The sequence below is a fragment of the Fistularia commersonii genome, chromosome 24 (genome assembly GCF_037954325.1).
Source record: "Fistularia commersonii isolate RoL2024-O1a breed Wild chromosome 24, RoL_Fcom_v1.0, whole genome shotgun sequence".
NCBI lineage: Eukaryota > Metazoa > Chordata > Actinopteri > Syngnathiformes > Fistulariidae > Fistularia > Fistularia commersonii.
The window spans coordinates 4276544-4419518 of record NC_141307.1 but is presented as its reverse complement, the minus strand read 5'-3'; the positions used below and the strand labels follow the sequence as shown (position 1 = coordinate 4419518).

The 142975-nt window shown below is 46.4% G+C and overlaps 7 protein-coding genes across 14 annotated transcripts in view; 3 read left to right on the top strand and 4 right to left on the bottom strand.

Moving 5' to 3' along the window:
- Positions 1-10229, bottom strand: part of khdrbs1b (KH domain containing, RNA binding, signal transduction associated 1b) — a 20312-nt gene extending 10083 nt beyond the window's left edge. For 4 of the 5 annotated variants that reach the window (XR_015107993.1, XR_015107991.1, XR_015107994.1 and 1 more), the window contains exons 1-8: positions 9820-10229; positions 8142-8263; positions 6973-7089; positions 6436-6582; positions 3344-3474; positions 2355-2577; positions 1879-1946; positions 1457-1512 (exon numbers count right to left, since the gene is read on the bottom strand). Coding sequence is in view for 1 of the 5 variants with exons in the window: in XM_086171126.1 (XP_086027252.1) it covers positions 1457-1512; positions 1879-1946; positions 2355-2577; positions 3344-3474; positions 6436-6582; positions 6973-7089; positions 8142-8263; positions 9820-9913 (958 nt within the window). In the remaining 4 variants the exon portion in view is untranslated. The remainder of the gene's footprint in view (positions 1-1456; positions 1513-1878; positions 1947-2354; positions 2578-3343; positions 3475-6435; positions 6583-6972; positions 7090-8141; positions 8264-9819) is intronic. The other variant, XM_086171126.1, reaches the window with a different exon arrangement.
- A 31123-nt stretch (positions 10230-41352) lies between these two features.
- Positions 41353-57432, bottom strand: LOC147219726 (homeobox-containing protein 1). Of its 4 annotated transcripts, none has more exons than XM_086171437.1 (11): positions 57131-57432; positions 55186-55465; positions 52574-53000; positions 52231-52316; positions 50997-51107; positions 49457-49663; positions 49090-49246; positions 45370-45452; positions 44431-44526; positions 44201-44319; positions 41353-43409 (listed from the first exon to the last, which is right to left on the bottom strand). In XM_086171437.1, exons 2-11 carry the CDS (start codon positions 55265-55267, stop codon positions 43263-43265), a joined length of 1515 nt encoding a protein of 504 aa, XP_086027563.1. In that variant the 5' UTR covers positions 55268-55465; positions 57131-57432; the 3' UTR covers positions 41353-43262. The 4 variants fall into 4 exon arrangements, with proteins under 4 accessions (XP_086027563.1, XP_086027562.1, XP_086027564.1 ...); XM_086171436.1 differs by having other exon boundaries at positions 55186-55298; XM_086171438.1 differs by lacking the exon at positions 49457-49663 and having other exon boundaries at positions 55186-55298.
- Positions 57433-59144: 1712 nt separating this feature from the next.
- Positions 59145-60524, top strand: LOC147219725 (gap junction beta-4 protein-like). The gene is made up of 2 exons (XM_086171345.1): positions 59145-59918; positions 60043-60524. Exons 1-2 carry the CDS (start codon positions 59206-59208, stop codon positions 60308-60310), a joined length of 981 nt encoding a protein of 326 aa, XP_086027471.1. The 5' UTR covers positions 59145-59205; the 3' UTR covers positions 60311-60524.
- A 1588-nt stretch (positions 60525-62112) lies between these two features.
- On the top strand, positions 62113-63731 carry LOC147219724 (gap junction beta-3 protein-like). Its single transcript, XM_086171360.1, has 2 exons — positions 62113-62171; positions 62246-63731. The coding sequence occupies exon 2, from the start codon at positions 62339-62341 to the stop codon at positions 63008-63010; it is 672 nt and encodes a 223-aa protein (XP_086027486.1). The 5' UTR covers positions 62113-62171; positions 62246-62338; the 3' UTR covers positions 63011-63731.
- Positions 63732-64128: 397 nt separating this feature from the next.
- On the top strand, positions 64129-71047 carry tmem54b (transmembrane protein 54b). Its single transcript, XM_086171487.1, has 6 exons — positions 64129-64254; positions 65302-65498; positions 65566-65625; positions 67091-67282; positions 69608-69751; positions 70119-71047. The coding sequence occupies exons 1-6, from the start codon at positions 64242-64244 to the stop codon at positions 70422-70424; spliced, it is 912 nt and encodes a 303-aa protein (XP_086027613.1). The 5' UTR covers positions 64129-64241; the 3' UTR covers positions 70425-71047.
- A 708-nt stretch (positions 71048-71755) lies between these two features.
- Positions 71756-104782, bottom strand: LOC147219722 (hippocalcin-like protein 1). Its single transcript, XM_086171162.1, has 5 exons — positions 104508-104782; positions 79181-79366; positions 77758-78039; positions 75656-75761; positions 71756-74626 (listed from the first exon to the last, which is right to left on the bottom strand). Exons 2-5 carry the CDS (start codon positions 79274-79276, stop codon positions 74529-74531), a joined length of 582 nt encoding a protein of 193 aa, XP_086027288.1. The 5' UTR covers positions 79277-79366; positions 104508-104782; the 3' UTR covers positions 71756-74528.
- A 19186-nt stretch (positions 104783-123968) lies between these two features.
- Positions 123969-138951, bottom strand: nt5c1aa (5'-nucleotidase, cytosolic IAa). Its single transcript, XM_086171445.1, has 7 exons — positions 138359-138951; positions 133010-133054; positions 130411-130578; positions 130197-130326; positions 126959-127081; positions 126164-126348; positions 123969-125215 (listed from the first exon to the last, which is right to left on the bottom strand). Exons 1-7 carry the CDS (start codon positions 138500-138502, stop codon positions 124862-124864), a joined length of 1149 nt encoding a protein of 382 aa, XP_086027571.1. The 5' UTR covers positions 138503-138951; the 3' UTR covers positions 123969-124861.
- Positions 138952-142975: the final 4024 nt, after the last annotated feature.

Here is a 142975-nt window from a genome sequence, read left to right as displayed (position 1 = left end):
CGACACACACATAAAACACGGTTCAAACAGAACCACGTTTCTGACAATGTCCTGAACAATTTTGGAGTCATATGGCCACGACAATGAGCTCCAACAATAGACGTTTCATAAAGGAAACACTTTTGCACAAATATTTTGCTACTGAAACTTATTCGGGAGCTGTTGACATATTTACATCTCCAGGAACATTGCTGCCTTGGTTTGAGGGCCTGCTGTTCAGACCGGATTGTTTCTGCAGCGCATTTGGTTTTAAATCTTCCTTCCGAGAAACTTTTGTAACAAACGCCGCGGGTCCTTGAGAAAAGCATCTCATGAATTCAATCAGGAGTTGATAGACGGACCGTTTGCAAGAGTTATTTAACCGAGTGGCTCATTACACCGCGAGCTATTAGCAGCGACACTCACCTCTGCTAATGTTTAACTGAGGATGTTAAAGAGCTTTCAAGTGTCACTTCCTGGCCAAGCGAACACATTATTACACCCTGACCGTAGAAAAAGGCTTGTCGTTAAAGTCCTGATATTACAAGTGTTCTTTCTATTGACGCTCCCGGTCGACCAACTCGTGGTTAACTCTTGTCAATCTCCTTATGACAACGCAAGTTGAATTTTGTCCCCATGTGGAGTTAAACAAAGTTTCTCTGAATAACAGCTGCACTTGTTCTAAATTTCACCTCAGGTCCCTAACCCTAATCCATCGTTCCCCCTGACGCGTCGACACCCCCACCACTCAGTTGCCACCTAGTTTCCGCAAAACAACTCGTTACATAACGACCTATCACAGCATAATTAGATTTCGACTAGAATAAATTTCCTTTTATTTTCATGACAGTGGCTGGAACATGATGCGATGGTCATGTGGTGTCATCCATGAATTAGAGAAGACAAACACACGCACATCTGCTGCAGTCAGGGATGGGTGCTGGATCCAAAATCGACTTATAATTATACTTATCCTTTATTAATCCCCGTGGGGAAATTAGTTCTCTGCAATTGACCCATCATGGATGAACCACAAGCAGTAGGCTGCCGTCCACCAGGGAGCACTTAGGGGTTCAGCGTCTTGATCGACAACACTGACACACTAGGAGCCGGCAATCAAACCAGGAATGTTGGGTTCCAAAAACGATTGCTCTGCCCCCGGCGTCACGCAGCCCCAAGCAGAGTTTAAAAAAATCCACACACCCAAAATGCTCCAACAGAGATGATTTATTTTACATGTAACACAAAAAACTTATACCCGCATACATGACGTTTCGAGCAAAAACTAGGCCTCTTCCTCAGATGCGTACTCGAGATTGGTGTGCCGTTTTTTTTCAAAACTCTGTGTCATCCACGAATCCCATAACGGTAATGGGATTATGTCAATATACCGCTTGCATCATTGCAGAAATTCACCCATTTCTTTTATTAGCATCTGTTTACGGTCGTAAGTAGGTCAGCATGACACCAGCCTTACCGTATTCGTAGGTCTCTGTGGCGTCTCCGTGTCCATAGTCATAGTATTCTGGCTCTCTGATGGTCAAAAATAGGAAGAAAGAAGAAAGAAATCACTTTAATGTTTGAAAACATCGAGCGGTGTCAGACTGATGTCGAGGGGGATGATAATTGGCTTCCATGAATAAGATCAAAGCTTGGCTCTCTAGCATGGAACATGTCGGTCCCTGCTGCTGCTGCTGCTGCTGCTGCCGCCGTTCCTGAATAACACCGCCACCCCATCCGTGAAACATCAAGTCTCGTATAGCCCGAATTTCTGCAGAGTGGTTAAAAAGTATCACGGCCGCTGCTCTAAATACACGTTCCACGTCAAAGTGGAAACCAGGCGGTGTGCGCAGTTTGTGGGAAGCAGGTGAAAACCAAAGAGACGTCTGAATCACTCACGCCTGCGGCTGACTGTAATAGCTGTCGTATGACTCGTAGGCCGTCTCTGTGTAGCTCTCATCGTAGCCCTGGAGAGGAAGGAAACACAGAAACCAGAGAGTTATGAAGAGGCTTGTTCATGAATCATGAATGTCAAGACGTCCCTGATGCACTGCACTCCAACAAAAGCCGACACTCGCTCCCCCCCCACGCGACTCTCCGGCATCTGAACTCGGTCCCGTCTTGACAGACAAGCAAGTGAAATCGATCAGAGCCTCGAACAATGGCACTCTACGGGAGAGCCAGGGGTCAGAACCAGACGCATGAAACCTGCAAGCGTCGCATCTCAAAGCCATCTTTTTATTAGTATTCTAAAGTCCCCGTCGACATCATGGAGGAATTTGCTGATTTAGATTTGACCCCTGTTCTACATTTCAGCTAAAAGATTAAGTGAAGTGAGCAAACTCTGTGCCGGAGGTTCTGACTGTTCTACTTACATATTCGTCGTAGCCCTCGGTGCCCGCGCCGGGGTGCTGGTGCGGGGGCACCATCCTCTGGGGGCCGGTGGCCGGTGGACGAGCGCGAGCCGCCGTAGCCCCCCTGGCAGGTACCGCCGGTCCACCTCGGGCTCCGGGGGCCCCTCTCATGGCTCCGCCTCTGGCGGGGCCGCCTCGGGTCACGCCTCCCCTGGCTGCGCCGCGAGGCAGCATCCCCCTTCCCCTGCAAAACCGCCGCACAGTCAACCCATGTTGGGATTGAGAATTTAAATATTTTTTAATCGTTAATAACGTTGAGCAATTTTTGCTGAAAAAATGCTCGTCAGATCGAATCAATACACATATTGATCTTGTATGAGACAAAGCTCAACACTACTTATTTCCTTCTGACATTTCAAACATTTCAGAGCCCCCCCCCTCCCCTCCCTCGCCTGCGTAGCAGCCGGGACCGAGTCCCAATGGGACGCTCCTGCAGTGTTTACAGAAAAACTGCCTGCTTCAAACATGTGCCTACATTTTGTTTGTTTACTTACAAATAAATATACTCTGCCAGTATGAGGAATTATTGTGTGAGAGCCTTTGAGAGTTCCAAGGTATGCAAAATACAAAAATCTTACATCGAGTATTCAAAAAAAAGGTCTAACAGTGCTTCTACTTACCGATACATAATTCAGCAGATTTAAGAAAAAAAAAAGACTATTTTTAATTTAAGAAGCATTGCTTCGGATATTTGAATTCTATAACAGCAAACTAAAATAATCTAAAGTCAACAGGATGTATAGCCCTTTTCAAGTCATGAGTCATTAAGAGGTGAATGTCCAGTTTTTAAAACATGCCGCTGTGGATAAAAATAACTACTTCCAGGATTGCTCATCATTCTTAGGGATGCAGCAGGAGAGAAGGCGGGTCCTTGTGATACCGTAAGGAGGAAAGCAAAGGAAAACGGCCTGCACGGGATCCCTGCAAAAGCCAACTTGTGTTCTCGTCACCTGTGCGCTCCGGGGGGCCCTCCGCGGCCCCGGCCCATCATGCCCCCTCTGCCTCGGCCGCCGTGCTCCTGGCCTCCATTCAGGTAGCTCATCTCCATGAACTGCTCTTGACAGATATCATCCATCATGTCCTGCAGACGGGTTGAGAAAATGAACAACACGGTGTGCAGATGAGAATCAAATGCACAAGGCGCGGTGAAGAGGAGAGGCAGGCGGTGTGGTCGAGGACGCAATGAACAAAAGTGAAATGCAATTACGGAGCTGCTCGAACACAGTATCCACTCCCACCCAGACTGAGGGGAAGAAAGAGCGAGGCCGACAGAGAGAAGACACGCTCTCATCATTCCCGTCCCTCCGTGTCGTACAAAAAAAAACAAAATCCCTTCTCTTTGCACTTCGGAGCGACTCTGGTGTGACCGCGTGAACAATTACCTTTTTCATCTGCCAAATAAATAAATAAGTAAATAAACAAGGAAGTAAAACAAAGCACAAGTTGGAGTGGATTAGTGAAGCAGCCTGTCTGAGGAGCAGAAATCCTGCAACACAATCCACCATCTTTCTTCGGGGAGCAATTTGAAGAGCTGCACTGTGACCTGATCGATTCTTTTCCCTGCACTGGAACGGCGACAAAGCTCTAATGATGGTGGGATGGAAAAAAAAAAGAACAGATAGAGGAATAGAAAACACGGGTGGCAGCTTTCAATCATGTGCTGCAAAGGCAACCCTAAGCCATTAGGCTGATTACAAATTCATCTCATGCGATCGGCAGGGTGACTGCAGCTGCAGCGAGATGGCACCTTGTTATCCATCAAGGCGTTAAATCAGGTTCCTTCAGACATGAACTGTCTTCCCAATTCACCAGATAAGAAACCGTGTCAAGAAATAAGATGTTGACCCTTCGCAGAGAGGTTTCATTTCGCACATCTGCTCATCCGCCAGGCAATTATTATTGATACGGCAATCTATCCTTTCTACGGTGATTAATCAATTCTCTTGGAACGCCAGAAGAAAAAAAATGCAAAGCTTACAGGGCAGAGAACACTCGAGCAGCACCCTTCTTCCTCAGAGATGATATTGTAATGCAAAAATTATGAAACGACGTGTGCACCGAAAAGAAGAGGTTCAAAAAGACGGGCGAATGAGCCGCATGTCAGTAACATTCACAGCGGAAAGACAGACGTGCAAAAAGATTACTCTTATTTTCTGTGAATAATAAGGAATGAAATATGTAGAATGCAATATATTACTAAAATCTTGGCATGACCAAAGGATCTGGATGTAATTGTATTGTGAGCTCTGTGCCAAATCCTCCATCCCATCATATCCACACGCTGAGAAACACTGAGCACAAAAATATATTGAAAAAAAAAAAATGGCCTAAATTCAAATATAAGCCTCTAAAATAAGAGATTAGCGGTTAAAATGTGACAGCGAGACCTTCAAGACAACAGCTTTCTACATCAGGAGGGTAACAACATCAGGAGTGGTTCATCAGTCCATTCATCTGGCCTTCTGATCTAAATTAGTCCCTGCGCTCTAATTTAAAATGTGAGGAATTTTAAAAACCCCTGAGTCCATTGGCTTGCTTCATTGTAAGCCACTGTTAAGAGCACATAAGCTTCATCTTGGCTTGACGGCATACAAGTTTGGCCGGCTCACAAGAATCTCAGCACAAAACCAATCAAGCAAACGTAGGCAGCAAAGGGTGAACTTTCGCACATTTCAGTCTGGGAGCCGTACATCTCCGGGAGGATTTTTCTCCCGTTCTCCCGGAAGGATGAGACACCGTGATGGACAGACCTGTACTCGAGCCAGATGATGGCGTAACCCTGCTGACACATTAAAAGGCACCGCATTTTTCCTCTTAAGCCGATCGCTTTATGTGCCTGGACTATCCGCTGTATTTGCTGCAAGTAAATATCTGGCGGCTGGCCTACTGCACGCCCCCCCACTCCCGCAAAGCTCCAACTTCCATACTTCAGCACCCTTCACCTTACAGAGTGGCGCTCCCTGTCTCATCCACCCAAGAACAGTCAGCACAGCCACAGCCTCATGCTGGCTTCAGACTATTTTAGGATGCTAATATTCTCATCACTTAGGCTATCAATGCTGTCAAACTGTCATGTTATTTCTGCACAGCGTGCGGTTATTCTGTGTTTTATTCCCCCTCATGTCTTAGATAATACGTATATTTGATCTTTGCACTCCCTGCCAGCGCTTCTCTTCCGACACGAAGGGTTGTCAAAATAAGAAATAAGGAAAAATCCACAGTGAACATGTTAACGCCTATTGATCACCTCAGAAATTCCGTACAGCACAGCACAAACATGTTTACTAAAGATAGTAGGTCATTCGTAGTAAATGCACAAACGAACAAAAACTAGGTCTCCAGACACAAAAAACTAAATGGTTCCTTTTTTAGAAACACTCGCGTGTTTGGCACAAAGTGCACACAATCTTACTCACAGACTACATTATTTCCCTATCTGCCATTTCCTCGAACTATTCTTTTCCCTGTCACACTCGACAAAATACCCCAAACAGCTTGCTTTGTCTTTAGTGGGGGGAAAGGAGTAGAACCCGTAATCATTCCATGGAGGACAACATCTGACTCCGCAGGAGTGGTGGGTATTCACAGTGTCCTGCTGCAACCAACAGTGATGGAAAGATGACCGCCAGGTGGAAACACCAATTTTCACCCCATTTCTGGGATAATAGCGACCACCATCCACCATTGGAAATGCCCGACAAGTGACACAGTCAACTAGAAAATACTAATTTCCATGCTGCGCAAAAAAAAAAAAATATTTGTTGGTCCCCATCCCGACAAATAATACGTTGGCATTCAGACTATTACGCAAAGTTTACATTCTCTGGTAAGTCTGTCATATTCTCCATTTTGCAACGCGACCTCAAGTCTGACTTTGCCTGAGGATAAAAATCATTTGAATTTCAAAGAAATTTCAGTTCAAAATCCAAAGCCCCGAATCCATGCAGTGTTAAACACTAAATGCTTTGGCAATAAAACCGCAAATTACAGTTAAAAAAAAAAACTCAACAAGCAACAGCAAAGCCAAACAAGACAAACTCACAGGGAACAGGAACTTCTTGACCTCCTCCATGGCATGTGCCATGCGCAGATAGGCTTCGGGCACCGGGGCAAACACCTCGATGAATACGTGCAGCTCCATAGACAGGTGGGCATACTTTGGCTCGCCGCCATTCCGCAGCCCCTCCTCCTAAAACAAGAGTATCATAGCGAGGGTGTCAGCAAGTCAAAGCAATACAAATTCGAGATAAAATGAATTATGCAAGAAGTAATTGCATTTTACCCACCCCCTGGAGCAGCAGGCAAGTGTGTGGTGTTTCCTTCCTTTGTGTAACATAATAATTTCATCAAAATGGTAGATAACACGTTTAGCGGGTTATCCTAAATATCCCTTGAACAGATGCACTGGCTGTGCGTGCCCTTGGCTTGATGTTTATGTGTGTATGTGCTCTCTTGCAAGTTTACGCCATCTGGGCTTGATGCTTGCCATACCTCAAGTACGGGCCAGATGTGTTATGGCTTTAGGTACCCTTCTCACAGGTGCGTCAAACCAGATGTGCCAGTACAAACAGTGATTTACCTTGGCTTTGTCTCTCATGGATCCTTTGCCCAGTACGGAGATCTTGGCTCCAGTTTCCTCCTGCAGACGCTTGATAGTATTACCTTGGGGACCCAAGATCTTCCCTACGAAATTGAACTAAAAAGAAAAAAACAAAACAAAAACAAAGCGGAGAAAGATTAGACTGCCGACCAAACGCGGGCGGTTTAGCGCCAATAGAGCAACGGAGAAATCACTGTCAAAGTTCCTGTTGTGCATACTGCAGCTGCAAGTGCTATATTGACCCGAGAAGGTCGATACGAGCCCAAGAGGGGCTGTAATACCGTCAGTGACTGGTGACTTCAATCATCAGAACACTGAGCCTGAACAAATTTGTGATCAAAAGCTACTATCTGCCGTCTTTGCACAATTTGTTTACTGCGGTTGTATGTCGTGTCCTACTATTAGTTAGGGCTGTTGAGTAGGTTTAGAGTGACATTCCTTGGGGGTTATAAAAAGTAGCTTGTGAAAACGCTCATTGGCTCTTGCAATCCCTGACACAGCAGACTGATTCACAAACTAAAACTAAGTCTGAGAGATCAGAGGGCTGTGTTAAACCGCAGACTAGCCTCCTACATCATATTGATCTGAGCACCTTCAGATCTTGTTCTTGTGATAGCAAATACTTCTACTTCAAATCCTGTTGTATATTAGAAGAATGAGTGCTTGATTCCACTTAAAATGGCAGCCGTATAACATGAGGTGACCCGACACGACCCAAATAAACCATAGCAATATGCAAGTGAGGGATTATGCTGTTAGAAATAACACGCACTTAAAAAAATAAAACCCCTCCTGCAGACAGACCGGCTTTCTATGGATAAATATAGCTGAAGGTTTAACGAGACCATCCCGCGATGTGGAATACTTTCCAAACGGCGCACCGGATCAAATCTGCTGAGGGGACAGTGAAGACAATGAGAACCTAACCAGCACATTAACTCCTGGTCTGTTTTGGTGCCATTTTAAAAACGGGTTGTAATTATGCTCTTGAGCTTAAAGATCAATGTTGAGAGGAGTCATTCGAGACTGCCAGTAACCCTGTGGCTTTGTGTAATTGAAAACTGACTGTGGGATAAATTTAAATCAGGAGGGGTTCACAGTGGGGACAGATGACAAAAGACAGAAAAACAGGGGCGAAGAAGGCTCACCTTGGGGTACTGTTTAACGGGTATGAGCACTCGTTCCTTGAGTTTGATGTTCTTTGTCGTGAACAAATCCAGGTACGTTTCTGCCTCCTTTTTAGTCTCGCCATTCTGGATTCTATCAATTTCTGGAAGGGGAGAGGTACCGTTTCAAGTGATTATGAAATCGCAGAGTTGTACGAGGGCATCTCAGGCACAATGGCGACACTAACATACACGACCCAGGAGGCATTGATGAACACATTTGCTCACCATTCAGCGATGTGAAGCAGGTCCTAATATGAAGATCTAAATACTGACCAAACGCTATTTCCTGAATGCCAAACAGCAAAACATTTTATACCACAAACTGCAAGATAGATCTGCTCATTTTCAGAATATTCTGGCTCGAGTTATAGTACCCCCCCATTTAAATCAATTCCCGTGACTGCATCATGCGGCCTGACAATTTCAAAACACATCACGAAAATGGACAGAAATTGGGTTTTTGGACCTGCAGCTCACCCAACCCATCAACCCTAACCACCTCTGCCTGTCTGTGTGCACTGGCACACAGGAACACCAGTCCACCAGCAGCAAATCAGGGACGCCTCAGCTGATTCCCAACTGGCACGCTTTTGTCTTTTCGAATTCATTCTCAGGGATGTAGCCTAGATTTTCACCAACTTATTAGTGTCACCGGGGGATGCTCCAGAGGTAGATGGAGACAGCTACAAACAACCACCAGCTGGCAGTAAGCACATGGGCGACAGAGCCACAAATTACTTGATGCAAATAAATCACCCAAATTAAAATTAGCTTCAGTTTCCCGCAGCTGGACATCTTTTGCTTTAAGACAAATTACAGTCAGCAGATAATTTTGTAAATATGCTAGCACGCCCGTTTCGCGGCGCATCTAAATGAATAAACACATTTAGGTCACATACATTGATAAAACATAAATCCAGCTGTTTGGGGGTGCATCGACCGGGCGATCGATACTTTGTACCCATTTATCAGACCGAACGGTTGACAAAATCGACTGCTCATCCGACGGATCGGCCAGTTGTGGAGAGAATAAGCCCAAGTTTGCACACACTCTGCAACCGCCGGAGCCGCAGTGCCTGAGAGGCGGCCCCCCTGTCCAAGGACACACCGGCCAGTGACAGATCGGGACCCGCTACCCGCCGCCGTCTCCGGTCTCCTGAGGACGACGCAGCGTTTGCATTCACGGCACCGCTGCTTCAAGGTTCGCCCAAAAACGGACGGCGTAAAACGGACGTGGGTTCCAGGCTGAGGAAGCCGAGTGGCGGGAGTTTGAACCCGGACCGAACCATCTGGCGGCTCATCGGCCGCCGGGCGAGACGACACGGGGGGGGGGAAGCGGAAACCAACCCGGGAGGATTATCAGAATCCGTCCCGCTGCTGCGTTTCTAACTTTCCGACTACGGACGGATTAGATTACGCACCGCGGTACATCTTACCCCCAATTGTAGTGTATTTCGGTGATATTCGCCGGGTTATTTCGAATAAAACTTCGACAACTGACCCGGAGGTGGACTTATTGTTCGACGACGCTCGGAATGGTTCGTCCCGTCCGCGTGCATATATGGCGCCGAGCGCGTGGCCTCTTTCAGACTTTATCAGAAAAAAATTAAACGCGGCGGAATAAAATAAAAAATAAAAAACAAATAAAACACTTCACCTGTGGTTAAAAGTTTCATGGCGTGTGTGAACGACGCGTCCAGGCTGTCCTTTTCCGCGAGAAGCTCGGGGAGGTATTTGTCGCCGTTCTCCATTTTGAGTTGAGGAGGGAGGGGGGGGGTCGAGTTTCGTGGCAACAACACACAAAAAAAAGAAGAAGGAAAATCCAACAACGACAGGGAAAAGTAGTCCGGTTATGTAAGTAGGGTGTGCGGCGTATCCTCCAAGCGGTCGGCGCTTAGCATGTGGCTACCGGGCGTTCGGGCTGTCGGACGCGGGTCCGATACTTTTTTTTTCCGTCCTCCGTCGACGCGTTTTCCCGACCGGCGTCCAACTGCTCGGCGGCGCTGCTCTGGTGGAAATGGGAGAACAAAAGCGGCGAGCGGGCAGATGAGCGTTCCGACGCCAACCGGCGGAAGTGAGCTCACAAGGGGCGGGCGGTGGCGCCGCCTAGCGGACAGAGTTGGGATTGCAGTTCCCGCGGGAGACTTGGAATCCAACCGGCGGTGGAGTCACGATGGGAGGAAAACAACAATAATAATGATAATAATTCTGGAAATTTAAAATAATAACATCGGGAATTTATTATTGACTTTTAAAGTGGGCAGAACAGTGCCGTGATATTTTCTTGCAATTTATTTAATACCGTTAGAAGAGCTCTCTCTTTCTTGCGGTTGTCATATGTTTCTAATAATTTCTGCTGGTTTGCTTTATTTTTCTTTCACTTTTCCCCCAGTTAACGTTCAGCTACTTTTGCATACATTTTGGAAAGTTTTGTTACATTTTTTAAATTATTGTATTTGCATTCTGCTGATCATAAAACAAGACTTTTTTTTTTTTTTTACCTTAAACTAATTCACCATATAGGTCTGTTTTGTATTTTCTGAACAAACATTTGTACATGACACTTGTGACCCACTCACTGACTGAACTAGTTGTAAAACCTGCACAGACTGACCCTCTCAGTCCCTCTCCTCTTTGCTGTTGAGGAGGAAATGGAAAAGTATAGAAATAAAAGTCTAAGTGCACGTTCATGGATGGATGGACAGTTTGAATTCCCTCAAGACGTGTCTCTGGAGGTCCTCAGTCATCCAGGCCATTTTTTTTTTCAAAATCTTTTTGTAGCAGCTGGACTTGCATTTATTCCCTTGCAGACTGTTCACCTCTCATCTGAGAAGCTTCTTCAATTCGAATAGACTGCGGAGTGTTTTCCGTTTTTAACTGCCGGGGTCAGACTACTTTGAGATCGCTTGTTATGTGAATGAGTTGTTTTGCAGATATGGGGTTGTTGAGTTAATGCAGGAACAAAAAAAAGGTACTTCTGGGGACTTTGCGCGGTTGAAATTTGAACAGGTACAGCTAAAATTCAGATTATGTGAAACAAAAAGAGTGGAACCTGTCAGATCACTTGGATTGTGGTCACCAGGGCCTGGTTTCCCTGAAGATGTGGCTCTCTACTGCCCCTCAGTGGCAGTGCTGATGAGAGCAGCCATCAGGCCCTTCACAAGAAACCATTGCCCTGTTCTTTTCCTCTCCGAGAGTATTGATTTACAAATAAAAAAAATAAAAAAACACAAATCAGAGCGGCATATGGATATTTACAAGTGAGAGGAACATTCGTGACCTCCCGGAGATTGATTTGTCGGATTCAGATGTTGGTTATGAATCTGAAATGCCAATGCGTTGGTTGGACGCAGGGGGTCGGAGGTTAAAGTTGAGCCTGTGCACGCCAAGCGAGCACGCGCCGTTTCCGGAGTTTTTTTCTTTTTTCCCTCCAAGCACATAGATTACCTCCCTTTATCAGGAGGCGGAGGATCCCCGAGCTAACTGTAAAATCTTGGGGTGATTTGTCAGTCGGCCGCCGGAGCGAAAACTATTGCTATTGACCGCAGATGTACAGGGGCGTGCGTCTGCTCAAAACAAATGAAGGCAAAATTCGCCCGCAATAAACACTTATGGGGAGCTGAAGACCGTCTCTAACTAACAACATTCAGCGTGATCTATCTCTGACCATTACGTTGTTATTAGTGTTGGGGGTTGCAAGGCTGTCCTGACTCCTCTTGTCATTGACAGAATGGATAGCCTGTGAGCTGAATTTCAATTGGCTCATAAAAAGAAGAGTTACTTCTCTTGGCAGGTGGAGGAGTTCCGAGTCGATAGCTCGCGCTCTTGCCGTCTGCTGGCGAGGACTTGCCCTGTCCCCCAACATACAGAACCACAGTCTGGGGGTAAACAGGTGCAGATGGAGGAGGGGGGCCGACTCCGGGGGATGTGTTTATAACCCGCTGCAGATCCAAATCTAGGCGCCCGGCTATCTTTCGCGCTCGGAAAAATGACAAAAATGTCACGGCGATATCCGGTATTCTACGAGTTCACTTCTTGTTAGCGCGCAGCAGTTTGTGCAATAGCTTTCAGAACATTATAAGACTGAGACTTCACTCGATTGGAGCTAATGAGATCCCAGGCAGCTGAGAAGTCTGAAAAAGCGTCGAGGAGATGAATACAAGAGGTTCTGCTCGTTGGCGGAAAAGGTTTTAAAATTACACACTGATGCAAAGTGTGTGCATATCGCTTCCCTCGAGGAGCGCGGCTGAACTGACACGAGAAAACATCTATTTATATTTTACTTTTCAGTTACGCAACAACTGACATGATTATATTTTGGCGCTTTTGCATCAGCAGAGTTATTCGCCGATAGACTGCAAGCGAATCCCATCCCGCCGGGCGTCGTGCATAGTTATTTCTTGTATGGATATTAATTGTAGCGTGCTAGCTATTACCATGTAACGTTAGCGCTACTGTTATTAGCACGAGAATTTGTTTGTGTTTCTCCCAAACCGGCTTCTGTCACCATCACACCCTTGCTTTCTATCTCTTTCGACTCCCAGTGGTCGAGGCAGAAGGCGATTTCTGTAGATCTTACAGGAACCGGGGTTGTGATTTTTGAAATGAAAACCGACATGACTATGTTACATTAACAAAAAAATAAAAAATAAGCCGGCTCAAAGATGAAATGATTTAAAGTAAAAAAAAGGGCATGAATTGTTTGATCCACACACACACACACACACACACACTCATTGTTTTATAGTACCTCTTCACTGAGAGAGAGATCTAGAACTCGAGGGTGGAGGTCTGCAGCGGTAAATCCTCACCGATGGGAGGAGAAGAAAGCGGCAGAGTTTATAGTCGGACTTGAGATTAAAGTTGAAATTCTCCGAAAACAAGCCCGGGAGCTCAGAGTTACGTCTCCGGTCCTGGTCGGGCCGTAACTCTACCTCATCGGACGTCGCTCCTGGAGCTTACATGTGAAGCGACAACAACAAAAACCTGCCTGGACTTGGACTCAAACTCAACGCTGAGATCTTTTTATATATTCATTATCTATAGTGTTTATCCTGCTCTCTTCCAGGTGAGGCTGCAGCCCCTCGACCGTTCACAAATCTGGACAATGTAGGGTCTCCGGTGAACGCCCTGCATGTTTTAGACCGAAAAGGCGGAAACTCACGGGCTGTCGGAATCCGACCAGAGACCGCTTCGCCACCCCCGATCCGTTCGCACTCCGTCTCAATTTTTTCCGACAGAGCACCACGACTGCGTTTTGACGACTGCATTCGAAGTAACAGGTCTGCGTTGGGGATGTAGCCGCCCCCCCCCCCCCCCGCCCCAAAAGGGGAGAGATTTACCGCTTCCGCACGAGAAATCCTCGAGATTAAACATCTGAGTTTTACAAAATTCAGAGGGAGTGACAAACGGAGAAGGAAGCCCGGATCCGATAATCTGCGTTGTCAGTGGCGGGTTCTCCCCCCCCTCCCCCTCGTTCCCTGAGCGGTTCAGGCAGGAAAGCCGGAGAGAGCGAGCGAGCCGGGTTCAGGCGGAGGGTCACACTCAGTTTAGCATCACTGTGAGGCCAGAAGAGCCTTTTTTTCCCCATGAAAGCTTTCAGAATTGTCACACCTGCTTAGGTCGGTAACACCCCCCCGTCCCCCCGCACCGTTTCACCGCCCCCCTCCTCGGCTCCCCGCTCCTCCCACGCCGTAGCGGAAAACAAGTCTTGTCTTCATCCCATCGCCGCGGCTGTCTCCCCCCCCCCGTCATCCCCGCGAGTTTGTCGGTTAGGTTGGCGATCGGCGTCTCCGGAGAGGCCTACGCTTCCAAAAAAAGAAACTGCCCGCGAGGAAAACGCTCGGGAGCCCCATAAGCAAACATTTCCGCGGTTGATTTGATTTGTTTGTAATGCTAAAATAAAAAAAAGGGAGGGGTTGTAGTGAGCTTTGCACAAATCTCCAGAGGATGTGAAAAACATCCGCTGCATGAGCCAATTGTTGGGTGTTTTTCCAAGAAACAAGCAGCGGCGAGGTTTCATTTACCCGCTTGAAGGTCAACAAGGGCGCGGCGGGCGGAGTAACGCCGTTCGCGTGGAAAAATAGAAACGCGTTGTTTCAGGAGGCGCTCCAGCTGAGAGTAACGTGCCGGACCATCAACACCTAGGCTTGTGTGTGTGTCCACAGAGATCACACACACACACACACACACACAGCTGTCCACTATCAGCTACCAAGATCCTCAGCAACTCTTGCAGCTGCATTATTGCGAGCACATGTGCAAACGCCTGCAGCGAGCGGTGCAGGCCGCAGAGCATCCACAGGAGAGCAGCCTCCTTCCCCCCAACACGGACTGTTTACGCCTCTCTAGCCTCCGGCCGGCGGCACAGAAGACTGAAATGTAAAACTTTGCGCCTGGAGATCTTGTTCTACCCTATTGCCAGGCAGGAGATCACAACCATGTAATACAGGAGCTGAATGTTCGCTTCTCCTGCGTTTAACCGTTTACATTTCATTCTCCGGGTTCACGGCGGCCCTTATTATGCACATTTTTTTACTTTTTGTCTTCCCTATCTTGCCTACTGACACCCCTTCAAACTATCCGGCTGCACCGTGGACAGCAAAGAATGTCGTTGTACGGGGAAATAGGTTTCCTGACTGAAATGACAATAAACACTTTGTGTCCCAGGAGTAAATAAACGTGAGAATATTCCATGGTGTCATGGCTGTCGCTTGCTGAATAATACCGTCCCGCCGCGCGTGGGAACTTCACATCTAAAACTAGCATGAATAATTGCTCAGCGCCGACAAACTCTTTCGACCCCGTAAGCCAGAACCAGAGAGTCAGCAAAATATTTAAATTTCAACGTTGTATTCCTTACAGACCTGAGGTAGTGGTGTTATCTAATGCCCGTCCTGACATGTGGTCTAATATGTGCCAGGATGCATCACGCGTTTTTAAAAGGAAAATAAAAGATGCAGCAGCATCAGGGGAGGAAAAAAAAAAGAAAAACCTCAGACAAATCCAGATTTGTTTCCCTCGTGTGCAAACAGGCATTTGTTTGCAGGGCTCGCGTTATTACAGCTTTAAGGCTCAGCCTCTACTTTCATCTATTCATCACACCAGGCGGAGAAGCAAAGAAATAAATAAAGATTTGTTTCAAAAATCAGCAGTTTTGAGAAGGATGAGGCAAAAATTCTCCGGTGCAATCGCTTGTATCCATTATTCAAAATGTTCTCATTTAAAAAAAAACAAAAAAAAAAAAACACGTCTATTAAAACGGCTTCAGTTTCCACATTTTTTTTATTTTTTCTGTCCATTTTTTTAAGTTATTTTTCACCCCCCTGCATACATTTTCATACATTTTCCCTCTCTGGCGCCTGAAACGGCCTATACGTTATACGCCACTTGATTTGGTTTGATAGGAGGGTGGAGAGGCTCCATTCCATTCCATTACAGATAGAGATTTGGATCGCCATTATCCCCGGAGAACGCGCTGCTGGATCTTTTAAAATGCAATTCATCAGCATTGACAGCAGCAGAAACAAAATTCCACTCGCATCCATTACCGTGAGGTAAACACCGGTAAACACCGATACTGCACGTGTGTGTGTGTGTGTCAGAGGGCTCACGTGATCGCACCGGGAGGATAACAAAACCTAGAAAGAAGCTACACCCCTGCGGTGCAATCAGTTCTGTGTTAATTATAAGCTATATATAATTAATCCAATGTCTCCTTTTAAAATGGGAATATATAATGATGCAGAGCTGGAAGCAGCAATCATCCCCTCACCTTACAGAGTGATGCATTAATCCTGCCACTAATGCATGACGATGGTCTAAAAGCTTTTCTGACAAGCACCAGGAAGGAAGCGGCTCGGCGGCGCCGTGCAATTAAGTGAAAATGCACCTAAGAGTGGCCGGTTACTGTACAATTTTTGCTCAGAGCCTCGGTGACTCGTGCAAAACAGCAGATTGGAGTTGACGGGAGGCTTTCCATATTTTCTTCTTTGGTTTCACGGTTTCCTTGTGGATTTCTTCTCGGTTTCTTCCGGGAAGCCGGGTTTGGAGCCACAGAAAAACAGGCGAGGAGCAAAGGGTCCACCGCATTGACAGATCTTCACCTCGGGACCTCGGCAACAGCGTCTTTCCCGAATCCCGTCGCCGTAATTCACGTCAAACCCCGAGAGGTGGAGAGCGGCGGACGTAGGAGGCGTGAAAACGTGAGAATCTCGATGAGCTAACTTGTGAGGCCGCCGGAAGCTTCGAGTGTCTGACCGTGCAAATTATTAGACAGAAGATCCGAATCCGGAGGAGGCTCCATTGTTTACTTCAGGTGAAATACAAACTAGCTCTCTATTGCCGCTCCTTATTCGCCATTCCTTCGGTTCGTTGACCTCCAAGCCTCCACCTGGATTGACCCCCCCGTACTCCTCTCTCCCGCCCGGAATCTCATCTTCTTTGCATCAGCAGATCCCGACCACCTCTCCCGAAATCAACCCCTTAGCAGACAGGACGCTATCTGAATCCCAGATAGTAGGGGGAAGCCTCTGTGAGGCGATTCGGTCAAAATACATCTTTTAACAACAATTGTTTTAGCTGGGCTTCTCTCCTGGATTTCCTACCTACGGAGCCGTCCTGCCTGGGCGCAATCATCTTACGTCTTCTCTCGGGTTTCATTGCAGCTTCGTGCAAAATCCCAGAAAATAACACACATTTTGCTTAACTATATTGCAAAAAATATCTGTGTGAAATATCACCTCAACTTTCTTCTATCCTCGCACACTTGAAACCAGAATATAAACAGTTCTGCTCCGGGAGTCCAGCTTCGTGTGTGTGTATGCACACATTCTCACATAATAATCTCATCACACATAATAGCCTAATCCACAATGCATGAGGCTTTGGAAATAAATGGTATAACTTAAAATATAAAATTACATTGAGACAAATGTAACTGAAGCGGAAAAAAAAACCACTTATTTCCATGGAAACTTAGGAAGTAACAGCTAGCAATGTCCTAGCAAAACAACAGTCAACCCCCACATGGAAGAATATGCAAATTACATTCAAATCAATTCTAACTTATAAAACACAATTCAAATGCTAAATAGTTTTTTTGAATTGTTTTTGTCAGAAATGCGTCTCCTCTTTGATTTCGATGTTGGCTCCGAGCGCGATTGATATGCAAATGTGTTATTGTTTGCTAGCACATACGCCACGGAAATATTCCAACGCGTGTGTCCGCAGATGTGCTCGGACGTTAGCTTGTTTCCTCCAGAGGCTGAATATTTTAAATAGCCTTGATTGCTGTCGACTGAAAATTTAGTAAGAATTGTCGAAAGTAATTGCTACCTTGCTGACGCTAAGTGACTTGCGTCAAGGTTAGCGGTTTTCGTTGCAAAAGTAAACCTTGTCAGGTACTTATTTTTTCCTTGTTTACATCCTGGAGTTGTCTGTACGGATCGGTTTATACATCGTAGATGTTTTAGCTCTTCTATATTTTAAAGACAAGCTGACATAAATCATTTATTGACAGAGTGTAGAGTTCTTGTAAGGTTTATTTATTTTAGGTTAAGGAAGAGCTATGGAGGTAGAAGTAAACAGTTTCTACTTTTAACTTTTCTGCAACGATGACTACAGGATCCAAATATCATGCACAAGATGTCCAGGCGAAGCTAATATCCAACCATGTTGCAGTCTGTCATTATATTAACAATTTTATGTTTTTGCATTTCTCAACATCAGTTAGCATTTAGTGGCGTCACTTAGCATGTTAGCCAGAAATGTCCAATTAATGTAACTAAACATAGCTAGTTTTGGCTGTTTATTTATCTATCACAATCCTTGTTAGCCACATGAGAGTATATATGATAATGTATTAGCAGCTGTTAGCTATCAGTAGCTATTAGCTCTGCTATCAGTCATTCGTCTCATAACTTATTCATTACGTGCACTGTCAATCACATGCCTTACGTTGAGACGTTCAACTTTTCACTTGGTCATACACACCTTTAACATGCTCGGTCTTCCATCGCCATGTTGCATGTTCTAGGACTGTGGGACGGGAAGAAGAAGACGCCAAGAACGTAGCGATAACCCAGTGGGAACACGCCCTGCAGCGCCATCGGCCAATGCTAACGTAAAGCAACTTTGCAAGTTTGGAGCAACTCTTCGCCCTGTTCTTGTATTTTCAGCACCAGCGATCGATATATTACGGATTCGGTCTGCGGGACAGGTATTCGCATCGCAACTGCTAGCCACGATTTAGCATCACGATGATGTAGGCTACTGTATTTGCACAGCTGTCCACTGTCCACGTTCATTCTCCCGCCGATTCGGACGCTCTCCTCCACTAAAGATACGAAATTGATTTACAATGCCAGTCCTCGCTCATCGGGCACAAATGAAAAGCCAATACGGTGTTTATAGACACAAATATATCTTCACATAACGCGCTGTGGCTTGTTAAGGTTTTATATCCGGTGATCCGTCTGGGGGGCCGCTCATGTAGCAGTTTGCATTCAGCCTGCTTCTGGATCATAAGCACGGGGAGAGTAAAGAGGCTGCGGAGGACGTTTACGTTTCCAAACAAGACGGCGGCTAGCGAGGCCATCCCGAAAGAAAAACATCAGCGTTTTAAAAACGTCCCGTGTTTAAGTTTGTTGGAAAAACACAAAACAAACGCAGAGAGCTTTTGTAATTAGCATTCCTGAAGCAAAGGGTGATCAAGTGACCTTGAATATTGGAAACGAACAACCATTCACTCTCTCATTCACACAGACAAACACTGCACCTCCGTGCCGCCCCTCTTATTTATTATTCGTCATAATAATTTTCTTTTATCCAATGCCTTCTCATTTTTTTTTTTTATTTTCTTTATCGGTCGTATTATTGCTGTTATTTTTAACTGTAATTATTTTCTCTTGTCTATTTATTACTTCCATTTCCCGTTATGTCATTTATCTTCTTCTTTTTATTGTATTTGTTTGCTCCGGTGTGATGCCGTCTGGTGTTTTACGACTTTGCTTTTTCTCTTTATTGCTTTTATGGCCGTTGTTTTTGTTTGCACTGCATTTATTTGCTCTGGTTTCAATCATCTCTCGTCTGTCCGTCTTTACGGCCATTCCCTGGCTCGGAGTCTGAGGCAAAACCAAATATTAGATTAGTAGTCATTAGATTTAATGCTGTTTCATGTGGTCCTCTGGGTAATAAGGTCGGGGGTGGGGGGCTCGTTCTGTGTTTAAGATGCGAAGGAGCGAGCCGAGGGCAAACAAATAGAAGACCGCCAATGTTTGGAGGAAGAACGTCCTGCAGATGCGAGACAGAAGATTCAGGCCAAGATGAACGGTTGTTTGAAACATTGTTCGTGATCACATGCGATCTGATGCATCGTGCCGAGTCCTCGTCCCCCCAAAGAACTACTCCACTACCCTCCACGAACTACTCCGCTCCCTCCAAAGAACCACTCCACACCCCCAAAAGAACTTCTCCTGCCCCCCATGAGCTTCTCCACGCCCCCCAAAACAACAGTACCCCTCCAAAGAACCTCTCCTGCAAGTAGTCCCAGTTTCACTACTCTACAACTCTACACAAACTACCGAACAACCCTCCACGAACTACTCCGCTCCCTCCAAAGAACTTCTCCTGCCCCCCAAAACAACAGTAGCCCTCCAAAGAACCTCTCCTGCAGGTAGTCCCTGTCTCAGAACTCAACTACCACAACTCCACAAACTACTCCACTTCCCTCCACAAACTATTCCGCCCCCACCGAGGAACTTCTCCAGACCCCCGAAAACAACAGTACCCTTCCAAAGAACCCCTTCTGCAGGTTGTCCCTGTCTCACAATCTACTACCCTCCACAAACTTCCACCAAAAGTACTTTTCCTGCCCCCCCATGAACTTCTCCACGCCCCCAAAAACAACAGTACCCCTCAAAAGAACCTCTCCTGCAGGTAGTCGCTGTTTCACTACTCCACAACTCTACATGAACTACTAGACAACCCTCCACGATCAATTCCGCTCCCCCCCAAGAACCACTCCATACCCCCAAAAGAACTTCTCCTGCCCCCAGTGACCTTCTCCATGCCCCTAATGAACTTCTCCACACCCCCCGAAAACAACAGTACCCCTCAAAAGAACCCCTCCTGCAGGTTGTCCCTCTTTCACAATCTACTACCCATCACAAAGTATTCCGCCCAACCAAAAGTACTTTTCCTGCCCCCCATGAACTTCTCCACGCCCCCAAAAACAACAGTACCCCTCAAAAGAACCTCTCCTGCAGGTAGTCGCTGTTTCACTACTCCACAACTCTGCACAAAGTACAAGACTACCCTCCACCAACTATTCCGCCCCCCACTAAGAACCACTCCACAGCCCCCAAAAGAACTTCTCCTGCCCCCCATAAATTTCTCCACTCCTGCAGGTCATCCCCATTTCCGTTTAGTTTTGACTATCTCTTCCGTCACGACCGCAAAAATATCGCCGCCCCGCAAGGACTTCCAAAGAGCAAGTTTCATGCTTGCTTTTATTTTTTTATGCTCTCGACCTCAAGAAGGCGCGTGGCGGCGGCGGCGGCGGCGGCGAGGACAAAGAACCTGCGCGCCGGCCTCGGTGACACACTTCACATCAAACGAGACGTTTTGCGTGCGGAGCCGCTGCCTTTCTCCTCTGGAACGGCGTCTACAAAAGCACAAATGGCACAAATAATCCCTGAAACCAATAGAGGATTTAACGTTTGATTTTAGCCTCTAGTAATTAGAAATGCATTTGGGTGTTCAAAGGCTGGCTGCAGCCGGAGATCAGAGACCCTTCTCGGGCGTTTAAGCTCTGAAGACGTGTCAAGAGCGCCGAGATTCCCCTCTTCCCTTCTCCCGCTTTCCACCGTCAGTGGAATTTATGAAAATGCAGCAGCAACTCATCCCGCATTTCATTTTTAATGACTGTAAATCACACACCTCTCCACGCATCGCCTCTTCAAAGCTACTATTCTTTTAAGCTAAAAAAGAATGGTAAAGTAGAGGAGAGGAATCATGCCTTTGAGCCTCCTCTCAGGGTTTTCTTTGATCAAGTGCTATATGTGTGTGTGTGTGTGTGTGTGTGTTACTATGCGCACGCCGCATGGGAGTGTGCGTGTGTGTGTGTGTGCTCATGTAAAGAGTAAACAAAAACACCATGTTCCCGAGAGCCGGAGACGTGCGATGAAAAAATAAAATTAAAAAAGAAAAACGTGGATGGAACTTTGAATGCAAAGAAGTTCCAACGCCGCCGCCGCCGCCGCCGCCGCCGTCGTCGTCGTCATGGAAGTTTCACCGCGCCATTACCTCGCCTTCAAGGCCTCCCGTTACACGGCAGACGGGGGGGGGGAATCGCAATTTATCGCCCCTGCGCTCGCTCGGAAACATTCACGGGAATTGATAATTAGGCCGAGACCAAGAACAATATCCAGGTCCTGACTCAGCTTTCTGGGGACGCCGACAGGAAAGGAGCGCCTCGCCGTGACATTTTGGCTCGTTCAGTGGAATTTAATGCTTCGCATTGTCCCCGTTCCTCGGCCGTGTAACGTCCCATTTATCTTCACGCCGCCACGTGCCGAGGAGGAAGCGGTAAAAACTACACCCGTGCGTCGTGCACGCGCGCGTCGACAGGTTCGCCCCGCGGCGGCAAATCTTGTCCCGCTTGCTTATTTAAGAGATGTTTTGTTTCTTCTCACCTCGCCGCTCGGCTCAGCAGGCACGCATAAATTAAACAGCGTATTTTTTTCGCGAGGAGGGCGAAGTTAGCAAACAAAGCGGCCATCAATCAAAACCCCCGGGGATTTTTTTTTTTTTTTTTGTCTTTTCACATCGAGAAACCCTCCCCATCCCTGTCGTTCCGGGTGAAGATCAAAACCGGGCTGGCAGGCGTGACCCTTCCTCACGTCGAGGTTACCGGGTCCTTCTTGAGTGTCGAGTCAGATTTGTCTGGGTTGGCCTTTAAGTAGAAAAAAAAAAAAAAAAAAAAAAAACGTGCGCGCTCTCTCTCGCTCTCTCACACACACGCCACGGGCGAAGCGCCGGGTGAGGCCTCTCGGCTCCGACACCTGGATTCAGACAGCCGGCCTGATGAGGTCTGATGTGGCCCCGAGCAGCCTCTCAAACTCTGCATACTCAATGGAGCCGCTCGGCTACCTGCAGCGCCGCACGCCGCGGCGAGTCTACTCACGCCATCCAATTTCAAAACACAGCCTCGGCGTTGCAGTGCTCTTACGTGCGTGAAATCCTCTCATCTGCCGCCGTAATCCGGCTATGTAAATCCAGTGGAGCTTAAATGACTGGTGAGTCCCAGATAACACGACAAACCCCCCCGTACTTTGGCTTTCCGCTCACAGCGGGATGGAAATTCAAGCCGCCGCCGCGGTGAGAGGAGGACGTAAATGGCCTAATGTCTCGTCTGTGCACGTAACTCACCCGGCGTTGATAGAGCCGTAGCAAACCTACTAGCAGTACCTTTTACAAACCTACTAGCAGTACCTTTTACAAACCAACTAGCAGTATCTTTTACAAACCAACTAGCAGAATCTTTTACAAACCTACTAGCAGTACCTTTTACAAACCAACTAGCAGTACCTTTTACAAACCAACTAGCAGTACCTTTTACAAACCAACTAGCAGTACCTTTTACAAACCTACTAGCAGTACCTTTTACAAACCAACGAGCAGTACCTTGTACAAACCTACTAGCAGTAGCTTGTACAAACCAACTAGTAGTATCTTTTACAAACCTACTAGCAGTACCTTTTACAAACCTACTAGCAGTACCTTTTACAAACCAACTAGCAGTACCTTTTACAAACCTACTAGCAGTACCTTTTACAAACCAACTAGCAGTACCTTTTACAAACCTACTAGCAGTACCTTTTGCTTGCTCTAAGCGATCTCAGGCATAAACTGTTCTCAGTTCTACTACCTCAGTGGTGGAACAAACTTCCGGAAGCAACAAGACTAGCATCATCTCTCTCAACCTTCAAGAAACAGGTAAAAACTGTTCTCTTTCAGGACTTTTTACTGCGCTGATGCCCCAGATCAGGTTAGGCAGCAAGTTAGGCTATGCAGTGTGTGTTTGTGTGTACGTTTGTGTATGTCTTGACAAAAAAAAAAAAAAAAACTCACTAACCCAAGCTTACTGTTCCGTATATTTCCTGTGCATCGTGTATTTGCAAGTGTATTTGCAGTCCCTATGTCCTCTATTGTAAGTCACTTTAAATTAAAGCATCTGCCAAATGTAATGTGATGTAATGTAATGTAATGTAACTGCACATTACCATAACAGTAAACACACAATTCCTTCATGCGGTCGTTTCCCCCTGACAAAATTCCGCATGCCGCCCCGGTCAGCATCAGTTACCCCGCTGTAAGAAATGAACGGGAAGTCAAACCGCGACACTTCCTGGGAGGGGGGGAAGTGTGACTGATGGAGCCGTAGCAAACCGGATTGTGTACTGGAGTTCTGCATTAGTATTCACGGCACAGAAGAAGAAGATACCTGGGAGGGGAAAAAAAAGAAAAATGTAGGCGAACTGCTGGAAGCCCTCGCTCCCCCGCATGAGAACATCACTCCGCCGCCGCTGTCTGCTGCCCTTGAACTGTCAGTTTCCGACCCCCCGCCTGTCCGGCGGTGCTGACGGAGGCCTCTGACGCAGCTTCACGCCGTACTGGCGAGAAGTCTGGCTCCGACGACAGGCCAGATTACAGCTAAACAGGTAATCTAAGCCCGAATAATAAGAAACGAGTACTCCGAGGCTCCGGTGAAAGATTGACAGACAGGCTTGGGAGGGAGTTCATGAATCCAGATGTTTGCCTTTGACTTTTGCTTGCAGGGACAGGGGCGCTATATTGTGCAATTTTTCAAAATACCTTGAATTTTTGGACTATAGGGCGCACCTGAATATAAGCCGCACCCATTAAATTGAAAAAAAAAGAATAAATATTGGTCTCACTATAAGCCACAAATATCTGTTTGTGACACAAGATATTACACAAGGGTTTTTTTTTTAACTGAATAAAAAAAAAGAAACATACTGTCAATCCTTTTTTTTTTTTTTCCCAAACAAAGCCCGCCTACTAGGAAACGCCATTGATTGCTATCTTCATCTTGCGCACAAAAAAAAAAAAAAAACACTCAAGTCGTCTTCTTCTGTGACGGAATTAAACAGTCGCAGAATTCCTCCGTCACACACTTTTGGATTGATCGCCTTTAACTTGAAAGCGCCCTTTAAATGTATTTTCTATATTTTCCATGATGAGGGTGACGACCGATCTGAAAAATTGTAAAAGCGCATTTGATTAGATTCGAACGATTTCATCGCTCCATTGTGAAGAAGCTAAATATACAGCTCCGAAAAATAAAGGGAACCCTTAAACAACACAGTGTAACTCCAAGTCAATCACACTTCTGCGAAATCAAACCGTTCACTTTGGAAGCAACACAGATTCATTTTGACTTGTTTTAAGGACATTTTTTCCACATTAAATTTGAGCGTGACTCCAAATCCAGACCTCCGTGGATTCATACATTTCCATTTTTCATTTTGTTGTCAGCACATTCAACTATGTAAAGAACAAAGTATCCAATAAGAATATTTTATTCTTTCAGATCTATGAGGTGTTATTTTAGCGTTCCGTTTATTTTTTTTAGCACGAGCGTGATTTAAAGAAAAAAAAAAAAAATCCACAAATTGGCCGCAGCGTTCAGAGCGTGTGCAAAAAGTCGCGGCTAATATTCCGTACATGACGGCGGGTCACGCAACTCTCACTTTCCGATCTCACCTCCGTTGTTAGGTAACTCCCAAAGGTTAGCTAACAGTCACCTCCCCGAAGGCTTAACAGAATAAAAAATGCATTTTACTGGAATGGAGAGCAATGTGACTTTATCGCGCATCGTTGAAATTTTTCTCGACCTCTGGAAAAGCCGTGAATCGTTCCAGTCAAAACCGGCATATTTCACGTCTGGATGATTTCGATGAACCCCTCCCTTCGGGGCGTCGCCACGGCGAATCAACCTCCTCCATCGAAACCCTATCCTCTCGCACCAGCTACCGCCGCGCCCTCTTTCACCCCATCCATAAATTGTCCTCTAGTCCTCCCGTCTGGCGTCCCTCCTCTATTCGTAACCAGTCTGGCTTCTGACCTTCCATCCCAAACATCTACTCATTCCTGATCCCTTCCGAACCCGCCGTTGGATGTTTTCGGACGGAAACCGGAGGAACCCCAAACAAGACATACATGGACGCTCCGAACAGAAAGGCGATCGGGTACCTTAGCGCAGGTTCTTGTTTGGTTATACGGTCTCCGGGGGAGACGACTCGCCGACGACCTTGGCGAAAAAGCGCCATCAAACCGCCCGATGCCTCGGTCGACCCCGAACCACGGGCAGCTGTAAGTCAAAGAACCCCATTAAGATCTCCCGTCGCTCTCTCTCGTTGAGGTTTTGATGATGATACGAGCTGAAGAGTTAATAAGCGTATTAATTACCTGCGTGGGAGACCGAGGTCCGTCAGCGTAACGGCTCATGGAAATGAGGCATCGTCGCCCGAGTGTCTCCAAGGTCGGCGGACGCCGCGCTTCTGAGCGGCAGCAGCGGGAATAATAATAACAACAACAATAATAATAATTATTATTTTTATAAGAGCCAGCCAAGGTCGTGGCGGAGGCCGGAGATGAAGAGAGGGGGATGAAAGCAGGAAACTGTAAAAAAGACAAAACATCCTTTTTTTTTTGTTTCTCCACTGAGAGTTGTAGTTTCAACTAGCTTACAACTGTATCATAAAGGTTGGCGTGACGACGCATTTATTACATAAACATCGCCGGATTTTGGAGGATCTTACCTGACTGAGTTGAAAGTGAATTCATTCACCGATTCGCGATGCAGCTCGTCGTGCACTCGGACAAAACGTGTTAGCAGGGCAAAATATACAACCATCTGCTCAAATGTCATACAGAAACCAAATTCAACAATTCATCCTCTAATTTAGGATTCTGCAAGTTTTGCGGTATAAGAATGTACATACAATAATTGTGTACATACAATAATGCAGTACAATAATTGTAATACAGTATACCCTTGTTTTTCACGGGGGTTACATTCCAAAAAGAACCCGTGATAGGCAAAATCCGTGAAGTAGAAACCTTTATTTTTTTTATTTTACATTATCATACAATTAAATACTCTATTATACATTGCTGCTGTCGTCCTTATGTTTTTTTCTTCCTTCTTTATGGAACAAACGGAAGATTCATTCATTCCGTAACGCCGACCTACAGCCGCATAGCTTTTTCCTTCCCTTCGCATGTCCAGAAGTTTAACTTTATCTGCGATAGATAGCATCTTCCGCTGCCTTTTGGGCAGTTTTGTCAACATTATGGGTTTTAGAGAAACTCGAAATCGCGAGAGAATTTGCACGTACGTCATGTAAATTTGGCAAGCTGTTTTTACGTACGTGTACATATCAAACTGCGACGTCATGGACGCACAGGTAGAGAAGAAACGGAGTGACTTTTTAGCCAATCAGAATGCAGAACGCAATGCACGACGCAAATCCGTGAAGTAGCGAAACCGTGAAAAGTAAACCGCGTTATAGCGAGGGATCACTGTATTCCGATGGCTTTCTCCTCCTGCGGAAGGGTAACAAATAGCTAACTGCTAGCCAGCCTGCTAGCTTTGCGCTATAGTGTCCTATAGAAACACATAGACTTTCTGTTGACATGCTGCAAGCACGGAGTGATGCAGGAAGTTGTCAAGAAGCTGCCCGTATGGGCTACAAACAAAAGTTCTCCATCAGTCTGGAAGGAGATCCAGTCCTGAGAGGACATGTCACGACATCAACCGTCAGATCGCGCGATAGCGTGAGGTCTTCTTTGAATTATTTTTTTTTTCCGAGAGGATCCATCCCGGGCGTCTCTCCTGCGGCCGGGTTCGGGAAAGGAAAAGCACATCGGCCGGGCGTCGTGCTGCCGGGAGGGAGGGAGGGAGGGGGTCGGCACAGGTCAGCACACAGGAGCCGGCGGCTCAAATAACAAGCAGAACAAACAACGGGATTTCATTTCGCCTCCCGGCCTCCCCGCCGAATGAATTTTAACTTCCACGAACCGTAAGAGCCGATGTTTAAGGATTCGGTTGTTTAACGGACCGACACGTTCTCCGATTCGACTCAACGTATCGATAACGATTTTTTTTTTTTTTTTTTTTTACTCTTAAAACCTCTTTTACGGCTTTCATCGAATGGAAGGCGGCGACACGTGCACGAGTAAGATTCATTAGCGCGTTTCACACAGCTTTTCAAATCAGACTCCGACGACCTGTCGTATTGACAGAACATGGTGTTTCCTTTCCGCACATACAGTATATATATATAAAACAATTTTCTCCCTACAGATGTTTCCTGTGTTTGTGGGGGAAACATAAATCATTTCTGGCCGGCGTACGTCCGGGTCCCGTCGGGTCTGAACCGGCTGAACTGCAGAGAGTTCTCGGAGACGGCTAACGTCAACTTCCCCCTCCGAACTTCCTCCGAATGTTGAGAGGTGATGGACGTTCACGTCCGCGTTACGGATGCAGCTCACAACAGACTCGCCGACCCGAATCACGAAAAAAAAAAGAACCCGCATCCCGATCCATCACCGCACGGTCGACAGGCTCAAACCAACATCCCGAGATGTATTTCCAGGTCGGGGTCGTCACGCGGCCGCTTTTGCAGAACATTTGATTCCGACCCCCCCGATATATCGGACGGCCGCGTAATCAGAATCAACCCGAGGGGTCGGGGGGGGGGCTAATATGTGCAAAGCTAATCAATAAACGTCTGCCGGTCAGGAGGAGCGAGGGGAATCTGGACAAACAAAAGTCCGTCGTGACATTTTCAACACAACAACAAACACTGGACGCCAAACAGAGGGAACGCGCTCCAGACATACCAATGAGCTGGACGTCAAATCACAGGACGCCATAACCCGGGTAATAATGTTTATTCCGATTGTTTTTGCCGGATGCTGCCGGATTAGCATTTAGCATGAAGATTAGCATTTCCAAACCCGAACAAGCGTGCGTTTTTTTTTTTTTCCTTTCCCGAGTAAAACCGGCGGGGAAGCCGCGTTCAAGGCAGGAAGACCGTCGCCAACATCGGCGTTTCAGATTATTCTCGTTCCCTCCTTTTATGCATCCGCCAACGTGGCGGTCTCCACCCGCGTGACCCTCCGCATCTCATCTGCACCCCCTCCGGCCAATTGATCCAGAAAAAAAAAAAAAAAGAATCTAGCCGTGTGCATTTCACTCCTCTCCTCCTGCGGCGGATCCGTCCGCAGCCCCCCGCGAAGATGTCGGATTTACAGCTCACGGGAAGGAAAAAAAAAAAAAAAAAAAAGGAATTTGGCGGTGAGACAAAACATGAAGGGAGCCGGTTGATCCCCCGCAGCGGCGCAAGGCTGCAGAACCGCTGTCGTTTCTGTCGTGTGAGGCGAGCAGGAATTTTCAGGGAAGTCGGCGCATAAGCTCATGCACGATGGCGGCGAGGAGGGTGTGTGTGTGTGTGTGTGTGTGTGGGTTTTCACCTCGGGTTAGCCCGGTCCCTGGATGACCCCGGTCTCATCCAGATGATAGAAATATGACACCAGAAGTAAAAACAGCCCTTTTTTTTTTTTTTTTAAATAAAACGTAATGCATAGGGAGGGTGTATTTATAAGAATGTCAGTGAGTTTGTCATGGTTACAGGGCAAGAGTTACAGTATAAAACACACACACGTGTGTGTATGTGTGTGTGTCCCTGTTCTATGCGGCTGCAGCACATCATCAGTGAGGTGAAAGACAGCATCCTGGCAACTTTTACACTCCAATACACCAGAGGATAAATCCCCCCACACAAAACCACCCTCGCAGCTCCCTACACACACACACACACACACACACACACACACACAAAATCACGTATCCTTCACTTGAAAAGGCACTGCTATGACTTCTATTCATTCACTGCTGCCTCCCTCTAAGCCGTGTCTCTACCCCGGAGTTCAGTTGTCTATGTTATGGGGAAATCGCCGTCGCTACACAATGGGATGGCGCGCCGCCCGCGGCGGCTGAGAGACGACAACACGTGTCCCCATAATATGAGGAAACCGCAGTGTACACACACACACACACACACTTGGACACAGCCATCCGCCGCTGAACATCAAGAAGTTGGTGAAAAGCTAAAAGCCTCCTGAGCCGCTGATCCTGTTTGCCGCCCGGAAATCTCTCCGTTGCATCTTTTTCACCGAGGGATGAGCGGCGAGCAGAGGAGGCGCGTCGGCCCGCCAGCGACAGCCGTGTACTTTTCTGAACCCCGTCATTTCAAGATCTTCCGTCTGACACTTCGGTTCCGATATAGAAATGAGGGGGTACGGAGGAGTGAAAAAAAAAGAGTGGATCGGAAATTTGACGCCACGTAACGTGATCGGTCAAACCGGCTGAATGCATCAATAAAAGCGTCCGCATCCATGACAACAAGTACTTCAAGTAGTTCAAGTACTCAAAAAAAAAAAAAAAAACTGTACAACTGTAACCATCATCTAAATCTTTACTAATAAGAGTTCTTTCCCACTACTACCGTAATTTCCGGATAGGCCGCGACTTTTTTCACGTGAACACTGGGAGCCGCAATTACTTTTTGACGTCTAAAATAAAGGTACCACTGTATATAGTGCTTTTTATTACATTTACACTTTGTACAAACAAGTGTGTAGTGTGTCGCTTCTGAAATTCACAAAGTGTTATGGGGAAAATTAAATGTTATTTATGTAATGAACCCATTTTGAGCTTTGGGCTTTCAAAACATGTAGCGGAGCCTTGACCTGAATTTCAAAAATAAATCGGGAAAAAAATCACCGTCAGTAAACAATAAAAAATAATTATTTGCAAAATATCTTCATAAATATTTCTTTTACCTGGTTTATGGGACTTCTGCGCCTGAACTTCTGCGCACAGCATCTGCAAATCGTGACTTTAACAGCCGGCGGGACGTTATTTTGAGCGGCGAAAAACAATAAATGTAATTTTATTTAATATTTCAAGATCACAATAATCTCCAAACGTAGAACTAAAAGTTAAAAAAAGGAATCAACACAAATGAAATACACTTCAATTAAATATTTATAATTTATTTTCCCAAGCCGACCCCTGGGCTAGCCGGTGCGGCTTATATTGAGGTGCGCTCAATAGTCCAGAAATTACGGTCCTTCTCTTGCCTACTCCTTGCAGCACTTCTTTTTGCACAGCTGAGCTCCAATTGGCTGGAGGGAGGAAGTAATTGAGCTCCTCTGTATATCAAGATGCGTATCAGTGAGTTTGGACTCAAACTCAGCAACAACTATGAGGCTAAGTAGAGGGTCGCAAAATATCACCGTGGGTTTGAGAGCCCTGGTTTAGAGGGTAAACAAAGATGGCCGACAAATATCCGGCTCCCACGTTAGCACGGCTAGCGTCGCTCTCCCTCCGTCATCGAGTTCAGTTCGGCTTCATCCGCACACGCAACCCCATCGGGCCGTCGCAGAAACCCCCGTTTGATTGACAGCGACTAAGGTCGGGTCAGTTGCTCCCCCGACTCGCGCTGCAAAACATCTCGGAGAAGCTTAACAAGCGAGGACACCAGAAGCCTGAATCCGACTCGCCCTGAATAAAAAGGTACATAATGACACCTTTGCCTCTCTTGCCTTGTCAAGCCGCGTTTGCGGTGAAACGGCGCCGCCGCGGAGCAAAGCCCGCTTCGCCCGCTCCCCCCTCGGGAGCTCCCGTCCCCCCCGACAGCTCCTTCTGATGGAAGGAGAAGGATTCTGATGGAATCTGTCACAGACGGAGGAACTCCATCCAACGGGGCGCTCGAGAAGTCAAATTAAAAGGCTCCGTCCTGCCGACTCATGGGGCGTGAACTTAAAACTTTCCACAATTAACGCTTCCACGCTTTCCAGGAGTATAAAAGACCGCGACCGATTGCGATTGCGCGCGTGTATCCTTTTGTTTCGGAGACGCTGTTGGGTCGTCTCTCTGCAAGCGTCGCTTTCACCTTCGTCTGGTTTGTTTTAAAGACCGCAGTAATTATCGCCGCGGTCACAGGAGAGACCGACGCCGTTGTTCCAGGTAAAGGCGGCCTCCCTCCGGGCTCGGCTCGGCTAAAATTTGGATCCCCCCCCCCATTTCCCCCTTTCTCCTCCTCTCTAGAGCCTCCTGCAATGTTAAGCCGAGTGCCCTTGAGCAACTTAGATCATGTAGTTAAAAAAAAAAAAAAAAAAACTAGGCTGAGCAAGAAAAATGAAGCGGGGAATTATTTGCGACAAGCGCACGCGCTCGCTGAAACCTGTCCCCGGATGAAATAAGGCGGGTTAAAAATATACGCGCGGCTGTCGCCGGCGTCTTTATTTGAACGTGCTGTGAGTGATGGCGCCGGCGTTCTGCTTGGAACTTACGGGAGCCGAGGAGGACGGCGGGGGGGGGGGATGCTTCGCTTGTTTTTAGCTGCTAACTTGACGTGTTAAAACGTTGTCACCGGGGCGGGAAGTGATGACGAATAAATAAATAAATAAGAATTAATAGGGAAAAAAAAATGTCAATGTTAAAAAAAAAAATTAATATGTAAAAAAAAAAAAAAAAATACACAAAATTGTGACGGGGTTGTGACAAGGCTTTTCTGAAAATTCTTATCTGATTAGAGGTGGCGACTGAGGGCCTGACAGATTCAGAGCACCACTCGTCTGTGTGTGTGTGTGTGTGTGTGTGTGTGAATTTCCTTCCTTTTATTTGTCTGGCGAAATAGGACATGATAAAAAGGTTCCTACTCATCTACTCTTGTGTCACTCCTTCAAGGGCAAAAGAGGGGGTACATCCAGAGCGGATGCCGGAGCTTCATGTTCAACACACACACACACTTACACACACACACACAGCCGTCGCTCAAAGAAATATCTGAACACCGGACCAGATTGGAATTCTCCCTCACAAATAAGAAAATCCTCAGTATGCTGCCGGTCGGAAGGTGACCTTTCCCTTCCACCCTTTATCTCCATCTGAGAAACACCTTCGCCGCGCCGCCTTTCTTTCCCGCGCACAAAAAGGACACCTCGCCGAAAGGTGAGCCTCCGACGAGGGCGGATTTAATCAGACGAGACGCGACATTTAATAGATCGCCGGAAGGGGGAGGGGAGGGGGGATAAACACCTCCTCTTTTTTTTTTTTTTTTTTTTTTACTTTTTCCTAAACGACCGCAGCCCGAGCGACGGCCGAGTCGGCAGAAAATCAAGAGTGTGACTGCGAGAGTGATAATAAGCGCCGTGCAAGAATTGAAGCGCACACTTCCTCCTGCAACTTGTGTCATCAAGTGTTTTGTGAGGCAACCAAAATAGCAGGGAAATCGTTTACCGAGGCGGCGGCCGGCCTGTGCAGTCAGCAGAAAAAGGTGACGGGTCATGAATTCTGTTTTCCACGGTGGTGCGTGAGCAAACACACACACACACACACACACTTGAATGATAGAAGAGCCACGCTAGTGTTGGATCCTGACGCTGCCAAAACACACCTCTGCATGTTTGTGTGAACGCGGGGCGGCCTGTGCACGTGGGCGGTTGCGCATGTGAGCCAGTACAAACATGAATTCCTTTTTTTTTTTTTTGCTTAAATGAAAACATCAGTCCTAGTCTCACCGGGATTTTACGCCGCGCTCCCATTGGACAGTCGCGTTGCTGCCGCTGCTGCACATTGTGCACAATCCTTATTTACATACTTCAGGAATATTGTGCATCATTATTTTTTGTGAAAAGTTGCTATGGAAACACCAGGATGCTGAAGCAGAGCATGCATATTTATGAGCAATTAAAAAAAATTGAAGCCATGTTACGAGAGGAATTTATATACATAACTTTTTTTCAAATGAAGCTAAATTGCCCGGTAATTTCCTGGAAATTCACCCCTCTGTGGAATATTTCACATTTTCCTCTCCGTTGCCACCTGACTCATTCAGTTAAGATCTATCAGGTTGTCGTTCCGCGGTAAGATCGCGGTTTCGTGCCCCGTCAGCGGCGCCCGGTTTCACAGGTCGGGCCTACCGTTCCCGCCCTCCGCAAATCGGCGTTTATGCCGAAACGCGGCGAGCGCGGTGACACCGAATAGATGGCTCTTTTGTGCGGCGGCGGCGATGCAGCTGATGTGGAGGATGGCGAACTGGCCTCGGGGTGTTTGAACGCAGCAGATGGCCGGGGTTATTTACCACACGCAACTATTTGTGGAGCGGCAGGCGGGGCGGAAACACAGATCTGCTGCGATTTAACTTGCAGATCAGTGGGGAGGAGGAGGAGGAGGAGAAGGGCTCGTATTGTTTTCTCCGGTTAAGTCCTCTGCAGGATCTCCTCCGTGACACAAAACCAAGTCTGTCAAAGTATCTGCCATAAGAACTTCTCCACGGACTCACTTGCACATTCACTTCGATGCAAAAAAAAAAAAAAAAAAAATGACACTGCAAAAACTGTTGACGCGACTGCGCTCACTTTTTTGTTTCTCTCTTGCAACGGCACCTTAGTGCTACTGTCACTTTAAAAACAAATAAAAGAAAACCGCCCTTTAACCTTAACCACCTCAGCATAACTTGTCATTGTTTTCCGTGTCAAATTTGTTGTACTTTTGTCAAACTCAAGGCCCGCGGGCCGAATGTGGCGCGCGAGAACGTCTTAAATGGTCCGATTGTCTTAAAATAAAGAAGTCCAGCGCGTGCGTTGACCATAAACTACATTTCCCACAATTCACGCCGATCCTGTTACCCGAAAAGTGAAGCATCGCGCCATTAGATCGCAGTGCATCCACTGTTTTAACAAGTGGAATTGAGAAATAAAATGATCCCTAAATGACCAGGAAGAGAAAAAATGATGTAGATGGAAGGTCGTTTTGAGAAAGATGGAAATGCATATGTTACATTTTGGATTTGAATGACTAATAAATTCAGAGTTATCTAACATTAAGGAGTAGTTACATTTATTTTATATTACATTTATACTGTTACATGTGGCTGTTTGAGGGCAACCATTATGCTGATGTGGTTAAATGAGTTTGACACCCCTGTCTCAGATTAACGCTGTTTCATTGCTCTGTGTGTGTGAATGTATGGCGGTATTGACAATAAAGTTGACTTTGACTCAAGTCATGGATCCCATTAAAAAAAAAAAACTCATCATATTGCATATTATTATGTAATTATGGGGCGGCGCGGCTCAGGAGGTGCAGCCATCGTCCTTGGAACCCAACATTCCCGGCGCATGGTTCATCCATGATGGGTTAAATACAGAGAAGGAATTTCCCACAAGGGATTAATAAAATATCAATTAAACATAACTCATTTTAACTACCCAGTCGGCGTCTGATTTTCGGCAAATGAAGTCGCACTGCGACCTCTGGCCTTTAAATTCCAACGGGATTGTTCATTTATTATCTCTACAACACGGAAACTCCACACGGAAAAGAAAATTCCCCGTCGGGATGCGGCTTTCCGACCGTGCCGAGGTTTTTTGTTTATACCATTTTGAATGATTCCGCGGTAAATATTCGACTTCGATAGTTCTGGTGCGACTTGTTAGATTGCGGATCGAATTCAAGGTGACAAAAAAGCATTTCTCTCACTGAACTCCGTGCCAAATAAAAAGGAAGGAAAAAATTGGATTTAAAAATCCTGACCTGGTTACTGGAGATAATTTAAGGACTTTGTCGTCAGCACTTTTAAGATACTTTCCTATGGAGTTTTTTTTTTTTTTTTTTTTTCCCTCCCATCCAAATTGCAATATTAAGCTCTGAGTATCACGAGAAAGTTTTTATACCGGAAGAAACCAGACTCCTCTCCGTCCTCATATCTTTGAAACTCAAAACGATCTGAACGGTCGTGAACCGCTGCAGGCCGGAGGAAACATCCTCTCAACTCTTCCTTCATGCGATAACAAATAAAAAAAAAATAAAAAATAAAAAAGTGGCCGCGAGGTCACAGCCATCGCCGGCCGGCAAAATCCAATCAATTCATATGTTGTGCATTCTGGACAGATTTACGACGACGTCAAGACCCCCCGGTTAAGAGAGGGGACCGGTTGCCAGGCAATCACAGGACCTCAGACGGAACTGGAACCTCATGACTTTCCGGTTAATATCAAAACACACACACACACACACACACAAAAATGCTACCTATAGAGGGTGCAATATGCATCAAGTCAATCGTCCTTTTTTCCCTTTTTTCCTCCAAAACTCTCACGTCTCAAGAGTCGATCGTATCTCGAAACCCGTGCACACAAAAATTTCACCCTTTTCCGAGTTCTTCTTCTTGCTAGTCAGTGCGTTACACGACCGATTTTACAGCATTGATTTAAAAAAAAAAATAAAAAAATTAAAGTTATAATAAGACCTTTATCCTCACGTTCAGTTACATACAGAGCATCAGCAAAATGTAATCACTGTATTTATAAACCATGAACAGGCAGGTAGTTAGGGATTCGGTATCTCGCTTGACAGGCTAGAAGGAGCCGGGAATCCGACCAGGAACATTCGGTTCCTAAACGTTCACCCTCCCGGGCAAATTAAAGTTTCCAAAAAACTTCCTGCACTACAGATGCGTTTCGGGTTGAACGAAAGCTACGTATTTTCAAGCAGAATTGAATTTAGAAACTCCTTATTTTTTCCTTTTGTTTAATTTTGTATGGATGATTACGTATAAATCAATGTCAGAACATTTATGTGATCAGTAATGATTTTTAAAGTTGAAACGAAATTCCAAAAAAATGTAAATATTTAAATTGCAATTTTCATTTTGTTCAGTTTTTAAGCCAGTGCTTAAAAATTAAATAATGTGGCCAGCCAGCTAAAATAAATGCCCACAACTGGCTTAGTGCATTATTTCTCAAATAGTGGGGCGCAACGCCATGCCAGGGGGTGCACGTGTGACCCCGCAGAACACGCTTATTTTTGCTGCATTAGAATAAAGTGCACATCCGCAGTAGGTGACAGTGGCGCTTTCACTGTCAGAGTGTGTGCAGAAGCACCCCAAAGCTAAGACGAGGAAATATGAGGAAGCGTATGAAGCGCTCGGCTTCACTGCGACTACGGGGGAGGACGAGGAAAGAAAGTTTGCAGTGAGCTGAGAGTTGCAGTACCAAGCTTTAAAAAAAAAGCTGTGCACGACAACACGCTCATTGTAGCTATTAATCCTGACTCACTTTTGATTTAAAAAAAAAAAAAAAAGGCAATTTGTTAGATTCATTTCTGTTTTGTAGGTTTGTTTATTATTTTTTAATGTATTAATTATTTTATTTAATTTTAGTTCTCAGTGTCTTCAGTGGGTCAAAAATGTTTACAGTTGAAATGAGGATTTATTTTTTTGAAAATTGATGAACTTTTCTGTTGCAGACTACAAAACAATTAAAAGGTATTCTTTGTCGCAAGTTGATCTATCCTTTGTTTCTTTAATGTTAATAAGGATACGGTGTTATGCAGAGGTGTACATATAACAATTTTATAGACAAATTAGACTATTTACCCCAACTTTTTTTTTTGAAAAACGAGCGGACCGGATGTGTTTGGACCTCCTCCAGTCTCGAGGGCCAAGTTTCGAGCGCGCCGCCGTCCGAGGGATTCCAGACATCAGAGCAACGTTACGCCAAGTCGATTGTTTCCACGCGCAATTAGGCAACGGTGTTATTCTAAAAACGCCGATTTCCAGAGACAGCTTAATTTCGCCTGCCGGGTTGAGTGGTGCGCATCGCGCACGCGGACGGACTGGAAATCAATTAACAAGTTGGGAAAAACATCGCTTTGTGAATAAAATGGATTCGCGAGGGAGGGTGTTTGCTCGCCGGGGGCGGAAGAGGATGGACGAAATACTAGACGACCATTTAGTCGGCGAAAACACACGCCTCCCGAAAATGTCCGACATCCTCGCCCTTGAGATTGATGTCTGTCACTTCCTTTTATCTTGAAAGTCATCGGAGGATGACTTCCTGTCTTTTCCGTGTTTGCGTGCCCCCCAATCAGAATATTACAGTTCAACAAATGTTCATTTCGCTTCGATTTGAAAAGCAACCATTACCAGACATTAAATACTTTGTGCTTCCAGTTGTTAGCACGCTGCTCGCTATCAATCGGTCGATACCGCTGAATCAATAACGGCGTCGGTCATTCGGCGGCGGTTCCATCCGCACCCCTTGTGTCTCCTGCGGCGCCTCCGACTTGTGTTTTGTAATTTGCGCCCACTTTTTCCATTAGTAGTTTCCACGTTGGCGGGATTATAAGTGTCGCTCTATTGCTCTGTTTGTTTCTCCCCCTGTGTGACTTTCTGTTCTGACTCAACCTGTTTATTTTTAGTGTTTTTTTTGGATCAAAAACAGCATTATTCTGAATTCCTGCCTCCGGTCCTGACAGGTGTCTTATTGATCGCAGAGAAAGGTTTTAAATTAGGGGAGACACCGCCGAGGGATTATTCTACGGGTCTGTAATCCCGAGAACGGGGCCCTCGGTGGAAGAACATGATACTGACCGGGGCTCTCAGGGGCCAAAGCTTCTTGTAGCAGACTGTAACTATCCTGGTGGAATAAATCCACACTGATCCTCAGCTGCAGACGGCTAATTGGTATTTTTTGATGAATAATATGATTTACTTTAATAATTCTTCTCTCCCGCTGGGGTCGCCACAGCCAATCATACAGCCCCATCATGCAATCTGCTCTGCATCCCGACCATCTCCGTGCCCTCTTTCGCTACATCCATAAATCCCTTCCCTTTCTCTGAGCCGCTTGATAATTATTCATTTGAGTACATTTGGCATGAATAGTTAGGGTAGATTTCATTTTGGGAATAGGGATAAACATTCCAGTATAAATAATAAAAACATTTTTTCAGATATTCAGGCTGCTGTTGCTTTAACCGTGCGCCCAATTTTTGTTGGGTACTTTGAAGCGATGACAGACCCGAGTAGAGTTTCGTACGCATTTCACGCACGATTGGAGAAACTGATTCCTTTCATGAGAAGAAAAGGAGTTTTTACTTCACAAGAAGAATTCACATTGAATTTAAATCACTGGCCTTGCATGAGGTCTGGTGTGTCACAGGAAGCTCCCCTGGCTCTGGACTCCACTGGCCACGGCTTATAAGAGTAGCAATGGCGCCATCTAGTGGCCAAATTATGTTACTACAACCAATTGCAAACGACTGCTTCTGTTTAAACAGGGGCCAATTGCGGCCCTTGGAACATTATTTTGGGGCCCCTACCTTAAATTAAATCTTTGTGTTTTTTCTCACGTGCATCTAGGGGGTTTTAAAAAAAAACAGGCAAGGAAAAAAAAATGAAAAAGTAACTATGCAATGTAATTTTTGCTTATAAATTCTCAAAGTTTGTTTTTTTTTATGAAAAACATCGAGTGACATCGTTAAAACGAGCTTTTCTTGTCTTATTTCTATAAAAAAACAAAAATGATAGCAAAAAAAAAAAAGATTAATTTAATAACCAGGATAGCTACCATTAGCCTTGTAAACATTATACCTCCTCTTATACATGCTACCAATCCATTTTCTCAAACATTCTAGTGGCAAATTTTCCCACAGTGACATGATTTTATCTTTTAAGAATAAGAATAAGAATAAGAATAAGAATAAGAATAAGAATAAGAATAAGAATAAGAATAAGAATAAGAATAAGAATAAGAATAAGAATGAGAACAACTTTTTTATTCCAAAGGAAATTGTTGTGCCAGAGTTTCGAGTAAAACATAACAATAATAAATAATAGTAGGAAATTGTATAAACAGTATAAAAAAAAGGGGAGGGGGATAAGAAATACAAATAAAACTATCAAGTGTCAAAGTAACAAGTCAAGGCTGTAAAGTGTTTTTAAATCAATATTTTTAGGGTGTGATTTCATCAATTCTTTTTTAATATTCATTTTTAGTATCAATTTGTTATGTATTTTTTGGAGGAACAGTTCATTATATATAAAGATTTTTATAAATTACCGGTTTACCTCCTTTACACTAAAACAAAGGAAAAATTTGGACTCAGTGTTATTTGTAGGTAATGATTTTACTGATCCGGCCCCCTTGACATAAAATTAGGCCGTACGTGGCCCCTGGACCAAAATGAGTTTGACACCCCTGGTTTAAAGGGAAACAAAAAGGAAAAAAAAGTCCTGTTTTCTTAAATAGGAAGAAATTAAATTTGCAATGCCCTTCAGCTGTTGAGGGGTCATTCACCCAGCTGTTATTCGCCCTGCTTGTCATCAGTGACCCTGAGTTTCTGCTTGAGTAGATGAAACACACACACACACACACACACCCATACATATTGTGCAATCATGTGACCAAACATCTCTCCAGCTTCACTTTAAGACATTCTGCCGAGATGAACACATGACACCACAAAACATTTTTAAAGTAAAAAAACATTCCTTCACGACTTCCGGTTGTCAAGACCGGAAATGCACTTCGGGTTTGTCTAGACTTCCGTTCTTCCTCTGAAGCGGCTACTTTCACACAGATAAGGCAAAAGTTTTCCCGGTAAGAAGAACTAAGAATGTTCGTCACATGAAAAAAAAAAAAAAAAGCTAAAATTAAATAAATTCCACATCATGTCTGCTGTCTCTCTTATCATCATGTGTCCCAGCCCGCACACATCCTGCCTATTTTCGGTTATTTTATTGATTGCCATATATTTTTGTCACTATTTATATTGTTTGGCTCTGGTTGTGTATTTTTCACCCTCACTTTTCTTTTATGTTGCCCACCGTTATCCCTGATGATAATGTTGTTGTTGTCTGCTGTCTATTTATTCGTGGCTGCCTTGCTATCATATGTTTTTCTATTTATATTTACATTTATTCTATTTTTTTTATTAATACTGTTACACTGCTGTGACAAAGGAATTTCCCCTATGGGGATCAATAAAGTTCATCTTAAATTCATAAATGTGGGTGAAATTAAGGGAGGGTGAAATTACGAAGTGTCTTAGTAATTGTGCACTCCTTACCTCACTTGTTACTAAGACACTTATAGTTTTATCACTTGTTTACTAAGACACTTTATAGTTTCACTGAGACACTTTATAGTTTATTTTATTTCTAATTCTGCCTTTTGTTTTTATTATTTATTACTGTTATATTTTCTGTAACTCTGGCACAACTATTTCCTTCGGGATTAATAAAGCTGTTCTTATCTTATCTTATCTTATCTGAAAAAAAGCGTGGTTCTGGAGTCCTGACGTGTGAAGTCAGAAAAGAGTGCATCCATTACCTTGTTGGCCAGCATTCGTGTCGGTGAAGGCCCGGTCGTCGGGTCCACGCGCCTGGTGAGGGAAGCGCCACGGCAGGTGTGCTTTTCTGGGGAGGATGAGGACGCCACTGCACTCAAGAGGTTCTACAGTCTGTTGCGATAACCTCGACCTTCTGCAAATACCTGAAGACATGAAGATCTCCGGGACCGTGCCGCCCCTCTCCACACGGAGACCTCCTTCCATCCCATTTCCAGCAGCTCCGACACTGAGCGAAACCAATTGGCTGCCACTGCCTCAGAATAGATTCACGGTGTGCCTCCGCCTGTTTGTCACTTTGCAATTTTAACCCTCGTGCGATCTTAACATTGTGTTTACTCCCCTCGTCCTACGGGTCAAAAATGACCCATAAGACAATCTTTGTACTCTAGAGGTGCTAAACATGGTAGTGGGTCACTTTTGACCCGCAAGACAACACAAGGGTTAAATCAATTAATTTATGTATCAAACGGAAACCGGTCGATTCACCGGTCTGATCTGCATCTTTTATTTTTCTGCAGGATTTACATTTCTGCTTTATCTTTTCACAATTCATTATCTACACTGCTAATCCTGCACTCTGAGTTGCAGGACGAGAGGCACCTTGAACCAATAGCCAATCGGAGGGCAGCTTTTCACAAGCTGCTCTTCAATTGTCTACTAAATGTATTTATTTCAAATCTGATTATTCTATTTGCCCTTCTTTGTCTCTCTATTAATGATTTCATTGTACCGGGAAACATGTCCTTGCTGTGCAATTGCCCATAAAGACATCAAATGTGGAATACAGTGCAAAATTTCCACCAAGGAAGGAGAGGGAGATTATTTTTATTACGAGTATTAATAACAGAATTGCAAAAGACCTTTCAAGAAGACAAGACGCGCAGCGGCCCATTGTTAACAATTTTATTATTGTTTCTGTCGTTGTCAGATAAAAGCAGACAAGGTAGGAGTATAATAATCGGTAACGGCGTGCAGCTTCCGGGGTGGGGTTCCGGTCCGGAGCCGGACCGGGTAACCGAGGTGAGTATACAGGAAAGATACGGGCTGAGGACCACGGCCGTAAATGCTACATTAACACTGTTTATTAAGTCACAACAATGGCTCCTGTCGACTCCATGATTAGCTTGTAACAGTAATTCTTAGGTAAGCTAGTTGGCTAGTGTTGTACTGAGCGGATGATCCTCTACGCGCGTCGCGGATCCGCAGGCGTCTCGTCCTGCGGCTGAATCCGTCGCCCGTTTTTTTTTTGTTTTTTTTTTTGACTCGGCTGAACTTTGGCTTCGAGGAGGTTATTTTATTTTTTTTTTGTTTTTAAAGGGGGTGGGGGTGGGGGTGATAGAGGGGGGGGCCTGTTCATTTCATGAACGCTTCCGGGACGGGGATCCTGAGGCCTCGGGCCCCGCGGGAACAGGGGGGGGGAAAGGGAGCACGTGGCGCGCGGGCTAAAGTCAGCTACTCGTAGTTCAAGTTTTTACAAATAACAGTTTCTATATACTGCTAGAGTCGAAAAGCACCCATAGATGTGTTTATTCTCCGGGTTCTGTACAAGTCCGGTCCCAGGGCTCTTAGAGTGAGATCCACTTTCAAGTGCAGCTATTTCATTTTTTTTTTTTTTTTTTACAGTTATACAAGCTAACATGAGCTATAGCATTAGCTTACTCCGAGTACGGGAAGGTGCTTCTAGCGTGAAGGCTCGCCGCGTTTTGTTTTTCAGTCACATTTTAAAAGTTTTTTTTTTTTTTTTTTTTTTTGATTCTTGTTTTTTAGCGTTATTATTTCAAACGTTAAATAAAAACAGAACTAGTCTAGCTTCACTGGCTGAGTTTCGGGTCTGAGAGGAAAGTGGATGAGGAGGAGAGACAAAACAAAACAGCAGCATTCGGTTAAACCACCAAGACGCCTGATGAGGATTACTGTGATATATATATATATATAGTCCAAAGCTTGTTCTGCTAATATAAAAAAGGTATAAATAACACGTCCTGTTTTGGTTAAATGTAGTTATGAGGAAAACCATTGAAGTAAAAGCTTATGTTGAGACACACGCACACTCGCGCACACACACACACACACACAGACACGCGCGCGGATCCGGTGCAATTCTTCACTGTCTTTATCCACCGATGTTGGATTACCTGAGATTCCAGTCGTCCCTCAGGGCTTTTACAGGTTCGTCACGATTGATCGGCTGATCTGATCAGTCGATTGATTGAGGTCAGAGTCTTATGCACCAGATGGGGCCGGAGAGAAAAAATAAAAATAAAAACACATTCAAGCAAGCTAGAGGGCGCCCGCGTTGCCGTAAACCTGATCCCCCGATGCCGTTCTTACCCTGGAGAACACACTCCCCGCTCGTCGGGAGACACACGCCTGACCGGCAGGCTCAGCTCGTGTCGCCGCCGACGTCCGTCCGACGGCTGCTCTTTGAAACAAAGAGGCTAAAAGAGGTTACGTCGCAAAGAAACAAACTGAGGCTTAGCTTAATATGGACGAGGTATCCTTTACATTATTATCCCTCTAACGGAATTGAGGCTTTTTAATACCACCTTGGAATGCACTATATAATCGATATATATTTATAATATACTGTTATATTGCTGTTAACATAAGCGGGATAACTTTTTTCGATAAATACAGGGGCCTCTTTTCCCACCCGAGGCCCCTCGGTGAGCTTCAGCGCCCTCCTCCCTTTCGCTCGAGGGCCTGCCAGGCTGGCGGAGACACTTTTTTCCTATTTCGTCGGGCTGAAATTCATACGCGGATTGGAGGCGGGGGGGGGACGGGTCGATCGCAAACTCCGGTCACTCTTCGTCCACAGTGTCCCTTTTTGAGTCCTCCTCTTTCTGTTCCGGCGCCTGCGCGGCGGGGCTGGAGAGGGCCGTCACCTCGGCGGTGGCCATCGCCGACGCGTCCTGTTGGTCGACGATCCTCTGGGTGGACGAGTCGTCCTGAAGCACGGGCGCGCAAACAGGACACGACAGGATTAGCCCTCGCCGTCTAAAAAAACGACCGCGGGGGGGTGTGTGCACGTTACAGGTGCGCTCTGTGTCGCACGTGCACTTTGTGTTTTATCAGTGAGTCTTTTTGCGAGGAAGTGCGAGTTGCTCACTGCGGTGAAAACATTATCTATGAGCACAAATAGGGAATAAAAGCTTCATTATTATTATCCACTACTGTCATTTTACCATTAAGAATGAAAAGCACATCCCACAAATGCACACCATATGAAACTCATCTAGTAGTCGGAAACCGTTCAAAAACGGCGATTATAATACAGCACGGGAATGAGAGACGTCTGTCCAGCTGACACATGGGTCCTTTCTGGAAAAACATCTGAAAAGTTGAATTTAAGCGTCTCAAAGGAGCTCCTTCTGGCCGGTCGAGCTCTTCTTTCTTTCCATAATGGAGGTGGGTTTTTATCCCGGGAACACACCTGGAACGACAGGTGAGCTTCCAGGAGCTCTGTTTGAACCGTCTCCGACATCCGGCTTGTTAAAACTGCATCCGTATTCAGACGGGCGCAATGTAAATGACGTCTCTGGTTTTCTGCTGTTCTAACAGCGGCCTCAGGAGTAACATGAACCACCCGTAGAGCTCCTGGGATCCGCTTAGGAATGCGCACGCCGGATAAACGCTTCGGAAAGCTCAGAAGGTCCCGTCCGATCCGTCTCGGCGCGAATCGATAGAAACGCAGTTTCAGAATCCTGCGTTAACATCCGCCCCTCGGCTGGAGGCTTACCTGCTCTGAGTATCGATGGTTCACCTGATCGCCAAACTCCTGCATCTCCCCCTCCTCGCCGTTGGAGTGGCAGCTCGGACTCGGCACCTCGATGCCGTGGCTTTCCAGGATGGCGGCCTCTGGTTGGCGGGAGCAGACGGTAAATACGGATGAGCACCCTTCCGGGAAAACTGTGCGTATTTCCCGTAATCCCACCTGCGGTGGAAAAATAGTATAAACCGGCCCCTCACCTATATTCGCTCTCCTCTTCATCTCCTTTCGGCGGTTGGCGAACCAGTTGTAGACCTTAAGCGCCGTCACGCGCTCGAACTCTGACAGTTTACAGCCTGGGGAGGGGAGAGAGAGAGAGGGGCATTCGCATTTCGGTCGATTTAACAGAAATGGGTTCGTTTCGTGCGCGGTACTTCGCCTCGTTCGGTCTTTGCTTGTGTTATTTTAAATCCGTCCGAACGTAATGTGTTCACATCTTGTTTCGGAACAAGCTAGCGTTGTTCTGCTTCGTGATTGGCTCCTCATCGGGTGACGGCGAGTCACTGCGGTCGCGCCGTCGGACCGGCCGATCGGTGAAATCGAACTTTTAATTCGAATTTATCTTCGTCTTGGGTTTCTTTCATTCGTAAGTCCGCCCAGGGACATTCTTGCTGCGCTGCCCCTCTTGTTTCTTACTCATGGTAAAATAAATCTGAGGAGGAGCGCGTTTGACTCGGTGCGGCTATTTGTTATTTTTGTCGATAAAAATATTTAAGGTTCATTAATTTGGGACCGCGGCGACACCGACCGGGGAGCCCTGTTTCTGCCGCGTGTCATCAATCTTGTTTTTCTCCCGGTCATTACCCAAAGCTTGCAAACAAAGACGGGCGTCGGGAACATAAATCGACTGTTAAATCGAGAGCTACACCTTCGGCTCGGCGCCAAGGGAGCAAGCGTTAAATTGTTCCTGACGGGGGAGGACGGGACGGGACGGGACGGCTTCCGTGCGAAACGTGGCGCGGAGACACCCGCGACTCTCGGCCCTCGCGTCGATGCTCCACCCGGACCGTGGGAGCGTTAACGATGAAGACGGCGATACTCGGACGTGTGTCTCGGCTGACCTTTAACCCCCAGGGTTTAATTTTCAGAATTTAAGCGCAGATGCTGCGGAGCATCACGGGAGGCATCCGTCACGGCACCTGGTTTCTGGATGACGGAGTTGCAGGCGTTGGCGATCTCTTCCCGCTTCGCCTCGTCCGGGTACTGGTTCTCCATGAAGAAGCTGCAAGGGAGCAAAATTAAGAGTCATTACTCGACCGCTCTGCATTCATTCCTGCCTCTGCATGGAGGCTGCCACACCCCTGCAGCTCATCCCGCACTCGAGGTTGCCGATCCCAGCTGCTGTTGGCCGAAATGCGGGGTTCACCGGTTGTTCGAGCGCCTCACATAGAGAAACCCGACCGTTCACTGTCAGTTTGTGATCTCTTTTTGGACCCTGAAGAACCCAGTTGACCGCACACAGAAAGGCGCCCCCTGCTGGAATCCACACCGGGGACCTTCTTGCAGCGCGGCGGAAGCGCCGACCACCATCAACAGTTCCTTTTATTGAAAAGAAAGACGTCGAAGAAGATCCGCGAAAGTTTCGGTGACGAAAAGGGGAACGGATTAATTGGTGCATTAAGTGGATTGATTTGGACAATTCAATCTTCTGGGGATAAAGACTGCTGCTCTGAGGGGAAATTGTCCGGATGAATGTTTGCTCTGCCTCTCTCATCCCCCGCAAGGTTGAAAAATAATCATTATCCCACAGTGCTTAACACAAAGGGATCAATTCCTCGCAGTTCTCTCATCCCCCTCGCCCTCCGGGCTGCCCTATCCTGTCCACTCTGTCTTATTCTTTGCCTCCCCTGCCTCGTCCTTGGGTGTACGGCGGCTCCCCGGGATCGCTACTGCAGTGGCGTTGCATAATGCGTGGGCACCGCCGGCATCTACGCGTGCTCATTACCGACCCGCGTGCTTACAGCGACGGCGTTAACGGGTAAATCAATCGCTCGCCGTGGGGAGAACTCGAAGGAGGCCTGTCTCCTGCTTCCCAGAACCCCCACCCCCACCCCCCCCCCCGGGGCTGCCAAGAAAACTGCCCGGGATGAATTTGTTCCAAAGTCGCAGAGAGAGGAAAAAAAAAAAAAAAAAAAAAAAAGTAATAAAAATCTGCTGATTAAACCGAATTGTAATGCAAAGAGCTGAGGTCACGGGCGGGAGTCATGCAAGGACACCGGCCCGAGCTCATCAACATGGCAGAGAGGATGCGGCGAGAAGCGGGTTCTCAATTTTTTGTGGTCAATCGACGCCCTATTTTGTGTGTATTAAGAAAAAAAAAAAAAAAAAAAACCCTGCTAGATTTACGTTTTTTTTATCCACGTTTCAAGTGAAGGGTCTGAATCCTCCCGCCCGTCACGAGCTGCATCGTCATGAATGACACACACACACATGTAGAAGAAGAGAGTGGGGTCAAAAAAAAAAAAAAAAAAAAAAAAACACACTGTCTCTTATTTTCAAAAAGTCCCGTCAGGTTTCACGTTTCCTCTGCGTCAGCATGTGGCGTCTCACACTCAGCAGCGAGACGGGACTCAGATCGGACCGGGCTTGAGTTTGTTTTTGTTCCCCCAGACCGGCTACTATTAAATGTTACGGGGGTAGAGGGGTCTCGGATCAGGCGGCGGCGGCGGGTCAGGAGGAGCCTGGAACTGGATGGAAAATCTGGAGATCGCAATAGCGATGGTGGAAAAAGTGAAAGGGATGTCTCCAGAGAGATGTCTCCAGGAAAGGTGGCAATGAGGAGTGAAATTAACAATGAGGGGAAAAGAGGTGCAGTGAGTCCCGGCAGAGGAGGGGGGCGTTCTCGGGGAGGGGAACAGATGAGACCGAGCCCAAGGAGATCCTGGCAGGCAGCGCGGCTGTCACTCATCGGAAAAGAAAATCTGGAATTAATAAACAGTGATATAACGGCCCAGACAGTGACAGGAAGGCAAACCAGAAACAGACTTAAGGGCGGAATAATCCGGTTATCCCAGTGCCGAGGCTTCTTCTGAGCAGCACCAGATGAGCTCAGGATTCCGGAAGACTGTAAAAAAAAAAAAAAAAAAAAAAGCCTTAAATTATATTTTCAGAGCACGAGGGTCTCAGAGTGCCTCGAAAAGTCAGAGTTAAACCCTTGAGAAGCCCAGCTGTTGTGTGTATTTTTAAGCCCGGTTGATGCCGGTCATCGTCTCCGAACCCGAACCAAGTTTATTTTCCGGTGTAGAAGCTATGAAAAAAGCTAAACATGTATCTCTACGTGAAGGGTTCTACCACGATGCCGTTGCTAACTGTAGCTCAAATGAAAATGCATTTGTTCCAATCGGAAGGTTGCCGGTTCCGCTCCCGGCTGCAGGCCGAACCCCAAGTTGCGCCCTATGGCCTCGGCCGCCATCGGTGTGTATTAGTATGTGAGTGTGTGTGAGAAGGCAATCAGTAAGTTGAGAATTTACCAGTGAAGTGAAAGAAATTATTTAAAAACAAATCTTTTTTTGCATCTGGTCCGCTTTTATCGGGATCTTCGACCGATGGCTGTCCATCGCATTTACCAGCAAGGGGCTCAGACGGCCTCCGGATACTCGGGCTACTGGTGGAAGGGAAAAAACCAGGAGGACTGACGGAAACACCGGGAAAGTGAAGGTACAGCGACGGGTGCGGCAATGAGCGGTCAGAATCAAATCCTAATAATCCCCTCGTTTGTGTGTGTGTGTGTGGCTAAACAAAAGCATTGAATCCGGTCTCTCGAGTCTGCAAAGCTTTCGGTTTCATTTGACAGAGCGCGGGGTGAGGCGGGCTGCCTTTTCTACAAAAACAAAGACAGCGGAGGCGACGTGAGGGATTTTCCACTGAGATCACACACACACACACACACACACACGGAGGGAGGAGAGAGGGGGCTTAACTGAGCAGAAAATGTACAGATTGGAGAAAATAGCGGTGACAGTCTGGCGAGAGGAAAGCATGGAAAGCGGGGAAAAGATCATGTAAATGTGCCCGGCGTTGTGAGTCTCGCTGTCGTTTCGTTTCCGCGAGTTTAAAATGGCGTCGGGTGAATTGGACCGGTGCGTGGAGCCGGCAAGAGGGGAAACTGCGGATGTGAGCGTCACAGGCGGTGGAGCCCGGTAGGGGTCAGAGGTCATTTCCAATCCTGATGGCAGCTTTTTAAAAAATATATATCTCTACTTTAGTTTGGGATAGGGTCAGTATTACTCTTTGTGGAAGAATCATGAAGCAACACTTTAAAACAGGGATTAATACACCGTAAATACAAGATTTCATGAAAATAAAGGATGCAAAAGGAAAAGAAGGCTTTTGCACATCACATAACTGTGAATATCAGTTGTTCACTTTACCCCTTTATCCTTGACTTTTACATGTGAGTCTCTTTCAGTTGATTAAACTTTAGAATTGATCGGCAGCAAGCCGTCAATAATTGTGATTTTTGCCATTTTGTAATATTGTTATATGTTGTGGTTACATAATGGCATGTGGTTACATGCCATTACTGGAATTATCATCATTTTAATAAAACTGTAATTCAAAAAAATGCATATTTAAAATCTGTATTTTCTTTTCATTATTTTAAATCTTTTGAAATGGACAGATACCACTTGTAGCTATTTGGATTGAGTCATCTTCAAATTGATCATTTATTGGAATAACAAAAAAAATGTTTGCAGTCACATATGTTTCGGAAGGCGCCGGAGCTTTTTTAATTGTCTTGTTAATTTTCTATCAGTTGTTGCCTCCAACTTCTCTTACTTTAAGTCACAGGTTTCAGGGAAAATACAAAGCAGAAGAATTGTGTAAGCGTCCCGTCCTGTACGGTGTGAGATTCTCACCTCTCCATGATAGATTGGCACTCCTTCCTCCAGGTGAACCTACTTCCTCTGCGCAGCCTCAGCGGTCCTCCTACCAGCCCGGCCCGCTCGCCGGCCATGATCCCCGACCGCCAGTCGGGCTCCTCCTTCACCAGCGAGCGCATTGACAAGGTGGCGCCTGGATGGACGAGCACACGTGGACCGACAGGCCATCAGACGGATGGAGGCCCTGCACTTTTAGCTTCAGGGATGCGATATTGACGAAAACCAAAAAGGGGGGTGGGGGGGGTGGGGGGGTGGGGGGGTTGCTGACATGACGAGGTGATTGGCATGCAGGGGTAAACTGGGGGGGCCGGGGCGGGCCGCGGCGAGCCAGGCCGGGGTTTACCTGGCTGGGTTTGGGCCGCCGCCGCGGCAGCAGTGTACCACGGCAGCAAGTGCATCAGCAGCTCTCTCTGCCTGCTCCACAGTGGGTTGGGGTTGAGGTTGGTGTTGGGGTTGGGGAGGCTGCCGCTGGCCCCTGCTAGCGGCCCGTCTCTGTCCCCTCCCCTGGCCCTGGGACTCACGCTGTGCTGGCTTTCACTCCACCTCAGCCCTTCAGTCAGGACAGAACCAACGGTCAGCGGCCGCAGCCATCAAGTCCCATCACAGACACCAGTTTTTGGCAAACGCAACTGGAGACTGAAACTTTAGCGCTGCGTCCATTTATCAAAACACCCGAACGGCAGTTTGAAACGTGCGGCCGCCAATTACACATCGGCCCGACTTATAGCCGGGCTTCTATTGAGGGTCGAGTGAAATAGAAGCCCGGATCTGCAGCGAAGCGCTTTCGGACATTTTGGAGTGAAATCATTGCAGGGAGAAGTTTTTTTTTTTTTTGTTGTTGTTGTTAATTTTTTCGGTTGGTTAGTATTGCCGGTAACAGCCTTGTTGTTAGCCATGTAGGAATGAAAACCAGCACCGGGGCAGCGGCCCCAGCATCAGCAGGGGCTCTGGACTACACAGGGCTAAGGCAAAGCTTTGGGCGGGGGCAGGGCCAAGCGAGCGAGGAGTGGAAAAAAAAAAAAGAAAAGTCATATGAATACTCATATGAGAGAAGAACGAGGTGGGGAAAAAGAACTTTTAGGCATTAAAATTTAAAACGCTTTCGATAAAACACTAAATGAAAAGTAAGCTGGGAAAATTTGACCTTTTTTTGCTAGCTGAGGTGTAAAAATACAGTCAAAATGATTTGATTCAAGCATTAAACATTAAAATGAACTTTGAATTATGAAGAGTAAATAGACTATACAGAGCATAAAAAGAGTGAAGTGCCTCGACAAATGCGGCTCCTGTTAGCGAACCTCTATTTTGGCAGATTCCATCTTTGTAAATCCCCTTTTTTTTTGCATTAGCTATCATTGTCGCGGTGGTTAAAAATGCTCCGCGACTTTTCGGTTTCACAGTCCAGATTGTGGAATCTGAGCGGCTCGCTCTTATAACCTGCTGTGCCGTCCCAAGTCCAGAAACCATGTTAATAAATACACGATTTTTTTAAAAATTGTTCTTTAAAGAAGTCCCATCCCTGTCCGCTCCCACGTAGAGGTCAATTCCGACACTGCGCAGACAAGCCACATCCATCAACTTCTATTTCAGCCCCGACCCAGAAACTATAACGTTATTGATTAGCATCTCCTGTGACTGGACTAGCGTTATTGCCCCCCCCCCGAAATTATAGATGCGTCTCCTGCCCTTCCTTGACCTCGGAGCCCTTGGGGGACCGGGATGGAGTTAAGTGTGAATGGCGTGCGGAGGTTGTTAGCATGCAAGCGGGTGTGGGCTAAGGCGAGGGCGGGTTTAGCAGGCGCCGCTTCACTTTCAAGTAACATGAAGAAATAGATGCCTTTCCCTTGTTGAGGCTCTCAACTCCGCCGTGCCCTTCGTCTCACCTGGATTATTCCTCTCCAGCAGGTACCAGCGGTAGAAGGCTCTGCGCTTGGAGTCGCTCATCTCCAGGCCTTGTTGCAGCAGCCACTGGGAGATGTAGCTCTGGCTTATTCCTGTGCGGGAAGAGGCGAGGCCGGTTGTCTCAGCAGGCCACACATTCATTCATCTTGCGGCGTGCCAGCGGCGTTTTATTGGAGCTGTCTGCGGGCCAGCTTTGAAATACTCCTGTTAAGCTAATGAAGTCACACAACCACTGATACTTTCATTAGGCGGCTGAAATTTGGTGCAAGACTTTTACAGGAGGTGGCGGTGGAAGGGGGGGAGGGGGAGCATGCTGCTGCATGTCAAGCGTTGCATTGTTCTGAAACCGTTTCCAACAAGCTCTAAATTTATCATCTCCGTCTGATGTGTAGTTTTTTTTTTTCCTGCTCTGCGCCAAGTAGCTCAAACTTATTGACCTACATTGTACTGAGGCCAGTCCTTCAGACGGGAATATTCACTTCTTTGGGGGGGTTGGGGTTACAGAACACACTGAAATAAGAGGGAAAAACAGCCTACTTTCTCATGATATGTTGTGAAAAGAAAAATTCATTCATTTAATATCTAAACCCCTGATGCACTTAGGGGCGCTCGGGGTGCGGGAGCCTTATCCAGCGGTCACTGGGCGAGAGGCAGGGTTCCCTGGACGGGTCACCGGTCCGCAGAGACATAAACATTCACAATACATTGAAAAACATTCAATACAGGGTCTCCAATGAACCTCCAGCATGTTTTAGGATACAGAAAGGCACCCTGTGGGAACTGAACTAAGAGCTTCTTGCTGTAAATCGGAGGTGAAGAGCACCGTGCCGTCAAACCACCCTAAAAATAATATGTTCAACATTGTGAATAAATTATCCGTATAATCTAACCACCTCTAGATCTTGGGATTGATTTAATTTAAACCTTTTTTTCATAACTTTGATTTCAAATATTTGTTTTGCCATGTGGAGGGGGGGGGTCAGATGCACACGAACCCCCTGTTGTTCAGAGTCTCACAAGGAATCAAAATGCTGTAACAATATAAGATTAAATAATTCCCTGCCAGAAAGAGCAAGTCTAGAACCCGAAGGCTGGATTATTGAGACAAGCATCCCAACAAAACGCATGTCTGAAAACTCCTACATGCTGAGCAGGCACGGATGAAATCTGCAGATGCACTGTTCCCGCGTACCAGCAGTAACTTGTAAAAAGTACCTGTAACTTGTCCCACGATTGCCTGAGAGATCCTGCGATTGTTGAGGAAGGTCTTGATCTCGTCTTTCACGAGGTTGCTGTCTCTCCTGGAAGACAGCAGGAAGAGGAGGATCAGAAGTGGGGAGGGGTGAAGGCGGCGGCCTCGGCTCCGACTCACCTTTCCACCGAGACGCCGCCTCTGCTCGCCTGTCCCTGCACACCTGACCTAAATTAACCAAGCTACGGTTTTGGAGACGGGACCCGCAGCCGTGGGACAGCGGCCGCCGTCACCCGAGGTTATAATAATCTGTCTTCGCCTGCGCTCTTCTGCTTCCAGCGGCGAAGGAAGCTCCAACCTCCTCACCTCATGTACTCCTCCACCTTCTCCTCCAGGTCCCACTCCTCCTCTCCCATCATGTCGTAGTTGAAGGAGCGCTGGACGGCCACGCTGGGGGGATAGAGCGGTGGGGGGGAGGCCTCGTAGCTGTTGCTGGGGGAAAGCGCGGCGCCGTCCAGGCCGGAGGTCTGCGTGGTCGCAGAGGCCAGGGACAGCGAGGAGGAGGACGAAGTGGATGAGGAAGGGGTCGGGGCGACGGTGGCGGGCGTGGCGTTGGACTGGGCGGCGTGGGAGTCACAGTTCGACGGGCGGTGGTCCGGGTCCAGCCTCTCCAGGGACTCCAGCGCGTGGATGATCTGGGGTTTGGTCATGCCTGACAGACGCAGGCGCTGCAGGAGGTCGATCTGCTCGATGGTGTAACGCGGCTCCACCTCGCAGCATTCCATCCTGGCGTCTGAGCAGGTCATGCGGGGTACAAAGTCACGGCGGGCGTGAGATGGAGACGCCGCCCCGTTAAGACTCCGCGCGCAACAGAGAGGCAACAAGCCACGTCTCTTCACGAACCCTGCCTACTGGCTGTTTGCACGCCACCATCCTAAAACACAGCTGATATAAGTGACGACTTAGCTCTTGGCGTACTTCAGTAGCATCAGCGCTACAAGTCCATTTGGTTCTTATTCAATTTTCCAGGGGGGTTGTTTTGTTTCCTAGCATTCAGATGCGAACACAGCTAACACCAACTGACACAAAGTATCTTTGCAAAGTATTAAAAGATTGCTACCGAAACAAAAGAGGTGTTAACCTCTGCCGACTGCGGCGGCGTCGCGACACATTTCAAAGCAGCGGCGGTCGCTAAATAACACTAATATCTTCCGCCGCAGCTCCGGGGTCATCGGGGAATGCATCCGACTGAAGGATGGCGCCGTAAAGCGCTTTGAGTAACGTGGACTTCATTAAAATCCACACATTTGTCTTCTCAAGAACCTAGAGCTGGAATAATCCTTGCTGAGATCTAATGGTTTCAGATTGTCTCAAAGACCTTCAGACCAGCGTCATTTCTGTTATCGGTTTTCAAAATAAGGCAATTTTGTCAGAGGATATGAAGCCCGACTGTCCTATTAATACAGCAAAAGGCCTCATAAGCTAGGTTGATTTGTTCTGAGTATGTAAGCCTTCACAAAGACTATAGACGGCTATATTTATCTCCATTCTGCTCCTTTTATAGACCTTGAATTTAGAAAACTGTGCGCTGCAGATGTTTTCAGACCTGCGCACTCACTGATAAGGGTTGAAAGGAATATTAATAGATACAAGTACACATAAGAAGGGGGACATGAATAGCAGAATTCAAAACTCCGCAGTTCCTTTGTCACGATTTCATTATCTTGAATAGGACAGCAAAGTGACAAACCGAGTTTAATTAACTCGAAGCGACGCAAATGTGAAACCGCGCGTCTTCATAAAAATGGACTCGGGACGAGAGCTGGGCTGCATTCTCCTCTGAAGAACCCCAGGGTCATTCGCAACGCTGGCGCCACTTCAAACACTTGGCACAGGTTTTAACCCGTGGCGAATTCAAAGCGAGATCACGACCGATGCCGGACACGACCTGACATCAGGTTCCCTCGGCGTCCGTCACTGTGTCACAGGGAATTAGCGGTAATTCAAATAAATATTTAAATCGTCTTTTGAAGAAGCCCTCTCCTCGTGTTTATTCATCAGGGTCTGATCAGAGGCCTGTACGGGTGTCAGCTGATCCCCAGGCTGCACTCCTCTGGATGTATTTCTATTAAACTATGTGCTTTATTCTAGCAGCCGGCCGGATCATGTGAGCGGCGTTTAGTACCGTTTGCAGACAGAACAGATGCAAAATCATATGCCGTTCAGTCAATGTGGCAGCACTTTGTAAAAGCTCCGTCCAGATTTTGGCGAAGCAAATTTATGCTTTGGATTGATTTTTAAGAGCATTGATCACGTGCAAAGCTAAGCTGCATTCACGTTGAAGAAATGGGGATTTTCTTTTATTAAAGCGAATAAAAACGTTCAATCTTAAATTGATTTGCTCTCGCTGAACCGTCGACTTTGACCATTTACATTTCATTATAGATGAGTGTATTTGGATAAAATGGAAAGAGTCATTATGAAAATGGTACCTTATTAGAATACAATAGAATTTAATTCAGATAAAGACGAGACTATGCTGAGCACAGTTTCAATACAAAGAATACAACTGATGTCATGCACCGAATTTGTAGTTATTGCTCCTTTTCAACTCTTGTTTTGGCTTTTACGTGAAACGTGTGAATTCAATATTTTTTCTTTTTTTTTTTGGTCAAACATAAAAAATGTCATCCTAAATATGCATTTGGTTTACCAAAGGCTTTATAAAAATGAATCGCCGGCTTTGGTTTGTCACATCGCATTTTAGATCAACTGCGGTTTAAACCGTGAAGAAAAAAAAAACAAAACACACAACTAAAATGATATTAAAAGTCTTAATACATTCACCGTGGATTGTGTCGAAGTATGCAAACAAAGTTAACTTTCCACAAGCGGGCTTGAACTCCGAAGACTTTGACCCAGAAAACAAGAGCTCCTGACGCCCCCCTCCGCCCTCCGTCACCTCCCCGTGAACTCACCTGCCGGCGGGGGGGACACGGAGAGGCGCCCCGGGAGCGGCTCGGTGCGCGGAGTCGCGGCGGGGACACACCACTGTCGCATGGCTGAGCGGCTCTTCGGCTCGGCCGGACCTCTGGAGGGGAGAGAGGGGGCGGCGGGGGGACACAGGACACTCGCTGCGGTGAGAGGCGGTCACACCGCCGCCGTTAGCATGCCGGTAGCCCCGCTAGCAGGCTAGCCGAAGCTAAGCTAACAGCGCCGTCACCTCCGGCTGGCTCCCCGGAGCACCAGCCTCGATAGCTGCTAGGGAGCAAAGCGTTGTCAAGTTGGCCGTTACGACGCACGAGTGAAAACGGATGTACGGGTGGCTTTCAAAATAAAAGCACGGTGCGTTTACTGAACTAAAGAAGCCTCTCGGATGAGGGGTCTCCAGGTGAAGAAATTCAAGTCCGGTTGCCAAGACAAGAAGATTTCGACACCGTGATCTGGATGACTGCGAACATCTACTGACATCCGTGTTCTTGCCGGTTCGGTGCTATTGAACCCCTCTCCACTTGATGTTGTTTTAACTCGTTTGTCACCCGTGACTTGTGTTCTTAATGAAATTGAGATCAACTCAGAAAGACTGTTCATTTTCAGGCCTGTTTCATCAGTCAAGAAAAATATTACAAAAATATGCAATAACCATATCCAATACTAATAGAACTATATATTTACTCATACATACTTTAATAACAAGGGTTTCCACAGGTCATTATAAGTCATTTAATAGATTTTGTTAAAATTAAGACCTGAAGTAGCAATTCGAAATATTAAATTCAGAATCGAGAGGCATGAAGTGATGGGATAAGCAATTTATTTTGATTAAACTACAGAAATATTTGATTTACTTTAATAGGAATTGTGTCGTGATTGACAGGCGGAACCCAGTACCAGAGTTGAAGCAAAAAGGAAACAAACTAAGAAATGTGCACTCATAATCACACACAATATTCAACCTATGTGATTCTTCAATTCCAATGTCACTCAGGTCATAAGTACATGACAAATCTATTCCTGATGTAAATGATTGACGTTAATATAAATAAAAACGATACCTTGTAGTTGGACATGGTCCTTAAATTTGCTTGAGGTAGCATTAAAAAGAGCATTAAATTACCTGCGGAATACCATTCGGACTTTTCTCTACAGATGTTTATGTATCCTTTATTAAGGCTTATATATTTTTTATCTTGTACCACTGAGCAGCTACCCTAACAAAAAGCACTTTCTTCTTGGGGCTTTATAAAGTAAGTCTGAGTTATATTTTTTTAGCATCAAACTGTGCTGGATTATTTTGGATAAAAATGCCAAGTCCACTCTGATGACCTCTCACTTGTTCTAGAAAAACTTGCGGTCTATGGACTAATAAAGAGAAAGCCTACAATCATGTACAGATATAAACATGTATGAAATTTAAAGTCTAGATACATTTTCTACAATGATATTCATTTAATACAACTTGTAAATGACCATGGCCTATGGAAAAGTTGCAATTCCATGATTTAACCAATGTTTTGCAAGAGGAAATATTTACTAAAACATACTAATAATGTTTGCACAGCATGCAGAAAGCATCTTGCATCAGGGTTCTGCCTCAAAAAAAAAAAAAATCACTGCTGCGCGCAAACGTCCACTTTTATTTTGAAGGGCACCGGAAACCGCTCTGTTGTTGCTCGCTAGCTTGACGCTACCGAGTGCATTCCCTCGGCTAACAACTTATCTAAAACTCGCATCTCCGGCGCTCACGTCGGCGGCATTTCCTTCACACAATACCTGTTAAAAATACAAGAAACAAGCAATAAAAGTACCGGGACGGCGGTTCAGGAGAAGAGCCGGCTGCTTTCGAGTTAGCTGGCTAGCTAGCGTCATTAGCCAATAGCTAAGTAGCACGGACTGTCCCACCGCGAAGCACTTCTCTCTTACCTCCCGTCGCCGAGGGGGAGACAGCTGCCGGCGGCTGGACGGAGAGGGACAGCGGGCTAAAACTGCCCGGAAAAGTGTCCGTCCTCGCGGAAAAGTAACTCCTCGGAGCGGCAGGAGAGGCTCGCCTAACGGGCGGAGGGCGAACGATGCGGGGTCATGTTGTCTTTCAGCGGTGCAGTCGGGGAATAACGTTACTGTATGCAAATGTAAGGAGTCTGTCTCATTTTATGACCTCCTCACCCGACACCTCCGTCAAGCACGCATGAGTTATTATTATTATTACAACTTCCGGTTATGATCCAGCCTCTATAAATAGCCCTGATTGTATATTGTTTTGCAAGTAAAAGCACAGCTTTGGAAATTGTTTTTAAATTAAAATCTATATTTACTTTCGCAAATGCAAAATGCATAATGTCCAGATTTTTTTTTTTTTTTTTAATTTGTTTTATCTGTCTTTCTTTCTTTCTTTCTGGGGCTCGATAGCCTTTTATTTTGTGTGCATCCAAAGGAAATAAGTTCACACAATCCGGCTGTTTTGACGCAACACCAACACGTCAGCTGCATATGAAAAGCTGGCGTTTCACTTGGATTCAGAGGGGGGAGATAATACAAGCTTTCACTGCAACTTGATACATATGTGAAGATATACACCCTTGTTTCTAAGTGTGGGAAACACTTCACCTGATCAAATGGGGGGGGGGGGGGGGGGGGGGGACTGCTCTGGGATTCAAACACCACATCATCCATCACAGAGCTTTTGGACAGTCGATGCAAAACAACGAAAAATACCCGATTCCTCTTTGCATGGGAAGGTTCTTGGCAATATCTGCCGTCCAGTGGCCTCGTCTCTGCGGCACTTGCAGCTTTGCGGCGAGTTGTTTGGTTACACTGACCAGTAAAGCGTTGCCTCGCTGGGTTTCTTTCCAGTCACGGCCGGAGCTGAGCCAGGTGGCGGGGAGCTGGCCGAGAAACAACGCTCTCTCACAAATTCACAGCTTTCACTCATCCTTGCAATATTTCTTTTCCCGTGTCATTTTGCGCCCCCTATAAAGTCCCATCTGCCCTGCGCAGCAAGCCCTTCTGGGTTGTGAGTGATTTTGTTGGCCTTTAACCGCCGGCAACAACTTACCATTCGACTACTTTGACTCCTTCATGGAGCTCTTCATTTCCTCGTATATGGAAATTTACATTTGCAAACGGCGAGAGTCCTGTTCCCTGTCACTTTTCAAATTTTATTTATTTATCCAAGTCAAAGTCAGCGTTACTGTCCATTTCTCTACATGTACTGGACATACAGAGGAATGGAGAAGACGTTTCTCACAATCCCATGGTGAAATTAACAATAATAATAATAATAATAAGAGATTGCAAATTTACAGTGACATTAAACAGTAAACATTAAACTATGAGGTATGAAGTATAACATGCATGCAGATGCAAACTGATATTTGATGGCATGAGAGTAACAGCAGAGATTGTTTTTTTTTTTTTTTAATCTATTGCTAATTCCAATCTAGCGGATGCTAAACAGATGGGAGGACTTGAATTCCTTTGAAAAAAAAGGTTAAAAAAGTCCACACACCAAGAGGGGGTGACGTTTCAAGCATCATGTTTCCATCCACATTGGCTTTTCTTCAGATATTCAAGCATCCTAACAAACGTTACGGCGAAATACATTATCTTTCCATGGGAGGCCTCTCGGTGTGCAGACTTTTATGACCTTTTTTTTAACTTCCAGTCTGTTTTCTTTTTTTGGTCCGGCGCCTATCCCTAACTGGGCAGTGGACGTGTGTGTTTTTTTTGTTTGTTTTTTTTTCCTCATTAAATTCCCGACAGAGATGGGCGCTTTTAAATAGGAGGATTTCGATCCAGCATATGGAACCTCGGAGGAGAAGGGCTAGCTCCCTCGTCGTTACAGCAAGGACAATTATTTCTTTTCTGTAATCGCTGTTACAGCGGTAGGGATTTAACAGAGTGAGGTTTGGGTCATTATTTAATTTTTATTGTTGTTTTATTGTTCGGTGCCCGTCGAGGTGTTTGCTCCCGTGGATTCCACCAGTGGCTGCGGCGGAAGAATGAGTGTGTGTTTGCTTTCCCCCCCAAACACACACACACCCTGCGCCTGCAAGAGTAGGCGCTATATGAGAGCGCGGCGCGGCCGTGCACGCTCACTTCACCTTGGGTCCGAACAGATCGCACGCTGCACCTCTGCGTTTTTTTTTTTTTTTCCTCTCCGCCCTGACAGGCCAACCATGAACTGGGCCTTCTTGGAGGGCCTCCTGAGCGGGGTCAACAAGTACTCCACCGCTTTCGGCCGCATCTGGCTCGCCATCGTCTTCATCTTCCGCCTCCTGGTCTTCCTGGTGGCCTGCGAGAAGGTCTGGGGCGACGAGCAGAAGGACTTCGACTGCAACACCCGTCAGCCCGGTTGCCAGAACGTCTGCTACGACCACTACTTCCCCATCTCCTACACCCGACTCTGGGCGCTCCAGCTGATCTTCGTCACCTGCCCGTCCCTCCTGGTGACCCTCCACGTGGCGTACCGGGAGGAGCGGGAGAGGAAACACCGTCTGAAGCACGGCGAGGGCTGCGCCCCCCTCTACGACAACACCGGGAAGAAGCGAGGGGGTCTCTGGTGGACCTACTTCCTCAGCTTGATCTTCAAAGTAGCCGTGGACGCCGTGTTTGTGTTCCTCTTGTTCTACATTTACGAGGCGACCTTCTTTCCGCCGCTGGTGAAATGCGACCAGTCGCCCTGCCCCAACGTGGTGGACTGCTACATCGCCAGGTAATACAACCTCCGAATGTCAAACGCCGTTCGCCCTTGAGCGGCTCGGCGGACGTCGCCGCCTTCTCACGTTCTGTTTAAAGCGCTAAAAATTCGTCCTTGAAAGTGTTTCTCCGCCCCGCAGACCCACCGAGAAGAAGCTGTTCACCATCTTCATGGTGGCGACCAGCTTCGTGTGCATCTTCCTCACGGTCTGCGAGATCCTCTACCTGTGCGGGAAGAGGTTCATGGAGTGCCGCGGGCGCCGCTCCAACCCGTACAGCGGGAGCTCCTTCGTCATGACCAAGACCTGCACGCCGGCGTACAAGGGGCCCATCCTGGAGGGCGCCAAGGCGTCCCAGGCCGGAGACGGCAAGGACTCGGCCCCGGCGTACAGCCTGGCCGTGTCCTGAGACGCCAAACCCCGCCCTTCGTCAGCATCCGCAACCATGTTTACAAAGATCAATCGAAAAAAAGAACCTTTTTTTTTTTTTTTTCAAAATAACTGCAGTGTTTTCTAGCGTGCTGGGTGTGTGAACTGACTTTTTTTTTTATTTATATACATATTTGTATTGTCTTCCTCCAGAACAAATCAGAATCAGAAAGTGGCCAGATGTGTCAATTATATTTCATAATATAAATAAAAATACGTTTCTGTGAGTTTTGTGTCCCCGGCTCCTCATGTCTGTCCTCGGGTGAGACAACAAACCCAGCGCTATAAATGAAATGGAAGCCCACAATAAAAAATAAAAAAAAATCCCCATTTCTTTTTGTGTTGACTTTCTCTTGAGGAAAAAAAAAAAACCATATGAATAAATAAAATCAGCATCAGTTTGGCAAAATAATAAAATAATTCCATCACATAATTAGGGGGTCATTATATATGAATAAATAAAATCAGCCTCAATTTGCCAAAACAAAAATTTTATGCCATGAAATAATCAGGGGATCAGTATTGAATGATCATATGACTGGAAGAAATGTGTAAAAATTAGTGTTTGAATAAAGGGTGAGGCGATCGAAAAACGTGGGGATAAGAAATCAGTTAATGTGATGGAACACCAAAATAATCCCGGAAAAGTGTTAAAAAAATAAATAAAAATAATCCCGGAATGTGTGGTCTGACGTCACAAACGGCAGCGTTATCGACTCGATCGCGCAATCACATCCTGGAGGAGGTAGAACACGACAAGGGTTTGTTCAAACAGGTGGAGACCGGCCTCTTTCTTCTGGAAATCACAGAGGACAAATGGATCTGATAGCTGACGGCTTTCTTTTCTTCAGTTGAGGGCCAGAGCCGCTCCACGCACCAGCACAGGGCGCGGCGGGGCGGCTGCGGCCTGCGGGAAGGCCCGCGGTTCGAGGCCCCGGCTGCTCCCTTCTCTCATGCCGAAGTTTCCTTATACAAGACACATCGGTGTGTGTAAAGCATTTAAAAACAGCATGGTGTGAATGCACTATTTGTATGTATATATATATATACACACACATAGTATACATACACATGTATGTGTATATATATATATATATATATATATATGTCGTGTTCTCCCTCCCCCAGGATGTGTATATATATATATATATATATATATACATATATATACACACACATATACATATACATATATACATATATATATATACATATACAGTATACATAAACATGTATATATATAAATATATATATATATATATATATATATATATGTCCTGTTCTCCCTCCTCCAGGATGTATATATATATATATAAAATTTCAAATAATTCAATGAAAAATAAAAATGTCACAGAAATAAAGCAGGAATAATTCATAAATTAATTTACAACAGAATTCTATATTACAGTATTATTTTTTTCATTATATTTTATATTTATATTATATTTTATATCATATTGCATTGTTTTGCATTGTATTGCATTGTATGATGTGATACGTTATATCATATAAAATCAAATCAATCAAATCCAATCCAAATACATTATAGAACGTTATCATTTATCGACTCTGTACTTTAATAGCGTGTTTCTTGTTTTAATGCATCGGTCGCCCTCTCGACGGTCTCTGTCATCACCTTCGGCCTCGGCGTCTCGCTCTCTCTCGGCGAATCGCATTTTCGGACGCAGTCAAATGCACGAATGGCGGGGAACGGATGGGCGGGCGCCCGGCGTAGCTCCGCCCGGGGCCGACTCCTCTGCGAGCTTCATATCAGGGAGCCTCGGCGTCCGGATTGGTCTTATCGGAGCAGGATGAAGTGAGCCCGAGCCTCCACTCCTCAGGTAAACAACCCGGATACGTGCAGCGCCAACCCTCCTGGAGGGAGCATGAAAATATAACAGTTTTATCTTTTCAGAGATTCATTGAATCGAGCATATCAGAGATCCAGACTTCCTGAAGTGTCGCCTTCCAGGATTCCCGCTTCGTTCGAAGACTCGTCGACCCGGTCATGGATTGGAAGTTCCTGCAGGGCCTCCTGAGCGGGGTCAACAAATACTCCACCGCTTTTGGCCGCGTCTGGCTCTCGGTGGTCTTCGTTTTCCGGGTCATGGTTTTCGTCGTGGCCGCCGAACGGGTTTGGAGCGACGACCAGGGCCACTTCGACTGCAACACCCGCCAGCCGGGTTGCACAAACATCTGCTACAATCACTTCTTCCCCATCTCCCACATCCGCCTGTGGGCCCTGCAGCTGGTCTTCGTCACCTGCCCGTCCTTCATGGTGGTCCTGCACGTGGCCTACAGGAAGGATCGGGAGCGCAAGTTCAAGGCCAAGCACGGCGAGCACGCTCAGCTCTACGACAACCCGGGCCAGAAGCACGGGGGTCTCTGGTGGACCTACCTGATCAGCCTTTTCATCAAGACCGCCTTCGAGGTCACGTTCCTCTACCTGCTCCACCGCATCTACCACAGCTTCAAGCTCCCCAGGAAGGTGCAGTGCAACACCAGCCCCTGCCCCAACCTGGTGGACTGCTACATATCCCGGCCCACCGAGAAGACCGTCTTCACCTACTTCATGGTGGGGGCGTCCGTCCTGTGCGTGATTCTCAACGTGTGCGAGATCTTCTATCTGATCGCCAGCCGGGCGCTGAACCTCAGACGTCGGGGCTGCGTCCGCACCTGAAGGAGGAGGACGATGCGCTCAAGTTCATCGTCTGTTTACAACTTCATGGACTGACTGTTGTATCTGAATGATCTAAATTAAAAGGCTTTCTCTAAAATACGAATAATTACATATGCATAGAATTAACTACACTGTTTAGTTTTTATTGTTTCTTATTGTTTTGCAAACTTTGTGAACCCACCCACGCAGAGTAAAAGTCCTTTTCAAATTTAACAATTCCTCTGTAATTTCTCCATTTATCCACACGATGGCGGTAAAAAGGCGTTTTTGTGACTTGTGATGCGCGACACGTCTCCAAAGTGCGGGATTTACCAAAATGGTTTGATTTTATTTCATTTTTTTATTAAAAAGTAACAAGTTCGGAATTTAACCTGAAAGTCATAGTAACCTGGATTATGAGAATACTGAGTTTTATTTATTTAAAAAAAAAAAAAATCTTTAAAAATTCAAAGATGTGATTGAGGATTGGTCAGTTTTTTTTTTTTTTGTTTGTTTTTTTTTTGCAGGATGACCGGAAGTAGACTGCAGGTTGTACTTCCGGTTAAAACACTGGGGAAAAAAAGTGTGACTGAAGTCATGTGATTGTCAACACACCTGTTCCTGGTTCACCTGCCGCACCTGTTCTCACCTGGGACCTCATAAAAAAATCAAACACACATAGTGACTCCTTGTCAGTTTGGGTTTTCAAAATAAAAGCACGCGTTGCACCATCAACGGAATAAAAACAAGCCGATAATTTGTAACTAGGTGGAATCCTGGGAAATAAAAACTTTTATTAAAGTTTAAACAAACCACTGAGGCTTTCTCAGCCCAAGCCTTACATTTATTCTAAGTACTTAACAGGAACATGTTCATGTGTGTTAGTCTTACATTTTTCCATCATTTTCTTCAGATAAAAATAAAAAAAAGACAAGTAGCTATTATAAAATGGATTAAAAAAAATATCCCATTATAGAAATAAGTCAAATAATACTTAGTAACCAGAAAGTTCATTCATCTTGAATCATCTCTGCGCCTTATCACCCAAAAACAGCATTTTATTTTGAAATATGTCAGCGGGAACATCATTATCTCTCTGCGACTTTACTGATTGACGTGGAGTGTTCATTTTGGGGAGAAGAAAACACACACACACACTCTCTCTCTCTCTCTCTCTGTGTGTGTGACACACACACTCCCCCTCCCTCTGCACAGCTGGGGCTCAAAGTAAACGAATGGTGACCTGACACACATGGCCGGCTCAGGTAACATCTTTTTCTCTAAGTGATAATAATATGTGTAACGTGTTGAAGTGTGTGTGTGTGTGCGCGTGTTTGTGACCCATGATGAATGCAGCGGTGTCCTGTTGGAAAAGCCCATCCAGCAACACGCTGAGTTCCTCATGTTCTTGTTGGCCTTGGTTTTCCTCAAAGTGCACTGACGTCTTGTCAAATTCCTCCCTTTGTTTTTCTGTCCTGCGCCGGCTCTGTTTTGTAAGCACATCCTTTGCATGTTTGAGCCAGAGGTGTTTTCGTGGAATGCTCGGCGGCGGTTTCCCCCTTCAGGAATGCGGCGAGACTCACAAATCTCCCCCTCTCAGATGATTTTTTTACTCATGGTTTCATCGAGCCTTTAAATCAGACCTGGGCGTTTTACATCCGGTCCGAAAAACCATTTTCTTTGAATATTTTCATCAGTATATTCAATCAATATTGAATTTAGAACCACTTATTTTTTCCTTTTCTTTAATTTTGTGTGGATGGTTACACACAAAATAATTTATATGATCATTAATGATTTTAAAGTTGAAATAAAATGCCGAAAAATGTCAATAGTTAAATAGCATTTTTCATTTTGTTCAATTTACTTAATTTTGTGTGGATGGTTACTTAAAAAAATCATTTATATGATCATTAATGATTTTAAAGTTGAAATAAAATGCCGAAAAATGTCAATATTTAAATTGCATTTTTCATTTTGTTCAATTTACATGATACCTTGTCGGCCCGTGCCTAAAAATTAAATAAGAAATGTGGCCCGCCAGCCAAAATAATTGCTCATTCCTGCTTTCAATAAATTGTGTGAAAAACTCGTGCGCGATGGCGTTGAAATCTCCTAAATCCCGGACCCTCGTAGCCGCAAATTCTGCACACATGAAAGCGAGTGTCTAACCAAAGGCTGTCAGAACACGTGTCCTGAATTTAGATCCATTAATCATTGATGCGGGGAGTATTTTCGACCCGGCGTTGTTTCTCAGATCAATACCCCGCCGGGTCGTTGAACCCGATGATGTCATGTAACGTGATCCTCAGGGGTTTGCTGCTCCAGCCTGGAGGAACCCAAGGCCCTGATGAAGATGGGGCTGAGCCTGGTCCTCATCGGCCACGTCAACTTCTTGCTGGGGGCGCTGGTGCACGGCGTGGTGCTCCGATACGTCAACCTCCAGCAGCAGGCCCGGGCCATGGAGTACGCCATCTCCAACGTGGTGGCTCTCGTCTCCGGGCTGTTGGTGCGTATCCGCGAACGCTCGCCGGGCGCCGAGATGGCCGACGTCAACGTTTGTCTCCTCTCCGCAGGGCATAGTCGTCGGCATCCTGGCGATCGTCTTGAGCAAAAACAAGAAGAGCAAAGGGCTGGTTGGTACCACGTCTGCTTTTAATTTGAAACCACTCACAAATAATCGTGGAAATTCAACCGGGCTTCATGATCACATAGGAAAACGTCTAAATATCAAGATTCTTTGCATGAAATGACCTTTAAATCATGATAAATGACCTTGAAACGCCCCAGAAATTCCCTTTGGAAACATCAGGGAGTGTTAAATCAACAGCCCGGTGCCGCGGTTTGTGTTTCTGCACGGACAAGCGCCCTTCCCACACTCCTTTCTGCGCGTTACTCGGCCCGCTGGAGTGACTAATCCTGGTCGACCGCTCCTCCCAGGCGTTTTGTTGTCGCCACGGCGGCAAACTGGGCAAGGCCGCCCTCCGCACCCGTCCTTTTTCTCGATCATCCTCACGTCACGAGGCGTGGCACGGATCACAGCGCGGCGCCTTACCCCCTTCCACATCGTCTAATCTGAGGCGTTACGTTATTTCCCAACCGAATCAGATTAGCGCCGATGCCCACACACAATTTCCAGGGTTGTAGAGGCCGTCGATGCTGGATCACACCTTCTGTAAACTCCGTGCCCCGACTTTTATCGCTAATCGGACGCAGACGGAGCAAGGTTGACTTTCTGGCGAGGTGATCCAGACAGTTCACTGCCCAGTCAGGAACCCAACCTTAGAGGTGTTTACATTAAGAAGGCGTGGGTTTTCTTTGCTCTCCAAAGTCCAAAAACATGCAGGGGTTTCACCGGAGAAACTGTCCAAACATGTGGATGACGGAGGAAACTGCTGCATGTCTCTGTGACGTCTGGATGAGAGGGTGAAAGGTCTCTATATGGCCGTGTGATGGACTTGTGACCTGTAAAAAAATTAAGGATTTAAAATAAACAATAAAAATAACAAAAGTAAATAACAAAAATATAATTTTAGAATATAAATATAATTGATAATATAAATTTGAAAGAATATATATTATCATTAAAATTTTAAAAATTATGATAATTATGTAATTTTAATTTATACATTCATATATGTAATTGTAAAATAAATAAATATGTAAAATTAACTTCTATTGGAAATCATATTTAATTTTATTTTGTTAGTCTAATTTTATTTTCATTGTTTCTTTTTAAACAGAATACGTCTGCATGGTGTCCTTGAGTGTCGAACAAGGCACCTCAAAATATTTTATTATCGTGGACGCACGCTGACAAGGTTTTTTTTCAATTCTCACACATTTAAAAACTCCAAATAGATATTAAATCAACCATTGGAAGCAAACCTCCTTTTCCCGCATCCGCTCACTGGAGTATCGTCCATTTTTTGGTTTTCGCTCCTTTTTCATGTAAACTTTACCGAAGTAAAAGCTGTTTTATGTCACTTTGAGGTCGTTTCCCGCCGTATTTCCAATTAAAAATGTGATAATTGGGTGCGTGATGTAACCGTGATTCCCGCAGGAAGAAGCAGGTCATTTTTTTTGTCTTCCTCCTCCCAGACGTGGTCGCTCTTCAGCGCGAGCCTGGCGGCGGCGCTGATGGCGTCCGCCTCGGCCATCGGGCTGACCGTGTCGGTGGTGCAGGCCGTCCTGCACGGCGGACGGAGCCTCCTGATTCACTGCCGTCCCGCGGACGCCGTCGGCTTCTCCAGCGTCACCGACGAGTGTCCCTTCGACCCCACGCGCATTTACGTGAGTGTGACCTTTGACCTTTTTTTTTTCCCCGTGGCCCCGCGAGCAGCCGACCGTCGTCACGCCGCGTGCGCGAGAAACAGCGGCGCCGGCCGTCTCTCTTTCCCCGTCGCTCGTTCGAAGCTGGCGGCAGAAGCTCCGGTCTGACCCCGACCCTCACGCTCTCCCACGCCGGTCCTGTCACGCCGGCTCAGCCTCACGTCCCGCGCCTCGGACACGCGTCAGCGAGGTGACCTTTGTCTCAGCTGTGAAGTTGTGCATATTGTCCGCTAGCGGGAACGAGCCGGGGGGCGTTTTCCCACCTCGGCAGCTCGGGCTTCCACTTTCCCGCTCTTCCTTTTTGCTCCGAGTACATGTTCCGCTCAGGAATCCTTTGGGATTTTGTTTCTTTTTCTCCGTGGAGGTTCTCCGTCATCCCGGTCGTAGTGAATTCTTGACAATATGTTCTCGTTGTAGCAGTTAGACTTGGTTTCTTCACTTCAGAAGACTTCTGATCCACCTCACAGGGTCAGGAAAATCATTATCGTGAATTCGGTATCTAATAATGACAGTATTATTTGTATACAAAATATTACTCGTATCATAAATAATGATTATTAATAATTGCATTGATATAAATATGATTTCATAATTAAATGATCAATATTTATTTATCATTAGCAATAATTAAATAATAGATACATACATGGGATATGTTTTTTTTTTTTTATTAAATGTAATAATAATTGATTGTCTTACTATAAAATCTAAATATTGACTAATGAATATTTTTTTTGAAGTAAATAATATAGTGCATACGCATAGAAGATTTAGATAAGTGTGTTTGTTTTTTTTCTTGAATCCTGAGGGCTCCAGTGCAGGAGACACAAAAACTGTGTTGGTTGAGATGATTCCATCTTTGTAACTCTGCCACGAGTGTGTATGTGTGTGTGTGTGTGTGTGTCTATGTGTGTGTTGCCTCCGAACGAAGTAATTTTGACAATGATGACGTTCAAGTTGTGCTGATGAGCTTGACGTCAAGCCTCATAACAACTGGGTATTGCATTTTTACAATAGAGTACAAATACTTCTCAGTATTTGAAGTGGTGCTTTGGGTCGATAGATATATGCATCTTTATTTTTTATACTTTTGAAATATTTCCCTTGCATTGCTTTGCGGTAAAATGGGAAAAGTATTGCATATTATTGTACGGTCAAGGTCAGGGATCACATGATTCACCCCAGCTGTCAATCACACCGCTGCAGTATCGTCCTCTCCTCTCCCTGCAACTTTACGGCTTTTCGAAGCCAACCGTCTTGTCACCCCGGCAACGGGCCTCGCGTTTGCAAATATAAACACAACTTAGGCTCATGTGTACGAGATTCAAAGGGATCCTGTTTTTCCATCTCAAACACTCACACCGCTTCCTGTCTCCCGTGAACAAATTCCCACCTCACTCTTCCTGAAAACACCTTTTTCCGAGTGTGAACGGCGTCCCGTGAAAAACCTCCTCTGCCGCCGGTGCTTCCAGGAGACTGAAATTTATTTATGATTTTACTCCACTTCGCAGAGTCAGGGTCACCATATTATCATGAATTCAGTATCTAAAAATGATAAATAATTAATTGATATTATTATTAAAATATCATAGTAATATTTATATATTATAAAAAAATAATTATATTAATATTAAAATATGAACATATATGAGATCTCTACATGTTTAGTAATAGTATTATCATAAATTATTATTATTCGTGATTGTATTCATATGAAATATTAATATGTAATGATCTCAAATGAATATCTATATTAAATAATGAGCAATATATATATATATATATATACATGGGATCTCTGCATGTTTAATAATAGTATTATAAATAATTATTATTCGTGATTGTATTCATATGAAATATTAATATGTAATGATCTCAAATGAATATCTATATTAAATAATGAGCAATATATATATATATCTATATATATATGGGATCTCTGCATGTTTAATAATAGTATTATAAATAATTATTATTCGTCATTGTATTCATATGAAATATTAATATGTAATCATCAAAAATGAATATCTATTCTAAATAATGAGCTATATATATATATATATATATGGGATCTCTGCATGTTTCATTGAGTCTCCACTACATCCACCACAGACTCACCGCTCAGTTAACGGTTTATGAAAAACAAGCATGTGTAGAACATCATCACACACACACTCTCATGCACGCACACACACACACACACACACTCGCCCTTACCCCAAAGTCCGGCGTCCAGCTGCTGTTTGCCTGTAACAGCCTTCCGCTCTGACCCCCCTCCCCCTCCAGAGTACCACTCTGATCCTGTGGGTGCCTCTGGTCGTGACCTGCGTGGTCCAGCTGGTGTTTTCTGCCCGCTGCTTCTCCGCCTGTGTTTCCTTCCTGGGCCTGCCCTGCCGACCCCGCCGGAGGAGGCGCCGAGACGGCAGAGCGGTGAGTTTTTAACCACCTTCCTCGTGATTCTTCGGACGAAAGAACGACGCTTTGAGCTTAGTTAGGAATCAGCCTGCAGATCAGCATCCTGTCGCTAGCATGAGACAATATGTGACCCCTGAGAAAGTCTTATCCGGTCGTTTTCCTTTTTTTATTCTGAGCAAGAATAGCAAGATATTGATTTTTAAATGTGATTTTAGTCCTTAACTTAAATCTGCATGAATGTTAGTCAACCCAGTGTCATGCGTTTTCTAATGTGTTTAAACCCAGGGTTGACTTTTAAGACTTTTTACTCAGAATCAAAATGACTGCATCATTGATATCATTTTTGTCGAACGTCCTAACGTTAAGTTATTTATCCGTGCAGATTAACGTGGTGAGGCCCCTGGAAGAGGTCGCTCCCCCGCTCATCGCTAAACCGAAGCCCTGCAAGCCTCCACCCGACCGCTACACCGACGCGCCCAGATCCTACGGCGAGCGCGCCGCGGAGCAGCGCCGACCCCCGCCGCCGCCGCAACGTCCCCCTCCCCAGCACAGGAGTCTCCCTCCGTCGGAACGGCGGCCTCTCCGCCGCCCTTCCGGGGAAAGGTCAGACGGAGAGCGAAGGACGAGGCAGCAACATGGGCTGCTGCAGCAGCGAGGCGCGCTGGAGAGGTCCAGCTTCTGGGTCTAGACAACAGAGCGAACTCTAAACTCTAAATGCGTGCGTTCTCCAAAATTGTGAATCCAAACAGTAACTCCTCCCATGGTTTTTGAATTTTAAAATGACCCAATTGTCTGTTTTTAAAATTAAAAGCTAGTCTTAGCTGAATGTGGTGACTGCTAGCACGATGGACAGCTAGCTAGCTAGCTAGCCCAAAACCAAAACAATCGTGATAAGATTTCTTAGTCATTAAGGACTGGCTGAGAAATATTATTGAGGGTAAGCTAGCTTTTTAGTTTTTAAAATGGGGCATAAATCTGAGAAATCAGAAACACCCTCTATGCATGTGAAGATAAAATGTTACAAAATGTTACAAGCACACAGTTGGCAGTTAGCCCACTGAGCTAATTCAATGCTAGTTTTGCCAATTGCAACATTGCGCACCTTCTTTTGTTTTTTGGTTTCTGTTTTTTTTGTTTTCACCAGCAGGGAAGTATCGCCTAACTAGTGAAGCAACCTGAAGTTAACACTGTCCAAGACATGGGGTGTGTTATTATTACTACTCTGTATTAATTCTTTTTGGTCAAATAACCTGTTTCAAGGGAATGTGTTGGAAGCATCCTTTTATTTATTAAATAAACTTTTTATTCTCACTGTAGCTCCTCTCGTGCTGTATTCAGGATACTATTTATTTAACACGTTGTGTATGCTAATCTCACCAGTTAGTGACCTGACCAGAAGGACTGGTTACCATGACAAAAGAGACCGGAAAACCTGCTGCCAACCTACACACACACACACATCACGTTCTTGTATGTCGACCTTGGCTGCAACACGGCAGCTGAGCAACCGTGTCACACTCGCTTTGCCACCCTCGACCCCCCCACGCCCAGAATAACCAGAAATGAGAGGACGGCTCACGAATGCAGCTTTGAAACATGTATATTTCAATTCCAGGTCCAAGAGAACAAACATGACCTCCTCACATGAGGTTTTCATGCAACAGAAAAAATGGGGAAAGGAGGAGGGGGTTTGTGAGGGGGGGGGGCAGGAAGTGGGGTTATTTCTCCAACACAAGGTAGCAGGTCATTGTAGGCAGTGAGAATAGAAAAGGATTAAACTTTAATTCGGGGAGGTGGGGTGGGTGGGTGGGTGGGGTAGCGGCTGTTGTTCCTTATCCTACCAGCAGAAGGCAGTGACACAATAGGATCCCCGAAGCAGACCTGCGGCTGATTGGGAAGCTCCGGTGCAAACACTGAATCCGTCCTGATGCCGACTGGCAGTAGCTCTTAACGCTTTTCCCCTCTTGGGAATTCAGTTTTGAGATAGATAAACATCGGGAAATGCGTCCCCCTTGCAAATATTCTTTTTTTTTTTTTTTTTTTTAATATTTACATTTGCATTGTGTTATGGAGCTGCTACTTGTATGTTGTGGAATTAAGATGACAATGCCATCTTTAAATGCTAAAACATGCTTCCTCTCTCAGCCCGGTGTTTAGCTACTTCACAGACTGAATTTCCCGTGCATGAGAGGGTGTGTGACGGTGACCCTGGCGAACGCGCCGCTGCAGCCGCTTGCTGTGTTTACACTTTTAAGATTCTTGTATTTGACATATATTTGTAAGATACAGAGACTCACTGTGCCCACCGAGAGGGGAAGCCTGTCACAGCCTGCAGCCGTGGCGGTTAAAGCGCTAGAGGGCGAGTTATTATCGTTGTATTCCACTTCTCGGCGTTCCTTGCGATTTGCATTCATACATCGGCGGCGGCGGTGATGCCTTGCAAGGCTTTCAAGGGCATTTTAATCTTTAGATGGCCCGAGCTAACTTATGTACTCCGCTGAGATGCTTGAATTACCCTTCACACTGTGTTAGCATGCGGCTGTGGTTAGCCAAGAAATCCAACCTTGATCAATGTAAGCAGTGTGTTGGCATGCTACTGAAATTAGCTAAGACACTTTAGTTATTATCAGTGCTGTACTGGCATGCTAATACAGTCAGCCAAGAAACCTAACCTTGGTCAATGTAAGCTGTGTGTTAGCATGCTACTGAAATTAACTAAGACACATGACACGTGAATATTATTAGTGCTGTGTTGCATGCTGATGTAGTCAGCTAAGAAACCCAGCCTCTGTCAAACAGTGTGTTAGCATGCTACTTTAATGAGCTAAGACACTTGAGTTTAGTAAATATTAGTTGTATGTAAGCATGCTGACGTAGTTAGCCGAGAAACCTAGCCTCGGTCAATATAAGCAGTCTTAATATGCTACTGCTATTGGCCAAGACACTTTGCTTTCATTGTTACTAGCTGCGTGTCAACATGCTGTTGTAGTTAGCTAGGACACTCGGCTGGAGTCATTTTTAGCCACGTGTTAGTATGCTACTATTGTTAGCTGACACTATTGCTTCGGTCAAAGTGCTGCCGCGGCCTCAGTTGATGCTAGCCACTTTTGTTAGCCTGGACAGGAACCAAAGCCATAAATGCAGCTTAGTTTTCTGAGCTAACCCTTTGTAGTTCTTCTGTTCGGCGCCGATCGCAACTGTTGACGAGAGCGTCAACATCCGCAATATTTGTGTGCGTTTCGGTCTCAGCTCTTCGACCTGATAGCGGTTCACCCTCTCACCCAGCAGACCGGAGCTGGAATTAATGCCGGAATTATTTCGATGCACAATCGTGCATGTAAACACAGCCCAAAAAAATCTGTACTTTTATTACCGCGCGCCTTGGAAACCCTCGAACCGGAGCGTGTGGAAACATATCCCTTCATCTAACCGCTCGGCGAGCAGACTAATCCAGGAGGTTGTAAAAGCGTTCAGCGGGAAGAGTGATGAGCGAGCCCTTAGTGAGTTCTCTGTCCGTCAGAGGAAAATAGAGTGCGAAGACAAATATTTATTCACGTCCATGTGTTTCTGCCTGGTCTGATGCTGCGGAGGCTGCGGAGCTACAAAGACGCCGTCTCGTGTGCATGCGAATCCCCGTTTTTTTTCCCGTGTGTTTGGATGTTTTGCGAGCCGCGAGATAATAATGCATTTCAGTGGACGGCCTACAACTATCTTAACTTTTAATCAAGAATACTTACAAATTGAGAAACAACACAATATGGGAATGCTGTAAAAGTTAGCGTCGAGCATTACCGCGCGGGTTCACATGCACGCGCGCACATTCAGACGAAATAATCAGGCGTTAGAAAGACAAATGTGCTACTGGTATCGGTCAAACGCACGGCGGGATCTTCTTCACTTCCGGCACTGAACACGAACAAATCGACGGAGATCAAACCCGATTCGGCGTTTACTCTCTCTTTCTCTCTCTCTCTCTCTCTCTCTGTCGCGGCAAACACGATCTGGAACAGCGAACGCACGACGACTATACCGGAGAGGAACAAATAAAACGACGAGAGGGGTGCTATGTACATGTGAATTAGCAAAACCGTGAACGTCAACAGAAAAAAAAAAAACAAAAGCAAAAGTAGATCGTAAAAACCTAACGGGATCTTAGGCCCTCTTTTTCTCAGCGAAAGATCATATAGCGGTAAAATCCCAATGACCCAACCCCCGCGTGAAACCCAAAAACCCCACCCAGATCAGACCAAGAGGCTACGCTACATAATACTGCCTGCCATAGCCCGAAAGCACAGCGCCTTACATATAGACAAATGTACCTTATCTTATGATATACACAGACATACAGTATATACATGATATACAAGTGTGACGGGAGGAGACGGCAAGACTCGTATCTTGCAAAATAAATTAAAAAAAACAAAAACACAGTTTGTCACAAGCTCCCCGGAAGCCCAGAGAGAGAGAGAAATTGAGGGGCGGGTGGTTTGGGAGGAGGGGGTTAAGCGGACGCCTCTGTCGACCCATCGTATTTCTTCATGTCCCTTTTAGTTCTGTTTTTTTTTTTTTTTTTCCTGAATTATAAAAATCGCAACACGACGACACCTCTCTCGTCTTCCTCTGGGCTCCGACCTTCTGCTTTCACACGCCCACGCACACGTTTCACGCACAGCGATGACGACATGAAAGAGACGAGGAACCATCATGCATTACGTTTGTCCCAGGCGGCTCAGGCTGGGGAAGGGGGGTGGGGGGGTGGGGGTGGGGGGTTGAAGGGCCGGAGCGGCGGGCCTCAGAACTGGGAGGCCGAGCTGGGGTCGCACTGGAGTAGCCGGACGATGGAGGGGTCGCTTTTGGCACCCTTGATGAACTCCTCCAGGGACAGCTTGCCTGCGGGAGACAGAGGAGAAGGTGGATGTCAGTGTGGAGGAGCCGAAAAAGCCTCCCGGATGGATTTTGGAAGACTACCAGACTTTTCCGAGCAGACGCTCAAACTTCTCTTTGTGCCGTTTGTGTTCTTTGTAATCCTCTTTTTGTTTTGTTAAACAAGACCGAGCTGCTTCCCGGGGATTAGACCGAGAAACGGTCACAATCAAATGTACGCGCGGGTGTAATTTTATGGATGTGAAGTGTTACATCGCCCAACAAGCTTCAAAAGGGCTCTTAATGTTAAACACTTTTTAATTTTTTTTAAAATGTGCAATGCCGGGAGCCAAAAAAAAAATCTATAACTGTTGCTTCGGTCAATGTTAGCGGCATTATAATGTGCTGCCGCGGCCTCAGTTGACGCTAGCCGTGTCTCAGCTAGCTGCTGTTGTTAGCCTGGACAGGAACCAAAGCCATAAATGCAGCCTAGTTTTCTGATCAAACCATTTGTAGATTTTCTATTCATTGCACATTTCTGTGGAACCCAACTCCTTATTCGATGCCGGTCGCATCTGTTGACGAGAGCATCAACATCCGTGATATTTGTGTGTGTTTTTGGTCTGAGCTCTTCGACCTGATAGCGGTTCACCTTCTCAAACAGCAGACTCAAGCTAGAATTAATGCTGAAATTATTTCAGTGCATGAATATACGTGAATAAGCGAGTGTTAGTTTATGAGGAATCGTGTTAAATTAGCAAACAAGCTTCAAAAGGGCTCTTGATGTTAAAAATGTTTTTTAAATGTGCAAGGCTGGGAGACAAAAAAAAAATCCAAAACTATTGCTTTGGTCAATGTTAGTGGCATGTTAATGTGCTGCCGCGGCCTCAGTTGATGCTAGCCGTGTTGTCAGGCAAAAAAATGTAAAACCGGATGAGACGTCGGGGCTGGACGGAGAGATGAAGGCAGAAACTCTCCTCACATTCGCATGAAATCCTAAAAAGTGTTTGTAGAGTGGATACAGAATTAAATCGCTTAATTATCGATCCTCCCCACCGTCGTTGTTGAGGTCCATTTGTCTGAAGATCTTATCCGTCCTCTTCTCTGGCGTGGACTCATCCTCTGGCATCTTCATCACGGATGACACCATCTTGTAGATGGCCTGGAGGGGGTGGGAGGGTGAAAAAAAAACGAGTGAATTCAACCCGTGGGGGCCAAAACACAAGCCGAGCGAAGAAAGCGTCTCGAGCCTGAATGGTTCCCTGACATTTTCAGCGGACGCCCGGCCTCCGGGGTGACGAGGACCGCGTTTGTTGGCAGGGTTTGAGGAGAGAGGACGGGGAGGGGATATTGATCCGATAAATCTTCATGTGCTGACTGATATGGCCGCGTCTCGTCCCCGGACGCCATTAAATTAACCTCCGCCGGCGAGCGGAGAGGCCGCGGGCGGCGGGCGCCGATCCACAATTAGCTTACACGCCCATTAAACCTCCTCCGCTGGGAGGAGAGGAGAGGCGGAACGCGACGAGAGCTCCGTGCTGCCTGGATGAGGAGCCTGATCTCAGGAAACATCGTCCTCCGATGCCCTCGTCTTTCAAAGTAACGCTCCGTAGGCAAGGGTGGTACTCGAAGGCCGCTCGTAAGGCCTTTTTATATGGTAATCGTAGTTTTTGTATTATTTCCAGCAAATAGCAAACCACTCCTTGTGTTACAATGCACTTATTTTGATTTACTAACTGATATTCTAGATTGTTTGATGGCGTGTATTGGAAAAAAATGGTGTTTCAGTGCACATTTGTATTCATCCGTTCTTGGGGTGCTGCAGCCAATCCCGGCTGTCGTTGGAAGGGCGTGGTGATCCCTGAACCAATCAAAGGGCCACATATAGATACGTTTAGGGTCTCTCTCTCTTTAGGGACAAATTAGCGGTATCGTTCATCGCCGCGGCACGACGATGAAACAATGGCCGCCCCCTCCTCCCCCTCCATCGCCCGACGGTGTGTCACCTCGATGAGCCCGAGGATAATCCCCATATTCTGCACACTCAGGGATAAACCCGGGTTAAATTTAACTTCCTAATCCACCAGGACCCACACACGTTCCCACACATTCCCCAGTCTCTTACTCCTCTCCGACCCCGAAGGCCTACTTTTTGCTCGGACGTAACACTTGACGGTACGCGCTGCATTGGGCGCATTAAATACACCTATTAGCATTTTTACAAATCAGCACCACGGCCTCCCAGTACGCGCTGAACAGATGTATCCAGTTACATAATTGAAGCGAGCGGCGGTTATCTGCACCCGCCGGAATACTTGAAGCACCGCGTTATCACTATGTAGTGCTTTCTGGGATATCTAAAGGTGTGGAGATGGAGTTGTGGATCCCATTTACCTCAGCGGCGAGTGGTTTCTAATCTGCTCTGCCTCTTGGGATAAAACTAGCCTGACATGTTTTTAGATTTGTTTCTTTAGGTTGTTACACTTTTAGTTACACAGTTGTCTTTTAATCCATTAAAAGAATCTTTTTCTACAGCGACAATGCAAAAGTTTCTCCGGCATTCAGATGTTGTTTTGGCAACTCTAAGCTATTAGCTGTATGCTAATTAGCCTCACGTAGCCTTGTTTCCTCCCTGAGCACGGTTCAGATCTGCAGGGTCCGGTCTTTATGTGATCACATTTTCCAAATCGTGATGGAAATCAGAAAACAGCTTCTTGCCCTGGCTCCGTATATGTTGAGGTGTTTCAGTAATGCTAAGATATTAGCTGGAGGCTAGTTAGCCGCACATGGTTTTGTGTTCTCCCTGAACAGTATTCGGACCTTCAGAGTCAAGACTTTACCTGGGGATATTTTCCAAATCGTGACTGAAATCAGAAAACAGCTTCACGCCTGGCTCCGTATATGATGAAGCATTTTAGCGATGCTAAGCTATTAGCTGGACTAGCTAGCTGCACATAGTCTCGTTTTCTCCAAGACCTGCAAGGTTGGGACTTTACATGAAGACATTTTCCAAAGTCATGACAACAGACTCCCGCTCATAGGTCCGGCTCCGAGGGGTTCTTCCAAGATGGCCGCCGCACGCCAAACAGTTAGCTTAGCATGACGTCGACATTCTCTATCAGAACCTCGATATTCTAGGTTCCCTCGACCCCGCTCACCTGCACGATCTCCAGCATCTCCTCGCGGCTGATGTAGCCGTTGCCGTCCAGGTCGTACATGCTGAAGGCCCACTTCAGCTTCTGCTCCAGCTTCCCCCGCGACGTCACGCTCAGGGCGATGATGAACTCCCGGAAGTCGATCGTGCCGTCGCCGTTGGTGTCGAAAGTTCGGAAGACGTGCTCGGCGAACTTGGAGGCGTCGCCGTAGGGGAAGAAGTTAGCATAGATCTTCTTGAACTCCTCCACGTTGAGGGTCCCGCTGGGACAGTCCTTCAGGAAACCCTGAGGGAAAGAAGGGAGTGGAAACGCGACCTTTGACTCCAGGTGGTTCACGGGGTTGAGCTAGGGAGCTGAAAGTCATCTTTGTCCAGGAAATAGTCCCTCCTCCTCCAACTCAGTGTCACCGCTCTGATCTGGAACCCGGAGTTACCTCCTGTTACCGTGTCAACCGTTCCCACGGGGGGAAGGGAAGTTGGAAGATCAGCCTTTTTATGAAATTACTATGATGTGTTTTGTGTGACGTTTACCAAGCCGGACGCAGATTTAACGGCAATAAATCCCCCAAAAGGCACAATGGACATCCTTTGAGACCTCGTTGGTTATTCAACCGAGTTTCTATCTGTTGCCGTGGGGTGACTCGGGGTCGGCGGGGCTTAAGTGACAGGTCGGCGCTGGCGGCGCTTTAACAGCGGCGGTGCTCGCTCAGGACGCCGCGCACAGCTGTTCCATAAGTCTAATCCAGGCATAGAGGCCGGAGAGGCCGGAGAGGCCGTATAGGCGTTACACAAACAACGGCAGATGAGATAATTCACACGGCGGGGTCAGCGCAGCTCTTCATCATTTCGAGATTCTAATCCCGACTCCACCCGGTGGATTAACCGGCCGGGGGGCGGACAGGGCTCGGCCTCGGGCGGGCAACGGTCGACTCGAGTCGATGGAAAATCACCGTTTGTCTTTTTATGTGCGTCTACAATGGTGTTCGGAGTGTGGGGTGTGCGTTTTCCTCTGCATTTTGTCTTTCAAAACGATCAAAATCGAGCTAAATCTGGATTTAAATCGGGTTTTCTTCCCCGCGGCCAATCATCACCCTCCATCTAACCCGCTCCTCTGCATCCTCTTCTCTCACACCACCCAACTAACTAACATGTAATCCTCTTGCTCGGTACTTCCCACCCCAGATCTTCTCCGTTCGTGTCCAAAACCATCTCAGCCTGACTTGAACATCTACCAGGTGCTAATGAGCTCCTTCCTGATCTTCTCCATCCTCCTCACTCCCCAGAACCTCCCCAGACCTTGTTCTTCCTCACGAGCAATTTCTAGTAATTTTGTGGAATCTACCAAAAAGCTGTGGAATCTACCAAGTGCAAAAAAAGTGATTTATGGCGTGATTCGTGGTGGCCAGCGGATGCGCTGGTGTGTTTACCTTGTACCATTCCTGCAGCTCATGGTCGGAGAACTCGGTATTCTCCCGCAGGTCCTGCAGCATCTCCGGGCGCAGCTTGCTGTTCTGCTTCCCCATGGCAACGGGTGGCGGCGGCGGCGGCGGCGGCGACTCTTGCTTGGCGTGACAACGGCGGCGGCTATCGCTCCGGCCAGGCCGCTCTCCCACCTGTCAGTCACAGATAAAGGAAGAGGAGGTCAGAGGCAATTTATAGGCGAAGCGGGGAGACGGACGGGAAGGAGAAAAAGGCGAGGCCGGCGTGTCACCGGAGACAGATAACAACAACAAAAGCATCTGATGGATTGAAATCTAGAAAGCGCGACGGCGCAGGTGAGTGGCGATCGCAGGACGAGAAAGTAGACCGAGAGGAAAAAGGGAAGCGCGCGCAATAACCGGTAAAATCAAATCCGGAGGGAGAGTAAAATGGAAATTCACTTAAGGACAAATTGACAAGATGATTTTAACCAGTCGCGCAGGGACCTTCATGTTTAAACCACCATCCCAGCCTGTCTCCTCACCGCCGCCACATTTGCAAAACATTAAATAATCCTGACGTCAAGCGCTGACCCTCCCCCTTTCCTAACCCGTGTCGGTCGACGCGGGTTTATCTGTCCAGCTGTGTGTTTGTGTGTCAAGTCAGCAGCGCGGCTGGTTCGCGTGCGTCCCCCGTCTCCTAATCCTCCAATCAGATCAACCCCCGCGGAGCTGCTGACTTCCTTCATTCACCCGTCCGTTTGGCGTCATCCAATCCTCCATTCATCGGGATTTTTACGTTTTAAGGCCTTTCTATGGGATACTATTCTACCGATGCCGCCGCTTGCTAACCCGTCCACACTTTTTAGCATCAAGCTAATCAATAGCATAATCAATGCAATTACCGATGCCTTCGGGTCTTTCAACCTCCTCCTTAAAACTTTGCGCGGTGTGTGTTCAGGCGGAACCCGAGGATTCATTAGCGGTCAAAACTTTTCTTTTTCTTCACTTCTTGACTTCCCCGGTGGTTAATTAGTGTATTTTCAGCTATTAATGCGGTTTCTTATCCACACTCTACCTATATATATATATAGATATATTTGTGTGTGTGTGTGTCTCGCCAGTCACGCTAGGTAATTACGGTGTGTGTGTGGAGATTTTAGATCTTGCTGCACGGTGATCAAGTCGAACGCACCAAACCGTCTCCCCTCTTAATTCAGCTGATAAAGTCGAACTCACGTTTAGAGCTAAGATAAGATAAGATAGCCTGTCACACACACACAGACTCTCTCTAAAATTAACAATTGCAATCAGCATCATCTGCACAGCCAAGAGAGCAATACCGCTGTGTGTGCGTGTGTGTGTGTGTGTGTGTGTGCATGCAGAGGAGAATGCAAACAGAAGAGGGAAGACATTTTAATTAGGACAAAGAGCCTTGACGCCCCGGTTGCAGCCGGCGACGCTTCCTGACGGCGGCGGCAGGGAGAGCAACCGCGTTGCTTAATTAGCAGGCAAACGGAGAGAGACGGAAAATAATAACAATTAAAAAGAAAAGGAAAAAGGTATTTGTTCCTGTGTGGTGGTGTTATGTGAGGGTGATGGATGTTTTCAGCCAGGAAGCAGAAAAATTAGCAACACAGATAATACAGTTCAACCTCGGCTTTCGAATTTTTATTTTTTCTTTGACTATGTCCGCGAAATTGAATCAATATTTCCCACTGAAATCAATATAAATCCCGTTGATCCATTCTCCATACTGTTCATGTGTTTATTTGTGGCAAAAATACAGATAGGAATCAAAAATAACCATAATTATTACTGTTTCTGGTGTTCTTTCTCCTCTTGCCAGCACTTGTGCTCTCAATTTCCTTCGCTAAATCAGCAAAAGTAAAGCTGTCTCACATATGACACCCTCGCTAACGCTACCTCCAGCAAGCTGCCTCCCATTAATCCAAACTAATAATCACTTAACTTCGTTAATGTAGCCGCCACTTTAGCCACATCAGCCGTCTTTAGCGGATCTTTGTTCCTCAAGATTGTACAGATGGTTGACTTAGCTGTGTCTTAATGCTTGGCAAGATCTGTAATGCTAACGCTGCTCTCACATTTAGCTATTATTTCCCTCTTCAGATCAACTGAAATTTAATTTCTTCTTAACTCCACTATCACTAGCACTTTTAACCTTTCTGGGAGCCATAATGATGCCTAACTTAATGAAAAAGAATTATTACTAGCACTTTTAACCTTTTTGGGAGCCATAATGATGCCTAACTTAATGAAAAAGAACTATTACTAGCACTTTTAACCTTTTTGGAAGCCATAATGATGGCTAACTTACTGAAAAAAGAACTAGCACTTGCACTTTTTACCTTTTTGAGAACTATAATGAGGGATAACGTTGTGAAAAAGAACTAGCACTAGCGCTTTTAACCTTTTAGGGAGCCATAATGAGGGCTAACTTGGTGAAAAAGAACTATTACTTGCACTTTTCATCCTTTTGGGAGCCATAATGAGAGCTAACATAGTGAAAAAAGAACTAGCACTAGCAATTTTAACCTTTTTGGGAGCCGTAATGACACCTAACTTACTGAAAAAAGAACAAGCACTAGAACTTTTAATCTATTAGGAAGCCATAATGAGGGCTAACTTGGTGAAAAAGAACTAGCACTAGCACTTTTAACCGTTTTGAGAGCTATAATGAGGGCTAAGGTATTGAAAAAGAATTAGCCTTAGCAATTCTAACCGTTTTGGGAGCCATAATGAATGCTAACTTATTGAGAAAAAAAAGCACAAAAAAGTGCTATAAAAGGAGAGCACAATGATGAATGTTGTAAACAACGCGGAGAGGCACGCACAACGCTGCAGCACCACAATGCAGGAAACCCATGTGTTTGTTTCTTTGTGTGTTCGTGCACCGAGGTTGGTTCGCGGCTCGATTCAAAATTTGATCCAAATCTCTGTTCGTAGGCCAATTTGTTTGTAATTAGGGCAGTTTGTAAGCCAAAGTTCTGATGTGTTTACAAATCAGTATCTGACTGTCATATGATATCATCCTTGTTTGCCTTGGTGACGGACAGGCTGACGGATGGGTTTAGACGGGAATCTCCGTGGATTACGATGTTTGCTGATGACAGCGTGATGTGGAGGTGGAGGATTCGAAACACACTGAGGAGAAGACGGGAGGTAGAGATGAAGATGTGAAGTTTGGGTTCAGAGGACCGGTGGTTCGGTAGAAGAGGATGCAGAGGAGAGGGTGAGACGGAGGCGGATGATTGGCCGTGGCGACCCCGGAAGGGAGCTATGATATCATAGTTTTTCCATTTAGTCATGATTTCAACCTCGGAGTCATTTCCTTAGCGAGGGGTTCATTAGAATTCAACCAGAAACTCCGATCTCCCGGGAAACCGCTTTAAAATCGGGGGGGTAATTACCTGAGCGGAAACGTTACCGGGTAGAAAAGGGGCAGGAGACGAGTCGAGGCGCAGAAAAATAAAAATACAAAAAGAAAGAGGGTAATTATTGAGAGGGTGCTCAAAAGAGGACGGCTCTTCTCGAGAGCTCGTGAAAAAGGTGGATGTTTAGGAGACATTCTGAGGCCCTTACATAAAAGCGAGATTAAACCAATCAGTGCTACGCCATACACACACACACACACACACACACACAAACACACACGTGACTTTTCGGACGTCATGGCAGCGCCGTGGTCATGTGATTCCCCTTGCTGTTAGCCTTTAGCGTCTTCGCTGCGGATAGTAAACTGCAATTATTGTTACGCCACAGTCGGCGTATTGACTGTTGAAGATTTTCGCCTTCCTACGGGAATGTTGGAACTGTTTAGCACGTTTTGAGTGTGTGTGTGTGTGTGTAAAGGAACGTGGGTTGTTACATGATGCAGCCACGACATCCTCAAACCCTTCCCCCCGCTGGCCGGCGTGGAGCTCGGCGTCTCCTCTGACCTCGTGACTCCGGCCTGACGACTCGCTCACAAAGTCGGCTTGTGTGCGATCAGTGTTTTGATGGAAGATCAACAAGCCCGGCTTTGTGTGTCTTCTCGAGGTATAGATCCTTGCTGCGAAGTGTGTGTGTTTTCAACGTGTAGCGTCACGTGTTGATGCGTGAGCGTGTGAAGGAAAGTTCTGAAAAGCTGTTTCTTCCGGTTCGGTTGCCATAGTAACCTCTCGCCGTAGCCAAACCATTAAGTTGATGATGTCAATGTGGTGATTTTATTTAATCACTCATTCGGTAATTTGAATAAATAGTCCCGACTCTCCTCTCTGCTGTGTTGCATTATGGGATATCGACACCAGCTCGGGGTGTCTGTATGCTAACGCTAGCTTCATGACGATCAACGACGATCAACAAATCCTGAGGCAGATATCGATGAAAACTATAAATTTTGGATCTGTCTCAGAAAATTAGTGATAAAGTTATTTATCTTCTCTAATGCAATCACAAAAACAAAAATGTCATCCACTCTGGATTCATTACAAATCAACTGAAATATTGCAAGCCTTTTATCATTTTAATTCTGCTGATTATGGCTTACGTCTTAAGAAAACTCAAAAATCCTATCTCAAAATATTAGAATATCATGAAAAAGTGATTTCGTTTTTTTATTTGTTTTTTTTTTTAAAGAACTTTATCACAATATTCTAATTTTCCGAGACAGTCCTGTATAATGATTCCACCATTCAGGGTCCCATCATTCAGGCCAAAGGTTGTTTGAATTGAATAAAAATCCAGCATGTTGGGCGTCCAGAGGAGACGCTAGGTGTTTTCCAAACGGCGCGTCGGAGTCCAGATCCCACAAAAGGTGACGGGTTGTGAAGTGACAGGTCATTTTCACGCCGCTCGCCGTTCCTGTCTTTCTCAAATCCCAGCTGCGACCCGCTGCTCTCGCAATCGAGGGATCATAAAAACGTCCGGCCCCATAATCCCCCAGCGGACCCCCCTAGCTCCGCACCCCTCCAACAATCCTTTCCACCATCCTTTAATCATCCGCCTTTCCATCCCCGAGCCACGGAGCGCTAATCCATCCGTCCCCTCGCCGCTGGGATGCCTCACACTCACAGCGAAAACTACCGAAAACATGTACAGTGTCGGTGACACGTGTGTGAATGTATGATTGTTTGTATGTCTCTATATAACATGAGGAGGACAGTGAATTGTTATATGTCTATTCTTGTCTTGTTTTCTCTGGTCAGAATCAGAATAGTTTATCGATCCCCCAGGGGGGGGGAATTGCTTATTTTGAAATCTACCGAGTCAAGTGGGGAAGAATCAAAATGGAACTCTTTATAAAAAAAAAAAAAAGTGAATAATAAAAATAGAATAAAAAGAACAGTAAAAATCGATATGAATAAATAAAAATAAAGTTAAAGGCATGTAAAAATATAAAAAAAAATATGGAACGCACTGTACATACATGTGTATTTATAAGTACATGTGTGTTGTAATTTTGTGTATAAGTAGAATACTAACATTGCTTAGGTATACGTCTGTCGCTATATGATATAACATGAGAGGTTGAATGTTGTATGTCTATATGTAGCGTGTGAATGTTTGCATGTTTCTTTTTACATGCGGATGATTGTGGACAGGGTAAATGGTTGTATATTCATAAAATCTCTGGATTCGAGAGTGAATTTTAGGACCAATTTTAGGAGTGCATCTGAATATAAGCTGCGCCCGCTAAATTTGAAAGAAAAAACATCTGTCCATTTGTAACATGACATAGTTACACGGAAAGATTTTTTTAACTTTAATAAAATCCTCACCATAAATGCTTTTATCTGAACACTGCCTGTAACATATCTGGTAAAAGGAAAAAAAAATACAGTAGCCTGCCAGGCACAGTCATTGATCGCTCTCTTCATCCTAAAATTGTCTTCTTCGGTTTTGCAATTAAACAGCCTCAGAATTCTTCAATCCCACACATCCTTAGTCTTTCTTTTGTTGTCTCTCTCAATGACCCTTGTATAAACTTGTATATTCTGCGGTGTCTATGTGTAAGACAAGATGCTTTTTTTATGCCCGATTTATGGACGCTAAACATCCATAAATCGGCCGCATCATGAAAAATACAACGGCTAATAGTCTGGAAATTACGGTATATCTTTACATGACAGGTGACTAAGAGTGAATTGTTATATGTCTATACAGGAATGTCTCAGAAAATTAGAATATTGTGATATATATTGTATATTGTAAAATATTGTAAAAAAACAAAAAATACTTTTTCATGATATTCTAATATTTTGAGATAGGATTTTTGCGTTTTCTTAAGATGTAAACCATAATCAGCAATATTAAAATAATAAAAGGCTTGCAATATTTCAGTTGATTTTTAATGAATCTAGAATGTATGCCATTGTATTTTTGTAACTGCATTACAGAAGATAAAGAACTTTATCACAATATTCTAATTTTCTGAGACAGTCCTGTATATGGCGTGTGAATAAAAGAGTGAATTTTTGCATCTCCTTATATAACATGTGGATGATAGTGAATTATTGTATGTTTATATGACGACTGAATGGTTGCATGTTGTCTATGACGTGCAATGAAAGGGTGAAAGTTGCATGTCTACATATAACTTGTGAGTGAGAGAGTGAATGGTTTGCATATCTCTAATATGTGGCCCTCTGATTGGTCCAGGCTGAGCCTCTCGTCCAATGACAGCCGGGATAGGTTCCAGCACCCCTCGCAACCCAGAGTGCAGGAATGAACTGATTGGAAAAAAAAAATAATCATCTTGTCGCTAACCCTTTAAATCCCACCGCGTACACACACACACACACACAAACACACAAGCCGACATTTCCATTTAAACTGAGCTCTGGTTCAGTCATCACCCCTCCAACAGCCGGTCGGACTCGACGAACTTATCCCGACTTATTCCGTCACGAAAGTTTCTGCCGATGCTCTCCCCCATCCGGCCAGATCATATATTCTTTTCTCACAATACAGCAGGAGACGGGGAGGGTTTCACCCTCCGAAACTCCATAACTACCTCAGACCCGCGGCGCCCCGTGCCAAGGCCGTAATTGGATTCGTTACGAAGCCATTTTTATTCCCGGGAACCCTGTCCTTGGCTGCTTCAATCACATCCTAAAACCGATTTCATTCACTCCCGGCTGGGCGGAGTCGCCCCTTCGAGCCGATGGCGGCTGAGTAATATCCTCCCGCGACGGCGAGTGATTTCTCCGAGCCGCCGTGAGAAATAAAAGATATGAGAGCGGATTGACTCGCTCTGAACAGCCACGCTCGCCCATCATCACGCAGGTAGATCGGAAGGCTCGTGTCTGATTTTTTTTCCCGTGTCTGAGTTGAATGACATATCTGGTAAATTGGTGCAGAAAGCGTGGAGATGAGGCAGAAAAGATATTCATATCTACAATCATATTTAGAATGTTAGCACTCTTCCTATCAGCGTATATCTAAATGCACTGCCGACGGCAATGTAGGAGTTTTACTGGTCAGGGAAACACGTTTCTACACTGAATTTGAGACAAGAAACGCTTCAAATCATAAATCTCGATTTCAGCTTCCTACATATGAATTGCTGCATGTTTATACACCAGTCGGAAAAATAGAGGGAACACTAAAATAACACATCTTGGATCCGAACGAATGACATATTCTTATTAAATACTTTGTTCTTTACATAGTTGAATGTGCTGACAACAAAATCACACAAAAATGATCCATGGAAATCAAATGTATGAACCGATGGAGGTCTGGATTTGGAGTCACACTCCAAACACACCAACATTGATGTACTTAAAGCAAGTCAAAATATAATGTTTTATGTCCGTATAAGGCGTGTAAATGAGAGTCTATATACAGGACTGTCTCAGAAAATTAGAATATTGTGATCAAGTTCTTTATCTTCTGGAATGCATTGAAAAAAACAAAAATGACTTTTTCATGATATTGTAGTATTTTGAGAAAGGATTTTTGAGTTTTCTTAGGATGTAAGCCATAATCAGCAATATTTAAATAATAAAAAGGCTTGCAATATTTCAGTTGATTTTTAATGAATCCAGAATGTATGACTTTTTGTAATTGCATTACAGAAGATAAAGAACTTTATCACAATATTCTAATTTTCTGAGACAGTTCTGTAATGTCACATTTCAGCAAAGACGTCTGGAACGAGGCTTTCACTCCAAATGTCGTCGCTTTATTTCCAACCTCTCTTGATAAAATCATACTTGACTCCAGCCCTCTACATTCTTGAATCTTACACACACACACACACACACACACACACACACGCTCTCCCACCAATCACCGGACTGCCTCCTATGAGCCAAACCTGCAGTCCAGAGATCAGCGAAGGGCCGGAGAGTGACAGATGAACGGCCTGTAGCTTCTATTCCGAGGTCGCTGCAATAACATGTAGATGACGGGGAATAATTGTATGTCAATATGACGACTGCATGGCTGCATGTCTGTACATGACGTGCAACGAGAGGGTGAACGGTCGTATGTTTATATAACATGTGGATGAGACGGTGAATTGAAGCGACAGTGAATTGTACCCGTTTTTTGTTTTTTTTTTTCTCATGCGTGTGCGTGCGTTGTGCGACATCTCCGGCAAATTGGGGCAGAAGGCACGGAGACGAGGCACGAAGGATGTAAGATAAGAAGATAAGTCCAATTTCAGAGAGGCAGGGTTTTCTTCTCCTTCTTCTTTTGCTGTGGTTTAATGTGCTCATAACGCCGCCCTGCTATCGTCTGCCAGCAGCTCAGTCATTAGGGAGGAAGTGGGATCAGGAGAGGGGAAGATACACAACGCGGGGGGTCGCGGGGGAGGGGGAGGTCGTGCTGCACGAGAATAAAGCGGGAAGAGTGCCTGCTTGTGTGTGTGTGTGTGTGCGGATCAAAAAGAACGACACACACCATCGATTCCATTTGATGTTTTTCTTCGCTCGAGTGTTTCCAGCCCCCGTCGCTCCCTCTCAAAGCGCCGCAATCCGAGACGCCACCTGAGACGACGGTCGCCCGCCGCCGTTTCTTTTCTTTTCTCTTCCCCACGATTCCCACTCACTTTTGCGTTTCGCCCGCCGGAAGCCACGCGGCGATGTTTCTAATCTTGATAGTCGCGGTTCTTCATCTTGGAATCTTCATCGCAACACCAGCCGCCGCTAAAACGCATCCCAACCGGAGACAGCGATGACATTTTCCCGCCGCTCTTCCGGTGTCCGTCAGGGATGGAACCCGGTGCCCCGCTGCTTTTTGTGGAACGTGTTTAGACACGCAGGAGCGCTACGTGTTAGCACGGCCGCTGCTACGAGGCCGAGCGGCAAGTCCACCATCGCCTCCGCGTCCCTCCTTTGTTGGTGCGTTTAGCATCACGTACGAAACCGCGTCACAGCCGTTTGGGCTAAATAATGCTAAATCCACAGCTCACATTAGCCTTGAGTGCTAGCATCGGCCGCGTGGTCGGATTACAGCGGAGTACTTCGTGCTTTTAGGAGTAAATTTGGTCAGTATTGCAGTGCAGCAAAGCTAGTATTTCCATATTTTAGATTTAACAAGGGAATCCTTCAGGAACGGAACGCACTGTTTGAGGTGGTTTGATTTAAATCCCATTAATCTGCTTTAGCAATCCGCGTCTAATCAAAATAGACCTCTAGAGAAGCCAAATGATGTCACTTCCTGTTGCAGGTAGGTCCATATAAGGCTGTCGTATTAAAGAAACGCTTTGGAAGGAAGACAGGGGACAAGGAAGGACTGATGAGGATAAAGCCAGTTATTGAGAGAAGGACACATTAATGGAGAGGTTAAAAATAAGAACGAGGCCTGGTCCTCCGTGTGGAGCTCACACACACACACACACACACACACACCTGACTGCGCCGTGGGAACGGAAGTCCTGCTTCTGGCTTATTTCAGAAACCCGCGGATGATGTGCTGAGTCTCGGGGTCAAATCGTACAAGAGGCTTCGGCGGGAGAGGAAATATGATGAAATGATACTCCGGCTAAAACTCAAATACGATGATGTTTCAGGGTTTTTACAGCCGGCTGTAAAATGAGAAATGCATTTGCACACCGAGCTGGGGGAACTACGGAGGACGATAAATTACGCGGACTATCTACCGCCTTTTTCCAGGCACCAAAATTGCTTGGTGTGTGTCTTTCCCGCTGGACGGCGGCGCTATTTTGGAGCGTCGCGGCTTGAACCCTTCCAGCGGACGCCGACCGTCGATTGTTTCGAGGCGGGTCGGCCCGGCGCTGTGAAATATGAAACGATTCCAGGCCCCTGAAGGATTCTATTCCTAGAAAAAAAAACCCGAGCGCACCTTGGCGACCGTCCCCGCCTCACCTCTCTGGAGGGAGATTTAAAAGAGGTTTTACCGGGAAAAGGGCTCTTCGGCTGTCAAAAAACATGCTAATATCATTTGACGCGTGTGTGTGAGGTGTGTGTGTGTTTGTGTGTCGGAGGGGGGGGGGGGGGTCTCCTCGCAGCCGCCGTCGCCCCATATGAAATATTCAAACCGGGAAGCTCATCCCCACAGCTGGCCGCTTAAATTTAGCCGTGAAGCCAAAGCGCGCCCTCCGGTGCAATGGAAGATTACCGTTTCTAAATTCTTAATTATACCTGGCATTTGCATGTAATAGCGGCAAGCGTGAGCGCGGATGTGGGAGCGGATGGTGGCGTGGAGACCCTGCTATTCTCGAGGCGAACTCAAGGTCCGCGGGCCGAATGTTGCCCGCCACGTCATTTTATGTGGCCCCGCCAGCGCGTCTTGAAAGGTTTGATTGTCATAAACTAAATGTCAAACGCATGCATTGAGCATAAACTACATTTCCCACAATTCATTGCAGTGCAGCCACATCCGTGCCATTTTCAACAAGTGGAATATAGAAACACAAATGATCCCTAAATCAGATGGAAGGCTGCTTCAAGAAAGATGGGAAGGCCAATACATGTTCGTGCTTCAAGGAGAAAAAAACGCGATGTGTTTTGTGTTACAAAGCGGCGTCGGTTGAAATAAGAGTAAAATTTACGTCGACGTTTTGACACCAAAATTGAAGTTAAGTATCCCAAAAATAGCCTTCCAGAAAAACAACAAATTGCTTCAGAATTAAAAGGATGAATGTGTTCACGAAAGCCGCATCCAAAAACACCGCAGCAGTAAAAGCAACAAGTTTTTTTACATCTTTGCAAATGCAAATGTAACATTTTGCATTTGAATGAGAAACAATTCAGAGTTACTTAATATCAAGGAAGCCTCCATCTTCGATAACTTTATTTCTGCGGAAATAAGGAAAACCAAGCGGGAGCAAGAAAGGTGAGAGGAAACCGGAGGAAAGATAACCGCGATTTTCTTTCTCGTCCTGTCCCATTCGGCACTTTGACCTTTAGCGTAGGTCGGGAGGCGGGTTTTCCACTCTCTGGGACCACGCCGTTATTTTTAGACGCAATTTAAAACCAAACACCGACCCATTAAATTTCCGTTAATGAGCTAAGACCACCTTTTCGGAGGGAGCTCATCCGATGTAATGGCGACAAGACCCGGCGACTGTACTGCGCGGCGACCGAGGTAATCCCGAGGATACATTTCAGATTACTGGCAGATTACCAGAGTGATTCTCACCAATGATACGCCGAGGCGGACCTGACCCACCTCCTGCACATCAAGAAGGGATTAACGGGAGATAAACTCCCGTCCGCCGCCGTGTTTCTCTCTTTTGTATCGCCACGGGAACAGCAGTGTTAATGCAGATTTCGGGCTGTTTTAATAAGATTGCGCTCGTCCTTCTACTTCAACCGCAGTGTGTGTGTGTGTGTGTGTGTCGCCTAGCATCACCTAGCATGAGGCTCGGGATAAATCCCGGATTGCCACCTGTGTCTCGGCGATTTAGCATAAAAACGAGGGTCAACTGATTGGAAAAGAAACACCTGGAGGGGAAAATCCTGCAAAATCCCATCAAGTGTTTCCCCCAGACTTTCTTCCAGATCTCATTATGTAATCGTTATTATGTAATAGTTCTGAGGGAAGCCGGTGCGATCAATAAATTACAATTCTACGTGACAGAGCTGAGGACGGGATCTGTTTCCCAACACTCCTGAATGTGAGCTTATAAAATAATGTCTTTATAAATATATATCGTGCTATATTTATAAGGAATAAAATGTATTCCGATTTAAATCCAATAGAAAACAGCCAGAGGCGAAACATTCTCACTCCCAATTCGTTGAAGTTCCCTTAGCGACATGTACCAACGCATTTTTCATTTTCATTTTCATTTTTTAACTTTCGGGTTTCATCCACGGAGGAACTCAATTTCTCATTTACAACAGAAATGTATGAAAAATCAGTGACATGCCGTGCGGTTCATGGCTGGTGAGGGACGCCTACCATGAGGCAGGATAACTGCGTGCCTCACCTAGTGGCTGTTCTCAGACGTTTTATGATCCTGCAGCGCAAGAAACAAGTAATGCATACAGTTGTTGACAAACAGAACTATACATTGAAAATGTAGTTCATATTGCAAAACATTTTAATCGTGACATAAAGACAAACAGCAAAACTGTCTTAGTGCAGAACACGCCAGGAGTTGACTGTCATTGTGCAATGTATGCTGAGGCTCAACAGTCCGCTGCCTCACTGCTCATCTCTTCTCAGTATTTGGACAGTAAATGTGAAAACCCAGTGATTTAGATTAAAAAACAATCTCAAACTGGTGAAATTAAATGAAATAACCTTAATCGTGCATATCACTGATAAATATAACCATTCAATTCTTCTTTCAATTTGACATGTTTTTCTTTCCAAGATTTGCAAGTGAGGCACGGCCTCTCCTGCCTCCCCTGGCTGCATGTCACTGTGGAATTTTTTTATTTTGGTTAGGTTAAGAAATAGATAACGACGTTGATGTAGACATGACGGTTTGCCGCAAAATGACAAGAAGTGTCACAAATGGACTTTTCACCTCAGTTCGAAAGGAAGAAGATCCAGACTTTTTTTTCCAAATACCTCCTCACCAAATTTCTGTTTCATCATTCATTCTTCTACAAAGCTCATCCTGCAGTCATCTACCAATCACAGAGCCCCTTATAGAGATGTGCAACCATCCACTTATTCATTCACACGCCTGGGTTTCCAATGAAAACTGCATGTTTTTGGGCTCCTCATAGAAAGTCGCGTCGGAATCCAACCCAAACCTTCCTGCTGTGACGTGCTAGCCTCGCGCTAATGCCGTAGCTCTCTCCCAGTCCTGCAGGCTCTCTCGCTCCCGCGCAGGAGAGTGGAGAGAATCCTCACAGCTGATTCATTTCGAGCAATTCTATTAGTTTGACACGTACGAGCACGACATTCCCGTAACGGAGGCCCTGAACCGATCCAAACCCCCGGCTCCCCTCTGAGCTGCAACTCCTCCTGCCGCCGAGCCCCCGAAACAGCTCTATCCCGAGCCAGCATCGATCTGCTGACACGCCGCGTCTCCTCTCTCGTCTTATTAGGGCGCCCCATTTTTCTTTCCCCGTCCGGTCCCGGCCATCCATAACGTCATTTAGTCGTTTCCCCCCCTCTCTAAACAGCGCTTGATATTTGCTAAAAGCTCCGGGCGCCGGCTCCACGCTTCCGCGCCAGCCTGCCACTCTGGCCCACGTCCATGTCCAGCATCCCCCCAAAAAAGGGTCTATATTACACACATTGCCGCTGAAGTGCCTTCTGATTGGTCGGATCTCGTCCACCTGACGAGGTAGGGTTAATTAGATCCCGCCCCCTTCCCGCCGGCGCCACGGCGCTCCCCGCTTGGTGTCAATGATAGGCTCTCATGCCTCTGGGGAGAGGGGGCGGAGTGTCGTCTTGTGTCCTTCCAGTCTTTAAAAGGGTCAACTCTAAAAAAAGCCCCCCCTCGTCACACACACACACACACACACACACACACACACACACCCGCATCCACCAGATGGATAAGGTAATTATTCTCCCGCCACCCAACTTCTGCTTTGTTGCTGCGGGGCAGTTTGCGGCGTATCCAGGGCAAGGATTGATGGGGCGGTAAAGCAAAAAAAAAATTCAAAGAAGTCATTTCTCTATATAACTATTGGTTTTATTTTCTTTTTTTATAAGATCATTTTTGTTTTTGTTTAATGTGCCAATTTTTTTCGAATTGCATTAAGCTGTGGTTAAAAAAAAAAAAATTAATACATTAAATAAATAAATAGTACATATTTCATTTAGCCATGGTACAAAACTAAATGAGATAAATAAAATGAATGAAGGAATAAATGTATTACTCAGGGAAAAATGTGAAATTAAAAAACTTAACGGGAAATATCCGGATTAGAAAATTCACTCTAGATTCTTTACACTAGGGGCCCCTGTCAGGTGTTTCATTAAGCCATGACACAAATATAAAATAAATGAATCAATTTAATTAAATAATTTTAAAAAAAAGTGTTTCATTTAGCCATGATATAAAATAATCTAAATACATACAATAAATAAATAAATGTATTGCTCGGGGAAAAATGTGAATTTAAAAAACTTAACGCGAAATATCCAGATTAGAAAATTCACTCTTCAGATATCAAAATGCTGACCGACTGCACCTTAGGGGCCCCTGTCAAGTGTTTCATAAAGACATGATACAAATATAAAATAAATAAATTAATTAAATTAATTAATTTAAAAAAATGTGTCTCATTTAGCCATGATATAAAATGATCTAAATCCATAGAATAAATAAATGAATGTATTAATCAAGGAAAAATGTGAAATTAAAAAACTTAACGGGAAATATCTGGATTAGAAAATTCACTCTAGATTCTTTACACTAGGGGCCCCTGTCAGGTGTTTCATTAAGCCATGACACAAATATAAAATAAATGAATCAATTTAATTAAATAATTAAAAAAAAATGTGTCTCATTTAGCCATGATATAAAATGATCTAAATCCATAGAATAAATAAATGAATGTACTAATCAAGGAAAAATGTGAATTTAAAAAACTTTTACGGCAAATATCCAGATTGGAAAATTCACCTCATAGATATCAAAATGCTGTCCAATTCTGTACACTAGGGGGCGCTATCAGGGTCCGGTCCGGTCTCGCCGTGATGTAGGTCAGGTGTTTCATCACCAAAACGCACCGAATCCCATCTCATCAGCCACCCGGCCGCCGCCGATCCCGACAGACGGCGTCCCGTTGAGTGGATTTGGACGATTGGTCGATGGAGATGTCATCGCGGAGGCGGAGAACCGGCTTCGGAGCTTCAGCTCAGAATTAAAAAAAAAAAAACCTCGGGGGAAACGATGTAATGAGGAGGAACGGCGTCGGAGGGAACCTGGAGATGTGAGGCATGTATATATAGAGACAGGAAGGGGGGGGTTCATGATGAAAACACAAGGGAACCCCTTTGATCCGAACGGGGTATGAAAGGCATCGACGTCTCCCGACGACGGGGCTTCACCCCTGATTGCGTTCCTACTTTTTTTTAACGCCTTCTTTCCACGAGCGCCATCCAATTTTTCCGTAGCAGGCATCTGACGCAGGTAAACAGAGAAAGGGGATTCTCCCCCCCCCCAAAAAAAAAATTAATACGAGGCAAAGAACATTGCTCGAAATCATACTTAGATAAAGAGGATTGAGCTGTCCGCCGTTCCCGCCGCCGTAATCCTTCAGCCGCGGGGGCGGGCGTGAGATCTATCTTCTGAATTTGTCTGAAAATTAATTTACACGTCGAAAGAGTTTTAAAGAAGTTCCCCCCCCTCGAATCTGCCGTTGTTGGCACGTTGCGCCGCCATGCTAGGAGTCACATCAACGCCGGTTAGCGCCTTCCCCCCTTCAACAACCGCCGCAGGCGTGAATCCTCACTATCGTCTCCCACGGTTACGAGCGCGCCGTTACGGCTTTGTTATCGTTTTGAAAACCCCTGACGTCGAAGCCGTCGCCGCGTGCGACGCTTTGCATGAGAAATCGATGATTGGTGAATGTTACACGTTGTCTCTTTATGACGTGAATGAATGGCTTGTAATCCAGTCTGTCTCCATGACGTGTGAATGATTGTGTCTCCATATTGCATATATCTAAATGACTTTTGACTGTGTGAGTGAATGACTATGTGTGAAAGAATATGTTTACATTCATTTAATCAGTGACTGAGTGACATGAATGAGTGCATAGTTATACATCTCTTTACGATTTGTGAATAATTGGTTGTATGTCGATATGGCATGTGAGTGAATGGCTACGTTTCTCTAAATGATGCGTGCATGTATGGCTGTAGGTCTGTATATGATGAATAAATGAATAAGTAAATGTTGTCTATGACGCGTGAATGAGTGAATGGTTGTGTCTATTTCATGTGTGAGTGAATGAATGAATGAATGGTTGCATGTTTCCATCTGACACGTGAATGAGTGAATGATAGTCGTCTCTATATGACGTAAATGAGTAGATAGTTATATGTCTCTATATGATTTGTGAATGGTTATATGTCTATATGAATGATCTCTTTACAACATATGAATGGCTGCGTGTCTCTAAATGATGCATGAATGAAAGGCTGAAAGTTTGTGTCTATACGACTTTTGAATGAGTCTCCCAACAAACGTCACCCAACAAAGTGTGAATGAGAAGGTGAATGGTTGCAAGTCTTTAGACAAAATGTGAATGAGTGAAAGGCTGCATGTCTCGATATGATGTAAAGTATACCCTTGTTTTTCGCGGGGGTTACGTTCCAAAAAGAACCCGTGATAGGCAAAATCCGTAAAGTAGAAACCCTTTTTTTTTTTTTTTTTACAATTATTATACAATTAAATACTCTATCATACATTGAAAAGAAAGAACAAACCATTTTACAGGCTCAGTCATTTGTTTCACAAATAAAAGTACTGTACTTTAGAAACATTTTTTCAACCAATAACTTCTGTACTGTACTGTCAAATAATGATTTTAATCATCAATGTGAACAGAAGGCTTCAAATTGCGGAGATTAGCACCGCCCACCGAGACCTTATTGCTGCCGCGAAACTTATTGCTGCTGTCGTCCTTATGTTTTTTTCTTCCTTCTTTATGGAACGAACGGAAGATTCATTAATTCCGTAATGCCGACCTACAGCCGCATAGCTTTTACCTTCCCTTAGCATGTCCAGAAGTTTAACTTTATCTTCCGCTGCCTTTTGGGTCCTGCCGCAGGGGCTTTTGTCGGTCCAAAGCATTTTGTCAACATTATGGGTTTTAGAGAAACTCGAAATCGCAAGAGAATTTGCACGTACGTCATGTAAATTTGGCAAGCTGTTTTACGTACGCGTGCATATTAAACTGCGACGTTATTGACGCACAGGTAGAGAAGAAGCGGAGTGACTTTTTAGCCAATCAGAATGCAGAACACGATGCACGACGCAAATCCGCGAAGTAGCGAAACCGTGAAAAGTAAACCGCGTTATAGCGAGGGATCACTGTACTGTATAAATGAAAGAGTGAATGACCACATGTTTCCATATGACATGTGAATGAATGAGTGTATGTCTGTCTGTCTCCTGCCTGCGGTGAATGATTTCGCCGTGCTTCCGATAAAAGCAGAATAAAGACAAAGGAAGTTAATCCTGTTGAGATACATACTCGAAGGTGTGTGTGTGAGGTGTGTGAGGAGCCTAAAACCCGGCGCTTTCTAGACGTCAACTCTCCTCATTTCGCTAAAGAGATTTCCGACTTTGTTCAACCCTCTGATGGAGCGAGGACTCCTGCGAATAAGTCAGCGGGAAGCTATAAGCCGCCGTGATCTTCTGCCGTTATAAATGAGATCTCCTCTCCTCTCTTTTTATTCTCTCCTTCCGATCTCGCTTTTAAAAAAGTCTGAAAACCAAGCGCCTCGGGTTACAAACAACATCCAGCCTCAAAAAAACGAATGTTACTTTATCCCACTTTATCTCGGGAGAGGCGCTGCAGCGGATCAATGGAGCCGCGCCGCCACTCCGGCTCATTTCCCGTCATTCTGCGGAGTTACAAGAGCCGGCGCTCGACGGCCGGCCTTTGTTTCCTTCCGTCGTGTGTTTCGGCGAGGCGGCGGCGCTTTGGCGTCCAATAAAACCGCCGGGTTGAACCTTTTTTTCCCCCGAGGGCTGACGATAGTCATGCATGAGTAAGAAATCTAAATTTTATCAGTTTTACTGAGAATTGATCAAAACGACCGCTTCAAATGTCATCTTGCAACATAATTTTCGTTATAATGTGAAATTCAATGAATTTTCAATGAAGACGCTAATATGCTAATGCTTGCTAATGCACCCTGACTCCAAGCAAAATCATGTGTCAATGAATGAGCCAATATTTTTGTTTATAAAATGTGTAAAATGAGATGGTCAATAGTTTTATGTGAATGAGTAATTGAATGGTTGTATGTGAGAGGATGAGTGGTTGAATATCTCTATACGCAGCCCTGTGATTGGCTGGTGACCCGTCCAGGGTGAGCCTCTCGTCCAATGACGGCAGGGCTAGGCTCCGGCGCCAAAAAACCCAGACTTCAGAACGACAGGTTATGATAATGAACGGATGAATGAGTGAAAATGATATATGGCAACAACATCAGCTGCAGATGTTTGCAGAGATCCACCCTCTCTTGAATCCCTTCATCAGGCTCCGCCTCCCAGGGCGCCGCCCGACCTGTTCCCACATCGCCTCGATGGCGCCGACCTGTCTGTGGCGAAAGAGCGGAATCCGTCACACCGGCTGTGTTTCGGAGTCCAATTATTACATAACTGTGCTTTTGGGCGGTAATCTGCTTGGCAGAGGAGTCGCAACGCGGCCGAAGTGGGTTAAGACAGCATTGGACGGCGCGAACGTTGCCTTGGATTAGCGGAGTCACTCTGCCAGCGCCCGCTTTGTTTTTCTTCCGTTTCCCCGCTTTCTGGCCGTTGCTAAACCGTCCCGGTCGGAGTCAACGCCGTCTGTGTTGTGACAATTGAATAAGAATCGTGGGAGCGGCGTCTATCGAACCGATAGATCCGACATCGGCGTCGTAAAGAACACGGCGAACGAATGGCGAGCCGACGTTGGGTGAAGTGGTGAACGGAATGGCGCAGAAATCGACCCCGGTGAGACGTCCGGGTCATAAATCCCAAAAATCAAGAACGTCGAGCTCGTTTCATGCCTGGTCGCACCCCTCCCTCCCGTGAACCCGCCACTCAATATCATTGATAATTACTGTGTAATAACATCTGACTGACGGCTGAAAGCCTCGACGCGACGAAATACGGGCGGAATCAAATAAAATCGAATGAAATGATCTCGATAAGCAAACGGAGGCGAAATGAGGGGGTCCCCATGCGGGGGCTTTGACTTCTGCTCGAGAGGAGATGTGATTGCGGCAGAAATGAGTCTGCAGTCATTACGGTTGCCCGTAAATGCATCCCGAGCCAGCCGGCGCCGGATCGATTTTTTTTCTATTTCTGATTGGCCCCCCCGTCACGGCCCGGGGGAGCCGCAGCAAGACGCCGCCGGCTGAACCCCTTGAGCTTAATTGATGCTGTCACGCTACGAAAAACCGCTTGGATTTTTCACCCACTCCCATCGCTCTTGGGCAAAAAATATCCAACCTCCTGACGGACCTGGGCGTTGTTCTCCCGTCGCATTTCGACACAGATTCAGTAAACACGGCTAATCTATCGGTGCAGGAACAATAAGCGCTAACCACGATAGCGGGTCGTCGGTTGATCTTTGGCGGCTGCGTGGCCTGGCGCTGATTAAAATCGAATCAATAAGCAAATAAATACGTAATTAAACCCTGTTCTCAGGCGGTTCCGCTAGCTAGCTAGTGGGAAACTCACAGGGGGACTCGTATGTAAACAGATTTATAAAACTAAGCTAATTTATCGGTGTAGGAACAATAAGCGCTAATCACGATAGCGGGTCGTCGGTTGATCTTCGGCGGCTGCGTGGCCTGGCGCTGATTGCGGCGTCCATTCGAATAAATAAGCAAATAAATACGTAATTGAACCCTGCTCTCGGGCGGTTCTGCTAGCTAGCTAGCGGACGGCTCACAGGGGGACTCGTATGTAAACAGATTTGTTAAACAAAGCTAATTTATCGGTGCAGGAACAATAAGCGCTAATCACGATAGCAGTTGTAGCTGTTGGTTGATCTTCAGCTGCGGGTCTTGAGCCCAATAAATAAATACACAATCGTAGCCGCTTCCCTGCTAGCCATTGGATGAAAACCGGCGTCGCAATAGCCCGCTCTCACTTTTTGGCGTTTCAGGGATATTTTAAGACACAAGGCCATTTCTCAGCGCACCAAAGGAACCAGAAACCGTCTTAGCGCCGACTCCAAGGCGGGATTTTATGTGGCGTAGATGCTTGGTGGATCATAAGCCACGCCTATTACCAGATACTTCCTGCAGACCATTTTTGGAAAACTATTATGATCACATTTCAGCTGTTTTCGTGCGTCAAAATGGACAAAACCTTCAAGAAAAGGACCGACGAAGAGGTCCAAGCTCTTCTGGCCTGCGAGGGGTTTCCAGGGCTCGCGGAGGAACATCAATATTTTGGCCGGATTAAGCTAACGGCAGGGTTCTTCAGTGCAGGGAGAAGATAAAAACGCTTCAAAACATCCACGGTTGTTATTCCCGCCGTGCAAAACGTGGACGCTCGCCATGCCGTCTGTACCGTCGGCGGTTTGTTTTTGACGCTGGCGCTTAATGTGCACGGGCCCAAACCGTGGCCCCGAAACTAAAAGGCTCGCTAAATAAATGCTAAAATGCTAGCGCCAAAACCAACAGTTCTAGCCGACTTTATGGAGGATGGAGCCTTCGGACAGCGAGTGGAGAGAAGGCGATAATTGAGAAGGAAAATCGTGTCGTGAAAAGCGAGGGAGGCGGGAAAATGGGCTTTCGGTCACCGAAGCGACGGAGGGCGGCGACGGGGAGTGGATGAAGAAGAAGAAGAGGTTGTTTGAGATTTGATCTCAACAGAGGAATCAGTGGAGTGTGGCGTGTGTGTCCTGCCCCCTCCCCCCGAACCTTATGAGTCCCTTTTATGCTTACGTCCACACACACACACACACACACACACACACTTCTCTCCCCTGACTTCATTAGCCGAACACCGCACGGAGCTCTGGGAGTAATTGGCTGCCCTTTCAGCCTCCTAATGGCAGCAGGAGAGGAGAGGACACGAGGCGGACAGCAGAATTACAGTCATTTATAATAATAATTTAAAAAAAAGAAAAAAACTCGATGTCACGCATCCACCTGCTTTGTCCGTCTTCTTCCGCCGTCGTTCCCTTTAGGTGTCCGAATGCTCCGTGCACTCAATCCGACTTGTTTATCCGCAGACCGTTTGCACGCTCGGCGGGTCCCGTCTGACGTTTGCCGCCGGTTTGTGACTCTGTTCCGTTGTTTACCTCAAGCTCTTATGGCCTAATCTTATTAGTTGAGGCTAAAATCCCAAATTGGATTTCACGGACACACGTTGTCGCTGTTAGTGATACACAACAGATTTTTTTAGCTGGATGCTCGTGATCCCCTGAGAGGGCGGGTCACATGACTGCACCCACACACACACTCCAGCTTGACCTGATGCACTTTTGCATCATCGTGTGAGCTGTTCCGGCACATAGGTTAGCCGTCGTGGCTAACATGCTAATGCGAAATGAAACCGAAAGTAAATATAATTTCGGCAATATAGTACAGCGCTTGTGAAAACTGTATTTTTTTTCTTTTTTTCCCCTTAAAAGTGGTACTTTTTGGAGAAGAGAGAAACATAGGGGCTCAGAAGGAGGTGTTGAAATCAACAAATGGCGACCGAATCCGAATCCTACAAATTTGTCAGGGTCGTCGACCGACCCTACCGTTGATGGCCGGGTTAGTCCCTCCGTGGTGGAGGGATATTAAGGAGCATACGGCGGTGCTAAATCCTCGGAGACACCGCCGCCGCGGTCTGAATCATTTCCTTCTCGAAGAAATATCTTTTGGCGCCCCGCTCTGGAGGTCTTCCCAGTTTGAACGGCTTCCAGGTCAGAAAACATCATTTACGACCTCCGTCGCTTCCCTTCAAAGATGGCCGCTCGCTCTTTTTGGCTAGTTTTTTCAACTTCCCCGGCCGCCGGCGCTGTTATAAAACTCATTCATGCTGAGGTTACATACGGAAAAGGGTTTCACGTCGCCGTGGCTCTCGAGAAATACATCCACTAGAGGGCGGTGCAGATGTGAATTCTCACCATGGGAATCAGCGGCGTACAATTAGCCTGTCAGGATAAACCCTTCTGAAGTTGTTTACCTGGTTGTCACGGCGACAGAAATATCATCATCCAGGAAATAAGGCCTCTGTTATAGGGGTTAAGGCGACTTAACCGAAGTTAAGGTCATGGAAGTGTGTTATCATTTATTCCGGAGGACTGAACGGACCTTTGATTTTGTCGGCTTTTACCGATTCCCTCCCGCGAGGAGCCGAGGGACGCGTCGTCTTCTTCGGAGAAACGCCGCGTGATCGATGGCCCCCGCCCTCGACGGCCCGCCGCCGGCCGCTGCTGCGCGTGAGGAAAAGCGTGTGGTTTTTTTTTTTTTCTGACAGATGATCAACGATGTCGCATTTCTGGGGATGAGCTAAGTGTTATTACAGGGCCGAGGGGATCAACAGATTCCCTCCGGCTACTGTCCGAAACCCTCCGACCAGCGATCCATCTCACGCCGAAGCTCCGCGTCCACCTGCTTGCCATTCCCCTGAACCCCTCGGGGGTTCGTCCTCTTGCGGGAATCCCATTGGCCCTCCGCACCCATCACGCCGCTGGAGGATGTGGGCAGCGGCGGCGGCGAGGGGGGGGGTTAATTCAACCCGGGGCTTGCAGGCCACCGCAGCTCAACCCAGGCTGTCACTCATCTCCTTGAAATAACAAGCGCCAAGATGCCGCTCGGCTCGTAATCCACTGCGAGCTGGCCTCGGAGAGAGACGTGACGGACGGCTTAATTCAATGTGACTTTCAGGCGACGCGCTCGCACGTTCACGCGGTCAAGGGCGTCGTTGCACACGGACGCATCATAAGAAATTCAAGGTCACCTGTGCGAGTAAATCCGGCCCATTAGCAGCGCCGCGTTGTTAAATACACAAGGAAATGCAGAACACACACACACACATACACACACACAGGGGACGGCACGGAAAAGCTATTAAACACCGCCGCCCTCGCACCTCTACTACCGCATCCATCATTTTCGGCGCGCTGAAAAACTCACGCGGAATTTACAAGCGCATCTGCATACGCGCAGTCGTCGGCCCGAGAGATGAGTGAGTGAATAGCGCCCGGGAAAATACTTATCTTGTTATGTAACAGCTCGACTAGCGATAGCACATGCGAGCTAAAGGCCGCCTCCGCCCGTCACACATCTTCACTTCGACCGGGCCGAGCGAAGAAGTTTCCTCCCGGCGGGACCCCGAACGCGTCACGATACGATTTGGTGTGTACGGCGTCGCCCCCTTCCGATGCTAATGCTAACGCTTCTCTGCATCAGACGATGACCTCTCCCGGCCGTCGTTGGGCGAGAGGCCGGGCTCGCCATGGAAAATCCAGACGCACGAACGATCACCCTGTCATTCACAAGTCACATAGACATAAAACATTCACCCTCTCATTCACAAAACATATTGATAAATACAGCATTCACCCTCTCATTCACATCATAAAGAGACACACGCCCTTTCATTGAGACGCCTAGGAAAGACAAACAATCCTTTGCATGTCAAAAAGATAAGCGATCATTCATCCTCTCATTCATATGTCATCCATAGACGTAAGTGCATTCACCCTTTCATTAAGACGTCTTATAGAGACCAACAGCCATCCGCCCTCTATCATATAGATGCACAACTTATATAAACACATGCAACATTCACCCTCTCATTCACGTCACACGCACGTCTTATTCAACCTTTCATTAAGATGCTTTAGAGAGACCGACAGCCACTCACCCGTCATGAAAAGACCATGTCATGTCATATGAACACATAAGACCTTTAATTTGCATGTCATACAGATATTGGACATTCACCCTCTCATTTACATGTCATATATGGACACACACCCATCCACCCTTTCATTATGATGCCTTATAGAGACCAAGAACATTCACCCTCTCATTTATATGTCAGATAAACACATACAACCATTCACCCTCTCATTTGCACGGCCTATGGACTCAACCGCTCTTATTCTGACTTTTTATAAACATTCAGAAAATCTGGAGACATGTAACCATTCACTTTTTCATTCATGTGTCATAAAGAGACATACAACATCACCCTCTCATTTACATATCATACATGCACTTACACCCATTCACCCTTTCATGAAGATGCCTTATCAAGATAAAAAAAATATTTCCCCTCTCATTCATTTCATATCGACTTCCAACAACTCACCCTCTTCCTATAACGATATACAAACATTCGCTCGCTTTATTCAGATATACAACAATTCACCCTCAATCGCCGACAGACTAAACATCTTCTCGACATCTTTGCGCGATTACGGAAGATCGTGAGTGCGATCGGCTTGTTTTCCCGGCCGACCGTCCGCGTCCCGGGACGGGAAGGTCACGCAGTTGGACCAGCGACGGCGACGACACCCAACAACCTCGCTAAGCTGGAGGTCGGGCTCGATCCGGGTCCCCGGAACCCCCTTCTCCCTCCCATCACCCCACGACCCGAAGCGGCGGGTTTGGCGGCTGACCCCGGAAAAAGCGGGCGTCAGCCGATCGTCCGGCGCGGACCGCTTCTTCCCGACCCCGTCAATCACCCGAGGCGCCTCGGCTCAGCTGAGGTTGATGCAAAGACAGCGCTTTTCATCGGGGCGTGTGCTCGGCCGGGGAGGGGGGGGGCGCTTTTTTAGACGCCGTTTCCGCGCCGATGCCCCGCGGCCCGTGAAACTTCAGGCGTGACTCGGCGACGGAGGGGGGATTCTGCAGGGCGGCGGTAATTTTGGGTGGAGAGAGAGGGGAAGGGGAAGGGAGCATCCTCCTATCCTATCCTATACTCTTGAGTCATTTGTAAAAAAACAAAAAAAAATTGAATCTAAAACAATTAAAATGGCATCATAACCTCTTTGCACCCCTCCATCATCATGCAAACACAGCAACTTGGGAGGACCCATCTGCAAGGGGGGTTGGGGTGTATGTGGGAATGTTTTTCCGGCGTGCACTGTGCCGTGCACACGCCTGAGCCACTCACCTCTTTACACGGGGTAAACAAAAGAGCGGCTGCATCCCGTTTTTTCGCACGATCCGTGTGTGTGTGGCGGGGAAAGGGGGGGGGGGTCGTTTTAAAAATAAATAATTGTGCATAAAAAAAAAATAAAATGTGCAGCGAACGTACCGGGCGGAGGCGAGGTGTCGCGGACGAGCGCCGGGGGTTCCCTGCTCCGGCTCAGCGGGGCCGCGGCGCACGGCAGCCGGGGACGGATGCCGCGGATGCTGGGCGCCTTCCTCCGGTGCTCCCGCTGGGAGGGGGTGGAAGAGGAGGAGGAGGAGCGGGAGAGATCGCAGCCTCCGGCCGGGTTTGGGTCGTCCTCTCCCGGCTACGCAAACCCGCGCGTCCGCGCGAACCCGACGTCGGATCCGGTGGCCCCTTGGATGCGGCGGCCGAGTCCCGCGATGTCACCGTGCATGCGGGGTGCTTGCTGCGGGGGGGGGGGGGAGGGGTGCTCTCCTGCGTGTTGGGGATGGGGGTTGGGGGCCGGGACGGGACGGACCGTGCGTGTGGACTGCGAGAGGCGGCAGGAGTGGATTTAAACGGGGGGGGATGGTGGGGCCGGGATTACGTGGCGGGGGTTTAATTAGACAGCGCTGCGCCGATTGGCACCGCCGTTGCGCACGGCCCTCCCCCCTTGCTTCCCCCTCCCACCTTGCTTCCCCCTCCTCCCTGCTTCCCCCTTCCCTCCACGCACGTCCCCTCCCCTCCCTGCTCCTCCTCCTTTTCGCTAAAACAGACATTCGTGTGTCATCTCGCGGAGCGGTGCCGCTGACAATGGAGCGTCGATGCGCACTTTCTCGCAAGGGCTCGACGCCATTTTTGTAGTTTTTTTTAAGCGAGCGGTAAGTTTTGGTCGCATCCTGCAAAAAGAGGTTTAAAATAAGAAAAGGCATCATTGTCCCCACCTTGAAGCGGGGATGGGAAAAGTGTTGGTTTTTCGCTTTGGGCGCCCACACTTACACACACACACACACACACACACACACACCTTTGGGTTTGAGGTCAGCCATCTGGGCCAGACATCAGCTCCACTCTGTCACACCTCGCAGAGGGCGGTGGAGCGGGGAGTTTTAATCCACGCAAAGGTTGGGGATGACTCACAGTCGCAGTCTCTCCGGACCGCGGGGCCGGACCGCGTGTCCGGAGAAACCGCCACCGTCGACCGCCACGACCGGCACGACCGCCACCTCGACCAAAAGCACGCCATGATGGATTTCAGGCCCTGGATTTCAGGTCTCATTAGCCGTTTCGACGCTCAGCTAACGGGTCCGCGCAGCATCTCTGGTTCCTTCCTCGGAGGCGGGAGTGGGAGTGGGAGTGGGAAAGAGTTGAGCCGGAGGCTGCAAACTGGTGGGGTTGTGTGTTCAAGGCCTGATGCCTGACTGGATGCGTTCTCCCCTCGGCTCGCGGCCTTCATCCTGCTTGCGCTCGTGACTGTTTGACCCCGGGGGAAGGAGGGAAGAGCGGCGTGGAGGGCACACACACACACACACACACACACACACAGCTCTTGCTTATTCCATTAGTTGCTCCTAACCCCCCTCCTCTTCCTCCGTCCTGTGAACGAGGACACTGATGTGATTGAATTACCTCCTCCTCTTCCTCGCTCCCTCTCCTTTTCCCGTCCCGTTGGCACTTTTTTCCCCCTCCGAGCCGGGACGCCCGCCGCTGCCGCTCTTGCGTAACCGCCCGCGCAGCGAAACGTAGCATCCTCCCTTCCCCGGGCGCTCGGTCACCGTGGGGGACGGCGGCCCAGAAAACCGACCTTCATTTGGGTATTCCGGGGAGACCCTCCCTCCCCTCGAGCGTCGGTGGACCTGTTTGACCTTGGTTGGAGGAGGAGAAAGTAACGGCGAATAAAAAATATCTCGCCGCTTATTGATGGGAGAGTTTCCGCTTCCTCAAGGTCACCGAGGTCGCGCTCGCGTCGGGGGCGGAGGAATCCCCTCGCCGTCTGCCGTCTCCTCACCTCCCGCCGTGGCGTATTTTATTTTTATTGTGATTTGATGTTATCGCTCGAACGTTCTCCGCGCCGCCGCTTATTTCCCTCAGCAGACACATCGGGCGTTTTTTTTTTTTTTTTTAACAACGATTGAAATGTTTCATCACAAACATCCATAAACTAGCCATCCCATAAAGTTCCGGTCACGACAGCCAGGCACAACACGGGGGGTTTACCGCCCGAAAAGGGAGCGCAAGTAATAAGTCATAAACCTCGCCGACTGTTGTTATTACGGCTCTATGACACATTTTCAGTGTTTTGACAAATCGTGTGTGTGTGTGTGTGTGTTTTTTCCTCGGTGGAGTCAGTTACTTTATCACGTCGTAGTTAATTACATGAATTGATTATTGCAGACAAAGCAAATGGAGTGGCTGATAATCTTTTTTATTTATTTTTTAATATAAATACCCGCCGCCTGGGCTTATCGCTCGTTTGCAGGTTTTTGGGGGGAGAGGAAGAAAATAAAAGAAAAAAAATGTACGCTGAGAAACAACAAGAAGTTATCTCCTTGTTGTTATACCATCACACACACACACACACACACACACTCACACACACACAGAGGGTTAATGAACCGCCATCGTGAGCTGCAGCTGTGTGAACCGTCCTCGACACGCGGCCGCGGCGGTGCTACGCTAATGCGCCGACTTCAAATAACAGCATCACAACGCCGGATGGTATTGCTTTTCATCCCAGGCGGCGTCTGTCAAACCTGGAGGACCATCTTTTTTATCATTTTTATTTTTATTTTTGTTGCAGAGGGGGGGGGGGCGGGGTTCTTATCCGTCTCACTCCGAGCCAAACCGCTTGATGTCTGTTGTTTTCGAGCATTAATTTATGATGGAAAACATCGGGGCGGAGGCGGAATCGAGACGGAAAAACACGACCGAGGCTCGTTCATCCGTCGCCGGAGCGAAGCGTGCGTTTCTGCGGGTCCCGATGTCCCCTCAAGGGCATACAGATGGGAAATTGGCGTTCGGGTCCGGGCGTAGCGGTCGGGGTTCACCTCCGAGCTTTGCCAGGAACTCCGGGATTAGCCGTCTGGACGCTGAGATATGAGAGCGGCACGGAAATCATTTTTCTGTCCGACAAGGCCCGGGGAGGCGAGCTGCGCCAAAGGAGCTCGGAGTCTCGTGACATTTATCCACCTTTATTTCCACGGTAAAATGGCAAATCCGGTGCAATTCATCCAGTCATTCCCTCATTATCTACTTTGTGAGGCTGAATCACACATGCATGCTCTGCTGCACAGGAAAGGAAATGTTTTGAAAGACTACAAATATGGAGTCCGCCATTGTTAGTCAGTTGACTGTTGTTCCTTTTGGCCGCTCCGGGGCGGCGCAATGCTAACGCTAATGTAGCCGAGGTCGCCCTGTGAGGATGCAGTCAAAAGAATGGCGCATCCGCATGTGTGTGTGTGTGTGTGTGTGTTGAATGATGCAACGAGGAGACATATCATGGAGGCAGAGGCGATGATTCAACGCCGCTGCTTTGACCGACGAATCGTCTGATTCTCGCTCAGCGGATCCTGTTGTGCGTCGAACCCGTTTTGATCCATTTTTCACGCCGTTAACTTCCCCCCCCTTCCATTCTCTTTCATGTCGACGCCGCGTCAGAAGCGGCCGCCGCAAATTATCAGCTGATCAACCCTTTGATCCGCGGCGAAGTGTTAACGATAATCCAAAACTGTGTTGAGTGTGTGTGTCGGTGTGTGTGTTTTCTTCCTGGTAGTGATTCAGCTGCATATCTTCCTTTTAAGGTCACGTTGCAAACAAACGCGGTTAGCGCCGCAAACACAACCAGCGCTAGCAGTTAGCGCTTCAACCGTAGCGCTTCACCCCGTCCCGCAACTTAGTCGTATTTAAGCAGAAGATTCCTAGAGCGGTGCACGTGGCGGGCGTTCAGCCCCGTCTCCGGGACGCCGATCGGCGACGTGTTTTAGTTTCGAATGAACCCGGGCTCCTCGCTGTCTTCGGCGGGCGTGACGGTGTGGATGCGACCGTAATCCCAAATGTGTAATTACCGTTTATGGACGCGGCGGTTCGTCGCCGCAAATCTTGTTCTGCGCTAATTTCCCTTTTTAATTCTCCTCTTTCTGGATTCAATGTTTTCCATCAATCTATCCATGTATAATTAGCAAGTTAAAAAGCTTATATTTTCCTTGATTATCTTGATTTTAGCATATTTGCACAGCATTAAAAAGCATATTTGATGCTCAAAGTGGATAAAAAAAATGGAAGAAACAACGCGGCAAGAAAACGACGACGCCTTCGGCGCCCATCTTTCTTTCAGACCGCAGGATCTTTGATGTTATTTCAGAGATATAATGTCACGACTTATATTCTTCTCTGTCTCGGGCTTCAGATGAGTCATTGCTGCTGCACTCACCTCATCAATATTACAAAACCCCCCTCCTCTTCCTCTTCCTCCTCTCTCCTCCCCTCCCTCGCCGGCCACATTACTAATTTAACTTTTATTTTCGTGTTTTTCTCTTCCGTGCTCGGCTCCTGCCCGCCGAGATGAATCCGGGAGGCCGGACCGGTGTTTCGAGTCGTGACGTGAGAAACGGCGGCGCCCGGGTCGCGGTAACGGCGCCGGCGACGCCCGGAATCCGCGGGATCTCGCCCGCCGGTTATTCCAAAGGTCACCCGGCCCGACCTCGTCCGGCTCCCGCGGCTCGGACTCGCCGATCGATCCCCGCCCGGCGCGTCCTCGGGCTAGCAGGTGTTCGCTAATTCAAGGCTGATCCTCCAGGAGGCTGTTATCCTCACATCAAATGTGCAAATGTAATATTTCCCACCAGGATGATGCGCTTTTGTCATATCGCTTACATGTCCCATCGGCCAATAGATGATATTTATGGATAAAGAAAGATTCGACCCGGAATTCATGCATTCATTGAATTTCCAAACTGGTTCAATTTGTGGCTTTAAGTGGAGGCGACCGCCGCCGCCGCCACCGCCGCCGCCGCCATCTCCTCACCACAGTCGATGCTTCTCCATCCTCATTAGCGGGGAGAACAGGAACACAGAGGCGTTTCCTCCTCGGCCTTCCAGACCTTGAACCATCTGCCAACCTCGCAAAGAGGCGACGCCGCCTCGGCTTGTTCCACGAGGGTGCAAAACGCCGGGGGAAAGAGGAAGTCAGGGTGGAAATAACTTGCAATGAGGCGCTTGTTCTCCTGTTATTATCTCGCGGGCTTTCACAAAAAGCCTCGCTCTCGTCTCCAAATTAAATAACTCTCTCTCTGTCGGCTGATGATTTCCGCCGTTTTTTTTTTCCAGCCGAGTTCCCGCCCAGGTGACGCAGGTGAGGTCGGGGGCAGCAAAAGGGGCCTTTGTGTTTCGTGAAAAGACCAATATCCAGTGTCGGGTCCGCCGCCATTCATGTCGCTCCCACATGTCAGCGGGCTCGGAGCGAATAAAGGGGTGCGGAAACAAGTTCTGGCCGGCTGGCATAATGCTTCCCTCTCTCGCTTTTTACGACCAGCTGTAACCTGCGCCATCAATATCGGTCGACGGCACACGGGGGAAGTGGGCCCTCGTTTTTTACTGCCAGGCGTCAAGGGAAGTTTGATTGATTAGACTTTTTCACGAGGCAAATTTAATGGAATGTAATGTATATATAGGATCAGGGTGCAGCTTGGGATGTCTGTTCCGCTTCATCCGTTCACACGTTCATTCAGTCAAGAGGCAAGGGGGGGAGGTTTAACCTCGGTGGGTCAGCTGTCAATCACAGAGGCCGCACAGTGAGACGTCCGAGCATTCACGCCTGCACACATTTAATTTACAATGAACCTCTTGAGTTTCTTTGCACTGTTGGAAGACCACGGAGAACGTGGGGAACCTGCTGAGAACCTGCCCAGCTGGACCTGAAGCAAAGCTAACTTCTGTCAAGTTGTTAATGAAGTCATCTGGCGGAAGCTGTGCTTTGGTCTCCATGTTGATTTGTAGTTTTTATTCAGACGCGAACTTCGCCCCTACGGTTTAGCGGCAGACTCCCGGGTCGGGAAGTCGTCCGTCGCTCCGCTGCTGACTTATCGGCGGTCGAACCGCCGTCCGAATCCGTTTCCCGGCGAGTGTGGGAGTTAATACCATTCTGAATCCCTGCCACTTCGGTTGCCTAGGAGACCTGAAAAAGAAGACGGCGCGGTCGGGAGTGAAACAAGTCGAGAAGTGCTCGGCGAGGTGAGGGGGGTCGGAGGTCAAATTGCATAGCTAATTGAGTTTCGGCTAGAAGGTCGGCGCCGGATTAGCTAAAACAAACCCTAGAGGGAGTTCGGCTTCCACCACGGCGACGCCTCCGACCCGCCGTTTGCACGCTCTGCCCTCTCCGTGTACGACGAGGCCGGCGATTTTAATAAATAACTATTCATATTGCGGACCGAGCCAAACCTTTAAAGGTCACGTCAGAACAGAATGCTAATGACGCGCGGAGACAGGAGGGGCTGTGGGACCGGTGATAGAAGTGAAGGAAAGCCGCGCAGTGACCTTTGTTCCAGAAGTCCACGAGCTCACAGTGAAGTCATTTGAGCCGTCGCAGAATCGGACGCATCCCATAATATTCGGCCTTCCGTCGCGTCCCCTCGGGTTTCCACCTATCCACACTGGAATGCTACCAATGCCGGTGCGTTCAGATTAGCTCTTACTGTATACCTGTCTTGCACTTGGTGGTGGGTCATGTGACACTCAGCATCCAATCAGGCGGGACTACATGGTTAGTATGTTATCAAAGATATCACAGACTTTTGCGCTTTCGTAGCTTTTTGCAGTTCCTTGAACCCTTTTCGGGAACTCGCCCCCTTCTTAGCTCCTACGCAACGGCGAGGTCTTCTCAGGAACCCATGTGATGTGGCTGCTTGATGATTGGTGGAGCTCATAAGCCACGCCCATTATTGGATAGTTCTTGCGGATTGCGGGGTCCAAAAAGATTGGACTTTCAAGAAACGGACCGACGAAGACGTCTTCGAGGGGTTTCCAGGGCTCACGGAGAAACATCGATATTGTGGCTAGAATTAGCACGCAGTGAGCTAACGGCGATGTTCTTCACATGGCGAAGCGGCGCAGGGAGAAGATACAAATGGGACTTCCTGGAACTCAATCCAAGCTGGATAGTTCTCAGAAATGTTCTGTCTGCAGGCAGACGTCTGGGAGATCTGCGGATTTATCATCTTCCGTACGAAGCGAACGTTCACAGGAGACACGCGAGATTTTGATTCGAAGTCAGCGAGCCGACCGGTTCGAACCAGATCGCCACCTCCGCCGCTGAAATCTCTTCTGGATGGAACGAAACGAAGTCACCGGGAACACCCCCGCCCACGGTTTCATATGAGGACAAATACAACCGCGATATTAAAACTAAAAAAAAAAAAAAAAAAAAAACGGGTTGGGAAATCTTACCGCTCTGTGTGGAGATGAGCGGCATCAACAATTCATGAAGGTGGTGAGACCAGAGAGAAAGAGAGAGAAGAGGCTGACAGGCTCGCATTTGAAGCGAAGACCTCGGAGGATCCGGGCCGACGACATCAGAACTCGGGCAGAACATTAGCGACGACTGAGGGGACGCGACGGGAGACGCTTGAACGAATGCGCGGCGTAAATATTCCTCCCCGGCGTATCTTCCTCCCGCGTAAATGAACCCATATCTTATCAGCCTGGAACCGGCTCCGGCGCCGGGTCACCTGGAGCGGAGCGGAGACGGCGGGAAGCGAGGAGTGATGTGATGTGAACTCCCATTACGGTGCAGAATTTCTTGTAAAATATAGACATTTCAGTATTTTATTTACACATTAGCGCAGCGGCTAGCATTTTTTACGTTGGATTCCTTCCTGTGTGCCGTCTCCTCGCGCTTCCCTCCGGGGTTCAGCTGAGACCGTCACCTCCCTGAATAATAGCTTCCTGGAATCGGAAGCGTCTGATTGGCTACGACGGAGGGTCGCGTCAGCGGCGTGCGGCGAACCCGCCGAAAGCGACGCATGAATTATTAAGGCGCGGAAATGCACGCCTTCCCGGAGTGCAAACCCGGGCGATGCTTTTAAAGATGCAAATATTCTGGCAAACGCGCCATCGCTTGAGCCGCTCGGGAATTCCGGATGCGCCTGTCACTTTTTACGCACGCCAAAGCCGGGGGATTATTATTGATTATTGATCCGCCTGCCGACATCAAGCTAAGTTAAGTGGACATCCAGCCGACGGTTGACTGGACATCATCTGCTTTTATTTAGACTTTTTCTTATTAGATTTTAATTCATGCAAAAGTTGTACGCACCAATGCTCTATTTTGTGCATCTCGTCCCTTCGCACGAGATCCAAGATGGCGGTCGCACGACTGACTTTCACTGCACAAAACCAATGACGCCACAGAGTTAGCGCTAACACTAGCTGTATTAGCTCTTTTCTGTCTATTAGCTCTTTTCTGACGTTGGCATATGGTGCTCGGTTGGCAACGCGGTCGTCCCTCCGATCGGAAGACTGGCGTTTCAATTCCCGGCACCTCTTGTTGTCCTTGAGGTGCCGAAGCACAAGCGGCTCCCAAAAGTCTCGCTATCTGTTTGCCATGTAAGCAAAACAAACCCGCGGCGCCGTGCTAACCTGCTAACGATAAAGATCCGGTTGTATCCATGCGGCTGCCATCAAAACACACTCAAGATTAATATTGCAAAATAATAAAATTTTTTTACCCAGTGTTTTGGTTAGCAACATGCTAATTAATGCCGTCAATGTGAGATTGCACCAGCGGATCCTCTCACAAATGAATACAGATTTTTTAAATTTCTACATAAGTTCTTTCTCTTAGAAGTTATTGTTAAAATGTATTAGATGTATATCGCTGTCATTTGGCCCCGCAGGCTTGTACACACCGGGCGCCATCGCCTCGCCGTGTATCTCAAAGTGTTCGCCGCCGACACCGCCATGTTTTACCGCATTTGACGTTTAGCATTTCAGCGCTTTAAACTGCACTTTAAGAAGAGAACAAAAATATTTTCTCTCTCTGACACTTTTGCCAAGGTAACCAGGGCCGCCTCCTCCTCATCACCTTCCTCCCGCTCTCCATCCCCTCACCCCCGTCATCATCCTCCCATTTTCATAAACCACTCAGTTCCACATTTTCTCTGTTTACTCTCCCGGGACTCTGACAAACGGCAGCGCTTTCGTTTTCGCCCCATTTTCTCCACATTTCCTCCGCGTCTTTTCAACTCCTCTCTAAATGCTCTTTCAGGCCATTGATTAGGCCTAATTTGATTTCTTTTTCTTTTTCCTCCTCCCCTTTCCATCCTCGTCATCGTCTTCTCCCGTCCTAGCAAATAGCCCGTTGACCGGAAGCTTCATCAACTGAGTCACAAAAGGAAAATATATACATATAAATATATAAAATGTAACCCATTTTATAGTTCAGCGGATAGATTGTTCTGGTGCTCTATATTCTATAGTCTCACACACACACACACACACTGTCACAGAGTACGTTTTACTATCTGTATGAGGACCTTCTTTCACATTTGGTCCCGAGCTTCTGACAAAAACGTCGTTCCGACAAAGCTCAGTGTGTCCCCCGAAAAACCCCGCCGGACCCCGCAAGTATGGGGAAACCCCTGCTTTTGGACCTCAGAAATATAGTGAAATATATCCATTCATTTCCCCCTAAAGCCAATTTCTTTCTGCTCCTCTGGTTCATTTAACGCGCTCACACACACACGCATGCACAGATTGGAGCCGGACGACAACCGGACCATCTTTGGAGAAGTCGATACTGAGCGGTTCACTATGGCAACCTCGACGGCGTGCGGTTTTTCGCCCGATGTCTTTTTTCCTCTCGATATCTCCGGCAATTATCCGAAAATAATATCGTTTGCATTTCTGTCGGGCACCTGCCGGGACCCCCGTCCTCCAGCGGAGGAGGCCCAGATTGGATGTGAGCTCCGGTGTTTTAATGGACTCATATGCATTGTCCCAATTAGCCTCCGCACTTCAGTAATTATCGCCGCGCACACACACACACACACACACTCATGCGTGCACACACTCAATCGGCGGAAACCGGGACGTCCCATCGCGCGGCTCCGACGACACCGGAGGATTGCGGGCACTTATTTTTAAGCGGGAGGAGGTCAAATGTTCCCTCCGCATGTTAATTAGCCGCCGTGAAGAAATGTGAGGCGGCAGACGAGCGGCCCGCGATCTCATTCCTTCCGTCAGCGGGTTGTTAGAAAGCAAAACGCGGTTCGTCTCCAACACGCTTAATCGGCTTACGTTTCCGCTCCCAGTCGCAATTAGGGGGCTTCATTCCCTTTTCAGAGGTTTGCGCTTTAACCTGATTAAGCAATAATCATAACAGTGATAATGATGACGACGATAAGGAATGGAACACAACTGGTTAGCGCGTCCATCAGTACCACTTACACTACGACTACTACTAGTAGTAGTACTATCCAAAATAATGCAGACAGTAAGTCCATTGGAGACATTAAATCAGACTGATGTGTGAAACAAGAGAATATTTTTCATGTCATGTGCATACGAGGCTGAATGGCCGTATGTCTATATATGAGGGGTGACTGAATGAATAAATGAATGGCTGGTTGTATATCTCATTATGCCGTGAAAATGAATGAATGAATCCATCAATGAATGACTGTACGTCTCTATGTGAGGTGGGAATGAATGAATAAATAAATGAATGAATGAATATCTCATTATGTCGCATAAATGAATGAATGAATACATTAATGAATGGCTGTATGTTTCTATGTGGGGCATGCATGACTGAATGAATGAATGAATGAATGGTTAATATCTCTCTATGCTGTATAAATGAATGAATGAATACATTAATGAATGTCTGTATGTCTCTATGTGAGAGTGAATGAATGAGTGAATGAATGAATGAGTTAGTGGTTGTATGTCTCAATATAATGTGTAAATGAATGAACTATTGCATTAATGAATGGCTGTATGTATCTATGTGAGGCATGAATGAATGAATGAATGAATGAATGAATGAATGAATGAATGGTTAATATCGCTTTATGCTGTGTAATGAATCGATGAATATATTAATGAATGACTGTGTGTCTCTATGGGATGTGTGAACAAATGAATGAATGGCTGTACATCTCTATGTGAGATGTAGAATGAATGAATGAATGAATGAATGAATGAATGAATGGCTGTAAGTCTCTATTTGAGGTGTGAATAAATGAATTGTCATCTGTCTCTAAGGGAGGTGTGAATGAATGAGTGACCAGTTTTCACTATGCAGCCTTTGTAACAGACAGGATAATCCTTGCTTGAGCAGGATTAGCAATTTAGCTAATGAATGAATGAATGGTGAAACTTCAATTTCAGTGACCCGCAGCATGCCAGCTAATTTTGGTTCCCGTCATTGTGCGCCTGTGTGTGTGTGTGTGTGTGTGTGTGTGTATGTGGGCTCTGATTTTAGCTCTGAGCCAAAGGGTTGAAAATGTTATTATATCTTTCTTGCAAATAAAAAAAGCGTTGTTTGCCGTGCGGCGCGAAAATATTGGATCCGAAAAAATTTGCCGGACACGGAGTGACCTTCGGGTCTCGATCAAGAGGAGGAAGGAGGGATGGAAGAGGAGGAGGAAGAGGAGGAGGAAGAGGAGGAGGAAGGCGAGACGGGCGGGAAACGTCTGCGTGAGTCAGAGCAAACATGGCAGGACAGCGTTGGGGCGGAGGGGACCCTCAGCGTCTGACGCGTTTTAATTAAAAAAAAAAAAGATTGGCGGCGGGAGTTAGAGGCGGGGAAGATGGGAAAGGGGCTGTTACCATGGAAACCAAGTTTGGCTAGATTTCCATCGTGAAGGAGCTGGAAGCAATTAATGGTAATCAGATTTCAGATTAACAAAATCCCACGTAAGATTAGATCTTTGCATAAACACGTCGTCAGATCCTATCTACTGGCATGTTTGCGTGATCTGTGTGTGTGTGTGTGTGTGTGTGTGTGTGCGTGCACGTGTGCGTGCCTGCATCTGATCGAAGACACTCAGGTAACACGGCGACCCGCCGGCTCTTCGGCTTCCTGTGGATTCCTGGTCGGAGGCCGACAGCAGTTCATCACTCACACTGGATGGGAGTGATTACTTGGATCCTGTATTCTTGGGCCCGGGGCTAAAAATAGCAGCGGCGGTGGCGTGGCGGCGTGGAGGCGGTGGCGCCGGCGTGGCGCCGGGGCTGCTGGGAGTGTGGTGATGAAGGCATGTGGTCATCACTGATTTAGCAACAGGAAGAAGAAGACTGATGAACCAAAACACACGCCTGACGCCGCCCTGGTGGCGGTCTCACCTGGTCGGACTCTCTGGACGCTGCAGAGCAAATGCATTGTATCCATGGTGATTTTTAACCTGCAATTATTGTGCACGTGCAACGCGCGGTGATGGCTATGATTGCTACGGTTGCTAAATAATCGCCCCGATTGTTTCAGTTGCATGTTTCCGGTTTGTTTTCCTTTACTTTGAAAGGGCTTGTCGTCATTTCCTAACTCATGTGCCCTCTGTCTTCCCTCGCCATCCCCTCGCCGTTTTTCACCATCCGCCATCTTTGCCCCGCTCGCGGTGTGAAATGCTAGGTGGCTTGACGAAACCCAAACTGGTGTAATAAGAGCCTTATTAACAGGTTTTTGCATTTGTATTCAGGCGGAGAGGCTCTTCAGAAGACCAAACTCCTCCGGGGACGCGGCATCAGCCGATCGATATCGTCAATACTGATTGATCTCTGACCATCGGTTAATCACGGAGGGAAGTGATGAGATCTTATCGACCCCCGCGGCGTCAACATTCTGCCTATTAACGCGATTCTCTGCCAATTTCCAATAACCCGGAATGACGCGCTGATGTTTTTCCGACGACGTTTGACTCAGAAACAGCTGAAAGAGCGGAGCGTCCTCCCACGGCGCCGCCGTCGAGAGCGCCACTTCACCCCGGCTGAAGAGCCATCGAGGCAACTGCTCCCACCGGCTGTGGGGACGAGTGGTCGAGAGGGTAACCACGGTGATGTCTGATCCCGTTTGCGTTCCCCGCTGTCATCAGGAGTCCATCGATTTAAGCCGCCTGACCTTCTCATTTGATCTATGGATCGCAAATCGGCTTTTTACGCTAATAAAACCCCTCAGATCATCCCAGACCCTCATCTCATCGCGGATGCGAGGCCTGGGGCGAGACCCTCCGGGGAACGCGGAAATAGAATGAAGAGCCGATATATTTCTGCCATATTCAGAAATGCGAAGTTCAAACTGAGGGTAATTTATTCCACACGGAATATCACCTCTCCTAAAATCCTCCTCTTCATCTGCCAGTTATTTTTCGTGCGTAGCCTCTTACGCTAACTAGCTCGCACCACTCAGTTAGCCGTGTGCTAATGTTTATTGGGAAGATCATGCAGAGGGATTAGCAGGTTAGCTAGTCCACGCACGCATGCATTGGACGGACGAGACGCGTGGATGGCGGGATGAATGGTTGTGCGTCTCTTCATGGGGCCCTGTGATTGGCTGGCTGGGGTGAACTCCGCCTGTCCGGACACTGAGCGCGGGATAAATGAATTAATGAATGGTCAGGTTTCAATTTCAGTGACCTACAAAACACTTGCTAATCATGTGTTATGCTAGTCGGCGCGGCGGTCGTTTATTCAACAGCCAACATTCAGCGTTTAGCCTCTTTTGCTGTCCCTGACCTTCTGACGGCGGTAAACATCCCACGCTCCGACCCTGGATTCTGTCAACCTCCGTCTGTCCTCGCCGGGGACGAGACCTCGATCGCATCTCCGAGTTGTGAGTCGAGATACGATTCCAGACGGGGCGCCATCTGTTGCTGCGAGGAGAAGCAGAAATTGTCGCCACCTGCAGAGAGGCACGCGTTCCCCCGATGGCGTGGGAGCCAGCTGCCGCCGCAGCCTCCGCCGAGGTTACAACCGAGACAACGCCATTGATCCCACGAGCGGGAGGACCTTGGAGAATCGGAGGAAAACCCCTCCGGCCGCCTCCGTGAGATTGGCGTCTCGAACGAACCCCGCCGCCGTGGATTATCGATCGCCGTGCTAATCGATGGGGCGATTAGCAAGATGCGACACAATGCACGGTCAGCCACGGCTCTCGACGATAAACGGCTTGTTTTGATTTCCTTCGGCAAGCAGATGATGAAGGGTCCGAGGAACCCCGGGCTGAGGGTGCAGGAACGTCCTAAACACACACACACTCTGATACTACTCACCCCAATAAGACTGTGAGTGTGTGTGTGTGTGTGCGCGCGCGCAATGCAGCTGTGCGTTCGCTCATTTGCTGCGTGTGTTGTCATGTGTGTGACAGGCCGTCAGGAATGATTGGGCCGCCTTTGCCACGGCGCCGACAGCACCCGCTGCCAGGTGGCCCCTCCGGGTGATGAAAAGACGGAGTGTTGGTGTGCACGTGTGCGCACGTGTGCGCACATGTGTGTGTGTGTGTGTCAACGTACATGTGTAAGTGAATGAATGCACATATCTAATAGGTCCTACTGGTTGTTGTCAGAGAGACAGCTGGTTGCTTCATCTGCTGCCGCCGAGGCTCGGCAGCCCAGAGAAATCCCTTTAATATCCCCCTCTTTTTCTCCCGTCCTCCTCTTCTTCCCCTCCTCCCTCCCCATCCCTCGCTCCCGCCACCCCTCATTTGGACATTCACAGCATCAGAAGTCATCTCAGCCCTTCCATTCAGTCCTCCTCTTTGTCATCTGCGCTGCGCTCAGCTGCTGGGTGACTCACACCGCTGGATATGTGTGTGTGTGTGTGTGAGTGTGTGAGCGAGACCAGTGTGTGCGTGTGTGTGCCGGTACTTTTCGCTTGAAGTACTACCGTAGCCGTACCGTAGAAGTGCTGCGTTACCAAAATGATCCAGAGGACCCGGCTGACGCACAAACCTGATATTTGACTCTCAAATTAATGGTGATATTTTTGGTAGTTTTTAATTGTATCTAACTGAAGAGGACATTCATTAAATTTTAAAAAATGTACATTTTGTACATTTCAAATTAACAATATATTACAAAAACTAAGCATTTTTTTTATGTACTTGATCATTCATTTTGTATTATTTTATTACTTTGTCATCTGCTATATTTTTATATTATTATTACTATTATCATTAGTTGTGGTAGTTTTTGTTGTCAATTCCTGTAGGTTTGCCTATCATGGCTTTTTACTTTTTATTATTATAATTAAATTTTGAAATGAGTATTTTATTGTCTAATTTCTCATTGTCAAATTTCCAGGTTATTTATTAATAATCCCACAGTTTTCCCAAATTAAATGTTCCCTTTACTTTTTATTTGGAGTAACACATGGGTTTGCTAGAATTAAATAAAAAAAAGGGCTAAAAATACAAACAATAATAATAACTAATATTTTTTTGCAAGGGCAAATATTCAATTTCTGATGGAGGCGATACAATATTCATCCCAGTCGTGAGCGTCTGGATTTTGCTTGGAGAAGAGAAAGAGGAAAAATCTGGTTAAAACAAGCGAGCCCGATGGAAAGCGAGAGAAAAAAGGGAGCCTCGCTTGTCAGGCGCTCACACAGATGTTTTATTTACGAGCCCTATCTGTTCCACTGCCTCGGAAACACCAATTACATCCGGAGGTGTGTGTTCGAGTGTGTGCACGTGTGCTCTTGTGCACTTGAGCATCACACACACTTTGATATATAAATGACCTGCGCCGATCGGTTCACGTGGCGGCCATTAGTGGAAGCATGTGTGTGTGTGTAGTTCCAGCAGCCACGTAGCACAGCTGCAGGGACGCTCGCTGCTAATCCCTCAGATTACACACACACACACACACACACACACACACACATCATACCTGCTGGTGGAGAGCCTGGAAGACTTTGCATCTTCTCCCCATGTGGCACCTGCAGGACCTGCTGGGTTAACGGTTAGCAACTAGCTTAGCAGACGAGAGCTAACGGGTGAGCCGTCCTGCGATGTTCCATGTTCCGGCGCGACTCCAGTCCTCGGTTGAATTTCCCGCGGGAGATCACGTTATCTGCCCCCCGTGGTCTGCGGGACGAGGGGATGAAGCCGGGGGAAATGCTCGCAGATGCTCACCGGCGACGCGGAGCTTATTCGTCCGTGAGTTGGAAGTCGGTTCAGGAAACGACAGAAATATACGAACTCTCCCGGGACAAAGGCTGCAAGCTGATGGAGCCCGTAAAAATAATGTAACGGTAAAAATAACCTGCATGTGGGAAGCTGCAGGCATCTGTAGCCAAACATGGAGAGCATGTTCTCCCTGCAGAGATACATATTCTTACCGGTCCATGTTTCTCATCTCATCCTGGGAAGGGGAATTCAAAGAGGACGTGGCTGAAGGAGGCCTTTCCTTCGAAGCTAACGCGGTTAGCCTGACACTGCGGGAAATAAAACCTAAACTTCTGCGCAAGTACTTTTTATTACTTTATGCGGAACCAGCAGCTTTTGAAATTCGCACAATTTCCGCATGTGTGTGTGTGTGTGTGTGTGTGTGTGTGTGTGTGTGTGTGTGTGTGTGTGCGTGTATGCATGCAGGACATGAAATTTTAAAAGCACTTAGATTATGCTATTTTATATACATATAACATTTATTTTTTTATTTAATTTATTATTATAAAAAAAAATATGTATACATTTTTTTTTTATCTGTTTTTTTATTTTTATTTTTTTATTTATTATTTACTTTGGAGCGTTGTGGCGCGGGAGGAACCAAATATTCCTGGTTGGATTCCTGGCTCCTTCTAGTTTGTTGAACAAGACACTGCTCATGGTTCATCCATGATGGGATAATTGCAGAGAACAAATATCCCCATGAGGGAAAAATAAAGGATAAATTATTTTCAATATTTTCCTTCAGGAAGTGTAATGAATCATCCGCAAACTGTTGAAATCTTTGTTTTGCCTGAGCGAATGTCTGCAGGAGGTTGAAACCAATTTCACAAACGTCCCAGTTTTCCCAGATATTTTCACAAAAAAAAAAAAAAAAACAACATGAAAACAACGGTTATCAATGTAAAATCCCGGTCTTTATTTGTGACCGGTGTACGAATCGTGGATTTAAACAGAGGGGAGGCGCGTGAAAAATAAAAGGTTCGGCAAAACGGGAGGAAAACAACAGCGGGAGCGTCCGCCGATGATGACTCAAAATGTAAAATGCGAGGCGGCACCAGCAGGCAGGTTGTCAGCCGGAGGGTCCGAGGGGAGGGGGGCCCGACGAGCGGCCATGTTTTTTATTATTATTATTTCTCCTTCCAATCCTCTCACCGTATTATTACACAGCGTGGCGTCTCCGCGCTCTTCATCTTCCAGGTCCAACTAATTCACCACGCAGCTCCACACAACACATGCATCCTTGTCTCCATGGTTAAGCCCCGCCCCCCTTCCAGCTCCTCCGTGTTCTCCAAGAACACAATCAGCTAGTTAGCTTAGCATCGCATCAAGTTGTTGTCGGTGTCCGGTGGGCTGACGTGCACTGACACTGAGCATATTGTGTTGCGATGGAGCTCCAGAGCAGATTGAAAGCACACCCGCGAGGGTTCTCCCGCCAATGGGCAGCCGATCCGCCGCCGCCGCCGCCAGGAAAGCAGCGAGTCACCCGTCTTCTGTCTAAGCCGGTGGGGGGAAAATAACAGCCCCCTCCCTGTGTTTGCATCTTCAGGCAGGTTCTGCTGTTTTCTCTCCATCTGTCCCGCCGCACCATCGCTTTTTCTTTCCCTTCGCTTCCGTCTGTCTTGCAGCTTGCTCTTTGTTTGCGCGCCACAAGATTTCATTATTTTTGCATGATAATGATGAAAACAGGGTCTTGAGACCCCTCGCCGGTTCCACCACGCTCCCGTTCTTTTCTATGTCATATTTGCCGGGCGCTGGAGTGACATTTGGAAAAGGAAACACCTCGCGACAAAAGTCCCCAGGCCGTCGCCGGCCCATAGAACTCACGCTCTAACTCGATTTTCTGTGAGACGGAGGCGGGCGGGCGTGTCCGTCACCGGACCCCGTTTCCGTTATTGTCTCTTGATGGGCTCCTGGACGGGATTTTACAAGTCGATCCATCGGCGTTTACCGGGGTGTGGCGGCGTTAGCGCCGTGGCGTCGCTAAAGCAGATGGATTTTTATCTCAGGCAGAGTGGAAACGCACAAATGAACATCATAAATATACCGGAGTGTCACAGAATGCGGTTCACAGTGGAAAATCAGGACGGAATTCACCCTCGGCTAAGCCACGCCCCCTTAAGTTGCTGTTTCTGAGAAATATTCAGTCAGAAGCTGATGCTGTCAAGGACATTAAACTTGAGATTATAACATCAAATGTTACATTACTGACAATCCCAAGGTGTCTATAGAGACCCTGACCATGCTAGCTTAGCTGGCTAGTTTGCAACCATTACCCACAGCAAATGACGTTAGCAGCCGTAGAGGTCGGTGACAGTCCGTGCTAAGATGCTAACACCTGCTAATGACAACATCCCGTTATTCTTAGGTTGACAGAAGCCTGATTTTTCTACAAGCAAACGAAGCTGGGGATTTTTGACGTAGCAATTTTTGCAATTTCCAGGACTTTTTGGGGGCTTGGTGGGGGAATAAATAGCATTTCCCTTCTCAGGCTCGAGGTGTCCAGGGACAACATTTGACCACCTCTTTACTACAATTGAACTCATAATAATCTGAAAATCTGAAGTGTAACATCGGAGTCAATTAAGATCTGCCGTCATGATATCGGACTTCCACCCATCCTTGTCCGATACCGCGCCAAAAGAAGATTCTCTTATCTTTTCCAGTGGATGATATTTGACATTTCCAAGTCATGGTCATGGAAAGTGTCCGATTTTTTTCTGAGGGTGTGACCAGCGTTGGAGAAGGAGGAAAATGGAAAATGCTTCAATCTGAGCACCTCTGAAGTCTGTTTGGACTTTATGTGAGTCGGGACATTAGTTATTCTGGTGCTGCCCCCTGCTGGTGAGCTGGGGTACTGCATGGCTCAATGCGGCCTCGCATGTTTCTCGACCACGCTGCCGCATGTTTCCGCCCGCAGCTGTTAGGTCATGAAAATTCAAGGCAGAAGGTCGGCGCATTGCCTCATTGATATCTGCTCCCGGGAGTCGGGCCTCGCCGCCGCCGCCGGCACATGGGAACGCCATCATTTAACCTTCTAATGGTGTTTTCGGGGGGGAAACGTCCGGCCGGAAGACACATCCATTTAAATGCTGCGTGAAATGAAATCCTCTGCGGTAGGCGGAGTGTGACGAGCCATCGGTAACCGGGGACCGGAGGTGTGTGTGTGTGTGTGTGTGTGTGTGTGTGTGTGTGTGTTCTCCCAAGGTCAGCTTCTTTGTCGGTGACAAAAAGGAACAGCGTTTATCACATTAAGCTTCAGCAGCGAGGTGAGGCTCTCCTCGTCTGTCAGGTATCGATCGTGATTGTGACAAGAAAAAAATCCATCAGCGAGCCTGTCACACACACACACAAACACACAAACACACACACACTCCATTCGCCGCCAAACACTTCCATCTAAAATCAGCGTTTCACAGTAAATATTACTTTGAATTTTCACAGCAGGAGAAATAGCAGAGTTACTATTAGCATAACAATTGTGCTACTTACCTATTTATTTAGGCTGTTTTTACTTGTATACATATATTCATCATAATTTTATGAATTTTCACCTCTGTATGTGCCTGTATTAAAAAAGGTGCTTTCACGCTATGATTAATATTATTATCTTATAATTTATTCTTACTAATATTACTACCAAACTGTTAAGAATTGATAATATTTATAATAATAATACAATTGATGTTGATGAGAATGGTAGTGGCAGTTACAGCAGTGGCAGAAGAAGTAAAATAAGTGGTAGTAGAACTTATTGAACATCTATTAGCAACAATATTGATGAATATATTACATATTTATCCATTCATCCAGTCATTATGCCTACAGGACCCCTCTTAACACAGGTGACAGAGTCCTAAATATAATTTAATTGCTCAGATACTCATAAATACGTCTTATCATTATTATTGATATTATTATTCTTTCTATTTCCAAGGCACCTGTCGAATCAAGGATGTTAAAATAGACCGTCCCCATCCTTACAAGAGTCATTTTTAGCAACATGAATTTCTAGCATACACGCGGATTATCCCACCGTAGCATGCAGACGGCGCAGCTGCGGGCTATTAATAGATCCGAAGCGGCGGATTCACTTTAAAACAAAGGCACGTAGTGAAAAAGTCACCTCCGCCCCGAAGAAATTTAACGTACTGGGTGGACAAGCGGAGGACACCTCACGTCCCAGTTCCTTATTTCTAAATTGTGCTATCGGGAGTTCATCGATGGCTCTTGCCGTTGGCTACTTGTCCCTCTTTCCTCCGCAACAGCGCCCCCTGGTGGCGATTTACAGAATCGCACCCCGTGTCAGGAACGGCGAGCATAAGGTGCCGAGATCGCTTCTGCGTCGGACGACGCCACGCTACTTCCCGCCGCCGGGCTTATGTTTGCTGTGTTTTTGTGCGATGCCGTAGGGCACGTGGGCGGCGATGGTGCCCATCTCCGCCGCTCCCTCCACGTGGAACATCTGATCGTCGAAGTAGATGTGAGGTCGGATCTTCTCCAACATGGGGCCCTTTGGCGCCCCGGCCAAGAACAGGGCCTCGTCGATCTCCAGCCCCCAGGCCCTGAGGGTTTTCAGGGCCCGGATCCCGGAGCTAGCGGCGCTTCGGGCCGTGACCAAGAAGGTCCGGATGGGACAGTCCAAGCGCTGGCCTTTGGCGTAAAACTTCTTCTGGAGCTTTCCAAGCGCCTCCAGGAAGCCTTTGAGCGGACCCTGGCGGGGGAAAGAGGCGGGATTATTACCAGCACAACCACCCCGATTGGCAGCACATATTTTGCAGACCATTATAAGACGCACCGCATTATGAGGCGCTATATCCGTGATCGGGTCTACTATCAAACATAATGTGCACCGCGTTGTAAGGCGCATGATAAAACATTCGGTATATAAAGCGAAACAAAACAATCTGTTCAGTTGAACTGTTCATCTCGCTTTGTTCCCTCGGAAACTCTGTTTGGTCGTCTTTATTCGGCGCAGTTGATCTGTTTGCTTCCTCCACTTCTTCACCATTGATTCTTTCATGTTGAATATTTTCACGTCTTCCCATCATCTACTGCGTGTGTGTGAATGAAAGCCTTGAGTTTGAATTCAACTTTGTTAGCATGTTTCCTAATAGGGGCCATTTTGGGGGGTCCCCATGCACACAAATGTACAGCAATATTATATTGAAACACAGTGCATACAGCTATTAAAAAAAAGTGGTGGAGGTTGGCAGATGAGGTACTGTTCTCTGGTTTATGGTTGAAACCTGAAGTTAGTGTGAGGTTGGAACAACGTTTTATTCCAGCACAAAATCATTAGCTATCTAACGTTCCCTGACGTTGCCCATATTCAACCAAGGACAAATTTCAAGACAACGTCTCCGTGTCAGGTGGGAACGGTCCGATAATCAATCGGGCGGAGCGGCTTGGTCGCTTACTAAAGTCGCATTAAAACATTTTGACAGATTTTTGAGCCGAGTGTATTACATAAAATCGGTCCGTAATCGCAACAAGAATTCATTCATAAGGTTCACCGCTGATTCTTTGAGAAAACGCAAGGATTTCAATTCCACCTTATAGTGGGAAAAATACCAAGTAGGATCAAAATACAACAAAGAAAAGCTGACAATCTAAATCAGAACCGTACTTAACTTCCACCAACTGTTCCGCAACTACGCACATGATCTAGGAGTGTGTCCTCGTTCTCCCTCTCGTGCTCGAAGAACTTGTCCAGCCCATGGGCCTTAAAAATGCGCTCGGACTCGTCGGAGAACAGCACGGCGTCACCGTCGAACGCCACCCGCAGCTGGGACTCGGACACCTCCGTCAGCTTCTCCGGCATGAACATCGTCGCCGCCGCGATGCCTGGAGGACGTAAACGTCACATCGATATGATATAACTGATCAAACTCGATTAAAGATCCTACTTGTGGTCGTTCTCGTAGCCCCCTAGTGGACAATTTTGGAACTGCAACTCAATGGACACCCTCCCTGCAAATGACAGTTCTTGCATAATTTCTTTCACGGTCAGACAACCAATCCTTTTTGTGGGCTGAGAGAAATCACTCCCTGTAACTGCATTGTTGGATTTGCTGAATATTGTGAGCAAAAATAGCAATGCATCTCTGGACACATCTCTCCGGACACACACTCCTAATATCGCTCTGCATTCAAGAGGTCTTCACCGGCTAAATCAGATAATTAAGACCGATTACGCAAAATGTCAAGGACAGTTCCATGGCTTGACGCTGTGTGTGTGACACTCTGGAGTGTGAATGTGTGTTCGCCAAGCAGTCGCGGCATTCGGCAGCTGCCCCCGGGTCGTCTTGAGGTCAACTTGTGATCGATCGGCGTGATCTGATTTCTTATCCTGTGTAACTCTATTCCACATATAAGAGGCCGGGAGAATATTTAAAGTATCGTAACTCGGGGGGACATAAAAGATACAGAAATCTGGACGTGTGTGTGCGCTCACCTTCGGCCAGAGCTTCCCTGACCTTGTCGGCATCGGCCGACAGGTAGAGGTTGGTGTGCCAGGCCTTCAGGTAGCCGATGGGACTGCTCCCGCCCGTCATGCAAAACCTCTCGATGAACAGATCTGGGTGAGGGAGGAAGGCGGGGGATATTTGGAGTTCAGAGCAAAATAAATGCAGATTTCACCTTTTTCAACGCCGGCCTCAGCCATTAAACAACACCACAGGAGGCGGAGCCACCCGGAGGCGCCGGTCCAAAGGCAGGATTAGGCATGTAGTGGGAAGGGGAGATCAGTAAACACACCACGGACTGGAGCCAGGGAGGAATTTAGCGTGTGTTTGTCTTTTGGCTTCGCAGGAGGCTTTCTTTTGGGGGGGTTGGGGGGGGTTACTGCAAAGGAAATGTCAAAATGTTGACCTGCTGTTCTTTTCCTCGCCAGTAGGGGCGCCTCCATCCGCCGCAAACTCAAACAGCCCGTTGACATTTTTGTGAAACCCGTGGAAACACAAACCAGCCCAAAATCCGTATTGTCTTTGTTTACATTTTGAAATAAATGGCGCAGGAAAAAAAAAAAATTGATTTTAACCGCTAAATTTTTCCAGCCGCATTCGCATTCAGCCGCGTGACAGCGTCCACACCCGCCAAAGTGCTCAATTATTAACTCTGGCCTGAAGCGAATAGTCCGGGAGGAGAAGATCAGAACACATCTTCGTCATTTGAGAGGAAAAAGCGCGGCTGGATGATGCTGATGTTCGACCCCCAGCTTTTGAGTGGGAGTCACACAGAGGACACTCTTCTGACTATGGACGTCTTTGTATCACTTCCCCGTATAAATATTGTTTTATAATTTATCTCTACCCCGATTTATTTGCATGGTCCGACAGGAAGTCAGCGGGGCGGCGAAGACGGCGGCGTCGCATCAAAAACCCTCTCTCCGACCGGGTTAATCTCGCCGGGTTTATCCTCGAATGGGACCAAACAAAATAACAAGACAAAAAAGGGAGAAGAGGAAGAGTTGCTTGTGCCTGAGCAGCCGCCAGGCGCCAAAATGGCGGGGGTGATCACAGGGCTCGGGATTAACAGCAGACGCTCCGAGATTTGAACCGACAGTGTATCATCCCTTCCTCTTCCTTTGCATACGGGGTAAATAATCCCTCCAGTAGTGACTGCAAGGCTCGGGCGTCCCAGCGCCACCGTTTCTTCTCTGCTTGTTGGATTAGCTTGAGCCGCGGCGGCGTGTGTGTGTGTGTGTTTACGGTCGTGTGTGTGTGACTCTTTACTGATCTGAACGGTGAACATTACACAAGGTGGCACTGTGTCCCCTTTTTTTTTGTAACTGATTCATAGAGAATTTGAATATTTTAGTCTCCCCCATCCCATAATAACTATGGGATGCATTGCATATTTCACGCCTATGTGAATCCGCGCTGCTCTGATTTCCTGTGTGAACGATGGGGTTCCACATGAGAAAACACTCCTGTCAGTCCCCGCTGCGAGATGCATGAAATTTACCGTGTGTGTGTGTGTGTGTGTGTGTGTGTGTGTGTGTGTGCAGCTGGCGCTAATGCTCGCGCGGTTGAAGCCAGGGTTCCCCAAAGGCAGACGAACCCCTCATCTTGCATTCACAGGGTGAAGTTTTTTCTATTATTGCGGCCTGGCTCCGCAAGCCCCGCCTCTTGGTGACATCACAGAATGGCTCGGAAGGTCAAAGGTCAGGGGACTGTTTAAACGCCCAGAGACGCTCACGCTGGGAGCCACCGGAGAGATCTGACGGGGGGGGTCACGCCCCGACCTGTTTTTGTTTCGGTGCCTCTTGGATTATTGCTCATCCCCGGGGAGCGGAGGGGTGTAATCGTGAACTCACTCAAAACAGGAAGTGGTCTGCGACGGCGACGTTTACGGCCGGGCCGCGAGTTTTTTCCCAGGAAAGGCTCCCTGTTAGTCAGCTGCTTAGGATTATCTCGCTCCGCTGCGTTCGGATATCAGTTATCCCGATATTAATAAGCGTCCTTTAAGATGTCGCCGCGGGAATCGAAACACCAGATTAGCACTCAAAGTTCACCAGACCTGAGAATGTGTCTTGAAATTTCAGAAGGTCAGGCGCGGTGACATCGAAACATCGAAAGAAGTTCATTTGAAAAAGACTTCACTGCGAGGAAGCTTCAGGCTGCGGGATCTATAACTATTATTATCTGTGTTTATATATATTCATATCTATATTCTGCTCAAAAAAAATAAAGGGAACACTTGAACAACACAATGTAACTCCAAGTCAATCACACTTGTGTGAAATCATAGTGTCCACTCAGGAAGCAACACCGATTCATTTTGACTTGTTTTAAGGACATTACATCAAAGTTGGATCAGCCTGGAGTTTGTTTTTACACTTTAATTTTGAGTGTGATTCCTAATCCAGACCTCCATGGGTTGATACAATTGATTTCCATTGATCATTTTTGTGTGATTTTGTTGTCAGCACATTCAACTGAGCAAAGAGCAAAGTAATTCATAAGAATATTTCATTCATTTAGATCTAGGATGTGTTTTTTAAGTGTTCCCTTTATTTTTTTGAGCAGTGTGTATATATATATATATATATACTTTTTTTTTCATACATGTTTTTACATAACTTTAACTCTATTTTTATTTATTTATTTTGATCTTCTTTTCCGTTCTTTTTATATTGTTCTTATATTTCACTATTTCACTATCTTTATTTTTAAATAGTTGTATTTTGATTCCCTCCCCACTTGACTCTGCAGCAGGAGCTGATTTCAACGAAAAGATATTTCCCCCTGGGGGGATCGATAAAGTATTCTGATTCTAATTGCATTTTAACTATTAATAAAAGATAATATAAGATATTCTTTACTGATCCCCTCTTTTTTTTCATTCTGTTGTCTATTCTTATCCTTGTTGTTCACTCTGCCGTTTGTTTATTAGTGGATATCTTTTGCTATCTCGATTTATATTTATACTCATATTTATTGATACCGTCATTGTTGCGCTGCTGTGATAAAGAATTTCCCCTATGAGGATCAATAAACTATATCTTATATTAATAGTTAATACGCAATATTAATAGATCGGGCAGCTCGAGCCTTCCGCTCAATGAGGCCTTTTTCATCAGGATCAGGATCGACCAAATCTTAAAACCCGAGTGTATTTGTGCATTTTTATGATTTAAGAAAAACAATCCAAACCGCAGCGGCGGCGGTCAGGACCCCTGCGGGACTCACTGTGATGGTTGATAGTGTTGATCAGCCGGATTCCCACGTGCGCGTGGTTGTACGTCACCAAGACGATGTCAAACAGTTCCTCGCTCTGCGGATACAGCTCCCGCAGGCGAGCGTTCACCGCCTCCAGAGCCTGTCAAAAAAAAAAAAAAAACGCACATTATTTAATTTATGTGCTCTTCCTTGCATTTTACCCGTAAAACGCGGCGACCTGGACCTTGACGAAGGGGAAGGCGGGGCCGGGGTCGAAGGGCTCGTTCTCGTGCTCGATTTGGTATCTCAGGTACTCCTCCACGCCTTGCTGCTCGAACACCCTCTGTTCGCGTTCGGTCCGGAAGAGAACGCGGGAGGAAACCGCCACGGTGACGGCGTTTTCCGGCTTCGGCTGCAGGAAGGGAGAAAGAGAAGAGGAAGGACGCTTGGGAAAAGGAGAAGCGAAAGTGTAGAGGGTTTCCACTTTGAGGGTTCCCGGAAAACCCGTGGACTGGGAGGGGAGGTGATACGGATAAACCCCGTGATAGCGGTTTTACCGCGCCGCTAATTTTAGCTTCCTTTTAGCTGCAAGTATCATAATTCACATGACGTGCAACATTATAATCCACGCAGGACGAAGCAAAACGAGGCATAATCCGTGTTTCGGTCATGCTAATGTGCTCCAGTTAGCTTGTAGCCGTGCAGAAATCTCTCATCTCCACATCCTCGGCGCCCACTTCCTGTTCGCACCCCACGCCGCGCACCTGTCATGTGTTAGCTGACTTGTGGCCGCGCTACGTCTGCAATCGTATCCTCGTGTTCCGGGGTATTTCTCAGTTTGATACGCCGCTCGCCATGATTCCGACAAACTTCCGCGGAATTGGTGTTGTTTACAGATCATTTCCTGTCGATAGCCTGGACATCGCAGGCTCCTTTTTATAAAAGAGGGACGGGTTTTCGCAAGGGTTGTGAAATAAAAGTGCCGTCACATGACTGATCCCCGGCTCCGAAAAGGCTTCGGAGGTGATCGCCGGATTTACGCGCTGAACTGATTTACGAGCCGCATCCTCGCGCTCACATGATCCGGAGGGGGATCCGAAGCGCGCCGGCCTCATGGTTCGGGCCTCAGGTTGCTCAACGTTTACAACCCGTCTGGGGTGGGGGCTTTCCAGCCGAGGCAGACGACCTTAAACTGGTTTAACTCCCCGCGCTCGGTCTATTGTTTTCCGCGTGTTTATAATTCAACCCGTCTGTTTGGGCTGAAATAACAACAAAACGCCTCAGACTCACGGATACGTCTACAAAAAGAAATCTGACATCTGTTTAAAGCAGTCTTTTAATTTATTTATTTGATTTTTTTTTTTTTTTAACCACTTTTATTTCTAATGTTTCTTTTACATCTGCATTTTGCATATATTGATTACTAAATAAATACATTTTAAATTAAATAATAAATTTAATATTAAATTAAAATATATTTTAATTATTGGGATGACGGCTTTACTTAAACAAAGAAAAGCGTTACAAACTGTACATCGTTGGGTGGGTCGTCTCCAGCGCCTCTGTTGCAATTATTTGGCAAAATCAAAAAGTTATTTGAAATTGTTTTTTTTTTTTTTTAAATCAGCATGTGAATGTTTTTCAAAGTTCACTGTTATTCTCTAATCTATTTGAAAGTAATCATCTTTTCTTCACTCCTGCACAACACCTATCTTACAACTTAGCATTCAATATTGTAAGTATATTATTATATTAATATTATTATGTATTGTATGTATGTTATTGTGGTATTTATGCTCAGCTCTCATCCCAAAACTTAGTAAAACTGAGTAACCGGGTTCACCCAGGTCAGGGGTGAGCAATCATTTTGGCTGGCGGGTCATATTTCTTTTTAAATTTTCATGCACGTTCCAACTCGGTAGCATGTAAATTGAACAAAATGAAAAACTGAATGGAAATATTTACATTTTTTGGCATTTTATTTCAACATTAAAATCATCAATGATCATATAAATGTACCGACATTACTTTGTATGTGATCGTCCATACAAAATTAAACAAAAAGGCAAAAATAAGGATTGTCTAAAATCAATATCGATTGAAGATACCCGATAAAGATAAAAAAAGGTCTGATCCAGGTGGGATGTAAATAATCTAATAGTGTGTGTGCATGTTTTGCATGCATGACGCCGGGATCTGTAGCAAAAAGCCTGGTCATAATGATAATTAGCATTTCTGCGGCGCATCGATGCTGAGCTAATAAGGCGTGCAGAAGGGGCGGAGCCATGAGCAAGGCGTGTCGCGGCTGAATTTGTCATTATTTGTGTTTTCAGCCGCGCGAGACGGATGCTTGTTCGCTCCCTTTGCATCACCTGATCGGATATTAATTTCATCAGATTATGGAGTGCAATTCAACTTTACGTGCAGTTTCGCTTGCGTCTGCATCTGACTTGAACGTTTCGGATCATTTTCCACGCATAAACCACACGGGTCGATCAAAAGCCATGCTTTATTTTTGAATAAAACAAACAAATAATGCAGTGACGGACGCCGCGGGATGGGAAGTCCGTCAGGAGATTCAGATTTCTGTGTTGGACTGAGATCGGAATACGGCGTTGGGAACTTGCAGCTGGGTTTATTGGGTTTCCCGAGCTCGGTCCGGCCACAGAAATCCAAGATGTGAGCGTCACTCACGCTGGGTTTTTATTGTTAAAAATATGTATATGTTGTTAGTAGGTGTGTCCGTGTTCATGCAGGCGCATCGACAGCCGTCACAGTGGAGGTTAAAGGAGGGCGGGAGGTCAGAGGTCAACGGCCAGGACCCTTTGGCCGAAAATACTTACGAAAAACACGGCTCCTTCCACCTTCCGGGCTCGTCTCCCGGTCACCTTGGCAGAATGACAGCGGGGTTTTACTCAGCGGGGAGAGAACAAACCAGAGCGTGCACACACACACACACACACACACACACACACACACACACACACACACACACACACACACACACACACCTCGCAAAACTCCCTTGTTTCACACATAAATAATGAATTCTGGTCCAAATACAAATCTCGGGAATCAAATGTCAGGGAATTTAGTACTTATTTAAACAATACATATATAATTGTATACAATTATTTTATAATTGAAAATCGGGTATAGTTTTATTTTTATAAATGGGATTTAATTATCATAATTCATATTTTCATATTCAATTATGTAATACTGTATTAATTCATATTTTAATATACATTTATTTTAATTGATATTAATCTATATTTTTTACCATTTTTATTTACATTTATAAATATTTTTAATTTAAATATTCAAGCTATACATATAATATGGAATGCATTTTTCACCACATTTTTTAGAGTTTTATTATTTTAGTTGTCAAATCGGGCAAACGACTTTGTCATTTATGATAAGAGCATCGCCACCGTGGAAATGGTTATATTCTTCTGCAGCTACTAGTTAAGTCCAGTTGATTTCCTATCACTCTGATATTTTTATTTATTAGCATTTATATTTTTATTTTTATGAATATTTTCAAGCAATACGTGTACACAAAATATTTCCCAAATATCACATTTTTTAGGGTTTCATCGTTTAAGTCATCAAATCGGGCAAACTACTTCATCATTAACTATCAGCAGCATTTGCCGATGAGTCTCAGCAGCAAATGAGGAGAACCGGCGTCGACTATTTCAGTCAGAAAACGACGAAAACCCGTGACTCGTGCCCTCGGACGTCTGGACTCGTTCTTGGAAACGTCTCTTCTGTTTGAGTCGCCGCGCTCTATGAATAACCCGTCCGTCTGGGAGAATCGAGTGCATAAAGGGCTCGGCGTGGCGCCGGGATCCGATACCGCCAGTGTTTATAGCGTGTCCTCTCTCGGCTCTCTGGACTTTATAAAATGCTTATCGGTGCAAAATTGCTTATTGCTGTTTAAGAAACACGTTTGCTGTTGTTCTTGCAGGTCAGCTAATAACGGTAAAAACGGATAAAAACGTATTTGGCCTGATTCTGTGGGCTACCTTAGAAATGATATGAATATGCTCTTTATTTATAATATCCTCAATGTTATTTTAAAGAAAGAGATGCGGTACAAGAAAGAGATATACTTTTTAAGCTAACTAGACTTTTTTTTAAGATAAATTTACACTTTGTACTGTTAAAATTAAAAAATCAAAAAAAATTAAAAAATTCTAGAGACAGCAATTTAACAATAACAATGTTTAGGGCATTTTTGATTGTGAGTAAATGAACACACTGATGTTCAATTAGGCCTAAGACAATAAGTATGTAATTATTACACGTCATACTGACTCATTAGCATAGAATAAATTAAATCGAATTCATTTGAATAAAATTAAAACTTCAGGGGCTAAAAAACAGTATTTTAGATACAGCACTCACATGACCTCTGACCCCTGTTAACCCCTGAATGCCCCCTGTCACCAGTTATGTAATACCCTCATCCTGATTACATCCACCATGCATACCAGCAGGAGTCGGACCGTGAAGCATGTTTCACACACACACCTACACACACACACACACACACACACGCAGAGAGGCGTATGGGTTTTCCAGACAACGCACTATGGCGTTGTGGTGAGTGTGTGAGAGCTGGGGAAGCCATATGAGACGATGGGGTTGATATTTATAGACAAGTAAAAGGCCAGCGATGATGCAGTCTGAGGCAGGATAGTGACGTGCGGCCGTGTGATGGACGGTCGCGGGAAACGCCAGCTTGTCACTTCGTAAAAGCTGAAACCGGGAGATAAACCCCTCCGGGAAACATGGCAAGGGCAAAGGCGGATTTTCAAAATAAAAGCACTGTTACGGAAACAATGACTTGTGGATTGGATGTTTGTGAGCGTTGCGTCTGGTGGCGCCGCCGGGCTCAGCGGCTTGAAAAGCGTCGTTTTCAGACTCGAGCCGGAACAGGTCAAAGGTCGCAGATGATGAAACGGAGGATCAACCTCCTTGGCTAATTGACTATTTCGGTAAAAGTACTCTCCGAGGAGTTAAATTATCCAAAACTCCATCACGCAGACCTTCTCCTCCTCCGTCCTCATGGTAATTCACCGGCTCATTTCCATTCAAATGAATACGGCGGTCATTTCATTAGATAAGTATTGAATACGTTCTCCGTGTCTCAGGTATTAATGAGACTCTTATGGATGAGTAAAGTATCCCATTACCCAGAAACCCTTGGGGTTTGGTGTATCATCTATTCGTGCCGTTTTCCGATTTTACACGAAAGGAGGCAGACATCTTTCCCCGACGCATCCCAGGTTTTAACGGATTATTCCGACTCCGCGTGAGACCTTCGCACTTAATACCTCCGGCAACCCGTCGTCCTCGTATGAGTACGCTGTCGCTTCAAGTCACCGCCCTGATACTTCCTTCTAAAGGCTGATTCTTCTCAAAATCCTCTTGTTGTGGTAACTAGACTCAATTTCTTCACTTGTTTAATGCTTCCCCTAAATAGCCGCCAGGGTTGGGGGCGGGTCCAGGTTACGATGGCTTGTCATCCAAATGTAAGAGTTGTTCAGCAGAAACTAGCGCGAAGGGGGTTGTTATGCTAACGGGGGAGTCGTTAGCTTGGAACAGAGGTACAATTTGTACAAACAAAGGAGTGCAACTTGTTGGATCACATGGACTGAGGCTCAGGTGGAAGTTCTGGTGGTGGATCCTTGGAGGGTGCGGATGGTTTATCCATCTCGGTATTGATCCAAGTTATATGCAGGTGAAAGGTTGTGCCTAAGGCCCCCTCCTCTGTCCAGCGACGGTTTTTCCGTTTTGACAAAGACGGCTTCTTTGACTCCTTTCTCAAACTATTTGTCTTCAATGCGGATGTTGCGGTCTTCAATGAAGGTCCTTGTCCTTCAGGTGTAGTCCTGTCCTGAAGGGCTGGCTCTCCTGTGTTGGCCCATCCGTTTAGTTTCCCCGGTGTACCGTATTTTTCGCACTATCAGGCGCACTTAAAATCCTTAAATCTCAAAAATCAGAGCTGTATGTATGAATTCTTGTTGCGTTTACTGACCTTGAACCAATTTTATGTGGTGCACTGCGTTCAAAAATCGGTCAAAATGTTTCAGCGTGACTTTGGTAAGCAACGAAGCCGCTCCAGTTGGTTGATTATCGGACCGTTTCCAACTGATTCGGGGATGACGTATTAAAGTGGGTCCGTCGGACAGCGTTGAGATACCTAATTATTTAGCGCTAGAATACAATGTTCTTGCAACCTCACATTAACTTCAGGTGTCTGCTATCGCTGCAACAATAAACCAATCAGAGAACAGTAATTAATTCCACCACTTTTTGTCTCATACTGTGATTCAACATTATATTACTGTACATTTGTATGTATGAGGACCCCAAAAATAGAATAAAGAATTGATAAAAGTTCAACTAAGCTGTTCCGTTTTGCTTTATATATGGTATGTTATATATGGTATGTTTTATCACGTGGTGCGCCTTATAGTCCTAAAATACGGTCAATGTCATGACAATCGTCAGTGCAGGTGACAGAATACAACACGCTTGATCTTTTGGTTTTCGGGGTTTGAATTATTTGGCATTTGATGAAATCCCTCTCAGTCTTTCCGAACACCGGCAACATAAAGTTTGACGATGATCTGTTTGTTATTGTCTTCTTCTGTTCTCTGCGTCCGGTTGATTGGGGAAGCCACACGATCTCAGGGCTTTCCGAAAATGTTGGACCTCGGCGGTCGGCGGGATGATCTCGTTCCGACTCCCCGTAGTTTGTGCTCGAGGGGCTGTTGTGAGCCAAAGAGTCGGTCGTTTCCTATGAATCTCGACGTCTTACTCTTACGCCGAAACATCTGTGCGCCCTCTAGTGGCGGGAAATATGAACGACACGAGAGAGCGAATATCTCAGAATTACGCGTGGATGAGAGGGTGAAGTCAAAGTCTGATTTGTTTGCCAATTTCTCCACATGTACTAGACATACAGAGGAGTTAAGAAGTTTAATCAAGAAAATAATAATACAGTGCATCACAATGATAGAGTGCAAGGTGAACGGTCTCTATATGTGGCCCTACGTTCGATCCAGGGTGAAAACAGGGAAAGTCGGGATAAACTCCGGCCCCCCCGCGATCCTGAGTGCAGGATAAGCGTATAGATAATAAATGAATGAGTGAATAAATGAATCCTCTTGGTTATTCTGATGATACAGTTCATTGACCTGTTCTGGGTCCCGCTGAATATTAGAAAAACAAGACTTCAGTCTAAGGAGGTTCTTTCTTTCCAGGATAGTGAAAGTGAAAGTATAATGAAGTCTTTTTACCTCCATTTTTCTGTCTTTCTCAACCTTCTGGTTTTGCCGGGTGTCTGATGCTTTATTTTTGTCCCCTTCCATCTCCATCTTGTTTGACTTCCCGCCGGTTCGTTTTCTCCACGCGTCAGTTTTCCTCTCGCCGTCCCGTCTGCTGTCATCGCGTTTTCAAACGCGAGCTTGGCCTCGACTGCGGTTGTGACGTCACGGGCAAACAAACTTAGCTGAGATAAAGCCCGAAACCGAGGAGGACGAAATCCACAGGAGGCCGCGTTCCCTCTATTTCCAGCGCATTGGATAATTACCCGATCATCCCCGGTTATTAGTTTTCTAACCCTGGCATTATTATGTTACCGTCCAATGTCAACAGGTAAACAAACACACACACTTTTTGACGCGGCTTCTCTGAATCTAAATACGGCAACGTGACACACGACCTACTCGGCCGCGTCCGTTTAGGCCCGTCTGACTTTAATAGCTCGGGAGATAATGCTGTAATATATGGATCGCCTGCGATCCGGGTCTGAAAATACACCGGCGCGCTCACGCTAATCCTCAAGTTACTCAGCTTTTGTCCGCTTGTAGCGCGCAGGATATTCCCCCTGATAAAGCCCTCTCACATGCTGGCGCCGTTTCCTGCACTCCTGCTTCCTGTGCCGGTTCCCGAAGCTCCCACCCTTCACACTTTGGGTGGGAAAAAAGAAGTTACGGTAAATCATCCGCATCCTATTTTGAAGGGGTCACTTGGAAGCTGGAGTCAGCCGGCGTCTTTCAGACGTGAACGTCTGACCCCGGCGGGAACGTGGAGTCGGAGGAGCTAAGTGGAGGTGCGCTCAGGGTTCTTTAACTTCGGATGAACTGCCGAGAGCAGACGCCGGGACTTACTTGTTTGGGTTTGGTGGTGAGGCCAAGGTGGTCCTCGTGGAAATCTTCCTTCTCCTCCCATGATCCTCTGTTCTCGCCGTTGGAGGAGGAGGGAACTTTGAGCTCCCCGACTTTTCCGCTCATCTCCAGGCTCATCCTCACCATAGAGGCTCCCGCTTCCCGGAAATGCACCCGGCTCCGTCTCGGGGCTCGGACAGGACGCGGCCGGGCGAGCGCGGACGTCCCGCTGCGGTTTGGGGCATTTATGGAGATGGAGCTCGGCGGCGGGGGGGGGGGGAAGGAACCGTGGAGGAGTTTCCACCTGCCTTGATGAAGAGCCGCTCCCTCACGTTCACTTCCCCGGATCCTGTTTTCCTTCTTCGTGGCTCGGGGGTATCGTCTATCGCTGCGTCAAAATCCCAAGGTCTTAAAAGCTGGAGAGGCACCCTCACGCTGACTCACCATTATCACACACACACACACACACACTGCTCCTCTGTTGTGCACACGTACACACTGACACAAACAGTCAATCCTGTCAGTGTGTTTCAGGCTTCAGTCCATCTGCTGCTCTCTCTCTCTTCTCGCTTTCCCCTTCTCACCCCCCCTCTGTTCCTCGCTGTCCCATTCAATCACTTTCTCAGCTCCCAGGCTTCACCCCCACCCCTCAACCAGCCGGCCAATCATAGCCCTGAATACTCACTGATCATAGCCCCGCCCCCTCGCCCCCCCCCCCCCCCCCCCCCAACCCCGCTGCCCCCTTGTTGACGTTGAAATATCTGGCAAGCAGCACGCAGGAAGAAAAGATAGCTGCACAGTTGCCGGTGAGGGATTGTTAGCTGCATGCTAAAGCTAATTCTGAACCTTTAATGGTAAAGCTAAAAAAAATGCAAAAATATAAACATTATTATGTATACACACTCACTTTTCTGTCTTTTCTGAGGCTGCTAAAATATCAACATTAAACACCTACATTCTTGGTATACATACATATACCACAGTATAGGCTATATGTGGTACATAAAATTGTCTTCAATATGTATAGATAACAATATATAGTTAATTTTTAATCTTTAATTTAATTTTTGTATATATATATATATATATATACATATTTGTACTATATATTAACAATTGTGCAGAAGTGAAATAAAGGTATAAATAAAACAGGTCGAGATGTATTTTCCAATTGGTTTGATATGAATGACATTATGTAGAATAATAGTTAAGTGTGTATGAATATATGTTAAATAAATGTGTAATAGTGCTGTGACAGCAACGGGGGGAAGGGGAATTCATGGGGAAAAATTATTTTTAAATGTCCAAAGCAGAAAAATGCAAATGTAAGTAGAACTGGATGTCTTGGGATAAATAAAGTCACGTAAATCTGGATTAATGCAAACTCTGCATGCACGGAAATGCATCCTGTACTTATGGGAAACGGGGGAAATAAGATAAGCAGGAAAATGTAATTTTAATAGTTGAGTGTTCCACGGTTGTCTCATTAATCTCAGCGCTAATCTCGGGTTTATTTGTCAGAGGCAGATTAGTGGGATTGTCTATCAGAGTAAAAGTATGAGGTACTTTTACTGCTTCCCTCTACATCCACTCTTTGCTTAGTTTTCAGGTGAAGATTTTACCAAAAAGTACATATTTTAACACTCGGTTTGAAATTTAAAAACCTTAATATTTCGTGTGCAAACACACTTTACACTTGTCTTATGCACAATATAACTCAATTATTACTGGTATTAAAAAATGGCTCCAGACAAATGTATACAAATAAAATAATCATTTTAACATATACAGCATTGTCTGCATACTGAGTACTAATTTTATTATATATTATATATTATTATTTTTTTTATTTTTACTTATGCTTTGTGTGTATATTTTGCAAGACAGACGACTGTCGTTACACCGCCATTATAGTAATTTATCATTTTACAATGGCGAAATAATTTATCAGGCCACCAGAGGAGGCTAAGGATTATAGCTATTATTTATTTTTCCATTTACGTTGCCATATATTTGCATTTATTTACTGTAAAAAGCCATTTTCAACCCTGACATAGCTGGTATTAATTTGAATATTCCCCGCCTCCTCCAGCAGCTTGGGCGGCCCCTCATTGTTAAGAGTCCGGATTCCTGCACGAACCGAAAGTTAAATGTGGCAATAAAAACTCAATTATCCCCGGAGACACCGTGAAACGACGTCTGTTTGCCGCCTTGATCCTTCTTTGAGGGGAAATCAAGCGTCAGCTCTGCGTTTTTGTTGATCCCCGGATTATATCGACGTGAGCGTCTCGCCGCCGGCCGCTTCATGTATTTTCCTTCCTCGGGGAATAATGCAGCCTTTCTCCCGCCGCCGCAGCCACGTCCATAAATTAAGGATTTTCTATATTTACAGTTGCGGCGTCTCGGATCTCTTCCGGACGACCCGCTAAACACAAAGCCTGATGAGGCCGCGTAGGCCCGGTTTGCGCCGTCGCCTTGGTTACGTGACAAGCAGATTCGTGCGCTCGTCTGGTTTTCGCGCAGCTGAAATTAAAACGACACCCAGAACGGCACCGGGAGATCCTCTCACGTCTCAACTGTTGCGAGGTCACCGCAGTTACCGAGGCGCCGCTCACGTGGCTCCCAGTCAAGCGCTATCCTGCGGCGCCCCCTTGTGGCGCCTCCGGGGAACTGCCTGGCTCCGCCGCCACCTCGACCGCTGCAAAGTGATTCCAGGCTTCCTCTCTCTCTCTCTCTCTCTGCTTCCCCCTTGCTGTCTGACCGCAGAGGCTCAGAATAGATTTGTATCGATCTCTGATTAAGCAGCGAGACTGTGTGTGTGTGTGTGTGTGTGTGTGTGTGAGTGGAACCGCCTCCCTGAGGTGAAGGTGATCATGTAGTCTGAGATCTGAGCTCAGGTTGAACTTGTCCGTCTTCGTGATCAGGTTAAAAATGTCCATCTGTCATGTGACCTTTGGCGCCACTCGGGGAGCCAAAGCTCCGCCTCTTCTACGATTCACCTGGCCTGCGGACGCGAAAACATAATTATTTTCCATTTTCAGTGACTTGCTCTTAGAGCTAGATCTGCGTCGTCCGGACCCGTTTCTGTGTTTACGTTCTAGTTGTCCGTCTGGTTGCTATGGGAACAGCAGGATGACGTCACTGCAGTGACATGAAATCACTGCAAGACGATGACTCATAATCTTGGCCTACTGCTGTGCGCACGCATATGTTTGTGTGTGTGTGTCTGTGTGTGTGTGTGCGCGCAGGTTCTGTTTCTGTGTTTACATTATGGTCACCCATCTGGTTGCTATGGGAACAGCAAGGTGACGTCACCGCAGTGACGTTACATCACTTCAACACGATGACTCATACTCTTAGCCTACTGCTGTGCACGCATGTGTGTGTGTGCGTGCGTGTGTGTGTGTGTGTTTTGCTGCGTCAAGTTGCTTGCAGTTAGAGCATACTCAAGCAGAGACAGAGCCAGAGTCGACATCCATGTGTTTTAATCTATGTAACAAAAATAATTACATTGTTTGTTCTTTCTACGGGCTTGACAATATTGAAAACAAACAAACAAACAAACAAACGAAAGAGGCAGACGGACGTTTACATCAGCGATGGAGAGGAGCCGTTCATCTCCCAGCCGTACACAAATGATTCCCTGTCCAGAAGCACAAAATATATCCATGTATTTATATTAATGCCACTTTAGTGCATCCGGAAACCGGCGTCTGCCGAGCTCCGCCCCCTGCAAACACAACGCCGGCCTCCCTTTGGCAATGTTTTTCGAACGTGGGACGCGAAAAGCGGGAATGCAAACGAGGAGACGACGATGTGGACGCAGAGGAGAGGGGAGATGGGCGTAGAACCCGAAGGTCACCAAAACCAGAGCCAAAACAGGAAGCGGGCGAAACACACCGGATGAGCAACCGTGACGGCGATTACGGGTTTTACTCCACGTTAGTTACACGACCGCCGTTCTGGCGGTGACGGCCTCACACGCCCTCGCTTTGGAGGAAAATAGCTTCTCGTAACATCGGAGGTTGGAGGTGTTGCGTTCACTGTCTGCTGCCTTGAAGATCTGGGCTGGTTGTTGTTGTTATTCTTAGCACAATTAGCTCTGCTGCTAACCTGGGCGGGGTTTATGCATTAGTCATCATAAAAAACACGCTTTATCGCATTAATAAGCTTAAACACGCTTCCTGGCTCAGGGGGGCCGGCGATGCAGAACACTTCTGGGGGGGGAGAGGTTAATTATCCGGGTTTTATTTGATAGAGGCTAAATTTGGAGATTCAAAACATATCATAATCCAGTCATTAGCGTTTTTTTTCCCGCATTTCCTGTCTGTAACCTGTGACATCACAAACGCTCCGGTTCCGACATCCTATCAGAGAATCTTCAGAGACTTCGCTGTTGTGACGGGAGATTTTTGCACGCCAGAAATACGTGACGATTTGAGTACTCATTACTGTTACTATCAAGTTACTTTCTCCACATTTATATATATGTGTATATATATAAATGTGTGTATTACTGTTAGAAGTGTGCTACAGCAAACAAAACAACACATCCCATATTAGGAGAGACAGGACGACGGAATACCAGCGGACCACAAGAGCGAGTGCAGTGTCATAATA

Coding starts and splice junctions, on each gene's coding strand:
- LOC147219726 (XM_086171437.1), bottom strand. CDS start 55,267: ATGCGACAGTGGTGTGTCCCCGCCGCGACTCCGCGCACCGAGCCGCTC. Junction 52,317..52,573: donor AAGGTGGAGGAGTACATGAG/GTGAGGAGGTTG, acceptor GCTGTCTTCCAG/GAGAGACAGCAACCTCGTGA. Junction 51,108..52,230: donor AATCGTGGGACAAGTTACAG/GTACTTTTTACA, acceptor CTTCCCGCACAG/GAATAAGCCAGAGCTACATC.
- LOC147219725 (XM_086171345.1), top strand. CDS start 59,206: ATGAGTGTGTGTTTGCTTTCCCCCCCAAACACACACACACCCTGCGCC. Junction 59,919..60,042: donor GTGGACTGCTACATCGCCAG/GTAATACAACCT, acceptor TCCGCCCCGCAG/ACCCACCGAGAAGAAGCTGT.
- LOC147219724 (XM_086171360.1), top strand. CDS start 62,339: ATGGATTGGAAGTTCCTGCAGGGCCTCCTGAGCGGGGTCAACAAATAC.
- tmem54b (XM_086171487.1), top strand. Junction 65,499..65,565: donor CTCTCGTCTCCGGGCTGTTG/GTGCGTATCCGC, acceptor TCCTCTCCGCAG/GGCATAGTCGTCGGCATCCT. Junction 69,752..70,118: donor GGCGCCGAGACGGCAGAGCG/GTGAGTTTTTAA, acceptor TTATCCGTGCAG/ATTAACGTGGTGAGGCCCCT.
- LOC147219722 (XM_086171162.1), bottom strand. CDS start 79,276: ATGGGGAAGCAGAACAGCAAGCTGCGCCCGGAGATGCTGCAGGACCTG. Junction 75,762..77,757: donor AGATGCTGGAGATCGTGCAG/GTGAGCGGGGTC, acceptor CACCCCCTCCAG/GCCATCTACAAGATGGTGTC. Junction 74,627..75,655: donor AATGGACCTCAACAACGACG/GTGGGGAGGATC, acceptor TGTCTCCCGCAG/GCAAGCTGTCCCTGGAGGAG.
- nt5c1aa (XM_086171445.1), bottom strand. CDS start 138,502: ATGGTGAGGATGAGCCTGGAGATGAGCGGAAAAGTCGGGGAGCTCAAA. Junction 127,082..130,196: donor CAACACTATCAACCATCACA/GTGAGTCCCGCA, acceptor TCCCTCACCCAG/ATCTGTTCATCGAGAGGTTT. Junction 126,349..126,958: donor CAGGGAAGCTCTGGCCGAAG/GTGAGCGCACAC, acceptor TACGTCCTCCAG/GCATCGCGGCGGCGACGATG.